Below are 127861 nucleotides of genomic sequence, written 5' to 3'. Positions count from 1 at the left end.
TAAATCAAAGTATTCCTTAATTACCACAGCTGACACGAGTTCTCCATAGCTGCCTGCTGTCTCAGGAACTGTCTCCAAAAAAGGACCAGGGAGCGCTAACATGTTATGTTCTAAACTGATGAAGAAAATGCACATTAAACATAATATAAACTTACTGAGTGAAGTAATGTCAAGAGGATGCCTTTAGCTCCTATTGGGTTGGTTCCTTGATCAATGCAATACAGAATCATTAATCTGGTTTTAGGTTATGTCCTTAAAACACGTCAAAATGAGGCTCACTAGTCTGTGTGGCCTCCACATGCCTGTATGACCTCCCTACAACACCTGGGCATGCTCCTGATGAAGTGGCAGATGCTCTCCTGAGGGATCTCCTCCCAGACTCCAGGACTAAAGCATCTGCCCACTCCTGGACATTTTGTGCTGCAGTTGGTGGATGGAGCAAGAAATGATGTCCCAGATGTCCTCAATTGGATTCAGGTCTGGGGAACGGGTGGGCCAGTCCACAGCATCAATGCCTTCGTCTTGCAGGAACTGCTGACACACTCCAGCCACATGAGGTCTAGCATTGTCTTGCATTAGGAGGAACCCGGGGCCAACTGCACCAGCATATGGTCTCATAAGGGGCCTGAGGATCTCATCTCAGTACCTAATGGCAGTCAGGCTACCTCTGCCGAACACATGGAGGGCTGTGCGGTCCCCAAAGAAATGCCACCCCACACCAAAACTGACCGACTGCCAAACCGGCATGCTGGAGGATGTTGCAGGCAGCAGAAGGTTCTCCATGGCGTCTCCAGACTCTGTCACAAGTGCTCAGTGTGAACCTGCTTTCATCTGTGAGGAGCACAGGGCGCCAGTGGCAAAGTTGCCAATCTTTGTGTTCTCTGGCAAATGCCAAACATCCTGCACGGTGTTGGGCTGTAAGCTCAACCCTCACCTGTGGACGTCAGGCCCTCATACCACCCTCATGGAGTCCGTTTCTGACCGTTTGAGCAGACGTGCACATTTGTGGCCTGCTGGAGGTCATTTTGCACAGCTGTGGCCTTTCTTTCGTATCGCACAGTACCTTACCCTACCGTTTGTTTCCTACTCTTTTACTTATTCTTTGATGACGGTTGTCTTTCTAGATAAGCAATTTCATTTGCTCTGGGGCGAGTCACTGGCTCGGGTGCATTCTGGGACTGTCAGTTCACCAGTGTGCTGGCATGCTTCTTAACAAACACACCACTACAGCAAACATCTCAATTGTACTTGTTGATTCCTTCAACAAAACACTGAACAAAATTTTCCTTGTGAGTGTGCTGCCTCGTGCTTTTAAATTCAAATTCAAATTCAAATTTTATTTGTCACATACACAGTCATACACAGTACGATATGCAGTGAAATGCCTTATACAACTGCTCGTGACCTAAAGAAAAGAAAGAAAAGGCTATGAATAAAATAGGAAATAAATATGAAAATTAAAAGGGGTGAATTTAACTAGGAAGGAATAAAATAGAATATATATGAATTAGAGTTGAAAATAAAATAACTGTACACCACAAATTAGAATGAAGGGTAAAATTAACTGGGAAAGAGTAAGATAACATATATCTGAATTTAAGTTGAAAATAGAATATCTGTACAACAAAATACACAATACAATACAAATTAGAATGAAGGGTAAATTTAACTGGGATAGAATAAGATAAAATATATATGAATTAAAGTTGAAAATAAAGTAACTGTACAACAAAATGAACAGTATGGAAATAATAAGAATGTATGAGGAAATATAATATAAATATATATACAATAGCAGCAGCTGTACAAATATTAAATGGAAATGAAGAAATATAAGAAATATAATGTCCAGTGTTGTGCAAACCACATTGTGAGTGTCTTGTGCAGTGCAAATATGCTTAAAGTGATTGAGTGTAAACAAAGTCCAGACTGTCCAGTGTGTGTGTAGGAATCATATGTGTGGGTCCGTTTCTATGTGGTGTAGTGGTTGAGAGACCGTATCGCCTGCGGGAAGAAGCTCCTCCTCAGTCTCTCTGTGTTGGTCTTCAGGGAGCGGAATCGCTTCCCTGACCTCAACAGAGAGAACAGTCCGTTGTTGGGATGGCTGAGGTCCTTCACGATCTTCCTGGCCTTGGTCCAGCACCACCTGCTGTAGATTGAGTGCAGGTCAGGGAGCTCGGAGCGGATGGTGCGCTCAGCTGATTGCACAACCCTCTGTAGAGCTCGTCTGTCCTGCATGGTGCTGTTCCCGAACCAGGTTAAGATGTTTCCCGTCAGGATGCTTTCTATGGTGCATGAATAAAAGTTCCTGAGCACCTTGGAGGGCAGTCGGAAGTCTCTCAAGCGTCTGAGGTGGTAGAGACGCTGTCAGGCCTTTTTCACCACGGTGCTGATGTGACAGGACCATGACAGGTCCTGCGTGATGTGAACTCCGAGGTATTTGAAGCTGTCCACTCTCTCCACTGGGCACTCGTTGATGACAGGGGTCTGGTAGTTCCTCTCCTGCTTGGTACTGAAGTCCACTATCAACTCCTTTGTTTTGCTGACGTTTAGAAGGAGGTTGTTTCGGTCTGCATGAGGGCATCACTGGATACGATTTGCTTTGTTGGTTCAGCAAGCTTGTTGTAGTTGTCAACAGCAGTCGCCAAGCGTTTCTTCTCATCTAAGATGACCTTGCGAATTCTGTGTCGCCTGTTGTCGCATGTGTAAATAATCATAAAAAATTCACACCTTCACATAATGTATATATTTACATTTTAATCTACACCAGCGGTCCCCAACCTTTTTTGCGCCACGGACCGGTTTATGCCTGACAATATTTTCACGGACCGGCCTTTAAGTTGTCGCGGATAAATACAACAAAATAAAACTAGTACCGGTACCGGAAAAAGAAGATTTATTCATAACACACCTGAAAAGACCCAGGAAAACTGAGTTAACGATAAAAATGATGACAAAATAACGCTGAAAACCGATAAAAACCCTGAAAACCATACATTTCACGCCTGAGCTTCAACTCTCGCGGACCGGTACCAAACGACTCACGGACCGGTCCGAGGCCCGGGGATTGGGGACTGCTGATCTACACTCATCAATTTGTTTGCTAGAACACCCATCACATCCAGCTTAAACAAACCTGGATCTGATTTTATTCTGTTAACAAAGTAGCTGTACAAACTGAATATCGAACGGTCCATTTCAAAGAAACTGGGACACCATTTTGTCTGTAAAGACTTTGTGTTCGCACTCTGATGATGACGACAAGCTCCTCTATTCATGCCTGCAACGCTCCAAGGCTGCCATCAGTTTGATCAGTTTCTAAGTGAGAGGAATATTAATCAGAATACAGGATGAGTAACAGTCACCAAACTACAGTGGACTCTGTAATCACTGACTTGATGATATTCATTATAAGACATCTGTAGCCTTCATGTGCTGCATTATCATTAGATAACAAGTGTGTTGGTGTTCAGGTTTATAAAACCAACTAGTACAACATCATTTCAACCTAGGCCCAATCCAATTTGATCAAACGCAACAACTCTGCCATAAATTCTGCTTTTACAAGGCTTATTTTTCATTGTTTGTTGACACTGTCAGATAGATATTAATTCTACCTTAAGTTCTTTAATGAGGCCATGGTGGGTCCTATTGTTGTACATGAGTGCGTTATATTGAGACTCACCTTCAGCCCATTTCTGCACATCGGCCACCCATTGCTGCAGTGTGTCGTCATCCACACCCAGCTCATTTTTGGTCGCATTCAGGCTCTCCACTTGTTCTCTAAGGATCCTTATGCTCTAAGAATACATTAATATACACTCAAAGATTTTAACACAAAAGACATGACATGATTAAGCCCTATCAGGGACAAACGTTTTAAAACAAATGCATAACAATTAGCTGAATTAGCCTTAAGTCACGTTCACACAAGACCTCATATCTCCCCAGGACAGCACTGATAACACAAAATAAAAATCATGGTTTTTGTTGTTGTTGTTTTTTTTAAATACACACGGTGACAAAATTAAGTATACATTAAGAAAAAGTAAATAGTATTATAACAACACCAAGAGAAAAATAAAATAAATATCCACCCATCCATATATGTATTTATACACACACACACACACACACACACACACACACACACACACACACGTATGTGTATATGGTTATGGCGTTAACGTCATTTTAACAAGATTACCGCTGACAGCACTAATATATATGTGTCTCTTACATGATTTGTGTGTCTCTGGATGTATTTCACAAACTCAGCAACTTCCTCATCTTTTTCAATGAAAACACCTTCAAAGTTCGCCTGCTCTGAAGTGCTGAATGGACACAACGACAATTGTTTGAAAAGAAACATTAAAATACTTTTTTCTACAAAGCCATATTTGATTTATGTACACAATGCATAACATACCTTGTATTTGATTGAAAGCGATAAAGCTTACAGTTTCCATCAACTGAGACGGCAAGCATGTCTGGAGTGCAGGCAGGGCAGCTAATGCATGGCTCCTTGCACATCCTGTCCACCTCAAACTTTACAGCACTCCACTCCACGAAGCTTTTACTGAAGGCATCAGCTGATATTCAGCCAGTCTTTTACGTAGAGGACAAACAACAGAATATTCACGGACAGTCATCATAAACATTAATTTGCTTAATTTTTTTTGCTCAATTTCCTTAAACTTGACAAATTTAGAAACTCACCCTACCAAAATGGGCTGTTCTTTCATCCAGCATTTTCACAAATGTCTTAAGTGACATCCCTGGTGCAGCCTTCTTAATGTCATAGAAAGACTGAAAGACATCCATTGAAAACAAGGTGCAGAAATTTAAGGTGCCAGGCCAATATCCACTACCCAGGATGTCCTTAACTGAGGGGCACCACATTAGGTCACAGCTGGTGCAGCTCACCACTGGCAGTGCAAGGTTATAACAGCCTTTAGGAAGGATAAGGATAAATTCAGTCATGGCTCAAAGCATTCATTTTTTTCATGTTGTGAAGATTTCATGTTGTTTTCAAAGCGGTCTGGTAAATCCAAATGACTTTTGACAGGTGCCCACATATACTGCGGGCCGAGGGTAATTCAAAACAAGATAGCAATTCTTATATATGTATCTATTATGTTTCTATTGTTCAGCACTTTGGTCAGCCTTGTGTGTTTTTAAAGTGCTATATAAATAAACGATGATGATGATGATAGCAATGTACAATTTGCACTAAAACCTGCAAACACATCTATTGTGTATGTACTGTGTGACAAAAGGGCAACTTACCATTTATGGTTACAAGAGCCACAATTGCGCCGGGTGAAACCTCAACGTTACCTGCTGGGCAGTCACACACATGATCTGGCCATTGCACAGGCAACAGCCGAACTAACATTAAAAACACACAATACATATAAAAAGAATTGGAAATTAAATGATACACAATAAAAATACAATAACAGCACCCACTCATAGTACATAGCAAGAAATGCATAAGACTTAAAAACCCTACCTATTGGCTTGTGAAACTCTGATGAAGGCTGCAAAAACCCTCCTGTTACTGCCTCTCTGTTGTGCAGGACAAAGCGTGTGTTAACTGCAATATCACAGTCAGCACAAAGGAATGGAAGAGGCAGGCAGTCCAGACACCTCACAACTACTTGCTGACACACACTGTGTGACTGTGGATCCAGAGTAGCTAACATACTGTCTATAAGACAAGGCCTGGCCTCTTTCCACTTTTGCAAGGACAACATGTTTCTGATCTCCTAGTGAGTAGTAGCTGACTCAGACGCCATCTCAAAAGTCATGGCTGCGTCCTCTTCTCCATCCTCCAACAACTGAAGCAGCTCCTGACGAAGCACCTCAGTTCCATACACTAACAGAAAAAAAAAAATAAAGAAACTCTTCCACAAAGTGAAAAACACTCTAGGCAGTATGTTTCTTAGGACTGCACAAAAGCCCTGCCTAACTCAACTATAACAACAAATATAAAAGTAAACTTAAAAAAAGGAATACCTTCTTTTATATATTGTGAAAGTACCTTTTGTTGGGTTGACACTGGCAACATAACTAGGTTCTTCACGTGGACATTGATGCTGATCTGCGGAAAATGGGGGAAAAAAGAGATTAAAGAATATTTACTTACTGAAACATATATACACATATATAAATTTTTTTAAAAAAATATATCAAATAATATTACGTTTACTACGTACAATAAATTAGACAAGTGTGTTCCCTCTTTAACAATTGTTAAAGTGTCTTGAGGGAGTTCGTCAGCAGCTTGAAGCTTGGCGCTCTGGTTAACGTTAGCAATTGCTTTACACACCATGTGAGGCTATTTTGCAACACACAAGTCCTTAAATGTTTATAACAGATTTAATGATCATCGTTGGATTAAATGGCTAATGCTGCACTAGCCACTGTAGTCGTTACCGTACTGTACCTAGCAAGCATGCTGACGGTAGCTGTAGCCATTTCTAAATGCATTAAATCGTTTCCGACATCAGTCACCTCTGTTTGTTTAAAGCTTTTATGAAAAAAAAAACCCTTTGAAACACACATCAAGCTATTACTCTAAATTTTTTACATACCTGCGTGTAAAATAAAAATAATAAACCCAACCAAGGATTATGTACATTAAATCTGCGCACTTTCAGATCGTGAATCACTTTGGAAAATGAAGCGATTTTATTGTTGAATTATCAGTGTTACTTTCATGTGTTTTTGTTGAGAAATGTTAACGATGTCATTAAAAGAAAGCATTAAATTAGGGAGAAAACCCCGAAGAGGGTCCCCGGTTGTCCAGTTAGATTGTACTTCAAGGCATCACGTTTCGCCGTGACGGGGTTATTATTGGAGTAAATGGGTGGCTGAAACCTCTGAGTCTCTTATCACCGCGAGCGGGTTCATATAGGAATGAATTGACAACCCACAGCCTCGCATAAAAACATCCATGCATCCATATTCTGTTGTTCATGACTGGGTATTTACAAAATGTTTTCTCTGGGGTTGCGCACCCAGAAAGAATTGTTAAATTGGTACCACTCTATACAATAAAATCCATAACATAACCCTCAGATACCAAGTTTAAATAAAAGGCACAACCATTACTTTCATGTTACTGCTTCACAAACCATAAAAACAACACTTATAGGCACACAGATATAAAGTATAATTGGATAGAAAGAAATAAAAAAAAAACCCTGCAAAGTCAAAATGAAACTGAAAGACAAAACTGCAAGGTCCCTCTGCAAAATACCGGGGTGGGGGGCTGTTGGTGTCCGTGTTTCTCCTAAATCTGCGATTTCTTATAAATCACATGGTCTTGCGGCCCCTCCTTCACTGGGGAATATATAAAACTGCTGAATCCTCTTTGCGCATTCTGCCTTCATCACAGAGCTTCCTGATGCTAGCAACACAGGTAAGATGATTTCAGATGTTGAGCTCAGGAAATTAAAAAGGAAAAAAATTCCCATTGAAATTGAAGAAACTGATAATATTTATTCTTGTAATCATTTAGTAACCCTTCAAACCTAACCTGTCGCTAGCGTTTTTAATCCAGAGAACAGACTGCACTGACATCTCATACCTGGATCTCAACAGTCACCATGGAAACGTAAGTACAAGTGCAGCTGAGATTTAAAAAGAAATGAATGAAACTCCATCTTTTAATGTACAATATGAGCTCATATACACATAATTTGTAAAGAAACACACAGTATGTGATTATTGATTGAAAGATTTTTTTATTATTATTATTTCATTATAATCTGAAAAAAGAGATGAAACAAAAACATTATCCAGAACCAACTGTTTCTCTGTTACCAGTAGCGGTTTTTGATACGGGCGACACGGGCGGTTGCCCGGGGAGGTAACGTGGTGGGGGGCGGCATCACGGGCATCGGCAAAAGAAAAAAAAAGCTCGTACTCATGCTGCCCCAACGTCATGCCATCGCATACTGGGAATGGCATAGGCACCGATCGGTTTTCTATCGCCCATTTGCTGGGAGTAAGGGCACCCTCCGTTTGCGAGGTGCGACTGCTGCTTGCGGCACAGGGAGGAGAGGGCGGGGTGGCGGGGGATTCACTGTCTGGCTGGAACAGCATCTAATAACCAACTCGCAAAATAAAACAAAATAAAGACAAAACAACAACACGAAAATTCTATACGCGAAAAGTGAGCGCGAGAGCCCTCGGTGTGCCTGCTCACTGCTGAAGTCAAAGTAAACTTTATTGTCATCTCCGCTACATACAGTCCGGTATATAGAGAGACCAGTCGACGGGGCTCCAGGTACAGCAATGCAAGTAAACAAACAATAAATATTTAAGAGTAAAAAAAATAAATATACACTTTAGGACTCGGGGTAAAGGGATCAACAACAATTTAAAATGTATATTTTATATTTTGTTGATTTAAAGTCTCACACACAACCCGTTTTTGAAGTTTAAAAAAAAAAGAGAAAAGAAGAGGAGGAGTGTAGCGACTTCCACAGTGGCTAGAGGCCGGGGATTGAGCCTGCCCATTTGCCTGACGCGCTGTCAACTTTATGCAATAATGCGAGAGGTGGAATTGCTTGCTTGTTTATTAAAGTGCTTGAAAAGTTTACAGAGCAATGTGATCGGCTCGCGATTCAAACTCTTAAAACTTCACAGGCTCTAATGCAACAAGGGGAAACTCGTTGGCTGCGGTCAACAAAAACTACCCCTGCTCTCTGTCAAAATCAAGCCAGTGAATGACAGACTGACAACGCCCTCTTAATGTCACCGCTAGCACCCACGTGACTCCCGTTACACATCCCCATAGCAACCAAACAAATGAAAACCCAGTGATAATTAAAATTCAATACATTTAATTCTCCTACAAGGAGAAACGAGCAAAAGATACAGGTAAGCAGATGTGTCATTGGATAATGGCAGGTCATGTATCCTAAAACATTAAGAATCAGAATACTTTATTAATCCCTAAGGGAATTATGTGGGTTACAGTTGCGTAAAGTTTTGCAGAGGAAGTTATTGGCGACTGTCAAGCCTTTGAGTCGCCGAGCAGCTGAATAGGGGAATAATGTTGACGCGCCCGCTGTTCAAAACGTAAGTCACAGTTCCAGATTAAAAACTCCTTTATTTGTTATCAAAACCTTAAAATCCGTAGAAAAAAACAGTGATCAAAAAACATTCTAAGCGTGAGCGATCAGCAAAAGTCGACTTCCCCCATCACCCACTCATTCACAAATTCCCTCGCGACCTGAACAGGTGATATAGCAATCACTATTACTATTACCGACACCACTTGACCCAAAGCTACGCCTATCCACAGCATTCCGGCCCCTAATTATTACATTCTCACAGTAATAATTACACATCCGACACCATAACTCAAGACATACACTACATCACATCACAGACACCCAGTGAGACAACATAACATACTCAAAAGTCCACTAAAGTTATTTTCTCATTTCTTCTCTTCTTTTCTTCTGTCTGCACATGGTCAGTCAGTCATAGGCCAGAGGTTACCAGCACTTATTATAGTCAGTCTGTGATGTACATCTCATAACAACAAGGTCAATTCAAAGTTAGTTATGTCACATTGTGTCAAAAATGTCACCGTCATGGGTCAGAGGTCTCCTGAAGAAGGCATATCTTTGTGACGGGTCTGCACACATGGCTGGTTGGGGTCTTAACCCAGACCTGACGCACAAGCCCCTTTTCATCTGGTGCAGCTCCGGTGACTCTCCCAATGATCCAGGAACCACGAGGTGCAGAATCATCCACTATGAGGACCACATCTCCAGGAATAAAGTTACGTTTAATCCTTCCCCATTTCTGGCGCTGCTGAAGTTGTGGCAAGTGTTCTTTAGTCCATCTTTTCCAAAACAGGTCAGATATATATTGAACTTGCCTCCATCGTTTACGTACGTAGAGATCGTCCCTCCGGAACAGGCCAGGTGGTAAAGACGGGTTAGACTTGAGAAGAAGGAGAAGGTTTGGTGTTAAGGCTTCCAAATCATTTGGATCAGTGGATTCCAGCGTAATGGGTCTACTGTTGAGGATTGACTCCACTTCACAAAGAGCAGTTTGGAGCCCTTCCTCGTCCAAATGCTGTGTTTGGAGAGTGGAATTAAGGACCTTTCTGACAGAACGAATCAACCGCTCCCATGCTCCGCCATGATGCGATCCAGTTGGAGGATTAAAGATCCATTTCACTCCCTTCAAAGACAGAGCGTCAGAGATCTTTTGCTGATTCCACTCTTCCATAGCTCGTCTCAGCTCGCGCTCTGCGCCCACAAAGTTAGTCCCATTGTCCAAGCGCAGTTCTTGTACCTGACCTCGTCTTGCAATGAAACGTCTTAAGGCGTTAATGAAAGAGTCAGTGTCAAGAGATGAGGCAACCTCAATATGTGGCTGCTCTAATTGCCAAACAAGTAAAAATAACACCATACCGCTTCACAAGACTTCTCCCACGCTTCACTTCAAATGGACCAAAATAGTCCACTCCAACAAAGCTAAATGGGGGTTTCTCAGGGGTCACTCTGCTTTCAGGCAACTCAGCCATCTGCTGCTGGCCTGCAGCTCCATGAAACCTTCTGCAGGTCACACACCTCGACATGATGCTTCGAATCAGAGTACCAGCACCAGGAATCCAATATTTTTGATGCAGCTTTGAGAGTATGTGGTTCCTTCCACCATGACCCACCTCTTTATGAATATGCTGTAGAATGAGATTAGAAATGTGAAGCTCTTTAGCGATTATGACAGGATGCTTGGAATCTTCTGACATGACAGCCCTACTGAGACGTCCGCCAACCCGCAGCACATCATCCTCCAAAACAGGATTCAACTTATATATGTGACTGCTTCGTTTCACAGACTCTCCCCTTTGGAGACAAGAAATTTCTTCAGCGTAACTCTTCCTCTGACAGAACTTAATTATTTGCATCTCAGCATCCTCAATCTCTCCCAATGAAAGAAAGCCATGCCGGAAATCAACCTTATGTTGAGCATCTTCAGACTGAATTGTATCAGATGCAGACTGGAAATGTATCTTCCTGCGATGCAATAACAATATCTTGAACCTCAAAATCCAACCCATCACCCTGATGAGACGAGTCCAGGATGAGGCACGATGGATTAAAAGGGTCAGAGGATGATCATCATCGTGTACTTGTGAGACGTTGATGGCAGCAGACACCTTAACTTCAGGATCTTCATGTGGAAGTTCTTTATCTCTGATTAACCTTTTCTTCAAACCTAAGGCTCGTTGCTCAGCAATTGCACGGTTGTCAGGCATTCTTATGTCTCGGTCTTTCAGTGGCAGGGCAATGCTGTAGTGCCCATCCCTCAAAGTCACCATCTTGCTGGCCAATTCCAGGAACTTCAAGTCTTCCTTTGACAGCCCCATCTGTTCATCATTGCTGCTCTCAGGAAAGTCCATCTTAAACTGCTGTTTCCATAGCTTGTCCAGTGTGACAGCAGAAACTCTGTTGGCAGTAACTGTTGCCAAACATCCTGGCCTTCCACAGCATTCTCGATTAAGTGGCCCATTCACTGTCCAGCCAAGCACAGTCCTAATGGCAAAAGGTCCATCACCTACACTCCGGATGACCTCCAAAGGTTCTAGAGCTCTGGGCATATTCATGCCAATCAAAAGCTCCACATTGGCCTTAATTTCTGGCAAATGAACATGCTTCAAATGTGGCCAGTCATCCAGGTCCTGTTGATTTGGGATGTTACCAAGATCTACAGGCATTTTATGCTGAGTGAAGAGGTTAGGCATATCACAGTACATGTCACTGTCCAATCCAGCAACTTCAAGTTCAGGTACAATGAAACTGTCCACCACTTTCTCCTGTCCCATGGTGCGCAGAAGAATCTTTGTCCTCCTCCCGACAATATTCAGCTTGTCCATAAGACCCACTGTACAAAAGGACGCTGAACTCCCTTGGTCCAGAAAGGCATACGTTTCCATTATTCTTTGACCTCTCTTTGATTTTACTTTAACTGGCACAATGGCAAGCTTACAGTCTTGTTCACCGGCCCCAGTGAGACCACTAGTCTGGATCGTAACAGGAATGTTATCTGCCTCATTATCAAGTTTGACTTCATTCTTCTCTTTATGATGGATATGGAGTATACTTGCATGTCTGAGACCACAGATTTTACATGAAAGGCGTTTTCTGCATTCTTTGCTTATGTGCCCAGTACACAAACAGCCAAAACAGATGCTGTTCTTTTTAAGAAAAGAAATCTTCTCATTATGAGGTTTCTTATCAAGCAGAGCACATGACTCCAGTGTGTGTCTGCCTTTGCAGAAAAAACAAGCCTTCACAGTGCTGCGAGGATCTTGAGCCCATGTCTGATTCTGTCTCTCGACATCAGAGACTGTTGTGGCGAAGCTACTTCCTTTAGCTCTTAGATGTGGAGAACGTTTCCCTCCATTGCTGCCCTTGGCTGAAAGATGTGTCGCTGGAACGTCACATAGATTTCCAAAGACAGGATCTGTTGCAATTTTAACTTGACGCTCAAGGAAGGAAACAATGTCAGTGAATGGGGCTCTGCGATGTTGCCTCTCCTGAATGTCACATGCTACTGTTCGCCATTTGTCTTTTAACTTATATGGCAGTCTTCTAATCACAGCAAGCATATTGGCAGGTGTATTTAATTCAGAGAGATCATTAATCTCTTCCATTGCATTGCAGCATCCACGTAGGAACAAACAATATGCCTGAAGAGCTTTTCCATCTTCTGATCTAATCAGTGGCCATGAGTGAACTTTGTTCAAATAAGCAGATGCAATCACATGTCCATTCCCAAAGTGCTCATACAGCAGAGTCTTTGCCTTTACATATCCAACACTCTCAGACATATGTTGACAGCTTTTAACAAGTTCATTGGGCTGCCCCTTGGTGTACTGTGCAAGATAATGCAGGCAGTCGCCAGCATCGCCAGTCTTTGCTTCTATGACCTGTTCAAACGAGCGCAAAAAGGCCTGAAAATGTAAAGGATCACCATCAAAGGTTTGAATCTCCCTTTTGGGCAGTGAAGAAAGACTTTGCTGATGGACCAACATACAAGTTAATTCATTTTGTTTTTCCATAATAGACAACAGATTTTCATTGGCTACTGGATGAGCAGCTTGTGGCTTAGGCAAAAGTGGAATTGATCGAAAAGCGTCAGAAGGCCCCATAAGAGCGGGTGCAGGCTTTTCCCTTTTTATAGTCTGTTGCACTGTTTTTACTTGAAGCTCTGCATTCCCAGTGATTATGTTTCCTTTTGTAAGCATCTGTGGAACAAAAGCCTCTGCATCCGCATCAAGAATTTCAAGGCTGTTTCCCTTTGTTTTAAAATATGATTCCATTCCATTAGATTTCCGTGAAGCGACGCTCCGCATAGTGGATCCAGTTCTCAGCACGTTAACCTTTGCAACAGTTGCAGATATATCTGCTTCAAGCTGAAGTTGTTCTTTCTTTCTCCTCAATTGTTCCTCTTGCTCTTCAAGAGAGTGTTTTTCGTTCAGCATATGTTGACGTGCGAGCAATGCGGCCATTTCAGCTTCTGCCCTGAGACGTGCAGATGAAGTAGATGATACTCTTGAGCTTGACCTACTGCCTTGATTTGACACACTGTCGGATGGCAACACGTCATCATTAACATCATTCTGGGAATTAAGAGATGATTGAGGTTCTTTTCCAGGGTGCTCTAGCAACTCCATTTCTCCTCCCAGGGAAGTTTCCTGTGATTGTGCTTTGTCAAATGATGGCCTCCCCGTGTGTTTATCAGTTTCAGAAAGCCATATCTTAACATCCTCCATAAACACTTTATTGTATTTAGCGATGCTTGAGAACCATGTATTTTGTTTATCTTTCTCATCAAATGAGATTAGAGAAAGTAAAGATTCATGTAATGCACTGGCATCCTTAAACAGGTGTGTTAACTCATTAAACTGGTTTTTGACTTGTGAATGATTTTTATCATCTTTCATTAGTTCTTTAAGAGACATAATAACACTTTTCATTTTGTTTACATGCCTTTTCCGATCTGTTTGGATAGTTTCAATTTTGTTTGCAAGAGCTTTCTCAGTGAGAGAAATTAATCTTTTATCCTTTTCAGTTTTTCCAACAACAGATGCAGCCTGTGATCCACTCATTTTAAGCATTCAACATAAGCAGCATTCCAAATCCAAAACAAAGGCAACAGCAATTCCTTTAAACTCAGTTGAACCCCTGCAGAGCCACAGCACACACATACACCAAATCCAACAGCAAACGTAGCGGTGGGCGTGTCACAAAAACATCTTCGTATGGTCAGAATCCACACTGCGTTCTAACAAGCAATACGCAGCACAAAAACACAGTTTACATACCACCGTCGTCTTCTCCTTATCTGTCAGACTACTAGCTGCTTTAATGGGTGAAGTGGCGGCGGTGTGTGGGCTCGCGTCGGCGTTTATTCAACGCTGATTGCGGGAAGCTCCATTGCCGTCGCACCTTTTTGCTGACAAATATTGGCGACTGTCAAGCCTTTGAGTCGCCGAGCAGCTGAATAGGGGAATAATGTTGACGCGCCCGCTGTTCAAAACGTAAGTCACAGTTCCAGATTAAAAACTCCTTTACTTGTTATCAAAACCTTAAAATCCGTAGAAAAAAACAGTGATCAAAAAACATTCTAAGCGTGAGCGATCAGCAAAAGTCGACTTCCCCCATCACCCACTCATTCACAAATTCCCTCGCGACCTGAACAGGTGATATAGCAATCACTATTACTATTACCGACACCACGTGACCCAAAGCTATGCCTATCCACAACAGAAGTGTTCGCCCAGGCTAGGACCACCACTGTCTGTTACTATCAATAACTCGCCGGTCTTCGTTTCTTCCTCTGTGAAAACTTTGAGTGTCATCCTCGACAGTACTCTATCTTTCAATTCACATATTAATAATGTTACTCGGTCTGCATATTTTCAATTGCGCAACATTAATCGTCTCCGTCCTTTTCTCACCCCACATGCCACTGCCATTCTTGTCCATAGCCTTGTTACTTCCCAGATTATTTATTGTAATTCACTTCTTTTTGGTCTTACTCAAAAATCCATCCACAAGCTCCAACGCGTCCAGAACTCTGCTGCCCGTATTATCACCAGGACCCCTTCTATCCACCACATTACTCCTGTTCTGCAGCAGCTTCATTGGCTCCCGGTCAAATATCGTATCAATTTCAAAATACTCTTGAACACATTTAAGGCTATTCATCATCTCTCCCCTGCATATTTCTCTGATCTGGTTAAGATCACCGCCCCATCTCGTTGTCTCAGATCTACTTCTTCACTTTCACTCGCCATCCCCTTCCCCCGTCTTGTCACCATGGGGAACAGGGCTTTCAGCTGCTCTGCTCCTCGACTCTGGAATTCACTACCTCCTGATTTAAGAAATATCTCTTCCTTCTCTCTCTTTAAGTCCCAACTCAAAACTCACTTGTTCAAAATAGCTTATCCCACATAACCTCTCCACTCCACTCTTTTAAATTTGTTTATGTCTTATTGTAGCATCCCTGGCTGAATGATGGTCTCTTATACTGATGCTTCACAGAGGTGTTATTGGAAACGATTTTTTTTATTGAAACATTCAGTGAAGACACCGTAAGAGCTAGGAACAAAACAAAACCAGCAATATTAATAATCAAAAGAAAGAAATTTCTCCTGCTCACATATAGCATATACATCAAATTTACATCACTCAATTCATTATATCACCTCACTAACTTACAGCTACACATAAAGGTCAAGGTCAAGGTTAACAACACATAAACTATTAAACGACATTTTGATTGCACGTAACTTATTTCGTTAAAGGAAACATTAACAAACCTTGTGCCTGTCATGCGCCACGGCGCGTGTGCACAAAAGGATCCAAACGCAGACTCAGCGCTAACAGAAAAGGCACTTTATTACAATAACTAAAGGCGACCCGGGAAACCTAGAGAGCAAAACGAGGAACTGAAAAACCCGGGGAGGAAAGGACACGAGGAAGCCGGAATCGGGACCGTGGAAGGCTGCAAGAAAAAGGGGAGAAGATTACTAGGAAGCCGGGAAGCAGGAAAACACATCAGAACTTAGCGGGGAGTCGCGGGCTTACGATAGAGCGGGACCGTGGGAGCTCGGGAGGGTAGAGTGGCAGTCCGTGAGCAGAAAGTCCTGTGGAGCTAGTGGAAGAGCCAGGTGATGTACAGAGAGATCCAATCGAGCAGGAGGACAGGCAGGTGACAAACGCTGAACGCCGAATCAAAACCTGGACATAAGTAGGCAGATTAGACACAGTTCCAACCAGAAGTGATACGCGCATTCATGGGAGCCTTGTTACCACTTGTGATGTGATTACGGACTGGCATGGAGCATCCGTCAGCGCCGGGTGAAGTAGCTTCTCCTGTAATCACAGCGATGGAGAGCAGGTGTGCCGAGGATGGCCTAACCCGGGGGGTGTGGCAATCCGCGCATTCCACAGACACAGGACCCCGGACCGTGACAGTGCCACTGTCAGCCAGGTACTATTTGGCAAAGGAAACGTACATATTTTTCACTTTAAGGCACACTATTTACCATATCCTAAAAGAAACGTTACTAACAAGCTCTTTAACGGTTTTGCGCCAGTTTCCTGTTTCAAAATAAAAGCATGGTACCTTTCAAACAAACGTAAAAAATATTTACCAAATTTAAAGGTCATTTACACTCCCGCCAAATCATGAGTGTTTTAACAAAGGGGAGAACCATAACAGGAATGATTTTTAAAAACAAATGACCCTCACCACAAGGCCTTTTACATGACAAAAACAAAGAATTGTCTATGCATGAGCCTGCAGGTAATGTCCACAAGTCTTCATACAATAAAGGATATAGTCGTTGTCTTAGACAGCCTCTAAAAGCAAGATCAGTTTCTGAATGGGCCGTTCAACAATAGATGGCTTGCCAGAACATTGACCCTCCCTTTTCATTTTCTGGTCTCCAAGGCAAATCTTAACTTTCCTCACAAGCCCATCTTTATCAGCGACTGTTTCTTCAACTCTGGCTAATCTCCACTCGTTCCGTGGCAGATCATCCATCCTTTCGATGACCATGTCACCAACTTTCAGATTCCTTCTAGGAATATGCCAACGTTGTCTAGTGGCAATATTAGAGAGATACTCTCTTCTCCAGCGGTTCCAGAATTGCTCTGCTAGATACTGGATATGACGCCATCTCTTACGAGCATACATGTCTTCTTTGATGAATGTCCCAGGAGGTGGTAAGGGTCCAGTGGGTTTCATAGTGAGTAGGTGATTAGGAGTCAGCGGTTCTGGACCATTTGGATCATTCAGGTTATCCACAGTGAGTGGATGGCTGTTCACAATAGACATTGCTTCGTAAAACAATGTCCTCAAACAGACATCATCTCATCTTCCAGGTGAGAGTGAAAGAGTGGACCGAAGTACATTTCTTACTGTTCTGATCTGTCTCTCCCAGACACCTCCAACATGGCTTGAATGGGGAGCATTCATAATGAAGTCGCACTGCCTCTCAGCCAAGAATGCAGTCAGACGATTGACATCCATCTGTTTCAGCGCATTATACATTTCATTCTTAGCTCCAACAAAATTGCTTCCTTGGTCACATCTTATTTGTCGTACTGCTCCTCTTATGGAAACAAAACATCGGAGGCCATTAATGAAGGCATCTGCTGACATATCATTCACCATTTCAATGTGAATTGCTCTACAACAAAGGCATGTGAAGAGCAGACCATAACGTTTATTCACCTTACGCCCTTGCTTTGTAAAAAAATGGCCCAAAACAGTCCATTCCGCAATAAGTGAAAGGTGGAGATGGATCCACCCGCTCAGATGGCAGGTCTGCCATTCGCTGCTCCTCCACTGATCCCCTGAGTTTCCTGCATTTGACACACTGATGCACATAAGATGCAACAGCTCTGTTCATTCCTGGGATCCAGTATCTATTTGATCTGATCTCATTGATGGTTATACCTCGTCCTTGGTGTTTAACCTGTTCATGATGATGAGCTATTATCATCCTCGTTATGTGGTGGTCCTTTGGAATGATCATTGGATGTTTCTGAGAGTCAGGGAGAGATGCATTTTTCAGTCTTCCTCCCACCTTGAGGATTCCGTCTTTGTCAAGAAAGGCATCCAATCAAAACAGTTTACTCTGGCGTGAATGGTGTAAGCTATTACTAAGTAGCCGAATCTCATCTGGATACGCTCGTCCCTGTAAATCTCTTATAATGATGCGCTGTGCATCCTCTCGCTCCTGAACTGTGCTGTGACTTGTTGACTTGTCACTCTTGGCTTGGCGAAGAAGTCGCGGAACAGCTTGCTTGACCTTACACCATGAAGAAAACTTGTGGTGATGCCTCTTTCTCCCATAAGAACTTGGGTCCAGTAAACCAGTTCGATGTCAGAAGCTTGCTTGCACTAGAACCTCTTGATGCAAGGTCTGCAGGATTCTTGTCAGTAGAAACATATCGCCACTGCTGAGGAGTTGTACTGAGATGTATTTTCTGAATCCTATTTGATACAAATGTGTGGAAGCGACGTGCCTCGTTGTTAATGTACCCCAGCACAACCTTGGAGTCTGTCCAGAAGTATTCATCAATCCCTGAAATTCCCAGTTCTTCCTTTAGAGTATTGCTTGCTGCAACTGATACAACAGCAGCAGTCGGTTCTAACCTGGGGATGGTCACAGCTTTGATTGGAGCAACTCTGGACTTTGCCATAATCAGAGCACAATGAACAGTTCCATTTTCATTCACATGTCTCAAATATGAGCACTGGCCATAACCATACGTGCTTGCATCAGAGAAGTGATGTAGCTCTCTTTTTGTGATCTTTCCAAAGTCAGCTGGTACATAGCATTGGGGTATGGTGATTTTATCCAAATTTGCCAGATCACTATTCCAGGATCTCCAGACTGGTTGCAGTTTACTGATGAGTGGGTCATCCCAACCTGTACCATGCCTACACATTTCTTGAAGAACCCTTTTCCCAGTTAGCAGGAAAAGAGCAATAAGCCCAAGTGGGTCATAAAGAGAGGCAACAGTGGATAGTATACCACGCCTGGTTTCTGGTTGGTCCTTCAAACGGGTATGGAACCTGAAACTGTCTGACTCAATGTGCCAGTGGATTCCTAAGGCTCTTTCCAGCGATGAATCACTAAAGGCAAGATTAAGAGCCTTTACTTCAGTGGCACGCTCAGATGGTGCTATACTCTCAAGCACCTTTGCATTGTTACACACAAATTTGTGTAGTCGCAGACCACCCATAGCACAGAGCCTTTGGGCTTCTTTTGCAAGCTGAATAGCCTCATCTACATCTGCTATGCTTGTGACACCATCATCCACATAGAAGTCCCTCATAATGAATTGGGAGCCCAAAGGAAACAGGCTCTCATTCTCCTTAGCGAGATGTTTCAACCCATAATTGGCACATCCTGGTGAAGATGCAGCACCGAAAAGGTGAACTTTCATACGGAATTCCTGCGGCTCCACACTGAAGTTTCCATCCTTCCACCACAGGAAACTTAGGTAGTCTCTAGCCGCTTCGCGCACATGAAACTGATGAAACATCCTTTCGATGTCGCACATCAGAGCAACACAGTTCTGTCGAAATCTGATAAGAACACCAGTTAGAGTATTTGTCAAATCTGGGCCCGACAGGAGATGATCATTTAGGCAAGTTCCCTTGTACTTAGCCGAGCAATCAAAAACCACCCTGAGCTTCTCTGGTTTTTTGGAATGATAAACTCCGTGGTGTGGAATATACCATGTTTCACCTTCCTTCTCTTCACAGAGAACTTCTTCAGCATCATTGCTTTTAATTACCTCATTCAAAAACGTTACATAGTGAGTCTTGTAGTTCTTGTTGTTCAGCAGCTTTTGTTTGAGATGGTTGAGACGGATGATAGCTAACTGCTTGTTGTTGGGAAGGTAGGGTCTCTCTTTAAAGGGAGAGGCATCTCATAGTGACCATGGGCGTTCATGTAAATGCTTTCCTTTAGCATATTCAGGAAGAGGATGTCATCTTGAGACACTGTTCTGCTGTCCTTGCTGATGTCTTTAAAGTCAGACTCAAGTACTTTAATGGCATCGGATGGCGTCACTGGAGGAAGCTCTTTGACAGTTACTCTATGGCATATGTTGGCAACAGGAGGAGATTCAAGGTGAGGTGGTGAGCAGCCTATGATGCTCCATCCTAGGTCCGTGCGGACTGCATAAGGTTCATTATCTCTTCCTAGGATGACCTGTCTTGGTGCTAGTGCCTGTGAGCAGTTATAGCCTATTAGAAGACCAACTTCACAGTCTAAATGTGGCAGAATATCATCTGCTATTGCTTTGAGATGATTCCAATGCCTCACCGTTTCACCGGTAGGAATGTGCCTTCGATTCACTGGTATGCAGTCTTTGGTATAGGCAGGTGGGAGATCAATGTGATTTGTGGAGGTATAGCCACGCACTCTGAGACCTGAGACTCTTTCACTGTGTGTTACTGTGTCTTTTCCGATCATGGTGGCTAGCTTTAGCCTTACAGGATAGGTCTTGGTAGTCAAGCTGCGACTAACATCTTCATCAATAAACACAGTGTCACTCTGGGTGTCAAGCAGAGCATAGACAAGCCTTTCTATTACTGGGTTGTTGGAAGAGGAAACCCAGACTCGCAAAATCATGGATGTGGTCGTAGATGTGTGCTCAGTCTCTGTATTGAGAGACAATATCGTAACTGCTTCGTCTGTATTCTGATTAGAGGCTAACACAGGATTCGTGTTGGAATATCTGTCGTCATGAAGGCAAGTTGGGTGTCGTCCCTTACAGATATCACATAAGTGTCTGTGGCGGCAGTCTTTAACATTATGGCCTGGTTTCAGACAACCATAGCAGAGTTTGTTTTCCCTTACGTACTTTCTTTTCTCTTCCAGAGGCGTTCCTTTAAACTCTGGACAACTATGTAGGCGGTGTTTATTATCATGACAGAACGTACAAGGGGGCTTTAAGCTTGTCTTGGATGGTACATTCTTCTCATTCTCTGTAAGTGTCTGTGTATGGAGAACAGTAGATTTATTTTTCCTTTCTTTCAGATGATGTTTCTCTGCAGGTAAGTCTGCTAAACATAATGCATGGAGGGAAGTTACTGGGTTACAGGCAATCTCTGCTTCTAATGACATGAAGTTGACAAAGTCCTGAAAGGCTGGAAATTCCTGTCTGTCCTTCATAAACTGGGTCACCTTGCAGTTCCACCTTGAAGCTGCCCACTCAGGTAACTTTTGGACCAGCTTTTGGTTCTCTTCACAGTCATTCAGAATGTCCAGCCCTTTAATATGAGGCATGGCTTGCTGACATGCATGTAGGAAGTCGGCGAATGCTCTGAGTTGTTCTGCATCCTTTGAGTGGATCTTTGGCCAGCTAGCTAGTTTTTCTCTGAAAGCTCTCTGCAAGACGAATGGTTGACCGTACCTGCTATTAAGGTGATCCCATGCATCCTTATACGCTTCATCATCCTCCCTGTAAAAGATACCATCAAGTGTCTTTCGTGCAGGCCTCCCACATATCTTCTCAAATAATGCAGTTTGTCAGCTGAACATATGTTCCTTTTATCTATGAGGGATATGAATGAAGATTTCCATTCAATGAACTGGATTGGGTTGCCGGTGAATACAGGTGGCTCTGGCATTGGAAGTCTGTTCATGGCTATGCTGTCTTGTACTGCTTGAGCTAAGTGGGACACATCTGTCTGTGGAGGTGAAGCTGGAAATCTTGTGAGATGCTGAACTGGGGCCGGAGACACAGCTTGATGTGGGTGCATATGTTCCTGGTTCCTTAGTTTGCTGTTAGCAGAGCACAAGCTGCCCTCCTGCATTACTTCTTGGTTGTAAATTGACAATCTTGCTTGTGCTGCTCTTATATCCTTTTCTGCTCCTTGTCTTTCTGGTTCATGTTTTTGAGCTTCAAGATCCCTTTTCTGTTGCTCTACTAAGAGCTGGATCCTTTCTTTTTGTTTTCCTTCAGCCAATAACAACTCATATTCCGCTTCCTTTGCTGCTAATTCTGCTGCAGCATCTGTTCTTTTTACTGCGAAAATGGAGTCTATAGTGTGTTGACTTGGAGGTGAAACTGTGGATCCATATGGCGTTCTTTGACTGCTTCACTATCATAGTCTTCGTCTATGCCTGATATTCTTTCATATGCAATTTTAATAATGTCCTTTGTTACGGCCTCACATGCATCAACACGACGTCTCGTTTCACTGGATGGTGTGAGGTGATCTCTGATTTGTACATAAATGTCCGTAACATCATTCATGCATTTCTCTAAGATATCAATGAGAGCTACGATTTCACTCTCTGGAATGTCTAGCTTTAGCTGATTTCTTGCCTTACGTGCCTGGATCTTCCATTGATCATAAAGGTGCATGAGCCACTTCTCCTTTTTGTGTGTCTCCTCTCTCTGAAATGCAAGCATCTTCTCCGTGGGATTTCTTGGGCGATCAGATCTGCAAAGTTCCTCATCTTTGCTTGCTTGACAGATGTCCTTTATCTGATCTGAGCCTTCTTCTTCAGCAGTTAATATCTGAGATGCTTCCATTTTGAGTGAGTGTCACATTTAGACCATCACAATGAATCCCTCTTCTCTCATTATAGACTTTGGGAGTCAGGTGAAACTTGAGAGGCTGAAGCTCTTACTGTAGCATCCCTGGCTGAATGATGGTCTCTTATACTGATGCTTCACAGAGGTGTTATTGGAAAGGATTTTTTTTATTGAAACATTCAGTGAAGACACCGTAAGAGCTAGGAACAAAACAAAACCAGCAATGTTAATAATCAAAACAAACAAATTTCTCCTGCTCACAAATAGCATATACATCAAATTTACATCACTCAATTCATTATATCACCTCACTAACTTACAACTACACATAAAGGTCAAGGTCAAGGTTAACAACACATAAACTATTAAACGACATTTTGATTGCACGTAACTTATTCCGTTAAAGGAAACATTAACAAACCTTGTGCCACTGTCAGCCAGGTACTAATTGGCAAAGGAAACATACATATTTTTCACTTTAAGGCACACTATTTACCATATCCTAAAAGAAACGTTACTAACAAGCTCTTTAACGGTTTTTGAGATGCATGGATTTCAAAATAAAACCGAAGTACCTTTTTAAACAAACGAAAAAAAAAATATTTACCAAATTTAAAGGTCATTTGCACTTATGCTTTTATGATTGTGTAAACTGCTTGCTTTTATGTTGCTTTTTATTCTAATATGTACAGTGACCTTGAGTGTCTTGAAAGGCACTTTCAAATAAAATGTATTATTGTTATTATTATTATTATTATTATTATTATTATTATTTTAAAAAAATACAATCTGCAAACATACACAGTAATCCATATCGAAAATACATATTTATTTATATATTTGGTCAAACAAAGCACTGAATGCTTTACAAGAATCAGTCATTCACACTAAACTCCTACTGCATCCAAATATATTTTCAAAGTTTAGAAAGGATCATCAAACCTTTTAATTTAGTTTTTTTTTCTCTTTTTGTCAAATGATTTGACTGTGACTTTTTATTAAAAGCCATCCTGTCATGTGTCTGACAGTTAACGGACTGCAGTTCATAATGCTCTGTTCATTTTTATTAAATGAATGTCAAAAATATCCCCAGATACAAAGCCAAAAGTACTAAAATAATAATAAAAGAAATGATTTTGACAGCATTACATTAGTTTTAGAGTTATTTACTTCCTTCCTTTTATGTATTTATTTAACTACGTATTTATGATTTTGGTTTTGCATTTTTAAACTTGAGTTGTTTAATGGACAGAAATTCATAAAATAGGTAGTTATAAGTTTTGAATAGAGGTTGGAATGTAGACGAAATTAAGAGCAAATAAAATGACCTGACTTGGTGAATATATCTGTAAGCAGCCCTCAATTGAACTCAACTCAGATACTTTATTGTCCAAAAAGCAGAAATTAGTTCAGCAGCAAGGCAACAATAAGAGTGAACAAAACAATGATAAAAACACACAAGACACTTATTTGCCATTAAGGAGAGGGGTTGTAGTTTGGGATAAAGGAAACCTGGAGTCTTTTGGTCTTCCTCACAGGTACTCTAAAACGACGGCCAAAGGGCTACAAGTCAAACTCCACTCCAGGGGCTATTTAACTGCCTCAGTGACCTCTCCCCCAGAGATAGGCGAATTGTCCCCCTCGTCCCCAGACTCTGCTTCCTCCACGGAAGACATGCCAATAGGATTAAGGAGGTTCCCAAAGTATTCCTTCCACTGCCACTTGGGGTGGCTGTAGCTCAGGTGGTAGAGCAGGTCATCTACTGATTGGAAGGTTGGTGGTTCGATTCCTGGCTTCCCCTAGTCTGCATGCCAAATATCCTTGGGCAAGATACTAACCCCAAATTGCTCTCCGATGCATCTATCGGAGTGTGTGTGTGAATGTTACTTAGAAAGCACCTAGAAAAATGTGCTTGTGTGAATGGGTGAATGCACAAGTTGTGTAAAGCGCTTTGAGTGCTCAGAAGAGTAGAAAAGCACTATATAAGAACCAGTCCATTTACCATTACTGCCTAACAATTTTCTCAGTCAAAGTCAGCAGCACTTCACCTGTACTATACACAGTGCAGGGAGACCACCGCTTTCCTTTCCTGAGTCACGTGATGGTTTTCCAGAATCAGATTCAATAGGCAGCAGAGGAAAAGCGGGTCTGGAGGCCGACAGTGCGGAAGGCAGTGGTGGCAATACATTTTAGGAGGCCGCCCATTACAGCAAAGATATCCAGCCTGCAGCCTGGAAGGTGGCCCATGATGTTGAGGTGTTGGAAAAGGTCAAGTAGGCTGTGTCAAACGTGGGTGTGGACAGCCTGGATGTGCAGGCAGCAGACGGAGCAGGATGATAGAGGAGTCGGAACCGGTGACTGGGCAGCTGCTGTAACCACCCAAGAAGCTGATATGGGTGCAAGGATCAGCAGAGTCTCAGCCGGCCTGGAAACCAGAGCAGGGACCAACTAGGCCCCAGCCCCCCTCACCTCGGAAACTGGGACAGGTGCAGGAGAATGCTGGGCCACAGCCGTCGTGAGGATCGGAGCACAATGAGTCAGAGGAGGAGGATCAAAGAGAACACTCTGTGTGAGGTTAACTCACTGCTCTGAGTGAGCAAAATGACTGGATGGGCTCAACTGAGCCTCCAGTGAGGACAGGACATTTTAACTTGGAATTAACAGACCATCTGTTTACAGACTTGGAGTTTATAAGTCCTAGCCCAGACGGAGTGGAGCAAAAATAGTCTATTATGACATAGGTTCAGGAGCAACCTTAATAGTCTGCAAACTCACAAATTGAAGAACATAAATTGCAGCCTTTCAATGCTGAAAAACACACAGTTCATTTTCAACAGAACCAGAAATGTCAGGAGTTACGAGTTTCTGTGATGACACAGATGGAGTTTACTGTCTCAGAAATGTTTAGTTGAGCTGGAACAGCAGTCTCTAGGGAGACGATGAACTCAGTCACAAGCTTAACGGTGCGTTCACACCGAACGTGATAGAGGCGAGCGAAAACGCTCCAAACGCCCCTAATTTGACGCGTGCACATTCGCACCTCAACGCGTGTCCAAGAAAAATCGTGGCTCAAGAGTTGGGGCGTTCGGAAGGTTGCCGGTTCGAGCCCCGGCTCGGACAGTCTCGGTCGTTGTGTCCTTGGGCAAGACACTTCACCCATTGCCTACTGGTGGTGGTCAGAGGGCCCGGTGGCGCCAGTGTCTGGCAGCCTCGCCTCTGTCAGTGCACCCCAGGGTGGCTGTGGCTACAATGTAGCTTGCCATCACCAGTGTGTGAATGTGTGTGTGAATGGGTGAATGACTGGATATGTAAAGCGCTTTGGGGTCCTTAGGGACTAGTAAAGCGCTATATAAATACAGACCATTTACCATTTCTCAGACAGGCATGAACATTTTCACATTTTTCTCTCGTGTTTAAACACTCCTAAATTTCAAACCTTTGTAGAAAAAAAAAGAAAAGGACAGTTTTATAGAATGAAACCAAAGGCGCCCGCAGTTGGCTTTGACGGTGTAAAAGTTTCGTCAACATTGTTGTATTCATTGGAGAGAAAACAAACATACATGTGGCACAGCTGCAGGAGAAGCCGAAGCACTGGAGCTGCATTGGCTCATCACGCCGCTCTGCATAAGTAGTACTGGGTCCTGAGTCGGAGTGTTGTTGTTGTGGGTGATGTATGCGGCTGGCAGCCAGAGAGCCGCAGCCGTGTGTGTATAGCAACCGTGGTGAAATAATAAAGTATGCTGAATGTATGTGAACTGACACAGTATGCTGTGTCAGTTCACCTGACACTCGGACCGGCGGCTGCCTCGGGTCTCTCCTCTTGCCTCCCTTTTCCTTCATCCACCTGCTGGCTTCCACCACTTGCTAATGGTATTGAATCTGTGGAAGCTCCGCAATAGCCACCACACGAAGTTACGAATAACGAGCCTATCTAAATCTCAGTAACGAGTTCCTGGTTTTGGCATAATAACTAGTTACTGTGGTCGTTACCACAAAAATAACGTAGTTACTGTAACGCGTTACTTAATAACACGTTAGTCCCAACACTGGTTACAATACAGTACATCGATCAAAGATTTATGTAAATTTGACAAGCTGAAACCATTCTGTACTTCACAGGAGACACAGCACAATGGTCTACAGCCAATCAGGACACAGAAGACAATGCACTGTTAAAAAAGAAAGAAAGAAAGAAAAAAAGATGCAAACTTTCAAATGCGAAGCAGTAAAGCCGCGAAAAGTGAACCGGAATTTAACGAGGGACCACTGTAGAACTACACTAAACTGGGATTCAGAAACACAGGGAAATGCACGCAGCTATGAGGGTGTGGATGACGTTAATGTGATGTTAACAGAGAGAACAACAAGGCTTAAATACACAGACAACAAGAGGATGGGGAACAGATGATAACACAGCAGGTACAAATCAGAGCTAACGAGACACAGAAGGCAACGCAGACTAAACTCAAGACACACAGAGACATCAGACATGGCAACAGGGAGGGAACATAGACATGGGACTGGGGCAGGCACAGAGGCACAGAACAGAAGGTGCTCAATATACAAAACAGAAACCAAACCCTAAAAACAAGAAAATCTTAAGAATCAACCAATGAGTCAACAGACTTCAGTGGAATACAAATATTATCAGGCTGATCTTACCACAATTTGTTCCTCCAATTCAAATCACAGACGAACAGTATTCCACAGTTGTTTATGTTTTTAAACCAATTTTGCACAGAGAGACATTTTCGGAAAAATGTATTGATAGCATTGTTGAATATTGTTGTTCTTAGTTAAAAAAACAAACGAAAAAACAAAACAAAAAATATATGTAAAATAATTACACCATAAAGATGTTTTGTTTAGTGGTTTATTTTATTGCAACCTGGAATTTATTGCAGCGTACTTATATTTTTTCAATTGTTTACAAAAGGTTTGAGGTGTGGAATAAACTGCAATGGAGAGTTTGAAAACAAAATATGGGTGTGTGTGGTTAGAGGATGTGTTTGGAGGGGGGATTTTTCTTGTAAAACAAAAAATAGTTTGGGAACCACTGTACTAGACTAACATGAAGCCTTTGATACCATAGAGGAGATCATATTACAGCAGATAATCAGCAGATTAAAAAACTAGGTTGATTATGTGTCTGTATGTTGGAATGTGCATAATTGTCTTCAATGTGTGGCTTGTGTCACAAAATAAAAGTTAACTGATTTGTATTTTTTTGTTCTCAGGACAAGTGATAGCTCCTTAAAACACAAGGATATCATTACCAATAGTGTTCTGATCCAATCAGGAACTCCTGCTGTCTACCAGCTGAGACCAAAGAAAGAGAAGTTTGGAACTCTGACAAGAATCACTGTTGGGGAAAAAAATCCAAACACGATAAATAAAACCATCTTACTTGTGGGTGAAACAGGAACAGGAAAATCTACTCTGATCAACGCTCTGATCAACTACAACATGCGAGTGAAGTGGGAGGATGAAATCTGGTTTCAGATTGTAGAGGAGAAGGAAAAAAGTCAGACAGAAAGTCAGACAGAAGATGTGATCGTGTACGAGATCTTTGGTTTTGAAGATGAGACTGTGCCCTACTCTCTGACCATCATCGATACTCCTGGATATGGAGACACAAGAGGGATTGAACATGATGTCATTGTTAGTGAAAGATTATTGGATTTATTTCGATCAGATGATGGTGTTCAAGAAGTTCATGCAGTGGGTCTGGTAATGAAGGCGAGTGATAATCGACTGAGTGACAGACTGGGTTACATCTTTAATTCAGTGACGTCTCTGTTTGGAAAAAACTTGGAGAAAAACATTGTAGCTCTCATCACACACTCAGATGGTGTAACACCTGAAAATGCTCTTGAAGCTCTTGAAGCTGCAAAAATTAAATGTGCCAAAAATGAGAATGAACCTGTTTACTTCATGTTCAATAACCAACAAAAAAAAGACAGAACAAAGAAAAATAAGAAGGGCTTGGAAATGGCATGGAGTGTATCAGAGGAAGGCATTAGTGAATTTTCAAATTTTTTAATAAATATTACACCACAGAAACTGATGACAACTGTTGAAGTGTTAAATGAACGCATCAGACTGACAGCCTGCATCCAAAACCTGCAAGAGAGGATCGAGTTTATTGAACTGAAACAGGCACAAATCACACAGATTAAAGACGATCTGAAGAAACATGAAGAGGAGATGAAGACAAATAAGAACTTCACTATAAAATTTAATGAGGCCTACAAAGTTGAAGAAGCTATTGAAGTTGGGTGGTGGTGCTTGATGGGTGGCTATGCAGCAGCCGTCAGCTGCAGCAAATGTAAGGAGAACTGTCACTATCCTGGATGCACATTGGCCTGGTATCCTGAACACTGTGAGGTGATGAAGAAGAAAAATGGAACATTGTGCTGCACTGTTTGTACCAACAAGTGTCCTGCATCAGATCACGTGAAAGAAAGGAAGATCTATGTGACCAAAAGTAGACCTGCTGAGATGACTAAGGACGAAATGAAAAATAAATATGAAGAGAATAAAACAGAAAGTGAGAAAAAGTCAACCCTTCTGGAAAATCTAGAAAAGCAAATGAACCAACTGACAGCAGAGAAGTCACAGTGGCTGGATGAATCCTACCAACATGTTGTCAATTTGCAACAAATCGCCTTGAATGTTTTTTCTCTGTCCACTGTTATACACTTGGACTTGATGATTGAGAAGATGAGGGAAAAAGGAGACATAGGGAAGGTCCAAAAACTGGAGGAGATGAGAAGCAGAGTGGATGAAGGAACCACAGCAGCTCTGCAGTATCTACCTGCAGCTATGAAAAAATTTGGAAAAAAAATATGGAACAAGATGACAAACAATCAGACAGCTCTGTAGAAATCAACTCAAATCACAAATATTGTCATGACATGACTGTATTTCTGAAAAAAGAAATGCTTGAAGTGGTTTTTCACTTACTTATTTAGTCAATTATCATTTAAACGTATCAGTGACTCTTTTATTGTTAATTGGCTGCACGATGATGAGACCAACAATGGATGACAATTTGACAATTTTACTAAATGATGTGATGGGTCCTGTGTTCAATTAAACATATCCCAAGACAAAATTCTTGGTCACAGAATTTAGAAAACATACACATAGTCATGCTCATTAAGGGTCATTGTATAAAGATCTTGGAACAATGATTGACTGAAAACTGAACAATGAAGCAAACTGTGATTTTAAATTTAAAAAAAGGGCACCAGTATTTTTCATGTTTAAGGAAACATTCTTATTTCCATACTGACAAAATCATGATGATTTTATTTTTCTGTGCTTTTTACCATGGTGTCATGATTTGGATATTTATATATAAAGAACAGAAGCTTGCTCAATCAAACCGTTAAATGGCCCAGCAGGCTGATTGGTAAGCCACACCTTGACCCATTATTCCTGTACACCAGGTAGTTAGAGCAGTTCATGATTTAAGCCTTTGTATAGTAACTTTTAGTTTCTTCCTTGTAGATGTTGGTGTGGGGTATCAAAGTGCAGAAAACAGCTCTTTTGCAACAGAATCAGCCTGGGCGCAAATACGTCCCACATGATGCTCTGTGGCTTCTCTGTTAATACTTACGTTTTACCTTCATTATACTTGTCTGGCTTATTTTATGTTATTTTAAAGAATGTTCATTGAGAATAGATGACTTACTGCAGACCAAATCAACCAACAGTTATAAAGAAAGCAACAAGGTTTGCATATAATCTCTTGAATCTTGGGACAAAAATAATAATTTTATTTTGTTACTGTGTTTAATGCATGGCTATTGTTAAGGTTCAAAATATTGGGAAGAGATGCAGGAGGAAATGCAAGTAACCACAATGTTCCAAGAGGTGAAGTCAAACAATGATTTTAATGAACAAGCGTGGGAGAATGAGCTGACCCTGTGCGCAGACAGCATCAAAATCTCATCCCCAAAACTTCAGAACACAGTTTTATGCATCGGGGTATTAGAACGCCCCCTCAAGCGTTAGAAAAACACAATACAAGCATACGTCAAATCAAAACCACAAACATTCAGTTAACTTTTGACACATTTTAAAAGAACATTTGCTTACATCTTCTTCCAGGTGCTGTCCCTGCAACCACAGCTCTAGCATAGCTGTTAGACATCCTGCACTTGCATCAAACCGTCATGTACACAGACATAAAAACTGCAACCCTAGCAAAACATACTTAAACTTTCACCTACAAAATGAACTCACTACTGTATGTGTGTGTGGGGGGGGGGGTGTGTGTGTTACCCTCGCTTTGCACCTTCTTTGACCTCTCTGCTTATGCAACCAGGCCGAGGCCTTCCTCATGTGTGTAACAATCTTGACTTCTATGTAAAATGTATAAGAATGCAAAATGTAAAAATGCATTAAGCAAATGTTTCAATCTAATACCACTGCTTAAAACTAAAATAAATAAAAGGTATACATGAATAAAATAATAAAGAACAACAGGATACAAATGTATTGTAAGCGTGTGCAATTCTTCCTTAGCTCCTGTCAACCTCACAGTAGATTGGCTAATCATAGCGCTAGCCAAAGGCTCTAGACCCTCAAATGACGACTGAGCCACAACTCCTTTAAAAGCCACAGAATGCAATGTGTATAAAAAATGATCATAGGTGCACCTGCAATGACAGATTATCATATGATTATACAGGCACCTGTAAATAAAGTAAATAAAGGTTAACATGAAATTAATCCAAACTTTAAGGTAATATCAATAACTTCAATAAATGCGTCAATGCAAATGCTTGTTATATGATTATGATGCAATAGCAATAACAAAATAATGAAAATGGAAATAGTAAAATGAAAATAATAAAAATGAAATAATAAAATGGAAATAATAAAAATGGCAGTCCACTGCCCTCGTAATCACCTTCTCTATCAAACCTATGGCACAAGGAATGAGACAACAACCATTGTCCGAACACCGAGGTCATCCAGCCCTCCAGCGGATTGTCAATTCCCGAGTTTTCATGCATGGTTTTGGACAAGCTCTTCAGGCCCTCCAGAGCTCGAGTCACTGAGCGATCTGGAGCAGTGTTGTTTGGAATGAAGGTGCAGCACTGATCACCAAACATAGCACAGACGCCCGCTTTTTCTGCCAACAGCATATCAAGGACCATTCTGTTTTGCACTCCCATCAATGAGGTCGGACCCATCTGTTCCGCTAACCCCTCCATCCCGTCTCTGGTAAGGTTAGAGAGTCTCAGCACATTATAATGAACATAACTGATTCTATCTACGTTTTTATTTGGGGTCACTGGAAAGAAAGCAGAAACTATTGGAAGATTTTCAAAACCGGCTGCTATTTGGTCGGCAAGTTTATATTCGTTTGGAACCCCCCTGGGCACTCCAATGGAGTTGATCCAGGTTGGCGAATTCATCCTAGGGTCATAAGCATGTGTTCCCTCAGCTCCTCTTTTTACCAAAATGTGTCTTTTGCGCCTAGCTGTCAATGTGCGTGTGTTGTGCTGTGGAATAGCCTTTACCTGGTTTCCAATTAGCGTGAGTGGTGCTCCTGGTCTCACCATTGCGCACGTCCCCACACTTCCCAGAGGAACACGAACCAAAAGAGTGTTGTGCCCACAATAATAATACAACCCAAGTCCCAATTAGAGTGGTTGCGTCACTTACATTGTTTGCGGTTCTCCCCGTCTGGGTGACAGAACACCAACTTGGGTCAATTTCTCCCAGCTTATATTTTACTCTATCTGTGGAAAACTTAAAACACGTATAGTTATCTTTTCTGGGCATAAATGGTCCCACTTTGGTGTGTTTGTCAATTGGGGGAAATAAACTATTCTTTATTAATTCTCATTTGGTTCTCATTGGCTCCACTTTAAGAGTCACCACTATCAACCATATTACATTTGTGCAAATTAATTGCATGCTGTGTTGTCAAATGTTTTTGCATGTTGGAGGTATTTACCCTCTTTGTTGTTATCATTGTTGCAGTTATTACTCAAAAAACTACTGATGACTGATTGAAAAATCAGACCTTATGGAAGGTGAAGGATTAAAGAACGGGGTACTCGGGAATGCTCCTCCGGGACATATCCTTGCTAGTCAATGAGAAACCGGTGATGCCTCGATGTCAGCTGTCTACAATCTGGCTGATGGTGTAGGCCGGGTGATGGGCAAGTGGTAGTGGGTTGGACAGAGGACATAATGGACTAGACTGAACAGGTGTGATTTCAGAGACATGGAATGTAGGATGAATTTGTAGAGATGGAGGCAACTTGAGTTTCACTGCAGAGGGGCTGATCACTGAGTCAGTCTCATACGGTCCAATGTAATGGGAGTAAGTTTATAAATTAGAGATGGTAAAGGAATGTTTTTAGCAGAAAGACATACCTTTTGAATAGTTACAAAGCTAGGAGTGGGAGTCCTGTGGGAATCGGCATACATCTTAATTTGTTTGGTGGTTGTGAGCAAAGCCTCTCTGGTCTGAGTCCAGATCTACCGGCTCTATTGTAGGTATACAGAGGGCATGGTCATGATCTTTCTCTATTGCATACAGCTGCTTTTATTTCTGGCAAAGATGGAACAAGCTGCCACATAGTCCTTGACGTCTTTCTCCAGAGTATCACACTAGAAGTAAGGTCTGAGCAGTGAGAGGTTTCTATCAAACCATGGTGACAGGGAAACTGGGTGGTGCAGCAGAGTGTCACATAGCAACGGTTTGGGGTACTGGAACTCAGATCAGGCTCATCTCGCAGAGCCTTTCTAATGGTCTCCAAATCCCACGTTAGGAACCCCACGTGAATAGGGTGAGGCTGGCTGATGTCAGAGAACTGACGTGAGAGAGTGTCCTGTTTGAAATTCCTTGAACCTATGAGATGTTGTAATAGAAACAGTTGCACCACTATTTTCCTTCTCAGGAACACAAACTGAAATCATCTGAATTGTAGCGCAAGTGCAAGTGGAACAGATAAGCAGCAGCGATAGGACTAGTTCGTCCTTATCAGCTAGGCAGAGAGATTCAGCTGGAAATGATGTGCAGCAGGTTAGGATGATCAACGATAGAAATTAAAATATACTAAAGCGAGAAGAGAATATGTTAGGAAGGTGGAAGGGGTATTTTGGGGATGAGTGAAATGTGTGTGAGAGAGAAGGTGACACATGGAAGACAGTGAATCATAAAGTGCAGAGGATTAGTTACAAACAAACTAACTAACAAAACAGTTTAGCAGGATCAATAGGCAAACAGGTTGACTAGTAGCCAGAAGCCAGAGGGGAAAAAAATAAGAATCTTCAATGCTGATGGATTGATTTTTGTACCACTTGCAGGTGTAGAGCCTTTGATTTTGTGTTTGCATTGTTTCTTCATCGATTAGGTGTGATATCTGCTCGTTTCTCACTTGATTATTGCAATTAATGTTGCTGTCTCTATTTTCAGGTGTTCATATTTTGCAAAGAATGAATGGCTGTGAATCGGATGATGAGACTGGAGAAATTAATGGGTTTAATCAATATGGTTATAATAAATAATAAATAAAACTTTATTTATAAAGCACACTAAAAAACCCAAGGGTATACCAAGGTGCTTAACAAAAATAAAATAGGAAAAGGGAAATGGGAGGGAAAAGAGAAAGGACCTGGCACGTATCAATTATAAAACCTTGACAATCATAAGATATAAAAGTAGTTCACAAGCATAACGGATAAAAATGTACCAACGCACACCAAGTGTTAACTAGGTGGAAAGGCAAGATTAAACAAATAAGTCTTCAGCCGTGATTTAAACAGAGGCAGAGAGTCAGACGCCCGGATAGACACAGGAAGGTTGTTCCATAAGACCGGGGCAGCTACAGCAAACGCGCGGTCACCGCGAGACTTCAGCCGAGAACAAGGTTGCTCCAGAAGAATTTCGGTAGCAGATCTAAGTGCTCTGACAGGAGTGTGTAACCTGAGAAGCTCATTGAGGTAGCTCGGCACCAAATTATTAATGGTTTTGTAGGTGAAAAGTAATATTTTAAATTGAATACGGTATTTAATTGGAAGCCAGTGCAAGCCAGCAAGAACAGGAGTGATGGAAGAAAACTTCCTGCTACCTGTCAAAAGGCGTGCCGCTGCATTCTGGACAGTCTGCAATCTAACGAGAAGGGTGGAGGAAAGGCCAATGTAAAGAGAGTTGCAGTAGTCCAACCTGGAAGTCACGAATGCGTGAATGAGTTTTTCCAGGTCATTGTGCGGAATGTAGCGCTTAGCCTTAGAAATGAGGCGCAGCTGATTAAAACTAGACCTCACAACAGCAGACACTTGCTTGTCAAATTTAAGCGAGCTATCCAGTAGTATGCCCAAATTACTGGCATAATCAGAAGGAGAGCTAGCAAAAGGCATCAGAGCAGCACACAGTTGGTCGCGGGGGATTTTACTATCGAACACAACGATCTCCGTTTTCTTTTCGTTCAGGACAAGAGAATTACTCTTGAACCAATCTTTAACCTCACACATGCATTCACGAAAATAGTGAAAAGACATAGCAAGATCATCAGTAATCTCAAAATAAATCTGTATATCATCAGCATAGCAATGAAAGGCAATATTATACTTCTCAAAAATTGCTCCAAGAGGGAGCAGATATAGCGAAAAGAGAATAGGGCCTAATACAGATCCTTGAGGCACACCACAGCGTACAGGTACCGAGGAAGATGAGAAGTTGCCCAAATTAACCGAAAAAGACCTGTCAGCGAGATAAGATTTAAACCAGTTGAGGGCAGTGCCTCTTATACCCACAGTGTGCTCAAGTCTTAGTAGAAGAATTTTATGATCAACCATATCAAAAGCAGAGGAAAGGTCCAATAAAACCAGGACCACAGAGCGTCCAGAGTCGGTGCTTACAAATAGGTCATTGAGAACTCTAAGCAAGGCCGTTTCAGTGCTGTGACGTGGCTTAAAGGCAGACTGAAATTTCTCTGCAATGTTGTTCGCGTCTAGGTACGCCTGAAGCTGAGAGAGAACTAGTCGCTCCAGGATCTTGGACAGAAACGGAAGCTTAGAGATTGGTCGATAGTTCAAAAGATCATAACAATCAAGATTCTTTTTTTTCAGAATAGGCTGGACTACAGCATGCTTAAAGGCCAGTGGGACAGATCCAGAGAATAGAGAAAAATTCATTAAGAATAAAATACTCGGTCCAATTACATCAAAGCAGCCCTTAACAATGCGTGATGGGAGAGTATCAAACACAGCATTGGTGTTTTTCAGTTGATCAACCAGCTGCTTCAGATTCGAAAGCGACACGGGCTCAAATTGATGAAAAGTTGAATTACACTCAGAGGAAAAGACGGGATAAGAGGCAGACGAAGAGGAAAGCTTAAGGGATGAAACCTTATCTAAAAAAAGAATTTGAAAACGCTCACAAAGAGCTTGTGAATACAGTAAAGGCATATCAGGACAGGGATTAACAACAGAATTAAAAATTTTAAATAGCATACGGGGGTTGTGATCATTAGCCAAAATAACTTTGGAAAGAAAAGATGCCTTAGCCATTCTAGCAGCAGTTTGAAACTGTGAGCGGCTGCTCCGTAACATATCATAAGAAACCTGAAGTTTATCTTTTTTCCACCTCCTCTCATCACGGCGACAGACACGTCGTAAGGCACGTGTAGTATCATTTAGCCAGCAATGAGAGTAGGTTCTAGGGCGCTTCATTTTGATGGGAGCAACAGAATCAAGAATAAAAGAACAAACAGATAACAGGATATTAGCACAACCATCAACCGAACAGTCGTCAGGTACAGCCGAATCAGAGGTAGATGAAAATAATGATAGCAAAGTATCAGCATAACCATCAGATGAGCGAACTGAGCAACAGTCAGGAATTATAGGCGCCAAATCTAAAAAAGACACAGCAAACTTTGACACAGCTTCAGAGCTGAGTACGCGTAGCGGACGAGAAAGAGCTCCAGGGTGCAGTCCAGCGGCAGATAAGCCAATATCAAAGGAAATTAGAAAATGATATGATATCCCAGCGTCATTTATATCCTTAATACAAATATCCAGGCCATACGTAAAAACCAAGTCCAAAGTATGGCCTTTAACGTGGGTTGGTTCATTTACCCATTGAAGGAGGTTAAAAGAGTCCATTAAAGCAAGAAAGTCTTTAGCAAGCAGGTCATCCTTACAACAGATGTGTATGTTAAAATCACCAAGAATAAGAACAGAATCATATTTAAAAAGAACAGAACCCAAGAAATCAGCAAAGTCCGAGATAAAACACTTGTTATATTTGGGCGGTCGATAGACCAACACACATAAAGTGGTCGAGGAAGCAGACATCGCCAATAACTGAACTTCAAAACTAGCAAAGTTAGGTGAGGAAAGTTGCCGAACATTATATACGTTTTTAAAAACCGAGGCTAAACCACCTCCCCTACCAGAAAGCCTCGGTGAACTAAAAAAGGCACAGTCCAAAGGAAGAAGTTCAGAGAAAGGAATGAGCTCACCAGGGCGAATCCAGGTTTCTGTAAGGAATAAAACATCAAGGCCACTAGTAGAGAATAAGTCATTTAAAACAAAGGTCTTATTTACAAGCGACCTGACATTAAGCAGTGCCATCCGTGGCCAGGGTACTAAGTCACCTCTAGAAGCACGACGCAGAGTGCATAGATTGCTTCGACAAACTCCCTGTCGGCGCGATGTTATCCAAATCCGAGTAGGAAAGCGTGTCGCAGAGCGGGCAGATGCTTGGTGATCAGCCGGGTAAATCCAGCGACAAGTAAGCAGTTTAGCGTCCGGGCAATCCAGGGAGGAGGGAAAAAATGATGGCGTATCCAGATTAACATGTACATGGTCCGTAATTCTGGCTCTGAGAAAGGCCCTGAGACGGACGCGACGGCCACTCCGTCTTCCCCGCTTCCTGTAGCGTTTCTTGTGGAAACTAGGAAGCGGTAGGTAGGAGAAGCCGCAGGACGAATCCAGTTGTGGTAAGTTAGCGCTGCCCACACTCCAGCAGGGGACGGCCCGAAACGAATGGAAAGTACGAAGATTTAAAAGTGTTTGCCTGTCATATGTAATCAGTCCACAACCACTAGATAAACATAAGACTAGAAAAATAAAGATAAAAAACACAGAGCCGAGGTCCATAAGGGAAGGTAAGGGAAAAAGGGAGGGTAAAAAGCGGCGAGACGGACGGCAAGCCAAGTACACCGGCGCCATCTTTGATGATTAGGGATGGGTATCGTTTAGGTTTTATCCGATACCGGTGCCAAACCGGTACTTTTGAAACGGTGCCGGTGCTTAAACGGTGCTCAAACCGGTGCTTAAAGAATGGAGAACACAAAATTGGTCAGAAAACCTCATATGTTTAGCTGTTTTTTTGTAAAAAGATAACAATGTAAGCCTTTTCTGCAGCTATAGGGCATATATGGTATCACTCTTGGCTGGAAGCAGTGCTTAAACAATGGAAAAAACACAAAATTGGTCCAAAAACCTCTCATGTTTAGCTGTGTTCCACTTTTTCTTTGGTCATTTTAGCCTTTTTGGCCAGGGTGAAGGGAGTATCTGCCGTCAAACAAGAAGACAGCCGCATGTAACTACGACGGTGTTTGCTAGTTCACCTTACATGCATTAATGTAATAATGTGGTTAGCCTACTCAATGTGAATTACACATGAACAACATTAAGCTACTCACTCAGAGAAGAACGGCTGCTGCTGCCATCATCATCGTCATCATTTCTGCTACACTGGCAGGGCTAGGGGCCAGGACTCTACTCTTCGGGTTTTTTGGGGGATGTTGCTAACTCCGGGTCCGATAACAGGCACCACACCCGCAGTAGATGTGCACGGTGTGACGTCTCGCAGCAAGCTAAACACGGCGCATTTCTCGGCTTTAAAAAAAACCACGCTATGCGTTGCCAGGTGTTTCATCGGATTCGAGGTGTTACCTCCTTTGACAGTATCACAGTATCACCTTAAAGCACTTGTTGCAGGCAGCTGAGTTTGCATGCTTTGCTGCGAAGTACAGCCAGACTTTTGACCGCTTCGCCTTGGGCATTTTTAATGTGTAGCTCTGCTCTAAAAGAACATACATACCTGGGCCCGCCTACTTTCCTCGGAAACGTAAAATGATTGGCTAGAATTGGCCCAGGAAAAAAAAAAAGCACCGAAATAAAGCACCGAAATGTGCGCTGCTTTTCGGTCTGGTTACTACCGTTTATGTCAGAACCGGTGCCATCATGGCACCGGACACCGGTACCCATCCCTAGTTATGATGGAGAAGACTTTCTAGCTTTTGACCTGCAGACAGTGACATGGATTGCTCCAAAACCACAGGCTGTCATCACCAAAATGAGATGGAATACTGAAAAAACTCGATTGGAATACAGTAAAAACTTTTTCATCTCTAAATGCCCTGAGTTGCTAAAGAAATATGTGCACTATGGGAGGGACTTCCTGCAGACAGAAGGTAGAATTATAGAATCTCATCTAGTAAAAAAGAGAATTCATATTGCCTTCTTGTATTAATTTTTGAAATTTAGAGTAAATTTCAAAAACCTGTCTCTTTGCAGTCCTTCCTTCAGTGTCTCTCCTCCAGAAGACTCCCTCCTCTCCAGTCAGCTGCCACGCTACAGGTTTCGATCCTGACAGAGCCGTGATGTACTGGAGGAAAGATGGAGAGGAGATCCATGAAGGTGTAGACCAAAGAGAGATCCTTCCCAACAATGACGGGACCTTCCAGATGAGTGTTGATCTGAAACTTTTATCAGTTACACTTGAAGAGTGGCAGAGGTACTACTGTGTGTTTCAGCTCTCTGGAGTTAGTAGCGACATTATCACCAAACTGGACAAAACAGTGATCAGGACCAATCGGGGTAAGACTGAAACCTGCAGGGATTTTGAAAATATCATTTGGTTTTCTTGAGCTTTCAAATTGTCACACTTGGCTTACTCCAACTGTGACAAGTAATAAATATAAACATGCAATATAAGTCATGGCTAAAACTGGGATCAGAGTAAATGTAATGGAGCAGCAGTAGTTGTGTGTTGTTGTTTCACTCAGACACTCATTAACTATCAGGTCCTTTCTTTTTCATTTTTAACTCATTCTTTAATACCTGAACACATTTTCACTGTATTATTGACATATATCAAGTGTTGAAATATTTTGTTCATCAGAGAAGCCCACTGACATGGTGATCTTCATCAGTGCTGCAATGGTTGTTCTAGTTTTCATCCTCATCGCAGCTGTGGTATCTGTAGCTTACAAAAAGAAGAAAGGTGAGAAATCTAAATGGGAAAAATATATATTTTTATTTTTTGAATTCGTGAATCCATACTGTCACATGAGTTTGGTTACAAATGGCCAAAATCTAAAATGAGAGTATGAGTTTTAGAGACACAGGACCATGACAGTATAATAATGATGTGAGAACAAACCAATCAAATTAATAGAAATTTAAATGGGCTTCTTCATTCTGAACAGGAAAGAGGAACACAAAAATCAATAGATGACGGAGGCACACAAAATGCACGTGAAATGAAAAAAATCTAACAACTGTTAAAAGTTTTTTTTTGTTTATTTCAGCTGAATATTCTCCACCCAGTGAGTAAAACCTGCTTGTATTGTATATGTAATTTGTGAGATGTGATGTGTCATTAAAGACATTAAAGGATTACATTTTAAGACGTGCACAGATTCATGCAAAAGCAAAACCTTTATGACTTTTTGCCAGTGCAAATCATCTTTGTTATTTGTACTCTTGCTTGCTTGACCATAACTAATCGTCTCTATGTTTAACTGGGAAGCAGGGGCAAGTTTGCAAACAGAAACCACCAGTCACTGCATATTACACCTTTGAAAAGTTTTGAAAATATCCTGATTGTAAGTTTTTGATCTTACAGTGCCTGATAATGGCTCTGAGCAGGCTGAGAGACTAAATCAAATGTGACTGTCCTGCAAGCAGTTCTGCTCTCCACTCTCTGTATGGCTTTCCTCTGGATGCTTCATCAGCTTCTACAGTTCACAGATTTACATTAAAAACTCATTACAATTACTGAGAGCATTTTAAAGACCACTGTTGAACAGGTTGCTACACCTGCTGTAGATTAGTGCAAATTTTTTTCCAGCTGTCTGTGTTTAGATGTATTTGATTTTTTAATCTGCTTCACTGTACACATGCACTAGAATCATCACTCTTCTGTGAAAACAAGTATTAAATTTAATGTATGTTATGCAATGACTATTTGGTTGTTAGGCATTAACCAAACACGTTTTACCATTGAAAAACAATCAGTGAACAAAATAAAAAAAATAACAGCAAAACATCTGAAGCATGCCAGGAACAAAATCTGAGTGTTACTTGCTTATGTGTTGTTTTGTTAATGAATGGTAAATTACTTGATTTTGTGCTGGTTGCTTTATTGCTGCAAGTAGTCAAATACAAAATGAATAAATATGCGGCATAGAGAGGCATAGTCCTTGCTTATTTCCAGAATTATTGAATGAATAATGTTGGATTTTCTTAAAAATTACAAACATCTGACTTTTTCACTAAACTACAAAAAAGGGTTCCATTCATGCCTAATAATGATTAACGAGTTGTGTTATGGTCATTTATATTGAATATAAATGCGTTAGTGATCAATATAACTTGAGAAGGTGAAATACTTTCACCAGTTTCTGTCATGGGCCCTGTGCCTCCCCGGCCAGCCCAGTGTGGCCACAAGTGTTTGTTGTTTCTCTCTCTCTCTCTCTCCTACCTGTCTGCCTGGGCCGAGCTCTGATTGGGCTCCCGCCCTTGGCCCACGCACCTGCAGCTGATCTCGGGTGATTTGCAGTTGATCTCTGGCTCTTCTTAAGGCTGGGGTTCTGAGCTACTCGTCGCTGGAATATTGAATAACCCTCGTTAGAATTGCCTGGCTTCATTGCTATTCTGTTGTTCCCGTGCTTGCCTTCCACTTACCCTCGTCTGTGTAAATAGGTTACCCTGGATCAGCCAGGAGCGGAGCGAGTGCGAAGTGTGTTTCCCCAGCCTGTGATCCCCGGGACCCTGATGCCCCCCCCCCCCCCCCCTCACGTGTACATAGCGCACCAGTGTGATTAATAAAGAATTGTTGAACCGTGCTTCCTCAGTCTGCGCCTGAGTCCGTTCCACCGCCGTGACAGTTTCAGTCTGTATTACGTTCAGCTTACTGAAACATAAAACTGAACATAGTTGAGAGGAGTCATATCAAATACATCTAACATATACTGTTGAATTATATTTTGGAGCCTACTGTACTCAACTTTATACACTTTATATTTGTGGGGTAGAGGCACGTTATCATGATCCTGGTCATACCTCTGCAAAACAAAAGCAATGAATGTATTAATATTAGCAATAAATTTATTTTATTTATATTTCTAATTCTGTTTTTTTTTTTCTCTGTGACCTGTTTCTCTGCCTTAAGTAGGCTCCACTCCATTTCTTCATTTATTGCAGAACAAGAGTCACATGATGCTGCTTACTCCTTACATTTTCAGAACAGGCTAACCAATTTGAGCCTAAACAGTAACCCATGAAGGGCAATCCTATTGGTATATCACCAGGGGATGTGGCCAGTGTTTCTTTGTTCGTTTTTTTGTTTGTTTGTTGGTTTGGCACAGCATGGGAATTAGGACAGATGTCTATAAACTGGTACTTCAGCATATAGTTAGCCCTACAAAAGAGGAACGAGCGGAGTGGCTGTGGTGTTTATAGTCAGAGTTAGATTACACAAAGGGTAGCAGAGATGAATTTGATGATGAGCTGATGATGCTCAGATTCATTCATTGAATTCCAACTTCACACTAACTTTATACAGTCTAGTAAACAGCATAAACAATATACTGTTAGTCTAGTGCAGGGGTGTCAAATGTACGGCCAATTTCATATGTCGGTTATTAATGGTCCGTTGGTATGTGGGAGCCAAATCTTCAGCCCTGCTGAGAATCCATGCAGGCGTGGTAGGATTTTATTTTGATGGGCACTCCATGCGGCCAATCACATGCAAAGACAGACTGGAATCATACCATTATATGAATGAAGGAAGGGGGGCAGAATTTCTGAAGCCAGTGTTGTGGTACAGGCCAGGTACATGGAGAGACGGGGAGCCAGATGTAATGGGTGAAAAAGTAAAATGAGCAACATCTGGCTGCATTTCAATGATGAAGCTGTAATCAGTTTTTGGCAAAGTGTCTTTCATAATCATCTATTTATCCTGTTAAAAGTCTCATTAACTGTGTAAAACTGTGTATACTACAGAAAGTAATTAAACAATAAACAATTAACCTGCTGCACGTAAGTACAAGGTACTTGCACCTTATTTGCTGGTCGTGTCATGAAGTGTTATGTAAATATAGACACGTGTGGTATACATAGAAATGTCAGAATCTCAGCTAAAATAGAATAGAATAGAATATAACAGAATAGCCCTTTGTTGTCATTTTACATGTACAAAGAAATATTGAGTGCTCCATGCCAGCTGCTCAGACCAAAATATAAGTAGTAAGACAGAAAAAAATAAATAACAAACAGGAGAAAGATATACAAAACAAGAGAAAGTAAGAGAAAGAAAGAAGAGAAAGAGAGTATAGAGTCCATATTTGAGTGGCCTGAGTGGTGAAAGTTACTCAGACCATGGCTATGATTTGTGAAGTGGGTGGGCAGGGGTGGGGTATGGGACCTGATTGACCAGAGGGCAGGGGTGGACTGGAACAAAAAAATCACCCAGGCATTTTTGCTAGATCCGCCCCTGCTCCACAGCTGGACTGATGATTTTTCATTTTTATGGGCCCATGTTTTTTGTTTTTTTGTTTGTTTTTTTGTGTTTTTTTAATGGTATTGACAATGAAAGGTGGTGGATTGGCCAATTGGTCATGATCGACTCTGGGCTGGACCAATTACAGCCGAGGAGGTTGGATGCCCCCTCCCCCCTGCTTGGGCAACGGCTCTGAAAGCAATCTTATCACAGACAAACAGAAGAAAATAGTATTGAGGTGAAAAGGAACGCGATTTGTCCCGTACTTCAGCTAGAATGGAAAAAAAGACACAAAGCTGGAGTTATTCTGCGTATTTACGCTGCACAGCTGCCTCTTCATTCTCTCCCCCTCCCTCTCCTGTTGCTACTTCAATCATGAAACTGATCAATGATCAGCTAATCTGCTTTTCTCTCTTGTTTGTTTGTCGCCCACCAGAAAGAGGAAACCAGCGGATGTTGCACTAAACAACAGCAGCCCCTTTTAGCTTGATAAGCTGTTGTTAGAATGTATTCAATATTACTTTCTAGTATCAGCTGATGTTTGCTGGAGCCACAGCTGTAAAAGCTGCTGGTCATGATATTGGTTTGGATATCTGGTGAGCAGTGTTGGGCAAGTTACTTTGAAAAAGTAATTCAATTATAGTTACTAGTTACTTCTTCAAAAAAGTAACTGAGTTAGTAACTGAGTTACAATATTCTAAAAGTAATTAATTACTTGGAAAAGTAACTATTGCGTTACTTTAAAAAAAACAAAAAATGTTTAACCCTCTGGGGTCCAGGGTATAATTGGCCATTTTTTTACTACTCTTGATTTTCCCTCCACATATTACCTTTAAAAACTATTTACTTTGCCTTGTTTGGTATCATTCTTTTTAGCACAACCTCACGTGCCTGAATTTACAGTTATGTTCTCATTTTGTCATACTGTATAACCAGAATTAATCTAAAATCAGACAAAAAACATAAAATCAGAGTAGAAAAAGTTATATTTTTATTGTAACAGCCATAAACATGTTTAATGAATCATAACTTTCAATGCAAATATTAATGGTCAATTTTAAAATACTATGCACAAGTTTTGCAAACAACAAAGTTATTTGCATCCATTTACCTTTTACCCTTTTTTAAATAACCATTTCAAACTATTTACAGAACAATCAGCTGTTCTGCATTCAATAAGATGGCACACAAATTATTTGTGCCACTCCAAAAAAATATTTTCTGTCCAGTACAAAGGAGAACATCACAGCCTGATACCTGCAGGTCTGACAGCAGCAGGTGTATCACTCCTGTTCCTACCTGGAGACAGCAGTCGCTTCATTGTTCTGACACACAACACAAAACTATCCACCACACTACACACTAATTACACAAGACAACACATTAACTACACACTTCAAACACGCTAAACGACACAAATCTCTCACATCTCAAAACTTGCTCTCTCTCTTTTTCTGCTCTCTCTCTCTCTCTCTCTCTCTCCGTCACTCCTAAAACTTCCCCTGTTTTGTTTTGTTTTGTTTTTTTGCTCATAAGCAGAGAGTGCTTGCTAGCGCTAACGTGGCGAAACTATTGAAGAAAAAACGCTGCATATATATTGTTTATCATGACTCTGGTTTTACGTGGCCTATCGACACAATTTATAAACTGGTATATATCACCTTGTTGCTTTGTCTTTAAGTGGTCATGTGATTGACTTACCACGACTACTTTATTCTTCCTCAGTCAAACAGCAGCACTCATGCGATTGTTTTGCCCCCTGAGCTCCAGGTGTTGTGCTAGACAGTGACCGTGATTACCGTCCGCGGGAGCGCGCAGCTGCTTAAAGCTGTAGCGTCCAGATTACTTACAGCTACTTCCGTGCAGCTGATATAAGATGCGGTAAGCTGAACACAGCGTCAACCGTCTGTTTGTTGAAAAATAGTAATGGACCGCGTTTCCTTGTTAGTAACTGTAACGCCGTTGTAACGATAGGAATAGTAACTAGTTAGATTACTCGTTACTGAAAAAAGTAACGCCGTTAGTAACGCCGTTACTTGTAACGCCGTTACTTGTAACGCCATTCTTCCCATCACTGCATGTGAGAGGGAAACATGAAGATGAAACCAGGAGATGTCCTTACTGAATCATCAGAGCTGAACAGGTGATGGAGAAACAGGTTTACCTTTTAGGTGACATGAATGAGTTGAAGGGAAGTTATGAATTGTTTTTGAGAGACAAATAACACCAGGATCCTTTTCTATGTCGCTGACAGCTGGTAACTGTGCAGGGGCGGGTCTAGCAAAGTTTTGCCAGGGAGCAGGTAGGGCATTAACAGGGAAAGGGGGGGGGGGGGGCAAAAAACCCCCAAAACTTTTCTTTCTTATTCTCATTTCAAATGCTTAGCTTTAATAAATAATTATCTGAATCTTACAACCAAAGTTTTCATCTGATGTAAAATGTATAGAAATCGTTAGGGATGCACCTTTACCACTTTTTTGGAAACGAGTATGAGTACGAGTACTTGCATTTCCGTACTCGCCGATACTAATACCGAGTTATTAATAAAAAACATGATTTAAATTTACAGGTAACAGCTTTAGTCCTATAATTTAACAAAAACAAAATTCAATTCAATTCAATTCAATTTTATTTATATAGCGCCAAATCACAACAAAAGTCGCCTCAAGGCGCTTTATATTGTACAGTAGATAGCACAATAATAAATACAGAGAAAAACCCAACAATCATATCATATGACCCCCTATGAGCAAGCACTTTGGCGACAGTGGGAAGGAAAAACTCCCTTTTAACAGGAAGAAACCTCCGGCAGAACCAGGCTCAGGGAGGGGCGGCCATCTGCTGCGACCGGTTGGGGTGAAAGAAGGAAAACAGGATGAAAGACATGCTGTGGAAGAGAGACAGAGATTAATAACAGATATGATTCGATGCAGAGAGGTCTATTAACACATAGTGAGTGAGAAGGTGACTGGAAAGGAAAAACTCAATGCATCATGGGAATCCCCGGCAGCCTACGTCTATTGCAGCATAACTAAGGGAGGATTCAGGTTCACCTGGTCCAGCCCTAACTATATGCTTTAGCAAAAAGGAAAGTTTTAAGCCTAATCTTAAAAGTAGAGATAGTGTCTGTCTCCCGAATCCAAACTGGAAGCTGGTTCCACAGAAGAGGGGCCTGAAAACTGAAGGCTCTCCCTCCCATTCTACTTTTAAATACCCTAGGGACAACAAGTAGGCCTGCAGAGCGAGAGCGAAGTGCTCTAATAGGGTGATATGGTACTACAAGGTCATTAAGATAAGATGGGGCCTGATTATTTAAGACCTTGTAAGTGGGGAGCAGGATTTTGAATTCAATTCTGGATTTAACAGGAAGCCAATGAAGGGAAGCCAAAACAGGAGAAATATGTTCTCTCTTTCTAGTCCCTGTCAGTACTCTTGCTGCAGCATTTTGGATTAGCTGAAGACTTTTCAGGGAGTTTTTAGGACATCCTGATAATAACGAATTACAGTAGTCCAGCCTGGAAGTAATGAAGGCATGAACTAGTTTTTCAGAATCACTCTGAGACAGGATATTTCTAATTTTAGAGATGTTGCGCAAATGGAAGAAAGCAGTCTTACATATTTGTTTAATATGTGCCTTGAAGGACATGTCCTGGTCAAAAATGACTCCAAGGTTCCTCACAGCATTACTGGAGGCCAAGGTAATGCCATCCAGAGTAAGGATCTGCTTAGATACCATATTTCTAAGATTTTCAGGGCCGAGTACAATAACCTCAGTTTTATCTGAATTAAGAAGCAGGAAGTTAGCGGCCATCCAGATCTTTATGTCTTTAAGACATTCCTGCAGTTTAACTAATTGGTGTGTGTTACCTGGCTTCATGGACAGATAGAGCTGCGTATCATCTGCATAGCAGTGAAAATTTATGCTATGTCTTCTAATGATGCTGCCTAAGGGAAGCATGTATAATGTAAATAGAATTGGTCCTAGCACTGAACCCTGAGGAACACCATAATAGACCTTAGTGTGTGAAGAGGACTCTTCATTTACTTGAACAAATTGGAGTCTATTAGATAGATATGATACAAACCACTGCAGCGCAGTACCTGTAATACCTACAGCATGTTCCAATTGCTCTAATAGGATATTATGATCAACAGTATCGAACGCTGCACTAAGGTCTAGCAGGACAAGCACAGAGATGCGTCCACTGTCAGAGGCCATAAGAAGATCATTTGTAACCTTCACTAAAGCTGTTTCTGTGCTGAGATGAGCTCTGAAACCTGACTGAAACTCTTCAAATGAGCCATTCCTCTGCAGATGATCTGTTAGCTGTTTGACAACTACTCTTTCAAGGATTTTTGATATGAAAGGAAGGTTGGAGATTGGCCTATAATTAGCTAAGACAGCTGGGTCTAGAGATTGCTTTTTAAGTAAAGGTTTAACTACAGCCACCTTGAAGGCCTGTGGTACATAGCCGATTATTAGAGATAGGTTGATCATATTTAAGATATGAAAACAAGGGACTGGTTTGGAATTAAGAACATTTATTTAAAATGAAAAGCATGTTGTATGCAACATATTACAGAATAAATAATTATGAAAAAAAAATTAAACAGTGTCAGTGCAACTCAAGTATTTTCTTTTCAGTTTATTGTAAACTCTGCCGCTTTGAACAACACAAGGGGCATTAATAAACATCTTTGCTATTTAGTGCACAATATTTGAATAAACTAACAACATCCACCAACATAGAACTGTGGACAACTCACTTAATGGAGAGAAAAGTGAGTGGCAGGTTTTGCTTTAAGAAAAGTAGCTTTTCTTTCCAATGTGAAATACCCTTTGAGAGTAAGACTATGTTTTTTGGACACGTACCTCAGGAATGGCCGAAAAGCGATAAACATTTAGTAAATATTTTGCTGGTGGCCTGTAAAAAGAGTATTACCAGAAAATGGTTATCACCGGAGAGCCCAACCATAAATCTATGGATGGACATCACAATGGACATCTATAAAATGGAAAAGATAACAGCTTTTGTTAATCACAAATTGGATAAATTTACATCATATTGGGAAAAATGGGTCAAATATGTCACGCCTCATAGGCCAGATTTTACTTTCACAAACCAGTAGTTATGAAGTATGAGAGTATGTAAGAGTAAGATCACTCCCTATTAGTACATATTTATTTTTATTTATTTTTTTTTCCTCCTTTTTTCTTTTTTTTTTTTTTTTTTTTTTTCTTTCTTCTTTCTGTCTGTTTGTTTCAATTGTTGGTATGGCTGTAAGTTTTTGTTTTTGTTTTTGTTTTTTTTATTTATTTTTTCTTTTTTTTATAAACAGGATATGAACTAAAATATTATTTCAGCAATAAGGGCAGACAACAGATGCAAGAAGTATCCCCATGTGATGTATATGCTATGAAGGTCTGTTTCTAAATGTCTATTGAAAAATAAAAAATTATAAAAAAAAAAAAAGAAAAGTAGCTTTTCTGCATTATCAGCAGTCAGACTGTTTCTGTTTTCATCTATAATGTGTGACACTGAGCTAAAAAGCCTTTCACTTTCCACACTGCTACATGGGGCTGAGAGGTATTTACGGGCTATTTTAGCCAAAGTGGGGAACCTGATTTTGTTGACACCCCAGTACTTCAGAGGACTGTTTTCACGAGGGCTTGGGGCCTCTCCGAGGTATGTGTCGAGCTCACCTGCTACCAGCGGCTGTGCTGCCTGGGGCTGCTCCTTAGCGATGTTGTCAAATACAGTGTCTAGACTGCTGCTAGTGCTGGCCTGGGCCTTGAGGAACAGTTTAGCAGGAGGTTCTGCAGCTTCTGCCCGACTCCCCTCTGCCTCAGCTCTGGACATCATCTGCAGCTCCTGCTTCAGGTGCAGCTTGGCCTCTGGAGCAGTGTTGTTGCACAAAATTCATAAATGTATTAATATGTGGAAAAATAGGACTGATTTTAGTTTCCCCTAAACCACTGTGACAAATGCCAGCCATTTGACTTTCTGGTAGTAATAAGGGAAATGTATTTCATATTATATATATTGCATACATTTGTATTTGTGTATTTTAGTTACAAATATATAATATTTCAGATGTAAAATAATCTTACATTTAGTACTGTAGTTTATCATTGAATACCTATAGCACACAGACTTTACCTTGGGTCAAGTATGGTGGAGGTGAAGTACAGTGGGTTGGTCTCGACGTCACTGAACCGCTTCTTGACAGCTGCCAGTAAAGTTGCTTTCATTGTCTTGACGCCGTGGTTCTCGTCTGTTTCTCTGTTTAGAAGTCTCACTATTACAGTCACAGCTGGGATGACATCAGAGGCTAGTGCATCGTAGCTGCTCACTTTTTTAGTTAGTTCCTCAAAGGGGGCGAGGATGGCAACAGTCGTCTCCATAAGAGCCCATTGGTGAGCAGTGAGATAGTCAGGGAGTTCATGCTCGGACACATACACCCCCAGCACTCGCTTTTGCTCAATGAGGGACTGGAGCATGTAATGCGTGCTGTTCCAGCGCGTCTGTACGTCCTGCTGCAGTCTCTTTATTGGCTGGTTGAGCTGTCCCTGGATGTCTTCGAGGCGGGAGTAGGCTAAGGCAGAATGTTTAAAATGCCCAACTATTTTCCGTCCCACTGCTGTAGCATCAGCTATGCTCCTCTGTGCTAATAAGCGTGGGTAAATAAGCGTGGGTAAACTCTTTGTACTCATTGTCGTGTTGGGATTTTAGGTGCTTGATTAAATTACTTGTGTTAAATGTGCTACCTTTTGAGCCTCCACTGGACAATTTCGCTGAGCACTATATGCAGTCCGCCTTTGTTTTCGCGTCTTCGTTCACTTTGAAATAGTTGCACACGGCTGATATGTTTTGCCTTGCCTTCTCCCAGCCCCGAGCTGCAGCCGGGGCCTGGGGGTGGGCACTCGGCGCCTGTGATTAACCCCTTACATGCCGCTCAAGCAGAGACATTTCTCAGACCGTGGTATTGGTCCCCGATATCGGGGGACTTTTAACGAGTACAAGTACTTTAGAAAATGTGGTATCGAGGCTGATAAAAGATACCGGTATCGTATAGGTGCATCCCTAGAAATCATACATATACCAACAAGACAATGTACATCACTGTCACAACACCGTTTGTTTTCATTCAAAGGCTTTATGGGTTTTCCTATAATACCTGGTGGGCCGGTCTCTAGTCAAAATGCCCGGACGATTTTTTGTCCCAGTCCAAAATATGGGCCCATAAAAATGAAAAATCACCATGGGCCCACCAGGCAAATGTCCAGTATTCCCGATGGCCAGTCCAGCTGTGCCAGGGGCACCGACCAGAGGGCAGCAGGTCAAACGTTGGTGGACAGGGTGCAAGGGGTCACCTGTGATGGCCGTGGTTTTCCTGAGACAGGAGTAGGGATGGGTATCGTTTAGGTTTTATCCGATACCGGTGCCAAACCGGTACTTTTGAAACGGTGCCGGTGCTTAAACGGTGCTCAAACCGGTGCTTAAAGAATGGAGAACACAAAATTGGTCAGAAAACCTCTCATGTTCAGCTGTTTTTTTGTAAAAAGATAACAATGTTAGCCTTTTCTGCAGCTATAGGGCATATATGGTATCACTCTTGGCTGGAAGCAGTGCTTAACAATTGAAAAAACACAAACTTTGTCCAAAAACCTCTCATGTTTAGCTGTTTTCAACTTTTTCTTTGGTCATTTTAGCCTCTTTGGCCAGGGTGAAGGGAGTATCTGCCGTCAACCAAGAAGACTACCGCATGTAACTATGACGGTGTTTGCTAGTTCACCTTACATGCATTAATGTAATAATGTGGTTAGCCTACTCAACGTAAATTACACACGAACAACATTAAGCTACTCACACAGAGAAGAACAGCTGCTGCTGCCATCATCATCGTCATCATTTCTGCTACACTGGCAGGGCTAGGGGCCAGGACTCTACTCTTCGGGTTTTTGGGGGATGTTGCTAACTCCGGGTCCGATAACAGGCACCACACCCGCAGTAGATGTGCTCGGTGTGAGGTCTCGCAGCAAGCTATCAAACACGGCGCATTTCTCGGCTTTTAAAAAAATGCTATGCGTCGCCAGGTGTTTCATCGGATTCGAGGTGTTACCTCCTTTGACAGTATCACAGTATCAGCTTAAAGCACTTGTTGCAGTAAAATGATTGGCTAGAATTGGCTCAGGAAAAAAAAAAAAGCACCGAAATAAAGCACCGGAATGTGCACTGCTTTTCGGTCTGGTTACTACCGTTTATGTCAGAACCGGTGCCATCATGGCACCGGACACCGGTACCCATCCCTAGACAGGAGAATCTCCATGGCCTCCAGGGATGGCAAATGGCAGCCAATAATTTTTTTGGGTGGTGTAAAAGCTCACAAAAAACATTTCAACAACCACCAAACAGCTAAAACAGCAAACGATTAAAGAGCAAGTAAACAGATTTAGCAAAAAGATATTTTAAAAAAACAGAAAAGCTTCTGTTTTTTTTTTTTTAAGAGAGTTAAAAATCAAACAAACAAACAAAAACAAAAGAAACTAGCCAGTTTGGAAAATTAGCTACCAGAATTTTATTTTTATTTTCTGTAATTTTGCACCTTTATTTCTACAATTTAAGTCCAGAGAGTTTTGCTGACAGATTTCTTTCTTCGTTACAGCAGCTTTTTCTTTATCATGTAGAAAAACATTTCAATATGTAACTTCTTTACACTGACAGAAAGGGACGTTTCACTAGTCTGGCCTGCTTAAGATCAAAGTGTGCCGTATGTGTCCCACCATGTAATGTTTGACAGCCCTGGTGTAAAGGATGGAAATATAGCTATCAAGACAACTTGTGAAACATCTGCTTAGATTTAGATGAAATCAGTTTACAAAGAATAGTAAACCTCAGGGCAGCACATTAAGACAATCTACTGCAGGTCCCAAAGACTGTCTTGCAGCTCACTTAAAACTTTAAAACTTCAAAAAAAAAAAAAAGAAAAACAAAAGAGGTGCTAAAAACAAAGAAAGAAAAATTAAACACTTTAATGTCTAGACATAAAACTCATCTTATGAAAATAACCATAAACCATGAGCAATGTGGATAATGGAAAGTGAGTCCACATTGAACCCAATGGTTAGACAATGGTCTCTGTTTCACAGACAAGACTACAGGACTTCCTGGAAGTGATTTCCTTTAAGGAAAATGCACAATAAAATACACACACCTTCTTTCATTTGGCCTAATTTGGCTTAACTTTAATGTTACATTATATGGTGCCATCAGAAAAGAAATGTACTTAATTTAACACAACTTCCTAAATCATACATTGCAAACAAAAGTAATGACAGGAATAGTGTTTAAAGTATGTTGACAACTTTATCTATATTTGCATGTGGGCATGTGGGTATTTTGGTATCTACCTTAGAGAAAAAAAAGTTGAGTTCGGTGCACGTTCCTGGGGGAGGGGGGTGATTCTGATGACAAGCCCTTTTGAAACAGGTCCTATACTAACCTGATACATTTCATTATCACACAGGCACCTGTTATTGTAATGTGCACTTCTTTTTTATATAAATACCAGAGCTTTATTGTCTTACCTTTCTCCACAGTGTCACCATTTGCTTGCACAGTATCACATGACCTACCCCCATAATCTCCACCTCTCCTCTGCAGGTTTGGAAAAATGACCATCTGGCTAACCAAGCAGTGCACTTTCAACCAGAATAACTAGATAACGCAGGTATTTACTTGCCTCTGTTTTGCTCAAAAGTAGATGTGCTCAAGATAATGAAGAAATCTGGAGGTTTAACAAAGAAGATCTGTAGTCACTTATGTGGCTGCATTCCTGAGCATTTGGGTTTCTTGTCTGTTCTTTCTCTTGCCTTTCCATGCTGTCAAACTCTGATATTACTACTGTATTCCAGCCATTTTTTACTGCCTTTGGTGAGCCAATCAGCCTCTGTTCTGTGTGATTTCAATCTAAGTTTTCGTCTATCAAGTATTTTTTTTAAACAATGACTCTTTCATTGCTAACTATTGTGCGTGGCCCACAACCCAGAAAAAGTTCAAATCAAAGCAGAGCTGAGTGTCAAAGCATGCACTCAACTGTACTCCTGATAGTGTGCTGTGGTATATGACACTAAGATGTTAGAAACAGATCCTTTAAGTCCTGAAGGTTGTGAGGTCAGGGACCCATGGATCAAACTTGTTTGTCCTACACACAGATCTGGGGAATTTGGAGACAAAGTCAACACCTCAAACTCACTGTTGTGCTCCTCAAACCATTCCTGAATTAGATGTTCTTTGACAGGGTGCTGAAAGAGGATAATGTGTCCTGAGAATACTGTTTCCATGAAAAGCTGTACATGGTCTACAACAATACTTAGGCAGGTGTGTTTCAAAGTAAGACCCTCATTGATGGCAGCACCCAAGGTTTCCCAGCAGAACATTACCCAAAAACATCATACTGTTTCTGCCAGCTTGCCTTCTTCCCATAGTGCATCTAGTGCCGGGTGTTCCCCAGCTAAGCAACTTACATGCACCTGGTCATCCACATGATGTAAAAGAAGACTTGATCCATCAGACCAGGCCACCTTCTTTCTTTGCTTCGTCGTCCAGGTCTGATGCTAACATGCTCATTATTTTCCTGCCCACTGAACTTTCAGCAGTGGGCAGGGGTGAGCATGGGGACCCTGACTGGTCTGCAGCTATGCAGCCTCTTTGCCTCAAGTGGATAGTGTCTCAGCACATTAGAGACTGTCGAAACCCCTCCTTTGACCCCCACCAGTTTGCTTACAGAGCAAATCAGTCCACGGAGGATGCCATCATCCTCTACAGAGCACTGAACCATCTGGAGAACAGGAAGAGCTACGTGAGGGTGCTTTTTGTGTACTACAGCTCAGTGTTCAACACCATAATCCCAGACATCCTCACCACCAAACAGGATCACCTCCATGTCCTCCCTGCCACCTGCTCCTGGATCAAAGATTTCTTCACAAAATTGCCTCAATCACTCTGACATGGCCACTACTGAGAACGGGAAGGCTGAACAGAGAGTAATAAAAACACCCCCAAAATCACTGGGTGCCTCCATCCCTGGAGGCCATCACCAGATCCACCTGTCTCAGGAAAACCACGACCATCACAGGTGACCCCTTGCACCCTGCCCACCATCTGTTTGACCCACTGCCCTGTGGTCCATTGGACCAGTCTTGATAGATACTGACCACTGCAGACTAGGAACACCCAAAAAGAGCTGCAGTTTTGGAGATGACCCATCATCCAGAAATCACAATTTCGGCATTTTCAAAATTATTGAAATTCCTATTCTTAGTTATTTTTCTTTCTTCAAACAAAGCACCTTTGAGGACAAAATGTTCACTTTCTCTGTGACCTATCCCACCCACTAAGAGGTGTCATGATGAAAAGATAATCAGTGTTAATTATTTCAGTGGTCTTAATATGCCTGATTAGTGTAAGTTCATACAATTTGTTAATGAAAAATTTAAAGCACCCTTATCAGTAATACGTTATTGCTGGTTGGTTTAATAATTTGCTTCACTAACTTAACTATTAGCAGTTTAGTGATTCTTTCTTTAATCTGTATTCATTTCATTTTGTCATCAACACTCAATCATAATCATTTGCTTTCTGTGAGCTAGCCACCCATGTGCGCGCGCGCGCGCGCGCGCACACACACACACACACACACACACACACACACACACACACACACACGTGCACACAAGCAGAAACAGGTACAAACAAGTTTTAACCCTCTTTATTAAAAGAAAAGAGGCTGCTGACAGTCAAACTTAAATAGTACGAGTTAGAGTTAAGGCTGTGTTTGGTTTCAGCTGAAGTTGAGCATACCTGAAAATGTAACCTGAACCAGGAAATACCTTCAAACTGAACAAATCTGTAAAACCAACATAAAATCAACTGAGTCTTGTTATTTTTTCAGTTTAACTCCAAGCGCTAAACATGGTGGCGAAGCTAATGATCCTGTTCCTTCTTTGTCACGCTGCATCTGCAGGTAAGACTGTGATCCACAATCAAAAAATATCAGATTTACTTGGCAAGATTTAGTAAAATGCAACTAAATTGCGGCATCGCAATCATGCCTCACCAGCTTAAAAGTGGTGTAGGGTCCTGTCATGGGGTTGTTGTTGATGTGTGTGGCTAGCAGTGGAAGAGCTGCAGCCCATTGTCAGTGTACAGTGTAAGTGTACAGTGTTGGAAAAGTGGTTGAATAAAGATGCGACAAAGCATGAATCCACACCCGGTTCTGCCGTGGTCATTCACAATTATGCTTATACGTGTAAAGGCTCTGTAGTCTAATGTTTCCAGAGGGTAGAAGACATGTTTTCTGGACAGAAACAATTATGTGTGAAGGAATGCAGAGGGATAAGCGGACATTTCCAAGATGCTGTGGGCTCAAATTACGGACTGAAGGATATAAAGATGAGACATAGAACTTAACCCATCCATTTTTTTGTAAATGATAATGATCTTGATTTCTCAGTTGTCTTTTTTAAGTTGTGCCAAAACTCTACCTGCTTTTACAGCACCATTCACTCCCTTATTCTTCTATGTAATAAACTAAACGTTTATGTTTGTTTTGTGTAGGAATTATGTTGTTCAAACTACACATAAGTAAGACTGCTACTACAGAAAAAAGATGTGTAGCAAAAAAGGACAAAAACCTGCACAGAACTTCCTTTTCCTACCACTGAAAAGAAAAAAAATACCCACATTTGATTCCAACCGAATATTACAAACTGGTTTAATGCCAGTTCATGAAAAAGTCACAAACTTTAGATCTATTGATTTTATTTTTTCATGTTCCTCAATACACATTTCTCTCATGCGTATTGATTTGTGCCCATGTGTGAACCTAAAGTAATATTTTCCACTCTTAAAAACATGAAATAAAATATTTTTACAGACGTTTTGTACTTTTTAAATATTCTATTTAAAATATGTTTTCATGATTTGGTTAGGCTTATGTAATTAAAAGGGCTTGGTTAAGGTTAGACATACTGGCTTAGGTTTAGAAAGAACATCATGGTTTGTGATAAAATAACACAGTTAAGCTTTATTTTGTTGGTGGCTATGGTGAATCCTTCTCACTGAAATGCATTACATTTAAATTGGTGCTCATACGCTCACTAAACTTTGGAAAAATAACCCAGCCTAAAAACATCATTAAAAGCTCAAAATTGCATTCATGCCCATTGTTAAAGTCTCAAATAATCTAGTTCACAAACATTTATGACAGTTTTTATCATGTAATCCTTTGGCCACACACCCTTATCAAAGAAGATCAAGATCCTCTATTGTCAGGTTTTATTGTTAATTAGACTTAATCAGCCCTAATGTAGACACTATTATTGTAACGGAAAAGAGGGACCCAGGCGCGGTTCTTCTTCACAGAAACACAGTGCGTTTATTTACAGTGAAATAGACAGGCAAGTCCTACAATTCACTCAAAAGTGCAATTTTCCAATCGTCCTCGTCCCTTGCTCCCAGTGCATTCCGTGTTGTAACTCCCTAGTGCGCAGTGTTGGGAAGGTTACTTTTAAAATGTATTCAATAACAGAATACTGAATACATGCCCCAAAATGTATTCTGTAACGTATTCCGTTACGTTACTCAATGAGAGTAACGTATTCTGAATACTTTGGATTACTTAATATATTATCATGCTGTTTACAACTACGTAAATGTACTATTGCTGTGATTTATTACTGTTACTGAAGGACCGAGGCTCCGAACCGTAGTAAAGGGACCTCTGGCTAATACGGCGGGTTCCGTGTCGGGCTGGTAGCTGAAAACTAGCTTTACTTTGTTGTCTGGGTCAACTTTGCTTGACAGAGACAGAGAGAGGCGTTGAAAGGCTGCTCCAACGGAACTTATTTTTTCCGGAGGAAAACACGAACACAGATACAGTTGAGTCTTAATAGCTTACTTACAGCTGGGCTCGTTAGGCACTCTTCTTGGCTGCAGTGGTTATTATTATATTTACATACTTCCAGCTCCCGTTTTTGCTCCGTGACAGCTCGGACTTTTCCTTTTTCTGCCTCCCTCGCTCACAGACACATAACGAGTATAGCAGTCCATTCTCGCTGCAGCACGGACTACACTGCCCATCAGGCTACATTCTTTAGGGCTATGCCTGTTGCATTCTGCCTTTTAGCTTAGCACAACAACAACAATAAAGCCCTCTCACCCAGGAAACACGCAGAGAGAGAGCGTCACCCTGTAACCATGGCAACCGTAACGCTGCCGCCTGGAACAACAGAACATAGCTGTCAAACAAAACCCAAACAGTCCGGACCCGCAACAATATGAAACAGGGAAGTACCGCCGTGTAATCCATTTATTTCAACAAAGTAACTGTATTCTGAATACCACTTTTTTAAACGGTAGCTGTAACGGAATACACTGGGGAGTCCCAAAAATCTCAGAGCATATAGTTTTTGCAGTGGTTGATGACACAGAGGTGTTTTATTGCGATGCAAGCAAGAAGATGTTTGAACCAAGACAGGAGTGGGTGAAAAAAATGTTTGACAACAACTCTCAATTGTTGTTGAAGTACACTCATAGTTGTTTTGAGCATCAGCCAAAAATTTTCAAAAACTCGATTTCTTATTGGAAGCAGATGTTAAACCAAAGTGAAGGTGGGGTACTTTCTTTGATAAATTATGTCATATTATTATAGATGTATCTGAACAAAACTGATTAATATAAAATTCAGAAAAAATATTGAATTATTTTAAAGATTTAGAGCCTTACTTTTGTCCTTCTTAATTGAAACCAGGAATCATGATGTAAAACATATGATGAGATGATGAGATAGCCTTTATTTGTCAGTTGCAGGTCTTTTGCCCACAACCGAGATGACAGACCTTGCCGACTGTACATACAATACACAAACATCACATTGGGGAGACAGGTCAGGCTAGGTAGCGAGGAAAAAAACATCGAAATGTGTAACACAAAAGGATAATACAGGAATGCACAGATATCAACACACCATAGCACAATAAACACAGACAAGCAACATGGGAAAGAGTTCCAGTGTGTACATCTGATCTGGGACCGCTGCAATCTTTCGACTGCGCCTCCAACTGACCCGATGTCCACATCAGAGGGGAGGTAAGCGTTGGAGGTGGCGTTGGATCCGGGGTAGGGAGGGTGATGCGTCGGTGAGTGCTTATCAGTATCAGTATATGTATGTGTGTGCGTGTCCAGAGTTCAGCTGAGACAGTGTCCTTCGCCCTGCCAGGCTAAGTAAACAGTCTTCCAGCCAACCCAGGTGGCCTTGCATGGAATGGGAAGGAACAGACTAAACACAGTCGTTATCAGGGTGTTTTGTTCAGCTCCGGCCTTGCAGCTGGCGCCAAAGGGGTATCCGCATAAGTGATGTTATTTTTTTACTTTAGTGCGAACAGCTCATATGAATTTCAAAGCTGTTCTAGTCCAACACTGGTCTCTCAATCTCCCATTGGAGAGCCGCGAGCTTCGCCATACTTGCGTTCTGTGATGTTGTCACTTCTTGTGCTCAAGGAGCCAATTTTTGAGAACTCACGGCAGTGTGCCTCCCCGAGATGTCATCCAATTTTGCACCCAGAGATGTTATTCCGGGCTAGCCCTTCCGAGATGTATCCAGTCTGCAGTCAGAGATCTTATTCTGAGTATTCACAGCAGCCGTAGCCTCTCCAAGATCTTATCCTGACTCAATGAGCCCATTTTGAGAAACTCACGCCTCTCCCATCATTCCAATCCCAGCGGGCAGCCTTGTGGGGGTTTGAACAGCCGGTTCCGCTTTCTTAATTCTTCGATAAGTCAGGGCCAAGCCAGCTCCAATCAGCAAGAACCCTGTTACCATGGTTCCGAATAGGTAGATATCTTCACCACTCAGGCTCACCCAAGCCCAAACTTCTCGTTGAGAAAGGGGTGTCAATTGCATTCAGAGACCAGTTGATCCAATCCATAATTCCTCCTTTATATATATTTATATTTATATTTACTTGTTCTAATTATTTAATTATTAAAAATCTTAATCTTCCATTAAAAATAGTCACATAACACTTTTAAATTATCCATGCTCCCTGTTAGGGTCAATGAACACAATGTAGACTTTTGAGAATAGAAATTGCATCAATATACAATTAACACATACCATTACAACCTTTGTTTCTCTTTCCATTTCCAGGTGTTCACATTTTGCAGGCTATGACTGGCTGTAATGTGAATGAAAACTCTGGAGAGGTTGCAGGCTTTCTACAGATAGGTTTTAATGGAGAAGGCTTTTTTGAATTTGATCCAAAGACAAAGACAATGATCGCACTGAAACCAGAACTTCAAGTTAATGAACAGATGATGAATGATTACAGAGATCTAGTTAAATACATTGAAAATGCCATCAGTACAATTTATCCAGAGGAACTGAAGATTTTCTTGAACTACGGGAGCAGCTCCTTGAAGAAAACAGGTAGAATCAGAATCAGAATCAGAATACTTTATTGATCCCTGGGTGAAATTATTTTTTGTTACAGTGCTCCATTATAAACAAACATTAACAAGACAGACAATACACTAACTAAGAATAGTACAATATATACACACATATATATGTACATATATATATACATCCGCCTCTCCGACACCACCTTGAGAGAGTCCAGCTCCATCCCCACAACATTACTGGCCTTACGGATCAGTTTATCGAGTCTGTTGGCATCTGCGACCCTCAGCCTGCTCCCCCAGCATGCAACAGCATAAAGGATCGCACTGGCCACAACAGACTCGTAGAAAATCCTGAGCATTTTCTGGCAGATGTTGAAGGACCTCAGTCGCCTCAAAAAATAGAGACGACTCTAGCCCTTTCTGTGAAGTGCTGTGGTGTTTTTAGCCCAGTCCAGTTTATTGTCAATGTGTACTTCAAGGTATTTATAGTCCTCCACAATGTCAACACTGACCCCCTGGATTGAAACAGGGGTCAAGTGTTTCCTGGTCTTCCTGAAGTCCACTATTAATTCATTGGTCTTTGCCACGTTGAGCTGCAGATGATTCTGCTCACACCACGTGACAAAGGAGTCGACCACAGCCCGGTACTCTGTCTCATCATCCCTGCTGATGCATCCAACCACCGCAGAGTCATCAGAAATCTTCTGAAGATGGCAGGTCTCTGTGCAGTGGCTGAAGTCTGTGGTGTAGAGGGTGAAGAGGAAGGGGGAGAGGACAGTCCCCTGTGGTGCCCCTATGTTGCTGATTACCTTGTCAGACACACACTGTGGGAGACGTACATATTGTGGTCTTCCTGTCAGGTAATCAACAATCCAGGACCATTGATTGTAGAAAACATGGACGACGCGACAGCTCACCAAAAATGAAGCCAAAACGTCTCTATCGCCCCCTGGTGTCTGGCTGCAGTATATGTCATCATCCATGTTAGCAGATGGGGCTGGGGTCAGACTAAAATAAATTAATTCTCCTTAGATAATTTTTTCCAAAGATTCTGTCTTTTGTTATCAATAGTTCTCATCATGCTGATTGATGTCCAAGGGGTCTCCTTTCCCATAAGTTTGATTCTAATTCCTACCGCGGTGATGTTAAATTGGGGTGAAACGTCATCATAACAGCTTTGACTGACAGCTGTACTCACGGACAAACTTGTGTATCTCTGTTCGGGAATAGCAGATAGAGCGTAGGCTCTGAGAGGACGCCCAGCGTTTATGCTACGAAAACACAACTGACTGTTTTAACCTGACAGCCTGAGGTGTTCTTCAGTAAACTGGACTACGTGACAGAAGGACCCGAGGCCCCGCTGCACTTTTTCGGTAAGTTAAACGTGTTTGTAAGCTAATCCGTAACTACCCTCCTTAGCTCGGTCCTGAGACCTAGCTAGCTAAAATGAGCACTCGGCTGTCAGAGTTTGTTTAGCTAATCTGTGCAGGTGAATGAATTTACTAAAGAAATCAAGAGAAACGCCCCGGGCTGCTCAGTCACTAATTACTGTTACTGTACTTTTATTACAAGTATTATACTGTAAAAGCAACAGGCTGCACCCTGCTGCAGCTCCTGTGCAGAGGTGAATATTAAATATGTGCAAACAATAGCATGTTTTCAGTCTCTTGCCACATCTGTAAAGACAGTAACATATTTTTAAAAGCTTGTACTTCAGCTTGTACTCCTCATTAATCAGGAACTATGGATTAAAGTACTGTAGAGTCCTATAATACTGAAAAAATGTAAGAGAAGAACTTCAGATCCTGAGTGTGTGAGGACAGAAGAATCAGCTTTATTTCAATTTTGAGGGATAAAATTTATATTTGAGTTTGTGATGGTTCTGTTCTCTTTGTGATTAGAGGGGCTGCCCTCAGATTCAGACCTCAGCACCACCCAGTGACAGCAGACAGATCATCCAACATGTTCACATGTTAACTGCAAAATTAACTCATGAAAACAGTGTAAAGGTTAAAGTACCACACATGCTGTAGTGAAAGCTGGAGCTTTATTGATAAAGTTAAAGACAAAAAAAACAAAAGGATTAATCACTCATGTAACTGTGTCACTATACATCAGTATTAACAGGACCTCAGTTTGGTGTTTCATAAAGCTGCTGATCTCAGACCTGCACAGCTTCCGTTTTAAACACTTGATGTACTCAGCTGCATGTAGAGCATATGAGATTTTCTCTGACACAATTTAATAAAACTTGATGAAGGTCAAAGGTCGTCACTTGTATGTTGAACTACAAACTTGTCATCTGGAATTTTTTTCACAGTTTTTTTACACATAGTGTGTTATTTACCATAAAGTGATTCAGAGTTATTCATACCAGAGTAACCAGAGAGGATCATATATTTGTAAATATATAATATCTTTATGTAAAAGTCTGGCGCCTCTGTGGAGTATCTGAGTATTTATAACATTACACAAACCAAAGGTCTCCATCACAGTGTTCATGAAATGCTGGGTTTATCCATCTCCTGGGGCGGGCCTGCGGAGGAGTGCTGAAGATTTCCCTGTGAGGGAGCTGCTGGTGAAGATCATGAGTCCTGCTTGATCAATGTGATAAGCTTCAGTCTTCCTGGTGTTTCTTAAATTCTTACAGCGGGTCAACAGAACTTCTGGCACAGGACAGCTGTGATGAAAGAAAGGGAAGAAGTTTCTCCAAACCTCTGGACCCAGGAAACCCAGCTTGGTCCTGATGGTCCCCCTCACTAGTTTCTGTCCAGAGTGAATGTAGCTGTTGATATAATATGGACTCTATTATTAAATGAAAAGAACAAATCACACTACACTACTGAAACGTTCTGCTGATGTTTTTAAAGTCTCCATGTTACCAGGCTGTAGAGGGCTCTGAAGATTTAAACAGTTTTAGATCCATTACACTCTAGAGTTGGATGTCTCGAGACCGGTCTTGGTCTCGAGACCACTTTTACGTGGTCTTGGTCTCGTCTTGGTCTCGACGGACTTTTGTCTTGGTCTCGGTCTTGGTCTCGCTGTTTCGGTCTTCCGTTCTCAAATCGACATAGTGTTCGGGAGATTTGGAGTCAACCATCAGCGGAGCGGGGGGGTGGCTTACTGGATTTAAGCCCGGGTCATTTTTTCAGAAGCATGGGGCACCGTCGTAAATTCCCCCTAATTTTGGTATGATCCGAGCTCAGGCACTGGGCGACTGAGCACAGCACGCATGTGAGCGAGGGGGGAGAAGCTGCTGCCTGCGAGTTTGCTGCAGACAGAGGACAGCTTAAGTTTGACCAGGTACCAGGTCGTACTGAACTAATAATGTAAATATGACGGTGTATCACACAAGACTGATATCAAACTGATCAGTTGGTTGCGTTACTTACTCTTCGAGTGAATCAACAAATGGATCAATAAAAAGCCGAACAACAATGCTGATTTTTTAGAGAGTCTTAGCTTACATTTCATGTTTTCAGTTGTTACCCTCCACGGCTAAACTATGGAACGCCAGGACTGCCATAATGAAATAATTAAATACACCATTAAATAATTAATTAAATGTGTCAATAATTAATTAAAATTGGAATTAATTAATTAAATAAATAGTTATGACACATGTAATTAATTAATTATTGACACATTTAATTAATTATTTATGTATTTCACATTTTAATTAATTATTGACACATTTAATTAATTAATTATTGACACATTTAATTAATTATTTATGTATTTCACATTTTAATTAATTATTGACACATTTAATTAATTATTTAATGATATATTTATTTATTTCATTTTGGCAGTCCTGGCGCCTGGCTCTCATCATGAATTAATTTTATCTGTCAGCCTCACCCATCAAACTCAGGGGGCGGGGTTAACGCTGATCGAGTCAAAACCATTGCTTTGGCCTGGTGGCCATTGTTTTTAGCACACAACCATTGGAAACTAACAGAACTGAACTTTGAAAAACCCTGTTCGTGTGTCACCAAATACTGTTGTAATATTTTTTTAGCCGAGAATGTAGTGGTTTAATCTTCATATGTGTGGTCGGTTTGTCAAGTTACAGCCTCTTTGCAAAAGTGCTTCGATGATTTCGGAGATGTCTGCCCAGTCTAATGTCAAAGCGTGGGATAGACCCGCTTGCCTCGCAAGCAATCGAGCTGTTGTTACCGCCGACAAAGCGCAGGCCCCGGTACACAGCTGTAATAATCCCCACTGACACGGACTTCTTTTACGGAGGTTATATTTATCGGGGTGTTATTTCCTGATGTTCTTATGTGTCCTACGTGTTTCAGTCGCCAATTCTGAAGTATAACTAACATTAAAAACATGTTTAAGGAGGAGAGAGAGCAAATAAACTCGATTAACAGCTGTTCTTTGGGTTTCTGTTCAGTAATCTGCGTGACCTGCGTATAAACGCATAAGAGAGATAACGTTGGTGTTTCCGTCATGTAGTAGCTGCTGGCTTTAACTGTACAAAGGTTGTTCGACACTATGAAACACATACAGACTTCATGATGTTCGGCTAATATTTTTATTGTGAATATTAATCATGCATCTCTCCACAATATCTTCAGCTCTCTGAGTTAACCCAGAGTTTCCCAGCTGACTATCTGTCATCTACGAATATGTCACGGGTCATATCAATATGATTTTACAGAAAAGCATCCTTATTACTGCCAACTATTCCAGAGACGTGGAAATCTACAGCATAAAGAACACAAAAATATAGCAGTCTCTGCAACACTGTAAGACGAACCGTCAGTTTGTCGCAGATCAAAGTGGAAAGAAAGTGATTGGTTGAACAGGTGTTCCAGGTGAATCCACGCAAGAAACGAGCAAACCTGTTCCGACAGTTTGAGTTTGTATTCCCTCAGCTGCAGACTCGCTGCTGTTTAAATGTTTGAGAGGAAGATTATATATAAAGCAAACGTCAAACAGACTCAGTCTGCATTCACATTTGATATGAGGCCAGCACGTAAAGTGGCTGTGTCCTGTTTTAAGATCATACATGTAAAATTGTTGTCCACCCCCTCAGAGTTAATTGAAATTATCTTGGAAAAATTATAGTTAAGGAGTATCACAGATAACACCCACGTGAGCTGTGTGACTGTTCACCATGAACTGAAATCGGTAGGCTATTACTGAAATACACGTGCTATATCATAAACTATGACATAAATAGGGAGGTCCTACTAACATGTTTAGTTTTAAAGGACACCTTCCTGCCTTTCGTCTCATTCATGAGCAGTATTAGTTTTCTTCTAACATCCAGAAGACTGCACGATGTGTTTCATAGTTTGTAACAAACCTTTGACAGTTAAACATAACATGACCGAAAAAGCAAAAAAAAAAAAAAAAAAAAAAAAAGAGAGAGAGAGAGAAATCACACAAATTATATGTTAATCTCATTTATTTTTAGTTAAGTAAACTCTAAAAATTCTAACAGATAGCTGGTGCTTAGAATATAGTTAAATAACTATTAAAAAACAGATGATATAATATTTCTGTCCAGGTTGCAGTCTTCATGATGAACACGCTGTTGCAAACTCTGCTCCTCTCGGTGGAAATGCGCCTTCTCTTTCCTCTTTGTATAAAAACATTTTAAAAGTCAGTTTAATCTCAAAATTCACTGTTAAATCCAAAACACACCAGATAAAGAAAAGCGAATAGTTCAGTCTAACACATGTGCCAGTGAACCATTAAACGTCTGTAAAACTATGCGGTTATGAAAGTAACTTTAGCCTCAGCCAAACCGATTTGCTCAGTTGTAAATAAAACAGCGAAGTAAACGTGACCCGACAGACAAAACCTGAGTGAATTAAGTCCAGCGTTTAACCACTGAGAGCTAAAACTCAGGTGAGGTTTCAAAGCTGTGTGCCGTGATTGGACATCAGCCGCTGATGAAGCTGGTTCGCCTACAGTGCTGTGTAAGGAAACAAGCTCCAGCAGCTCTGCGCTCGGGAAAAATACTATATTTACTTATGTTGTGCAGAAAAATGCGCTGACATTGCGTTATATCAAGCACCGGCTGCCCAGTTAAACTGTGACTATCACCAGGTAACGTGGGCGTGTTTCTTGAATCAGCAGCAGGTGTTAAACAGCTGACAGGTGAGGAGGAGGACGCATGCAGGTAAACTGAGGGCCTGCTGAGCTGATCGCTGGTGTCCTGAGAAACATGTCAGCTCATTCTTTATGTTACAGAAGCACAGAGACACAAGACCAGGCGGAAAGAGACGATCGTTCGGTGAAAATGAGAATCTGCGAATGCAACATGTGGAACACGGAAAGTGGAATATGTAAACAAACCGGTTGACGTAATCCCCTCGGTGCACTCTGCATGCTGACTGTTAGCAGAGAAGTGAAATCTCTGAAAACATCTGAGCACTTTTGCAAACATGTTCTATGTTGACAACCTGAACAGACGTGAAGATTACGGCGCAACATTCGCGGCTAAAACACTGTTAAAAGTGTAGCTGGTGACAGAAAAACGGGGTATTTTAAAACTACACCACCACCATTGCTGCCTGTGATTTGAAATGCATTCTGGGATACCCGGCTGCCTCAAGTCTACAGAAGCGATCATCTGCAATCGATTATCTAGGATCGACCTGTTTTGACTTACATTGCACGGCAACCAATCAAATGTTAGAGAAGCTGCATGGGCAGCGTTAACCCCGCCCCGTGAGTTTGATGGGTGAAGCTGACAGATAAAATTAATTCATGGTGAGAGCCAGGCGCCAGGACTGCCAAAATGAAATAAATAAATATATCATTAAATGATTAATTAAATGTGTCAATAATTAATTAAAATGTGAAATACATAAATAATTAATTAAATGTGTCAATAATTAATTAATTACATGTGTCATAACTATTTATTTAATTAATTAATTCCAATTTTAATTAATTATTGCCACATTTAATTAATTATTTAATGGTGTATTTAATTATTTCATTATGGCAGTCCTGGCGTTCCATACTAAACAAACTCTCTAAATCGGTTTCAATTGTGTACTGATGAACACAACAATGGACATAAAAAGCTTCTTTCAAAGAAAAAACTCAGGTAGATGTTATTTTATATATTATGCTTTGTATGTTGTTCAGTATATCTATGCAAAACAAGAGGAATTTCAATACACAGCAGTATATTCACAGATGAAACCAGATATTTACATACACTTTAGGTAGAAAACATAAAAACTATTTTTTACTGTTAAACATCAATTTAGAGTAAACTTTTGTTTTAGATAAATAAATGTTGAAATATCTTTTGAATTAGTTAAATGTCAGAATAAAAGAGGGAGCTGTCTATTTTAATCACTTTCATCAAATTTAGGAGTACCTATACACTAAGTTTATTGTTAATTAATAAGAAAATTCCAGACGATCCCATTCTGAGCTTAAGAAGCTTCTGATAGGTTAGTAGAGTCCATGTGAGTAAATTGGTGGCACACCTGTGGATGCATATAAGGCAAAACACAGAGCCTGTTTCTGTGACATGTGAAAATCAAGAGATGTCAACCAAAACACCAGGAAAAGAATTGTGGAGCTCCATAAGTGTGGCTCAATTTTGAATACAATTTGGTGCCATTTGCAATTAAGAAATACAGATAGTTTCTCTCTTTACTCTTAAAGTTAACAAATATGATTTTTATATTTATCAATCTAAAAAAATAAACATTTAGTCTGATTTGATGTTACAATTAAAAAAGTGTTTGTGTTTTTATCTGAATAGTATGTAAATATCTGGTTTCAACTGTATATTTGATGATGTTGGTGTTTGGCTTGATTGTCAGCACAAAGAGGGAGAGAGAGGAGCAGAGAGGGAGAGAGAGGAGAATGAGGACAGAACAGAGATGGAACAAGAGCAGGTGAGACACACATGTCAGTCAAATGGTTGTTTGCCAAAACTCATCAGAACATGTATCTAGTACCTGTTTCTTTTTAGATACCATTTGTTACTTTTCAAATTCTATATTTATTAAGTTATGCAGGCTTGTTTGCACAACAAGGCTAAATAATTATATAAACTTTTCAGAATCTAAATAGTGTATTTTGGTAGAATTAAAAAATAAGTGTAGTACAGGTCTATGATGATTTTCAGTGCTACTATCATCTAGTTCTGATTCTGGTTCTGTCTTGGTTACTGTTGTAGTCCTGTTTTAATTCCGGATCAGTTCTGGGTCTGGTTGAATTGGGGTTTAGTCCCTGTGTCTTGATACAGGCCCGACTTTGTTCTGCCTTGCTGCTTAATTAAAAAAACTAGTTTAAGGTGTCCTGCAGATGTATATAGAAGTATATATATATATATGAAGTCATTCTTTTTTGAACAAAACTCTAAACAGAGCCTAATAATCTTTCAGTCATACCCTCACTTAATTTCCTTTCGCTGCTCAGCTCTCACACAGTGGCTCAGTTATGCTCCAATCCCTCCATATTGTGGCCAATCACATGCGAGGATATAGGATAATATCATTATGTGAAAAACAGAGAGGGTGAGAGACGCGACAGTCAAGTGGAGCATGCGTCTGTCCTCTCAGTAAGTGAGTGAGACAGTAGACAGCGGTGAGGAGGGCTGTGCGAAAGCAAAAATACATAAATATGCCTGACACCCGTAAACGAAGCAGCATCTGGCTGCAGTTTAAAGACTTTTTTTGTCTCGGTCTTGGTATTGGTCTCGTCTGGACTCAGTCTCGGTCTTGGTCTCGTCTCAACTTGGTCTTGGTCTTGTCTTGGTCTCGATACCTTCTGGTCTTGGTCTTGTCTTGGTCTCGGATTAGGCGGTCTTGACTACAAGTCTATAAAGGAATGTACATGGTCAGTGTTACGGGTTCGCAATTGAGGATGAGAGTAAAACAATGATAGTCCAGAAGAGGTCGTTCAAACAATTGATTTTAATGAATGCACGCTGCGTGGAGAGGTGCAAACTGCAAAACAGTTGTACATCTCTACCCAAAATACACTCTAGATTGCTTTTATAACATCAGGGTATTGTAACGCCCCTTCTTGCGTTTACAAGCACATAATTTGCATGTACAGAACATTCATGTATTTAAAGAATTAAATGCAAACACAGAAGTTCCTCCTTGTGGCATACTCTTAAGAATATGGTGATGATCTAAGGCCTTTGAGGTCACCATGGGCTGGACATCCTTCCGTCACCTGTAACTAAGCAAACTCAAATACCACAAGAAGCTGAATGCATTCAGGCCTTTGCTCAGCCACTATTCCACTGTACCAATACACTCCGCATATGAGTTATGATACATATATATTTAACTCAATCATTTTAAAGTAGTTATAACTGCACCCGTAATAAAAATGTTAATATTTGATTATGATAACCCCTATAATATAAATTATAACATAATGCCAGCAGCTTCAATAAACACTTTGATGAAATGATAATTAATGCAATGATAAGATGATGGTTATGTAAAATAATCCATGTAATTCCACAATTCCCTCTTTTGACATTCCAATCAGGAATGTCACCACACTTCGTGTTGCATCACTCCCTGCTCGGCTCTATGGGTTCTAAGTTCATCCTATAGATGCCCTCAACCCAGCCAGGGTTCACAACCCATTACCTTTACCAACAGTCCTCTTTCACAAGGAATGATACAACAACCAGTGATGACCAACATTCCCAAAAATACAGCCAATGAACATATCACTGACATAGCCACACCTTTCCATTGTCCCAACACAGATGTCATCCAGGACGCCAGCGGATTTTCGATACCTGAGTGCTCATGCATTGTTTTAGACAAAATCTTCAGACCCACCAGAGCTCAGGTTACTGAGCCATCTGGGGCAGTATTAATAGGGATAAAAGTGCAGCACATGTCTCCGAACATGGCGCACACGCCTTCCCTCTCACGTCAAGGGTCATTTGATTTTACACTCCCATCAGCAAACTCGGACCCAATTGTTCTTCCAACCCCATCATGGCGTCCCTGGTGAGGTTAGAGAGTCTCAGCAGGTTTTAGTGAACATAATGCGGTCAAAATTTTGATTAAGCGTTACCCAAAAAATATACTCTCAAATCCTGCATCTATCGGATTTACCAACTTGTACTCGTCTGGAACTCCCCTAGGCACTCCTATGGAGTCTACCCAGGTCGGTGAGTTTAGGCGAGGATCTTAAACATGTGTACCCTAGGTCCCTCTTTTGGCCAAACTCTGTCTCTTATGTCTGGCAGCTAAAGTTCGCGAGTTATGTTATGGCATAGTCTTTACCTGGTTTCTAATCAGCATGAGTGGAGCTCCCAGTCGCTCTGTAGACAAACGTGGCCTGGCTAAAGCACAGGCAACATAATCAGATAGATGTTGTTCTCTAGCATTTTGAGCCACCCAATCAAGCCAGAGGTTACTGTCCTTGAAACCAGTGACACGCTCAATTAAATCCTTAAGCCTCAGTCTAGAGTAATCTGTGGTCAGAAGTACTCTCCCTTTTGGTTCCTGTTGCTTTTGAGCTACTGCTCTCAAAGTTAGCATCTGATCAGTCAGAATGGTGATAGAACTTTCTGCGAGCGGGTTAGACTTTGGATCAACTAAATTTACCTAAGCATATCATGGGGTGATTGCAGACCTGTACATCATACGCTCTCCAACTACTATTAGCTCCTGTACATTAATGACGTTACACAAATCAAACGTGAATGAGCTGGTAGTCCCTTTAACATAATTCAACTCTATGCCATTATTGCTGCTGAGACACTCATCACCTTTACCTGACACCTCGCGCTTTTGTCTTTTTACCGATCCCGTTTTAGCAACTACAGTCTCAGGAAGCGCTGGACTGGACTGGCGTCCGTGTTCAGACAAGGGGTCTGGAGTACCCTGCAAAATATAAACAGTCAATGTATGTGGAGAGTGTTTTCACAGTTTAAACATAGGTTACTCACATTTCTAACCTGATTATTTCCCAATAAAAGTGAAATCAAACATTGCATTTGATTTCACTTATATATTATCATGTTCTGGGCTCTATCCATTATATTAACTTTATTCAATCTCAATCCTCTTTATGTGTGTGAGCAACGCTTTTAGTTTTATTAAACACAACCCCAGTAAAATACACACCATCCCCATGTCAGCCTGACTCTCCGCTAAAAAACACACTTCTAAGTTTTCTATCCGAATTTACGCCTCTTTTGGCTTCAAGCATATACATAGCATGCAAAACTTACTATTAATGCCAGTTAGACAAGTTTCCCTTATCTACAACATTTTGTTTCACCCGGCTCACCCTCACACGTTTCCTGTTCACTTATTGCATATTTATCTTTAAGACCTTTTACCTCAGTAGTTGCTAAGCAGAAACAAAGCAACCTGTGGTCCACCTTTACCCTGTAAAATAAACCCCTGTCATGTTTGTGTCTGTAAGCATGTTTTGCATTCATTCTTTACACTCCCCGCCATTCCTGCAAGTTAGGAGCTGTAAAGTTGAAAGCTGCATCAAGTCCAGGCCTCTGGCCTGGCCTATATATATAAATCATGTGTGTTTGTAAGCGTGCATGCAATTCACCTGCTATGTTCTCATCTTCCCTCAACATGTATCACCTGGACACTCTCACCAGTGAAGCTTAAAACCCTTTTGGACGGAACATTAACTCTAAACAAGCACAGTTATGCATTGTGTATAAAATGAACTCAACCTGTAAATAGAGACATCACTGTTATGACCAAGATCGACCTCTGCACAGCTCAGACGCCAGTTGCAAGAGCTCTCTAACATTAGAATCATCAACTGTGACTTATATAGTGTTATTTCGGTACTTTATACTTCACACATTTTTGAACGTTGTTTATATGGGGAGTTCCTCTTTTTGTGTCTATATTTATTAATATGCCTTGTGCACTAAAGCTTCCTGTTTTTCAGTCTGGCTAAGCACTTGTTTGTGAGTATAAACTGGCCTCTACAAGCCTTCATAGCAGATACACATTACAAATGCTTCATATATACAGAGAAAAACCCAATAATCCACATTTCACTATTTTGTTCTTTGGTTCAGATTTGGATTCTGTATTGTTCTTTATTTATTATTATTTATATTCAGATTGTTTATTGCTAGTCTTGGTTTCTTATTGTCTATTTGGGAGCTGACATAGTCTCTATAAATAAACTTCTTTTGGTGGAGTAGCATCAGGAGAGAAGCTCCAGAGAGGCATCTTCCATGTTAAACACTAAAATATAACATAAGAGATCTTCTCAACGTGTTGTATATTTTTAATATTTCCTTATTATTTTGTCATAAAATAAATCAACCAAATAACTTAAGCTGTGTGACAGCACCTTGCGTTTACGCCAGGCGGTGAGCTGCCCTGAAGCTACACCCCCTTTTACCCCATTTAATTTCTCAATCTTAGTTTAAACTATTCCTGACCTTCTCCTTCTCTCGTCTGATCATCTCAAGTACGTCCTGTACCAAATTTGCTTCCTCTTTTCAAGTCCCACATTTAATTACAAGCTCTAAACTCAGAGCTGAAGTTCCCCTTTTCTAAGTCTGTATGTTCTACAAGAGAGCAAGTCGGTAAACAAGTTTATCATCACAAAGGTTATTATATTAACACCCTCCTTTTCTAAGTCTGTATGAGATGTGTCACAAACTCAAAATCCTTCACTCAAGTTAGGGAATTAAAGAAAAGTTTAGTCCTATCATATTATGTATAAATCCTCTGGAGCTTCAAACCTGTATTTAAGGAATGAAATCAAATTAATCATCATGTCAAATCCTTTCTTGGCTCCATCCACAGCCTGCATCCTTGAAACATCCTACAAACAAAAGCCTGTGTGTTAACCAAAACATCACCTGTTATACTCACCTTCTCCACTTATGATCCCACCTGTGTTATAAAACAAAAGTTAAAACAGAACAATTATCAGTCATGTGTTCAACCTGAGTCCAGTCTTTTATCAGGGTCCAGTCGGTCCAACCTATGGTCTGCCTGGTCCGTCCATTCACCTGTCCATTCCCACACATTCACTCACACGCATCAACATCCGGTAGTGGTAAACGTCCACACAAATAATCACATTTTCCACTCTCTGCAAACTCAGTTTATTTATATAATCATTTATTTTCTTTTTAGTTGTGTCTAGGCGCCGTTATTCATTGTTTTCTTTTGCAGGCCTGCTTAGAACAAAAATGAGAAAAAAGAGAGCTGAGTATTAGCTCATCAAAGTACCAAACAAAATCACCTGACAGGTTTTTTCTTTATAAGTGCACTGTTACAAAACCCCTTAAGCATGTCCATGTTTATTAAAACTCCCCCTTTAAAAATAAAACAACAACCTCAAATATCTTCAACAATCTTAAATTTCACCCATAGAACACACCCAAAACATAAAAAGCTACACCGTTTCGTACACAATATCCCCCTTAAGCACTGTACCAAACTCACATTCAACCTAACATATAAGCACGTTCTCACAATATGTCAACACTAATTTATAAACCTCTTAATCAAATTTTGCACCTCCTAACAATCTACCCCTCCTTTAAGGCCTCCATCACACACACACAGCCAGCTCCTCTGTCGACATTCACACGAGCTCTCAAACTTTTTGCATACTCAGCCATATCTCAACAATTTAACTTGGCAAGAGAAATACTTTTTAACCTCATCCCATTATTCAATTATTTTCATTTTCTTTCTATACTAATCACTTGTTTTCATCAATCAGTGCAAAGCACTCCTAAGTCACACTTTTAAACTCGTTTAATCAGTTTATTCAACATTCACACCATTCTATCACTCATACAAGTAGCAAGCCGATCTTCATTGCGTATGTTTGTGTGTGGTATTTTGCATATATGGCTTCACAGTCTCACAGACACTTTCCCATTCTCCAGTTAAAGAGTCAGTTTTCTCCGTCCCCGAATTACTAACCGAAACTTTTGATTTCCCACCTTAAATAAAATCCCTCCTGGTCTTCAGCCAGGAGCTAGGGCTTGCTTTTCAGGTTCCTGGACACATCATTCTGTGAACAATTCCACCAGAAACTTGCCTTAACATATCCATTCATGTTAACCTGTACTTTCGTCCGACTCCTGCATCTGGAGAATTGGTGCGGGTCTGTTGTACCCCTGAAAATAACAAACTAAAACATTTTCATTATTATCACGGACGCCTAAACGACCCATTTCTCATTTTCTATTCAAAAATACCAATTATGTCATGTATGTAAGCGTGTTCTTCCTTGCGTTATGTGGTCATGTAAATGCAGTATAAGCTGTTTTCTTCATTGCATGCCTTCATTGCGTTCCTCATTACATTCTCCTGTATTCATGTCAATATACACTAAGTGTAAGCTGTTTCTTAATTGCATGCCAGGTGATCATCTCAATTAAGTGTAAGCAGTTTCTTCATTGCATGAGTGTAAGCTGCTTCTTCATTGCATCCTTATGTATTCATTGCATTTTCATGTATTCATATTTAATTTATGCATCTTTTCACTGAGCTCTAGATTCAAACTATCTCACTTCTGATTCGTTTCAAAAATAATCTCACATGTAACAATTTGTATATGTGTGTTTTCTATTCATTAATATAGTTGTCAGTTATTTTGATTATCTTTACCTTTTGTATTGTTTACCTCTTTGTTGTGATGTGGTGGACATCCCTAAACGATCCCGAGTTCAGGGTTCAATTTCAATCCAATCATCTCCTATCTTCTCGCAGTCAAACTCGTCCAGCTTCATCTCTCACTGGTCCTTTTCCATTCACAGTGTCCTGTTCGGGCTTCAGGGCTCCAGCAACCACAGTGTGTTTCTTCTCTGTTTTGATCTTTCAGTATTTCCTCTTCCTTCAGTCTTATTTTCATTTGCTCTGTTTTCTTCTCCATTCATTTTTTCTGTCTTTTCTTCCAAGATTGCTCCAAGCTTGGCAAATATGTCAGTCAGTGCCTTCAAGCAGACATATCACGCTGTTCTTCACCAGCATGCATGTTGCATCACGTACTGTCTCCCATGCTGCTGGACTCATCAGTCGTTGTCAGTGTTACTGCTTTCGCCTGCACTGTCTTTTAGCTTCCGTTGCTTCTTCACGTCCACGATGTTCTATCGGTCTTCATCAGGAAATTGACTGTCCTTTGCGTTTCTTCTCGGGGTCAAGGACAAAGTGAGAGCTCAAGCTGCACAATTTCGAGCCAAAGACTGGCTTATTTTCTCCCAATTCTTTTAATCTACTTTTCTGCTGCTGAACTCAAGGTTGCAAAGTTGAGAGAGTCCACCTGTATTGGCACACTAAAGCATATAATTAGTATCATATTCATTGTTTATCTTAAAACCTCCCTTTTTGCTTCATCTGCCCAGAGTTAAATCTCTCTCTCTACTCTGGGTGCACACTTGTCACCGTGAGCTTCCCTTTTATGGGCATGCATTTCCTGTCCCAGACACACACACACACGGTTTCCTGTTTCTACAGCTTCTGCAGAGACTTCCTTTAATTTCACAATCTACAAATAATCAGTAATTCTACTAAATCTTTATCTAAACAATGTGCCTTCATTTCACTCACACACATTTTAATAGCGCTCTTTCACACATCACCATTCTTTAGGTCAGTTTTGTAGCATCAGTCACACAATCATTTCTTGAGTGGGTGTACTAAGTGCATATACTTATGTGTTTTTAAACAGAAAAATAAACTCAACCTCTCATCACATCACTCAAGGTCAAATATCTTCATATACCCAAAAGTAAGCATATTATTTCCCTAGTCAAAAGTCAAACCGTTGCTCGCAGTAATTTTTAATCTCACAGCCTTTGTGTTCTGAGTCATGGTCAGTGGCCCTATTTCACAGCAAACACGCACCTCTGTTTCAACCAGCCCTGTCTGACCATCCGTTATTGGAGTCAACACAAGACTAAACGTAAAGCCAGTCATATCTCTGCTTTCTTCTTCCAAAACTCCATGGTCTGTTTCCTCCATGGAGTGTACAGGTTACATTACAAAACTACATTTGAAAGCCAATCGCACACATGCAAAATGAGACAGACATGTATCATAAAGTAATCATCGTATTTAACAACCGTAATGCCAACAAAGTAGAAATAAAAGCAATTCTTCCCTTAAAACACCAATATACGTCGTCCTTCACCCAGGCTCTGCAGTCAGTCATTAGCCACTCATGAGTAAACAGGAAATGTCACTCTAAATAAGTCACAGGCATCTCATTTACATAGACACAGACACACTCTCAAAATAACCAGCCTGCTGCAGTGCCCGTGGCAAACAGAACCTATATACAAACATAGAAATTATAACACAGAAACGTAAAACATCCTACTTTACATCACAAAAGAAATATATTTCATACACACTTTTAAATATTGTAACCTCTTTCAGACGCCATGACCCGTCTCACACACACTGCCTTTTCTCTCTCAAACATCCACTTTCCACTCACTCAGACAAATCATGCAGAGTCACTCAAATCAAATACTGACAGCATTCACACGGTTAAAATCACTCGAAATACGCTTTCATACGAGTATTTTGGACATGCCTTCCATGTTCAGAAAGAGCAGGTCAAAAGAAAAAAGAAAAAGAAAACTGAAACCTCTCATCGTCCTCACCGCTTCTCCCCACACACACATAACTGAAAAATAAAACACACCAACATTTATGGCTCACGAAATATACATCTATCAAAATTCAGTCATTTACTATACATCCACACTAATATATTCAAACTGTATTCATACTCTCATAATAAGCAAAACCAACCTCTTATATACAGGAAAATTGGCAAAACGCTCAATACTGTCGAAACTGAAACCACCCTCTCTGCGCGTCCCCACTGCTCATTTGCATTTACACACACCATCAGTGCACATCCGGCTGTGCATTACTGACCCAGAGACTGATCTTACTCATAGATCTCATATTTTATATTACAGACGTCTTTATATTTACAACTGCACAGATTTTTAGGCCTTTAAAACACCTACCAAATTTCGACAAATTTAATAATAACCGCCCTGCGGAAAACTCCCTGAGTTTTTTGCGACCAATTTAGCCATTATCCCGTCCCCGACGGTGGCCCGATTGCTAGCGTCCTACCTGAATTTAAAAGCGTTAACCAACCCAAACTTTCCCTGAAGCTCTATTTGTGGCATCTCACAGCCAAGGCTTTCTCGAAGTTTTAAATTAAAGTTACACGCCCGAAACCGGGTTTCTACTGACCAACAAAGTGCAAACCACCGTCCCGGACGGCAAAGTGGTCCAACCACTAGTTATTCTGGAGTGCCCCAAGCTCCACAGTGACCAACTGACTATCCCTCATAGAGGACGGAGTCTAAGCGTCCCCGACTCCGGCAAGCGTTACCTCTGAGCAATGCACTTGTTAGACTCCCAGAGTCCCGTTCTATACAATTTAATTATTTTGAAGACACCCCAAAAATCACAAACCCACCATGTCGGTGTCCAAGCCCGGCTTTATATTCAATTGAGACTTTAATGTCACAAACTTCACCAATTACCTATTATTCTAAATCCTCTTTATTCTAAATCCTCTTTATTCTTATTCCTTTGGGACTTTAACCCGGTACCTTTAGTGAGACTCTAACTCACTTTTACTCTTTTTCTTATCATTACTTCAACTTCAACTTCTCATGAGATTTTCACCAAAATCAAAACAGACCTTTACCAGTAATTTTCAGTGAGTAGACTTTCAATTTTGTCAGATCCAATCAGCACTGTTTGGAAATAATTCAACAGGTAGTGCCTTACCTTTGAATAAGCCGGCTTATGTCCACTCACTTCGACCACTGACTCGTGTCTGCCTGTTTGAGCACCTTGGACCCTCTCAGTCTCATTCTCCAACTTTCTCCCTCAACCTCGGCCAATGCACCAAATGTTACGGGTTCGCAATTGAGGATGAGAGTAAAACAATGATAGTCCAGAAGAGGTCGTTCAAACAATTGATTTTAATGAATGCACGCTGCGTGGAGAGGTGCAAACTGCAAAACAGTTGTACATCTCTACCTAAAATACACTCTAGATTGCTTTTATAACATCAGGGTATTGTAACGCCCCTTCTTGCGTTTACAAGCACATAATTTGCATGTACAGAACATTCATGTATTTAAAGAATTAAATGCAAACACAGAAGTTCCTCCTTGTGGCATACTCTTAAGAATATGGTGATGATCTAAGGCCTTTGAGGTCACCATGGGCTGGACATCCTTCCGTCACCTGTAACTAAGCAAACTCAAATACCACAAGAAGCTGAATGCATTCAGGCCTTTGCTCAGCCACTATTCCACTGTACCAATACACTCCGCATATGAGTTATGATACATATATATTTAACTCAATCATTTTAAAGTAGTTATAACTGCACCCGTAATAAAAATGTTAATATTTGATTATGATAACCCCTATAATATAAATTATAACATAATGCCAGCAGCTTCAATAAACACTTTGATGAAATGATAATTAATGCAATGATAAGATGATGGTTATGTAAAATAATCCATGTAATTCCACAATTCCCTCTTTTGACATTCCAATCAGGAATGTCACCACACTTCGTGTTGCATCACTCCCTGTCAGCAACATAGTAGTTGCTGATAACAGTCATGGAGGCTGTGGGGTAATATCCTCCATTGCCAGCACCACCAACCAGCCGCAGAACATCAGTGTTATTTGTGATGTGTAGTTTTTTCAGGTAGTTGTGTAGTTAGCTCGGTAAGTTTACCAAACGTAAACTACCTGACACTAGGTTTAATGCATTATGTGATTGGTTCCACTTGTTTGTCTTCTGTGTGTTTGTTAGCAGTCTACCATACACAGTTTTCAAGATGTCACGTTCAAATTATGTGTGATGGTAGACAGCAATGATGGCTCGAGCTGATGTAATTTTGGTAAAAATTGTGTCTAGGTCAAGGTCACGCCCATCAGCGGGAGTTGCACTCTCTGAGTGCTCCTGCCAGTTGCCCTGGCTAACATTTCTTTCCAAAAACACTGAACAAACAGAAGGACTCAGAGAGCGCAGCTCCCCACGGATGGCAAGGGTTATACTAAACCTTTGCTGCTGTTTTGATGTCTTCATTACAACATGCTGAATTGCCTGAAATCTTTGGTTTCTATAAGCTGTAAAAACCTAAGATTTTAAAATATATTCATGCATTGTGTCTGTTTGTCTGTCATTGTGATGTCATAGAGCATTGTATTAAAAAAATATATAAAACGTGTGTTGTACAGCTTTGTCCATGCCCTTTCATGATACAATACTTAAAATGGTGTCTTCAAAGTTTTTTGCAAGGTCAACTTTGACCTCGGACACTAACAATGAAGGTCAAGGTCAAATGCTTAGCCAACCTAAATACTCTTGTCCCACAAGGCCTAGTATATTTTTCTGAAGTTTGAACACAATCCATAAAAATTGTGCGTGATATAAAGTTTTCACTGATTTTCACATATGGTGTGACTAGACAGACAAAGAGAACCGATTACATGCTCCCTCCCTTTGGGGGAGCATGAATAAAGTTGTTTCTAAGTACCAAAGATGTAACACTGTATTTAAGTTTATACTTTTATCTAGATTAATCCTGTTAAAATAATTACCAGTATACAAGAACCTGGGGGTCACTTTTGAATTATTGCCATTTACATCAAATTATGCATGAGGTTAGAAAATATTTGCACCCTTTGTTAAGAGATCAGAGCAGTTCAACACAGTGAAATCTCTCTTATTAATTCAGTGTGCAGGATGGCACTGAATGTAACTTTATAAAGAATCAGTCAATTATACAAACAAGATCACGAAAGGTTCTGTGTTGACAACCAAGTGCCAATTGAGTTATATTATGATGATACACTATAATACACATGATAATTTATGTTTGTGACTTCCAACCTTTTCAAATGGCAATGAGGATTTCATACACAAATCCATTCTTGAGTGAATTGAATCTAGCAATGTTTTCCAAATCATCATTGCTCTTGAAACCCAAAACACCAGACCAACAATGAAGTTTGGAGGTGGGAACATCATGGTGTGGGGCCCTTTTTAGCATGTTAAACTGGCACACTTCATATAACTGAAGGAAGGATGAATGGAAAAATTACCAAGACATCATTAATAAAAAAAATCTGCTGCCATCTACCAGGATGATGAAGATGAAATTAGGGTGGATGTTTCAGTAAGACAAACACAGCCAAGGAACCTCTCAACTGTTTTCAGAGAAAGAATATAAAGCTGCTAGAATGGCCCAGCCAATGACCTGACCTGAATCCAACTGAAAACTCTATGGAAAGAGCTAAAGCTCGGAGTTCATAGCAGAGACCCACAGAATCTTCAGGATTTGAAGACTGTGTGGAAGAATCAGGCAAAATCACACCTGAGCAAATTTCAGGCTAAAAAAAGTACAAAACAATGAAAATAAAAAAAACATTTAAGGTATATTTACTGCAGTTAGAGTTACAGTTTTTCTGAATTGCTAAAACACTAAACTTCATTCTCTAAACTAAATTCTTCGTGGGCTAACTTATTTTTCGAATCAAACACTCTTTTGGCCAAACCTTAAACACTGTTCAGGTACTTAGACACAATTTGCAAAACTCACCCACTCTTTTTTTCAAAACCTTAAACACATTATTACTCACTAAACACATTTCACATATGTGTTGCAAAACTGTAAACACTGGCAGCAAAATGTAAACACAACGTCAGCACAGCTGTCATCTTTTACACACAGCAACTGAACACATGTTCCTAATGATGTGATCAAACCTTTTGAGCAAAACTTTGCAAGAGTTAAAGATCTTCAATATCAGGATGCGCAAGTGTAACCTACATACAAATGGCAATGAGGATTTCATACACAAATCCATTCTTGAGTGAATTGAATCTAGCAATGTTTTCCAAATCATCATTGCTCTTGAAACCCAACTAGATCCACACTGCACTGGACTTTTACAGAGCTTCCTCTGAGTACTGTGTCCACAGGGTGGGTGGTATTCTGCTGGGCCTCATGAGCTAAGGCCCTATCACTACATGCTAGCAGGGGTGGTTAGTTCTGCAGTTCAACTCCAATTATCAACACATGAAGAAGCTAATGGTGCCGCTCCTTCTATGTCAGACTGCATCTGCAGGTAAGTTCATGATGCGCAATTAAATAATATGAAATAATTAAATATTACAATTTCATATTTAAATGACAAAACAGATCTAAAAACAGACAGCAGACACATCATCTTAAATATAGTAACTAAGTGAATAAGTAAGTGAATCCATATCACAGATTTGTATGCCGAACGTGCTTTATAGTACCCAAACAATATTTTATAACATATTGACTAGGAGCTCTGTTTAAGAGCTAAGACTCTGGTGCATTGTATTATCTGGGCAGAAACTGGACCTTGTGCTCCTGACTCAAGCCAGCATGAAGTGATTTTGAACAGTGTTTTTGGTTGATTAAAGCTTCTGAATCAAAACTAAATTTTTTTTAAAAAAGTTTGTAAGACAGTCAACACTTGGTTTATTAAGACAACAAAAAACGTATTAAGGCAGCTGGGATCACATGCTGTAATCACTGATCGTTCAAAAACAATTTGTTAATAATAAAATAAAATGATCAATGATCTTCTTGTCTTAACTGAAGACAATACAAAGGCAGGAGAGGCCTTTGAACATTAAGGTGTCTAAACATCCACCCCATCAGAGCTAAACAACCAGAACTAAAAAAATTTAACCACAAATGTTCAGAATTACCAGAAAGATAACAAGACAAACCCGAGTATAAGAACTAAAAACCTCAATACAAATGAACATAAATGAACTAAGAACAGAGATGACAAAGAAAATCATACAATACGAAAAGATAACCGCGAATACAAAACTAAAGGACAGACTTAACAATATACGAATGCACACAGATAAGGTTCTAATAATGAACAACACAGAAGGAACAACACTTGTTAACTAAGTTTAAAAAGTCACAAGGAACAAAACTCATAAACTCCAACCAAACCCACCAAATAGAAAACAAGGAAAAAAATCCAAGATCAAACAAACCATCAAAATCCTGGGTCCAAGATCAAAGTCTGTGACATCTTTGCTTTTAATGTGTTTAATTGCAGGTGTGTATAGCTTCCCAAATGGCGCTGTGTGGGCTGTGTTTCCAATCTCAATTCAGTGTCTCAGAAAGTTCATAGATGTTAACAGGAGCTATAAGATCCAAAACATATAGTTATTCCACTGGTCGTAGTCTGGATTTATACGTATATAATAAGACTGCAATATTAACACAACCTTTTTTAAATCCATAGATCAAAGTAAAATTGTAAAATATTTTACTTACAAGGTGCAATTTCTTTTTCTGAAATAAAAAGGAAACATAATTGCAGACATGTTCAGTTTTATTAGAGCAACAGCTCAGCCCATTTGAATCTCTCACCTTTCTTCTTTTTGTAAACAACAAATCCAACAGCAGCAACGGTGATGAGAACAGGAACAACAACAATGATGGAGAGGAGTTCTGCTCAGAAAATAACAAGACAAAATACACAGATGAACCCATTACTATGAGATTCATTCATCTTTAAATCACATATTGATAAGGGGAAAAAATAAAGTATCAACTCTATATGAGGCTGTACTGATGTGAAATTATTATGAGTATGAAAATAAAACAAGGGTGGGAAAGTTTTTTCCCCCACACAAAAGCAATTTAGGAACCAAAGTGGTCCTGAAATATTGTAGGATATTATTTATCACTGCTGTCATTTTGGGGATGCACTACTCTACTGTTTGCTTCTCTGGCTGGATGGCTGGGCCAAAAAGTGAAAAAGAGGGCAGTGTGCGGAAGTCCCTCCTGCCAGTACATAGCCTCTCCTCTGTCAAGACTCCCGCCTTTCCTCTACATGGTCCACCACAGAAACTGGGCATTAGATGTGCAGGTGATCTCTGAGCAGGTTGGACCCCCAGAGATGAAGTGTGCATGGCACACCGGTGTGTGGGCATGCCTTGGCACCCACCAATCCAATCACCAACTATTCGGTTATAATTCACCTCAAGACTATGCAGAAGAACACATTACATATATCAATGAACAGAAGGTTACAGGGGTGGAGGAGACTGCAGCTATTTAGGAGGTTATCTAGGACAACTTCAAATTAAACCTGCAAATTAAACCTCCTCAACAGCTGTGGCAAACTTATGGGACTAGTTGCATCAGTGTAGCAATAACTGCTGATAGAGAAGACAGTGGGATTGGCTCTGGACAAACCTCAGCCACTTTAATATACTCAGTGTGCAGGAAGAAAATGCAACACTTCAAAATTTAACAGGATGAATGTCAACTAAAGAAATTTAGTGTAGGGGGCATTTATGTAAGATTTGTATGTGTGCCTTTTTCCTCACCCCATAAAACCCCTAAATTCATTCAGTAACAGTTCTCCAATTGTGAGGCTAAACATAAATAAATATGATTTTTTTTATTGATTAGAAACAATGTGAGGAAATAGGATTAATCTTAAGGGCAATGAAAAAAAATGCTCTTGGGGATTACCCTGAGTTCAAACACAAAAGTGGACAAAACATTCAAACACAACATATAGTAACAGAAAACAAAATGAATGAAATGAGTTTCTCTCACCCATCCTGTTGTTTTCATGCCAATTAGTTCTGATCACTGTTTTATCCAATTTGGTTACGATGTTGTTCTCAACACCAGAGAGATGAAACACACAGTCGTATTTTTTCCAGTCTTCTGGTCTGACTGATGAAACATTCAGATTAACAGTTATCTGGAAGGTCTCATCATTGTTGGGGAGGATCTCTCTGTGGTCCACACCTTCATGAATCTCTTCTCCATCTTTCCTCCAGAACATCATGACTCTGTCAGGATAGAAACCTGTAGCGTGGCAGCTGACTGGAGAGGAGGGAGTCTTCTGGAGGAGAGACACTGAAGGAAGAACTGGAGAGAGGGAAGGTGGAAAAGAGTTTAGAGTTGTCTTCAAAACACTGTTCACACACTATGCCTTCACAGAGTGGTTCAGGTCAGTTTTGACCTGGCCTGAAATTCCCTCATATCCCTCACAAATTTTGGACAACAGATGTATTATAAATCTATACAAAGCCTAACATTAATACATGGAGGATTAAACCTTAGTGTAAATTAATTTCAGCTGGTTCAGTCCCAACTGATGGTCTATAAAAAGGTGTGTCATCATCAAGGTGTCACACAAGAAACATTTCACGATGGGTAAAAATCAGTGAGCTCTCAAGACCTTTGCTACCTTATTTTTGCAAGATATACTGATGGCATCGGTTGCAGAAGAATTTCTAATTTCGCATTACAACATGCTTTTTCTTCAGCAGTAAAGTCTATTTAAAATTTTCTGAACAACATTTAGGCAAGCCTTAGAAATACTGGGAGAATATATAGATAGTTCAATATATAGTAATACACACCATGTTTGGGGGTCAAAGGCACTGCATATAACCCCAAAACACCAGACCAACAGTGAAGTTTGAAGGTGGGAACATCATGGTGTGGGGCCCTTTTTAGCATGTTGAACTGGCACACTTCATATAACTGAAGTAAGGACGAATGGAAAAATGTACCAAGACATCATTGATAAAAAATCTGCTGCCATCTATCAGGATGATGAAGATCAAATTAGGGTGGATGTTTCAGTAAGACAATGATCTCAAACACAGCCAAGTTACCTCTCAACTGTTTTCAGAGAAAGAATATAAAGCTGCTAGAATGGCCCAGCCAATGACCTGACCTGAATCCAACTGAAAACTCTATGGAAAGAACTAAAGCTCAGAGTTCATAGCAGGGGCCCACAGAACCTTCAGGATTTGAAGACTGTGTGGAAGAATGAGGCAAAATCACACCTGAGCAAATTTCAGGCTAAAAAAAAAGTATAAAACAAAGAAACTAAAAAACATTTAAGGTATATTTACTGCAGTTAGAGTTACAGTTTTTCTGAATTGCTAAAACACTAAACTTCATTCTCTAAACCAAATTCTTCGTGGCCTAACTTATTTTTCGAATCAAACACTCTTTTGGCCAAACCTTAAACACTGTTCAGGTACTTAGACACAATTTGCAAAACTCATCCACTCTTTTTTTCAAAACCTTAAACACATTATTACTCACTAAACACATTTCACATATGTGTTGCAAAACTGTAAACACTGGCAGCAAAATGTAAACACAACGTCAACACAGCTGTCATCTTTTACACTCAGCAACTGAACACACATGTTTCTAATGATGTGATCAAACCTTTTGAGCAAAACTTTGCAAGAGTTAAAGATCTTCAATATCAGGATGCGCAAGTGTAACCTACATTCACTTTCAGCAGCGACTCTTCGAGGACAATTTTATGCCCACAAGCCTACTGTTACTGTAGGCTAGGTTGCTGCAGATGGTACTCTTGCAGTACTGTAGACTATATTGTAATGCGTATATATCTGAAGTGCATATACTGTATTTCATAAGTCTGTCTTTCTGTATCACTACTTATCTATTATCTATCACTGTCACGGCGGGGTGCGCCGGTGTGAGGAAAGAGGTAGACCCAGATGCAGACACGGTGGAGACAAAAACGTAGTTTCAAAAATAAAGCGAGCCTTTATTGGCTGATTGCAGAGAAAAACATGGAATTAGGGAAACTAAGGAGGCTATGAACACTGTGTTAACAGAAGGCTGTGACACTCAGTGAAAAACTATGACAAACTATGAACACTGAGCAAACTAGGAAACACAGACAAACAATGGAGTAAACCTATGAAAACTGTGGTGAGGTTAACAGACGATCTGACACTGACTGAGTGGAAACACACAGACTAAATACGCATAAGGAATGATCAAAGGAAGTAGAATCACATGGGGAAAACAGCTGACAACAATTAACATAATGACAGGACACGTGAAACTAAACACAATAAACACGCAACACAAAGCTCTTTCAAAATAAAACAGGAAACATAAGGAGGCCCAGACATGACTTGAACTTGACAAACAAAGAAAACTTGGACATGAAACATGGCAGAATGTAACTAGATAAACTGAAATGAAACTAGACTAAAAAGAATAACAAAAACACCAAGAAACTCAGAATACTGGGTCACATGACCCAGGGCCATGACAATCACAGTTTTTTCTGAATGCTTAGACCCTAACTGTGATTCTTATACCACAATTTCTAAAACTATTATTACTTATAGCAAAATCACTCACTGAGTTTGCAAAACTAAAAGCACAAACACTGCTTTGCACTCAGTTTGCCATTTTGTAACACACACTTTGCAAAACTGTTGGTACAATCCACTGCACAGCACTCTTTTTGCAGAACTATAAACACAACTCACTGCTTTACACTCAATTTCCAAATGATCAACACACTCCTAGCAAAACTATACACATTTATGGCTATTATTTACACTATTTTGCCAACAGTCTGGCACACTGTCACATGTGAAAACTGTTTTAGAGAAAAAGTTCACTTTGCAATCAGCCTAAGCACTATAATACAGGTAAGCTCTGTGTGTGGAGTACAATGGAGGGAGCAGGAAGAGTGAGAAGAGTGAGAATTAGAGGAGGCCGAGGAGGCCAACGGGTTCAGCCTAACTCGAGCCGCTACACTGTAGCAAGTATCATAAGGACATTTTGAAATGAGAATCGGTTAGTACAGTCACTTTGCACCAAGATTTGTAGCACTGCCATATGCTAATGAGAAACACAACAATACCATAGATGTAAAAATACTGAAACTGTTACTTTACAGAATTGCTAGACAACCAGATGCTGGGGGCAGAGGAAGCATGTTCACTGCAGACCAAGAAACCCATATAGTCAATATGGCGATTGCAAATAATCCTATACTTGGAAATAAACACTTGTGTTTGTTTTGATGTGTGCGAATAAACACCAGTACTTGAAGTTTGGATCTCTCTATGCTTACGGATCTATGACAAAAGTATGACCTCAAACTGACATGGCCTACCTTGTGCACAGAGAAAGCAAAAGTCAGATGTGTTGTTTATTCATACCATCAGTGTGTAGTTGGTGCATTGTGTGCTTATTAATGTGATGGCTTGTGTTAACTGTTGGATACGAAAATACAATTTTTACAAAGGTGTGGAGAGTTAAGCAAGGGTTATTCGCTTTTACAAGAAAACTACAATGTTTTGCTGATTGGGTGAAGGGTTTTCTTATTTGTTTGTAGAGTTTTACAAAAATAGCCAATAGTTACAAAAATTTGCTCAAGCCATCAGAAAAAACTGTATAGAGAGTGTTTTGAACTGGATTCCATGGAAACCCCCATGAAATATATTTTCAAAGATGAAGCAGGGTTCAATCTGGCAAAAAGGAGTTGGAGAGACAGGAACATAATTGGTCAATGTGCCATTGTGGAAGTCCCTGGCCAGAGTGGTGTGAAGAGCACAATCTGTGCAGCAATTGCGACAGCAAATCCAACCATGGTGTCATCCATCACCATGCCGCCCTTGGCCCCTTCAACACTACCCATCTGATCACATTCCTGGAAATCCTACACACACAGAGCAGCTCAGGTATGTTGTCATTTGGCCATGCTAGGTGATATTTCCCCCGCTGCTTGGCCAGGGCAAACATTGCTTGTGATGTGGATGAGGTGCTGTGGCCAGACCGAAACAGATGAGAGGATGCAGCATAGTTGTTTTTTTTTTTTGTTTGTTTTTTAAACTGTAACTGTATTCAGTACATTCTCTGCTGTTTGTATATGGAGACCACGGTATGTGGAACTTTGTGTTGGATGGGATGAACACTGTGTACATATTTTTGTGGGAAAACTACAGTAACATATATTTGGTACCATGTATTTGTGTATTTTGTATACAACCAATATTCTGAAATATTTTACAGTGCACTTATGTAGGCCTATGTACTGTCTGTAGTAAGTGTAACACTGAACAAAAAATGCTTACAGTAAGTCATTATGATGACTGGAGAAGTGGTCACAGTGTTTTACATTAAGCACATCAGCGATCAACTAATTCTTATAAATGTCTATTCATGTGATGGTTTGTGTGTGTCATTTGAAAACAAAATACCATTTTAAGGAAATTACATTGTTTTGAATGTAAAGTTTCATTTTGCAGGAGAATTGAAGGGTTTTGCCCATTGTGTGTATGTTTTTTGATTTGTGTGTAGAATTCTGACAATATGAGGCATGCTTTCAGAATATGTGTGTAAACAATTGGGAAATACTGTAAATACAAAAGCCTAAACATTGTACCATTTTCCTTTTCTATTACAAAAAAAAGTGTCTATTTTATACAATATATAAAACACTACTGTATCCTTGAAACTGCTTCAGGTCATGTGATTCCTGTTACCTGTTCTCTGCAGGAAGCTGCTCCCATAGTTCAAATACCTCTTCAGCCACTCTGGGCAAAACTTAGTGAGGAGGCTTTCAATTTCTTTTATTACAGCTCTGTCAGTATCCCATTCCTGTTTGATAATGGCAGCTTCTGGTTTCAGTGGGATCCATGTCAGTGTCTTAAGATCCAGTTCAAGAAAGCCTTCTCCATTATACCCATACTGTACCATACCAACCACTTCATCAGTGTTTTCATTCCATTCACATCCACCTGTTCTCTGTAATATGTGAACACCTAAAAAGAGAGAAAAAGAAACAGGGTAAGCAATGAACTATGATAATACTCTTTCTATTATCTGAAGTTAGCACTATACCCATGATTCAAGTCAGATAATCTGCTGACTTTTAATTGTTAAAGTTGGTATGATAATTCAAGATTAAAAAAAAAGATGATCCCAGGAATCATCTGACAGACATCTAGCCTATAAACCATGTTTTCAAGATATAATTTTCAAATTTTGTGTGTTGGTAGATACCAGATTTAATTTGGGTGAAAATCGGTCAAAGTCAAGATCACACCAAATGTGAAAATCAGTGAAAACTTTATATTAACCAACATTTTTTTATGGTTTTTCAAACTTCACAACAATATATTGAGGCCTTGGGGGCATGAGTACCTATGTTGGCTAAGCATTTGACCTCGACCTTCATGGTTAGTGCCCAAGGTCAAACTTGTGCTTGAAAAAAATATTCAAGAACCCATATCCAGTAATATTTCAAGTGAAAGGGTATAAAGAGAGAGCTTTACAACTCACAACTTTATTTTTTCAATATAAAGTCCTGTGACGTTGCAATGGTGCCATAAAATGTGACAAAAAAATCACCCACATATCTTCAAATGTCAAATTATTACAGCTTATAGAAGGCAAAGATTCCAGCCAATTTTACTCAAATCATATGGGTAAAGTGGGAAGTTGCAAGTTACTCGTATGCTGGGGGGCATGACTCCAACAATAATTTTTTTTAAGTATACATCTACATTGTACCAATCAGAGCATTATGGCCACCTATCGAATATTGTGTTGGACCCTCATTTTGCTGCCAAAACAGCCCTGAACCATCGATGTATGCCACTAGAGCCCCAATGGTGTGCTGTGGACCCAGATGTTCATAACAGACACTTTAAGTCCTGTAAGCTGTGAGGTTGGAGGCTGAATGAATCAGACTTGTTTGTCCAGCATATCTCACAGTGCTAGGTTGGATTGAAATATGAGGAATTTGGAGGACAAGTCAACAACTGAAACTTGTTGCTGTGCTCCTCAAATCATTCCTGAACCGTTTTTGCTTTGTGGCAGGGTGCATTATCATGCTGAAAGAGGCCACAGCCATTAGGGAATACCGTTTCCATGAAACAGTCTGCAACAATGCATAGGTAGGTGGTACATGTCAAAGTAACATCCACAAGGATAGCAGAATCCAAGGTTTCCCAGCCCGAAATTTGCTCAGAGCATCACACTACTATTTCCAGCTGCATCCTGATGTCAGGTGTTCCCTTTCTCTGTGGAGTTTGCAGATTCTTCCTGTGCTTGCATGCTTATGTGTTTCTCCAGCTAGTCTGGCTTCTTGCCACAGTCCAAAAAGTATATATGAATTAGCTTAACTGGTGATTCTAAATTGGCTGTTGGTGTGAATAGCTGTCTGTCTCTCTATTGACCCTGTGACATTCTGTTGACCTCTCCAGGGTGTACCTTGGATTAGCTCCTGATCATGAGCTGGGTAAGTGGAAGAAGATAGATTAAAATATGATTAAATTAGTTTTACTTAAGCATATTCCTTGATTTATATTAATCAGGTTTAACACAAAATACTGTACCTTCTATTTGATTGAACAGCTGCTTTAAAGTAGAAATCAAGAATCTGAAGATGTCTGGCTGATCTTCAAAACACTGTTGCATGTACGATGCCAAGTGCTGAGAGTCATTACTGAATATTTTTTTCATCCACTCCTGTCTAGGTTCTAATTTCTTGCTCCTGCTGTCACAGAAAACAGCCTCAGTGCCATCAACCAATACAACACCTGTAAACTCTGAGATGTTTGGGTCTCCAGAGGATCCAGTGACAGAGAGCATCAACGAGTGTTTCACTGTGGAACAATATTTACAATATTAGTAAATAAGTACATGAAATATACAAACATCATCAGAATTATGATTAATTCAGTATGATATGGCTTATATAGCCTCCTAAAGAGAATGTTAATCTCAGGTTGGTAAACTCATGTGGCCAAACAATAGACTCTCATGGCAGTTCGGGAAATAGTCACAAGCTTTTGTCTATCAACTCGTGTCCCTTAACGCAAATCAATTATTTTCCACTTAAAAAACAACACACACACACACACACACACACACACACACACACACACACACACACACACACACACGCACACACATGGCTCGTATCCTTTTAAAATATGTTACTGATTGAAAATAATTCATTTAGGCATTAACAACAACTTAGTTAAGGTTAAATATTAAAACTGTGTTTATTGTTAAAATACAACACGATTTTCTACTCAAACCACGTTTTTTTAAAGCTTTGGTTTCCTGGTCACCATGGTGACGCCTCTCCTTTTCTTTGGATACAGGCTGCTTCCTGATAAAATACATTACTTGTGCTCACTGACCTGAAAAATAAAAAGTGTCCGGCTTGGCTCAAAAGACCAATCTAGAACAACAATCATAGATATTTTTGGTCAGTAGTACTTGAGTAAGTCCATGATAAATATTAAAGATTTTTCATTAAATAACAAAACATTTATCATAAAATATCTATTTACCTTTGTCTTTGAACTTGATGTGCTGTTTAAGTTTTCTATAAATTGCAAAGATTTTAATGACAGATACAATCTGTCAGACCTTTTCGGTTTGTGGATATATAAATGATCGAGCATGAGCTATGCAGAAAAACAATGTGTAAAACTAAAAATCAAAAGTTTTCAGTTCGGAATGCCAAAAAATATTACAGATATGTATCTTTTGAAAGCTTCTGTAACAAGGTAAATCTGATTTAAATTGTTGTGCAGTTTTTATGCTCCATTGTCACAACAAGTATTCTAAAGACATCTCTAAAGTAGCCATGCCAGTAAAATTCCATTGTCAAGCCACAAAGCATAACTGATAAAATGTGGATTTGTTCGTCTCCCATTTACACCATCTTTAATCTAGTAAATGATGCATTAAAAAGAGAGGGGGGCGGGGGTGGTGCTGTTAGAGTTGAAAATTGTTCTTACCTGCAAATAAACCATGGTAAAAGAGAGGAAACAAAAATAATATCATCTTCGCTTTGTCCTTAAACCTGCCGGACCAGGAAACCATGAAAATATGGAGGACTTGGCTTGAAAATCCGAAAGAGTACAAATATCAGATTCCTCCCCCTCCCACATGGCTGTGTCTAAGTTCTGCCTCCAAAGTAAGCGATTAATGCCATGCCATGACTTAAAAACAAGCCTTCAAATGTTCACGTTTTAATTGTAAAGGTTTTGCAAGATTCAAAGTAAATTCTGAAAGCTTGATTTGAATTTGACTTTCCCCTTTGTGCAGACGGCAGCACAGGTTTACAGAGTGTCCAGTTTCAGAGTTGCAGATTTGTTATTGTCCTTCAGCTGCACTGAAACATTGTAAAGGGTATAAATTGGATTTATAAAACTGTCACTTATATATAGGATCAAGTTATACATACGGCATATGTCTGAAAAAAAAAACGTGACATTTGAAAGCTTTAATTTGCAGCTCTTGCAGTTATACAGTGTTCTTTTACTGCTGACTTTACAGCGTCAACTTTCAGAGACGCCTTCACAGCTCTGGTTTTATAAGCAGTGTTTTCTCGCAGCTCGGATTTGAAAGCAGCATGAATAAACCGTGCGCATGCTCCCCGGGGGCAGACGCGCTTCACGTTAGCGTGAGGACTTATCACCAATCATGTACGTGAACAGGATCTATCTACTACAGGATGCACGAGTCTGTGCTGTCTGATTATTCTGGTCTGTGAGTGAGAATGGTTGTCTATGTGTTAGCCCTGTCAGTAGCGGTTTTTGATACGGGCGACACGGGTGGTTGCCCGGGGCGGCATCATGGGCATCGCCAAAGTAAATACATTTTTTAAAAAAAATTGCTCGTACTCATGCTGCCCCGACATCAGCCAGCACATAGTGGGAATGGCATAGGCACCGATCGGTTTTCTATCGCCCATTTGCTGGGAGTAACGGCGCCCTCCGTTTGCGGCACAGGGAGGAGAGGGCGGGGGATTCTCTGGCTGGCTGGAGCGGCATCTGATAACCAACTCACAAAATACAACAAAATAAAAACAAAACAACAAACACCAAAACACCAGACATTATGATACAGACTTATAATTTGAACCAATGTTTTTTTTCGAAATTCTATACGTGAAAAGTGAGCGCCTGCTTGCTGCTGAAGCCAGAGGGAGTGTTCGCTCAGGGCGCCAAACAGGCTAGGACCGCCACTGAGCCCTGTGACATGCTGGTAACCTGTTCTGGGTGTACCTTTCCTCTCGCCATATGGCAACTGGGATAGGCTCCGGCCCCCGGGACCCTGAATTGGATAAATGGAAGAAAATGGATGGACAGTTCATATTGGCTGACAAACTTTTATATTAATTTCTCAATAACAATATCATAATTTACCAATCTGAGCCTTGCACTACTGCTACTGGTTGATGAAATCTGCTTCTTTGAATGTCTCAGCTTTCATCCTTTTTGTAAACAGCAAATCCGACGACAGCAACAAGGAAGAGATCAAGGACTACAAATGCAGCAGCAACAGGGATCATCATATCAGAGGGCTTTTCTGCTCAGTAAAAATGAATATGCTACCTTTGCTTGACCATAAATTTCAGTGATTTCCACTGATGAGCAAAGAGCGCTCATTCGCAATCAGCTCTACTCCAGAGACTGCCTGTCGCTTGCAGTGACTGTTATGGAAGCCATAACCGGTTGAGTGGCCGGCTTGGTAGCTGCGGCCGGTTGAGCTAAAGACAGCGTAGCAGCTGCAGAAGGTTGACCAGGAGGTTGAGCTGGCGACGGCGTGGAAGCCCCAGGTGTTTGAGCTGGCAACCGTATTCTCATATGTTTTTTTTCATTCCAAGGTGAAGTGATTGTTGTGTGCAAAGTAATACACAGGGTAGTAATGAGGGAATCGGCAACAGGAGGGAGACACAGCTGGGAGAGATCAGGGCTAACGAGACAGGGGGAACAAAGCTGCACACACTAACATAAGACAAAGACTTTCACAATAAAACAGGAAACATGAATCACAACTCAGAGACATGGACTCAACACAGAGAGACAGACAGAAAATGACACATGAAACTGAACTATAAGTGAAACCACAATTCCTAAAACATGGATAACAGAAACATGAAATTCTAATAATAATAATCATCATCACCACCATCATCACAAAATGAGAAAACAATCCAAAACACCAAGATAACTGAAACACAAAGTACCAGAGAAACATAAAGAAGAATCCATGATGCAAAAGTAAACCAAAACATAATAAACTCAAAATACTGGGTCCAACGGACCCAGAACCGTGACACATTCGAAGAAACTACTTCCTCTTCCGCCTTTCAAAGTCATATGCGAAATACGGCTGTATAAACGTGTTGCAGCCAGTGGCGGGGGGGGTGTTTTTTCAGAAGCCCGGGGTCTTTTGGAGTGTAATTTTTTCATAGTTAGATGCCTGGCTGACAACTGTATAAAACAAAAACTACACACAACATTCGAAGCACATAGTGCACACTGTGGGAATTTACGACTGTGCGTAAATCCCCCCTAATAGTGGTATGATCCGAGCTCAGACTCTAAGCGACTGAGCGAGGGGAGCTGCTGCCTGCAAGTGCGCTGTTGGAGAAACGCAGCCAAGCAGACAGAGGAGAGCTTAAGTTTGACCAGTTACCAAAGCAAATCATTCGTACTGTACAAATAATGTAAATATGACGGTTTATCACGAAAGATTGATGTCAAACGGGTCACTTGACCCATATTACGTTACTTGCTCTTCGAGTGAATCAACAAATGGCGAAATTAAAAGCCGAACAACAACAATGCTGCTTCTTTAGAGAGTCTTAGCTTACATGTGTGTTTATTTCATATTTCCAGTTGTTACCCTCCACGCCTAAATAAAACGGTTTCAGTAATGTACTGATATACAAGAAAGGACATAAGGGGCTTCTTTCAAAGAAAAAACTCTGGTAGATGTTATTTTATATATTATGCTTTGTATGTTGTTCAGTATATTTCTATGCAAAACAAGAGGAATTTCAATACACAGCAGTTTATTTACAGTTTAAACCAGATATTTACATACACTTTATGGAAAACACAAGAACAATTTTTTGACTGTACAACATCAATTTAGAGTAAACTTGTTTTGTTTTGGATAAATAAATATTGAAATATCTTTTGAATTAGTTAAATGTCAGAATAAAGAGAGACAGAGCTGTCTATTTTTTATCACTTTCATCAAATTTAGGAGTACATATACTCTAAGTTTATTGTTAATTAATAAGAAAATTCCAGAGGATTCCATTCTGAGCTTAAAAAGCTTCTGATAGGTTAGTAGAGTCCATGTGAGTAAATTGGTGGCACACCTATGGATGCATATAAGGCAAAACACAGAGCCTGTTTCTGTGACAGGGTAAAATCAAGAGATGTCAACCAAAACACCAGGAAAAGAATTGTGGAGCTCCATAAGTGTGGCTCAATTTTCAATACAATTTGGTGCCATTTACAATTAAGAAATACAGATAGTTTCTCTCTTTACTCTTAAAGTTAACAAATATGTTTTTATATTTATCAACATAAAAAAAATAAACATTTAGTCTGATTTGATGTTACAATTAAAAAAGTGTTTGTGTTTTAAGATAAGATAAGATGGCCTTTATTAGTCCCACGGGTGGGAAATTTGTTTTGTTAGAGCAAAAGTGCAAAGTTATGTAGCAGAAATTAGAAAACACTGGAATGCAATAAAATAAAATAAAATACTATGTACAATAGAATAAAATAAAATAGAATAGAATAATATATACAATAGAATAAAATAGAAATACAAATACTATATACAACTGAGTAGGAAAATACAAAAACACAACTTCGTCAGAAGAAGAATTTTTATCTGAAGAGTATGTAAATATCTGGTTTTAACTGTATATTTGATGATGTTGGTGTTTGGCTTGATTGTCAGCACAAAGAGGGAGAGAGAGGAACAGAGAGGGAGAGAGAGGAACAGAGAGGGAGATGGAGAATGAGGACAGAACAGAGATGGAACAAGAGCAGGTGAGACACACATGTTAGTCAAATGGTTGTTTACCAAAAGTATCACCGTATCATAGGTACTCATGTATCTCGTACCTAGTGTTTCTTTTTAGGTTTGTTATTTTTCAAATTCTATATTTATTAAGTTATGCAGGCTTGTTTGCACAACAAGGCTAAATAATTATATAACATTTCTGAATCTAAATAGTGGACTTTGGTAGAATTAAAAAATAACTGTAGTGCAAGTCCTAAGTAGTCCTGATTTTGAACTGTTGTAGTCCTGTTTTAATTCCGGATCAGTTCTGGGTCTGTTTGAATTGGGGTTTAGTCCTCGTGTCTTGATACAGCCCCGACTTTGTTCTGCCTTGCTGCTTAATTAAAAAAAGTAGTTTAAGGTGTCCTGCATATGTGATATATATTTTTCCCTATATGAAGTCATTCTTTTTTAACAAAACTCAAAACAGAGCCTATTAATCTTTCAGTCATTTCTAACACCCCCACCCCCCCACCCCACCCCAATCCCACATGCATACTACCCTTTATGGCTAAGCCCCGGGTGTATTAAATGTCTGCCTCCGCCTCTGATCTCTGCTATATACACTCCAGTATATAGAGAGACGAGAGGACGAGGCTCCAGTTACAGCAGTGCAAGTAAACAAACAATAAATATTTAAGAGTAAAAAAATAAATATACCATTTAGGACTCGGGGTAAAGGGACCAATAACAATTTAAAATGTATATTTTATATTTTGTTGATTTTAAGTCTCACACACAACCCATGGAAAGGGGAGGGAGATCTGCTGCTCCCAAATAGAGCACATTTCATTCATAATGTTGTAAATCTGAGCCCATGTTTTATTAATGATTTGAATCCTGGGTTGTGCGAAATCCCAGAAATAAACCCTAGACAAAGCGAATCTGTGAACTAAGGTGTAGGTCTATTGGTTATGTTGTGTTGATCCACGGGTTGGGGGATGGGTGATCATACTGGAGTGCAAAATTAAAATCAAGATGGACAAGAAAAGGTCAAAGCCATCAGGTGCTCAGTTTAAAAAAAAGAGAAAGAAGAGGAGTGTAGCGATTTCCACAGTCGCTAGAGGCCAGGGATTGAGCCTGCCTATTTGCCTGACGTGCTGTCAACTTTACGCAATAATGTGAGAGGTGGAATTGCTTGCTTGTTTATTAAAGTGCTTGAAAACTTGAGAGGGAGTGTTCGCGCCAAACAGGCTAGGACCGCCACTGCCAGACGCCTTAACGCCCACTCACACCCTGGGCCATCTGACCTCAGGAAATCACATGATAGGGTGTAAGGAGCTTGGAAAGAAAAGCTTCTGGTCCTGGATGACTGAGAACCTTCACAGACACATGATAGGGTGGGTCCAGCTTTTTTCGATAGGAGCTGTAAAAATTAAGTACATTTTTTTTCTTCTGGTAGTATTAGACTACTAAATAACTTAGTCTAAAAGCAAATGACTTGATCTTGTATCTTCTGTTTTCCTTTTTATCTTACACTGACAGCAGTTTCATTATGACAGCAGCTGTATGTTACAATAAAAGCATTCTGTTCTTTTCTTAATGGTCCTGGGTCAGTTTACCCAGTGTTTTGTGTTTATGATCTAATGTTCTAGTTTATTTTGATTTTGTATTCTGGGCAAGAGTTAGGGTTTTGGTTCTCCATGTGATGTCTAGTGTTTCTGGTTCTATGTTCATGCTTTCTGGTTTGCTTCCTCCAGGTCTAGTCTAATTAGGTTCAGCTATGTCTTCCTCCTGTGTGCCATTTCCTCGTTACCTTGTGTGTGTATATTTAGTGTGTGGTTGCCTGTGCTCATTGTCGTTCTGTTTGTGTTACTTGGTGTATCTCCGTGTCTCTCTGCTCATGATTCCCTGTGTTCCTCCACATGTTTTTCTCCCTGGGTGTTATCCAGCGAGTATGGTTTCGGATTTTGTTTGTTAGATTTTTCCAAGTTTAGGTTTTCTTAGTTCTGTCCTTACTTTTGTGTTTTCACCTCTCTGAATAAAAGCTCACTCACATCACAGTCTGTGCCTGACTTGGGTTCTTTACTCACAACTGCTGCCACAGCCATGACTGAAGGTGACTGATGTGACTGATCTCGTTTGGCTTTCGGCGAAGGCGGTCGCACTTTTCTCCTCTCCTCTCCCTTATCTTCCCTGCTTAGCTTCTTATGTCCTTGTCTTGTCTCGTGTTTTTACTTCTCCCTGGAACACTCTCTCACAGTCTGCTTCTAAAACCTAAGATTTTTAGAAGCAGACTTCTATTACAATATAATTTCTGGTAGAAACAGGTAGAATTATATAATAATAAAACAAAATAAAATAGAAAATTCATGTTTTTCTTGATTTCAAGGTAGAGTAAAATAAAGTTAAATGAAGAATGTAACAACTGCCAGTCTCTCCAGTTCTTCCCTCAGTGTCTCTCCTCCAGAAGACTCCCTCCTCTTCGATCAGCTGCCACACTACAGGTTTCTATCCTGACAGAGGTATAATGTTCTGGAGGAAAGATGGAGAGGAGCTTCATGAAGATGTGGATCCTGGAGAGATCCTCTCCAACAATGATGGGACCTTCCAGATGAGTGTTGATCTGAAACTTTCATCAGTCACACCTGAAGACCGGCAGAGGTACGACTGTGTGTTTAGGCTCTCTGCTGTGAACGAGCACATTATCACCAAACTGGACAAAACAGCGATCAGGACCAACTGGGGTAAGACTGGATCCTGCAGGGTTTATAAAACAGGAGCTTGATGTTATCAAGCTGTTAACTAAACATTTATTTTTCAGTTAACTAACCCTAACCCTTAAGTACCATATACAATATGATGCATCACAATACGATTACTCAAACTAATGTCTGAGTAATCTGTATTGACTGAGTAGTAATAGTTTTGTGTCATTTATTGTTTCATTCATATCAGGTCGTTCCTCACTCATTCCTTGGTATCGGCACAGTTTTCTGTTTAATATTATAAAATGCTGCCATGTGTTGTTCAACAGAGAAGCCAGCTGACACTGTGACCTTCATCAGTGCTGCAGTGATTGTTCTTACTGTCACCATCATCACAGTTGTGGCATTTGTAGCTTACAAAAAGAAGAAAGGTGAGAAATCTGAATGTGGGAAATATTGAGTTTAGTTTTTGAATTCATCTCCGAAATCTTTCTCCCAGATCAGTTTGGATACAAACACATAAATTCTAAAGTAATTTTATAAGGCTCAGAGCCACAGTGAGATGATTACAGGCCATAAAAAGGATGATGAGGGAAGAAAATAATCACGTAAAAAGGAAATGGACACAAAATAATTGTGCAATCAAGAAAAAAAAAAGACAACTGATATGATTTTTTTTTTTTTGTTTTAGCCAAATGTTATACATCCAAAAATCTGCTTTTATTCGTTTGTAATTTGTCAGATGTGGGGTGTGATTAGAAATATAATAATCAGGATTTTCATGAAAGCAAAGTATAAATTCATTCAGTTTCATGATACATATTCTGCTGACTCGAATGCCACTGATCTCCTTGGGAAGCGGGGTCATATATTCAAACAGAAAACAATAGCACTACAAATCATCTCCTACAAAAGGATAAAATATTTGTAAACTGTGTATTTTTTATCTTCCAGCTCCTGACGATGGCCCTGAGCAGTCTGAGAGACTAAATCCACAAAGTTGACTGTCCTGCAAAGAGTTCTTCACTTCACTCTCTTTGTGACTTTCCTTCAGCTGCTGCTGTTTATTTCATAGTTCAAAGAAATGTGTTAAAAACACCAGTAAATACATAAAGCACAGGTAATGATCACTGTGAACAGGCTGCTGCACTTACTGTAAATTAGTGCATGGTCATATATTTGTATCTAGCTGCTGTGTGTATGTGTTTCATGCATTTGTGATTTTATTGTGCTTCAGTATGTAATCACCGTATTGATCAGTGGTATCACAAGTCTGCTAAAAAGCAAAAGTAAATGTTATACCTTTATTGATAGTTATGCATCTGACAATGACAGTTTGTTAGACCTGAAGTGTGTGATTTCACTGAGACATTGGCAGCGTACAAAGCATGTGGTATTTTCCAAATGACACCAAAACATCAGAAGGATTACAGCAACAGACTCTCATTTGGAAATGAAATGTTCTCAGTTTATTATTTTATTCTTCTGTGAAAATAACTAACCCGGGATTTCCTGCATTTGATCTGTGAGGTCACATGACCCTGATCTTTGACCACCTTTGGCTACGTCCTGTTTTGATCCTACTATAACTTCCTTACTGTGTTCTGTCTCATGTATACAAACTGATTAAATAACTTGATGTTAGAACATTACTGATATCATGTAGAAAATATTTTTGTTTTAGCTCAGAAGGTAAAGTTTTATATGAGGAATCGTATAAAATTACAACTGCTATATGACATGATTACATTTTTACTATCAGATGGGAATATCAGCAAGGATCTGATAACAAACTGAAGCTGCAAGTAAAAACAGCTTGACACTGTTCAGATTAGTGATAAAAGAAAATATGCAAAATATATGATTGATATAAGAGTTTGTTTCTACTGTTTCTGGCCTTCTGCCACAGCAGTTCTCAGTCCTAACCACAAATGAAGAATACTTGAAAAAAATCTATAGTTCTATATCTGAACAGAGGTTTGTAGTAGAATTCCCATTTATTTTTAAAAAATTACATTTTAGCATTTAACTGTAGGAGTCGTGGGGAAACTAATCTACTCACTATAATCACAATTTTACCTGTTAAACAGCATGGGCATGTTCTTCAATTCTCCATCATAACTGTGGTTTTCAAGTCTCAAGTCTTTGGTCCACTGCTTATTTTAGTAAAATATACTAAATCTCATATAAATGACATGCAATTATACATCTCTCTTCAGTTTATCAGTCCCAGCTGCATTGACACTCATTTTGGTCATCTTAATAATATCAAATGTTGGCTTTTAATACTGATCATATCATATCAAGATTCGCCTACATCCAGTAGCAGGTGACACTAAAGTATAAGTTAAAATAACAAGAGGCAATAAATGGAAATAAATGTTATACAGTGGGATGCAAAAGTTTGGGCAACCTTGTTAAAAGTCATTATTTTCTTGTATAAATCGTTGGTTATTACAATAAAAAATGTCAGTTAAATAGATCATATAGGAGACACACACAGTGATATTTAAGAAGTGAAATGAAGTTTATTGGATTTACAGAAAGTGTGCAATAATTGTTTAAACAAAATCAGGCAGGTGTATAAATTTGGGCACTGTTGTCATTTTATAGATTCCAAAACCTTTAGAACTAATTATTGGAACTCAAATTGGCTTGGTGAGCTCAGTGACCCCTGACCTACATACACAGGTGAATCCAATAATGACAAAGAGTATTTAAGGGGGTGAATTGTAAGTTTCCCTGCTCTTTTTATTTTCTCTGAAGAGTAGCAACATGGGGGTCTCAAAACAAGTCTCAAATGACCTGAAGACAAAGATTGTTCACCATCATGGTTTCAGGGAAGGATACAGAAAGCTGTCTCAGAGATTTAAGCTGTCTATTTCCACAGTTAGGAACATATTGAGAAAATGGAAGACCACAGGCTCAGTTCAAGTTAAGGCTCGAAGTGGCAGACCAAGAAAAATCTCGGCTAGACATAAATCCATAGACACATGGATTCCACTCAATATCAGCAGATTCTGGAGACCAATGTCCAGGAATCAGTGACAAAGCTGAAGCTGTGCTGGGGCTGGATCTTTCAACAAGACAATGACCCGAAACACTGCTCAAAATCCACTAAGGCATTCATGCAGAGGAACAAGTACAACGTTCTGGAACGGCCATCTCAGTCCCCAGACCTGAATATTATTGAAAATCTGTGGTGTGATTTAAAGAGAGCTGTCCATGCTCGGAAGCCATCAAACCTGAATGAACTAGAGATGTTTTGTAAAGATTAATGGTCCAAAATACCTTCAACCACAATCCAGACTCTCATTGGAACCTATAGGAAGCGTTTAGAGGCTGTAATTTCTGCAAAAGGCGGATCTACTAAATATTGATTTCATTTCTTTTTTTGTGGTGCCCAAATTTATGCACCTGCCTGGTTTTGTTTAAACAAATTTTGCACACTTTCTGTAAATCCAATAAACTTCATTTCACTTCTCAAATATCACTGTGTGTGTGTCTCCCTATGATATGTTTAACTGACATTTTTATTGTAACAACCAATGATTTATACAGGAAAATAATGACTATTAACAAGGTTGCCCAAACTTTTGCATCCCACTATAAGTAACATTTATTTCAGCAGTAGGGTTCGAGTAGGCCTCACGTGTCACATGCTGATGTGTTGGAGGAGTTCTTTTTATGCTAACAGCTCCTCATTTCAACCTCATCACACACGGGTTGCATTGATACTGCATGTAAAAGTCAGTGCAAAATTAGTGGGACTAACTGTATTTTTGGACCTTACAGCTCCGGGTGAAGTCTCTAAAATTGAGAACTTGAGAAGTTAATATTTGAGAGACTGAATCCAAAGACCACACAGACAAACCCACCGCCCTCTTGACAAGTATACAAACCTCCAGTTAAGCAACTTGAGTGCAAAGAAGATTTTTGGTCATTTTATTATTTTTATTAATAACAGTTTTTACATTTCTGGTATTTTTCTGATGAGCATGTGGATCAGAACTTGAATCAGCTCTTTCTTAGTGATTACTGAATAATTGTGCTGGCAAAAGTAATACAGCTTCCTTGTTTTTAAGGTAAATTTAATCATTGATTGCAGTGCAAATTTATATTGTAACCTGTTGTTCTGATATAAATTCAATCTCAAAAATTCATCTGCAAAGTAATACCTGAATTAAAATGTCTTTCCATTTTCCAAAATATCATAACAGTAACAATTAGACAAATGCAAGGTAGGTCCAACCTAAAGCATATCCATCGTTTTTTGACTCCAAATGTATTGAATGACCATCATGTAAGGTTTAAAAGTAGTGACTAATACTATAAACTCATCAGGAAACCGTTTACTGTTCACCAAGTTCAAGGGAGCTATTTGGACATCTGCCATAGAGCTCCCCCGTCTGGCCATTAGTAAGAATGCAGAATCAAGGCACTTCCACATTTGCCTCTCTGTAAAGACTGAAAACTTCATCTCTGCTATACATACACTGTGTTTACCTCATGAAACGTGTCCAGTCTGCTGATCCAAGTTTTTTTTAACTTATTTGTCATCAGCACGCCGGTGGGTCTTTTGCTCAGACCAATTACAGAGTCGTCAGAGTAAACTTGCAGTGAGTTAAAATGTGTTGTATACATATTGTGTGTATACTGACTTGACTCAGTGTTACATCCTATTCCAAAACTTCTATTTTAATTTAGAGAACTCTAAATCAAAATAGATTTTAAGTGTATATTTAATGTGTATATATCAAATGTTCTTGACTTTTTGAAATACTGTGTATGTGCATTTAATTACATGTTTATATATGCAATAAAAAATGTAAAAATGCATGCAACCATATAGAGGTAAAAAAAATGAAATTTATAAATTAGCAACTACATATATATAAAGCTGGTGCTTTTACAAGACAATTTATTTTTAAAGGAATTTAAGAGTCAAGAAAAAAGAATCTTATTGATGTGAAAAATACAGAAAATAAAGATCAGCTGAACCTGTCAGACCTGCTTTATCACAGCAGACATTTTTACTTTAGACTCACCTTCTTTTAAACCTCCCAGAACACCACGATAGTACATCAGCATCCACAGCCACGGTGGGCAAATTCAGCTCACCCAAAGTGAATTGTATGGAATTAAGAATTAGAATTCTGAATTAAATCCTGTGATCAACAGTGATGAGAGCAGCAGTGAGATCAAGAACAACTAAAACTGATGCTCAGTGAATCATTGTTGATCCTCAGGCCATTGATAATTTCACTAAGAGTTTTCTCTTGTGCCATGATTGGTTCTGAGCTATGATTGGTACTTATAATAAACACTGTGAATTTAAAGATATTCATTCAATTGTTTGTAAACATTTTTCAAATATTTTACTGAGAAAAGAAAGATTAGAAAATGGTCTAAAATTATTAATTACCAATGGATCTATGTTTTTTTTTCATGAGAAGCAGTATAAATACAGCAAATTTAACAAAAAAACCCAGTAAATCTTTATCTAAGTAAAGCAGCAGAGAGAACAGAGCAACTGGCAAACAGTCCGACAATAAAAAAAAATGCCACAGGCCAAAGTTTACCACAGAGACAAGTATCTGAGGACAGCGGTGAGAGAGGAGAAGTAAAAATTGCTGAAAGCAAATTAACTAGAACCAAAATAGCAGAGATTGGGCAAGTGTAGATTGAACACTTTAAAGTCAGCAGACAGTTGATCTGTATCAGAAAAGTATGTTATTGCAAGAGTTTCTGTTAGAGGGCTACTGAGCTACTATTTCATTAGTGGCAAGAAATCCCAAACTTTTCAAAACGTCATTCTAAACAGTAACATGTATGAATTATTTCACCCTGACTGAGTCGTTAACTCTAAAACTGAAGAGACAATGTAGCTAAAAGACTGAAAATGGCTCCTCCCATGAACATTCAGCAGCCATGCTGGTGTTTCTGTTTTACTCTGTGAGTTGTTGTTTTTTTTGTTTTGTTTTTTTTCCACACAGAATAAACCTGCTGCTGACTACATTTGATTTTATGAGTTCAGCTGGACAACTGCTTCAAAGAAAGATCCAGGATCCTGAGAAATCATCAAGAATTAAATGGTAACTGGTATGCCATACTTTCATACAATTTCTGAAAAATAAACAGCTGTAAAGAGCTTTTAAAGAACCTAATCCAATGAAATTATAGAAAAGAGAATCAGTCCAACACTGACAGCTGTCATTTACCAAAGTTTATCTGAGGGACAGTGAGGCGAAAGAAATAAAAACTTCTAAGAACAAAGCAAAACAGTGGAAACAGATATTATTAGAAAGTGGGAAGAAGTGGATTCAGCTTAAACCTTTAAATGCACCAGACAGTTAAACCAGGAGGACAATAGGACTCACACTCCAATACCTGCACTCAGAGAGAATAGATATTTGCTATTGTCATTGGATGTGACACATTCAAGATTTATTATCTCTCTTAATTGAAAGCTAAATAAAAACAACAATAAGAGACAGAAATATTAGAAGCAGTTTAAAATGATTAAAATACCATAAAACAGACCTAAAGCCTCAGAAAAGACTGATCAAAAGTAAACTATGCAAATGTGCTACTGTGCATCTAGAATGAGTGTCATGACTTTGTCATGAATGCTCCTGGATAAAAAAAAAAAAAAAAAAAAAAAAAAAAAAAACCTAATTATTTTTATAAGGAAAAAGTTATCCTTTTCCTCCTTTTGAATAAATCTATATTTATATGTATAACCTTAATTTACCTTCCATTGCACATTTACATAAATACAGCCAGTGAGCATTTAAACACGTCTACTCTATAGTTTTCTTGTCCACATGAAAAGGATTCTGTGGACAGGATTAACAGTTTCACTTGTTTATGTGTACTCCTACTCGTGACCCTGGGTTTCACTTCTCTGTTTGAGTCACACTTTTCTTGAGTGACTTGTGTCATATGATATTCTTCATATTCCCTGTCACCCACTCTTCAAACATGACTGTATAATGTTATTCTGGCTGTATCAGTATCTTCCGCAGCTTAATGTTTTTATATTTTATATATACTACTGATTAAACCTATCAACATATAATGCTATAACATCTAATAGACCACTGGTGCACAGGTTGCTGTACATATTCTGTAAATTAGTACTCGGTTGGATGTTTGTATTGCATGAACAGGCCCAACTTTAATTTTTGCAGCTGTGTTTGTCTATGCTTGTGTTTATGTAGGGCAAACTATCTGATTGACTGTCTCTATGCCATAGTTGATTTATGGATCCATACTTCCATACAGAGATAGTTGATCCATAGATCAACTATCTTTTGATCTATGGAGTTGATCAAATATTTCTTGTGCGAAAAGAGAGAAACAGTATGAGGAGGTGAGAAGTGGCAGAGAAGTCTGTGAGGAAGGTGCAGGAAATGTATGAGGACAGCGTGAGGTGAAGTGTGCAGTAGGAGTGATAGATGGGTTCAAGGTGGGACTGGGATTACATCAGGGATCATCTCTGAGCCCCTTGTTGTTTACAATGATGATGGACAGGTTGATAAATTAGGTCAGACAGGTGTCTCTGTTGGTTCTAATTTGATCTAACATCTATGATGTTGGCAGATGACAATGTGATCTGTAATGAGAGTAGGGAGCAGGTGAAAGACAACCTGGAGAGGTTGAGTTATTTTCTCCAGAAAATATTTTCTGGGGAATATGACATGTGTCACTTAAAATGTGTCACTTAAGCATTCAATATGTTTTCTTTTCTTCTGTTGTGAATAAAATATGGTTATATGAGATTTGAAAATCATTGCATTCTGTTTTAATTTATGTTTAAGACAGAATTTTTTTGAATCGGTGTTGTATTTGTGTTATTATTTTAGACAATTCAAAATCAGGTAAAACAAAAAAGAAAAGAAAAAGAAAGAGGAAGCTCTGTGCAAAAGTATTAAAGGGAAAAAATTATTTAATTTACTCTAATATAAAACTTTCATTTTCAATAAAGCACAAGTGTTTTCCAAATGGACTTGCAGCGCAGAAAATTTAAACGGGGGCTCTTGACCGCGCATCAGGCACTGTAGGGGAAACACACAAGTTAACTGCCCTGGCGCGCGTCATAATTTTGTCTCGAGGACGGGATGTGATGTTTCACATGCTATTCGGGACGATACATCAACGCCACCTCTTTCACCTGAATGAAACCCTGGGCCGAATTAGAACAATAGCCCACTGCTTTGGTTCTATATGTATAATTCAAATGAAGTTACGATGGGGAGGTTCTTATTGTTGCTTTTCTTCTGTCCGTTTTCCTCATCAGGTAAGATCACGTCCACATTCTTCATATTTTCTTTGGATACTTGCACTCGCTCTGTATTTTGTGTCTTTAGTTTCACTTTTACAACTGAATGAAAGTTAGTATTTATTGAGAGGAGACAGACCGTGGACGGTTCTATGTTCTACATTTGCTTTCATAAATCACAGACCATAAATCAACTTTACAAAAAAATAAAAACGAACGACGACGAGAAATCAGATAAAGAAGGTTTAAATTTGAGCGGATCCGTCGCTCTCTCTCTCTCTCTCTCTCTCTCTCTCTCTCTCTAATTGTAATGTTTTGGTAAATTTATGGCTATAAACAAACTGCCACACTATATCGTCGCTAATATTCGAGACTATTACTGGTGTTAGTTTGATTGGTTTTCATATTAATGTTTGTCAAACTGTCAGTCTCTTGTAAGAAACTGTTTCTTGCCGTATATTCGTCATGTTTAAAATCTTAGAAGCGAAAGTTTTAACCCTCTACTGCATGACTTTTTAATTTTTGGGGAAAAAAATATTTCTCCCTATTTTGGGGGAGCTTTAGGGTCCCTAATAATATATCAATCATAGAATTTGACACCCTGCCCCCCCCCAAACAGATATTGGTTTGTTGCTTCAAGGCAACACTGTGCAACAAGGGTAGTAAAATGCCAAGTTATTCTATAATAAGTTGTATTAGTACAACAAGGATGAACAAATAAATAAACAACAAATAAACAATGTAAACATTTCACAAAACAATAAAACACCAAAATGCATCCAACATTTGACCCTAACCCTATGCACACGCGCGCACACACACACACACACACACACACACACACACACACACACACACACACACACACACACACACACACACACGTGTTGTGTTTCCATCACTTTTGTGGACATTACATTAACTTACATTAATTTCCTGGAGACTTATCCTGACTCTACCCATCACAAGTCCCTGCCTGAACCTTATCCTAACCCTGACTCAAGCCTTCACCCTAAAATTGAATGATTTACCTTGCAATTTGTCCCCATAAAGTAGGCGAGACCTCACAATGTGAGTGTGTAAACAAATTTGTGTCCCCACAACAATAAGTAATACACGACCACACACACTGACACCCGCACAGCAATATTGGTATGGCAGGGATCAGGCCCACACAATGTGCTTACACATGGCCCACATACCGCAAAGAATGACGGCCCTTTGGTGGCCCAGACCTGGTTTGCCAGAGGTGGCCCACACATGGGCCAGCACAAGGCCAGTTTCAGACACCCTAGTCGTCCTGTGCTGGCCCATGTGTGGATTACCTCTGGCAAACCTGATCTGGGCCACCAAAGGGCCGTTATTCATTGCGGTATGTGGGCCATCTGAAGGTGGTATGCAGCCACGGGCCAGTTGTAGACACACTGCTGGCCCTGTGCTGGCCTGAACAGTTTCAGCTCTGGCCCCAGATGTCAGCATAATATGTACCTTAATCAAGCCATGCAATAACAACATGTGCCGGAACATGCAAAACAGTGCAAAAGTAACATGCCGAAACTGTTCAGACAGTGAATGGACTGATTTTTATATAGCGCTTTTCTACTCTCCCAGATTACTCAAAGTGCCGACTTGATACCAGATCCTGGCCAGACCTGGTACACACAGGCACAGTTACTTTACCAACTGACCCCTGACCCCTGAGCTCCTAAGTGTCCCTCAAACCTCATACTCCTCTACTTCACTGTCACTCCCTGAAAGCTCACTGTCCTCACTTTCTGAGGACAGAAAGTGCACATTCCCTTGGTTTCCTTGCATAAAAGGTATTTACATCCATGTCCTGTAATTATGAGTAGATTACAAAGTAAAAAGCATTGACTATGATCATATAAATGCACACAAACACATCTCTACACACATATGCAAATGCACTATATTGCCTGAAAAAAATTGGTCTAATTGCGCAGTGTTGCCTTGAGGCAACGAATGAAAATTAACAGTTTTACTATATAAATAAATTTAAAAAAGTAGAAAAAACAATCAAATATGCTTCTTAACATATTCATGCACATACAAGTATTTTTTAATATACATTTATTTCACTATAAACATGTAAAATAGTGATCTTTCTCTTGCCTCCGAATGGAGATGTCTCTCACGTACTTCAGCTTGCAGACAGGGGTCCTGCCCCCCCCAAATATAAGTCACACCACCTTCAACTCATCATTTTATTGGAAAGAGATGTGCCTGGTAGCATTATTTGAAAAAAAAAAATTGTTTTTTTTTGAAGGGCCAGTGTAAGGCATGAAAATGTGGTTTGTTGCCTCAGGGCAACGCTATGCAGTAGAGGGTTAAGTAATTATTTTTTTAAAAAATAATAAAAGGATTCTTGTCATGATTCCATGATGTCTTATACCTTATGACAGGGTATATAGCAGTCCTAGTCATTTTCTAGATAACTGCCAACACTTGAGAACGGGCTGATACATTGAGACTATTCCAGCAAAAATCAAGGAACTTTCTCCACTGTTTCCTAGGTTCTTTCAAACGTTAAGTGCAATAGAGGTTTCTGTAATAAGCAGATAAAGAACTCAAACGCAACAACCTGCAAACTAATAGGAAAGCATAAAAAGGATGAAAAAACGTCATTTGTTCTGTTTGTAAAGGGCAGTCCTTGTTTTCCATTGAGTCTATTAGCAGTAACCAACCCAATAATGTCATGTTCTGTATTGACGCAAGATGACGCTAAACGTGCTCTAAAAACTTCAACCTTAAACACTTATTTCTTAAATCCATTTTCATAGACAGGGTTAAACCAATGGCAGTTTATTTTTAACAGTAGAGCAACATTGTGTAAATTGGCCTTAAAACATGAAGTGTGGCTCTGCTCCCTGGTGTGAAGATAGTGGTGGTCCTTGCTACAATGGCAATTTTAATTGTGCAAATATGCTTAAGATCACTATTGCACATTCATACCTTGATTAAAACAAGACAAAACAAAAAAAACAACTTTCTGTCACAGCTTCTGAATATTATACAAGCTATTTTCAGCAGCTTCCTATTACAGGAAGAGACCTACCTGGGAACTCTCCCTACCGAGATAGGCTACTGGTCTGATCAGCAGACTTTAAATACACACTTTTTAATTTTTAATGTTTTCTGCTTAAGTGTGTCTCTTTGTGAGTGACTGAAATGTGTGTGTGTATGTATCTTGCTCTGACGGCAAGTCAAGTGACTTTTATTGTCATTTCAACCATGTACAGTGGTACAGTACAGAGTGAAATGAGACAACGTTCCTCTGAGACGCTGGTGCTACACATGACATATAATGGACAAACACAGGACTACGTAAAAGTGCAATGTGCAAAAAATTGCAAAAATAAACAAGACAAGACAGTGCAACACTAGACAGAACAGGGCGATACAGACGCAACACTGCAATGGAAATGTGCAAAATGTTGAGTATTGATCCAATGATCTTCTCAGCTGCTCTCACTATCCGTTGTAGGGTATTGCGCTCCAATACAGTGCAGTTACCATACTAGACAGTGATGCAGCTGCTCAGGATGCTCTCAATAATCCCTCTGTACGTGGTAAGAATGGATGATGGCAGATGGGCTTTCCTCAGCTTCTGCAGGAAGTAGAGATGCTGCTGGATCTTCTTGGTTATGGAGTTGGTGTTGAGGTACCAGAAGAGGTTCTCCGCCAGGTGGACACTAAGGAATTTGGTGCTCTTGACGACCTCCACAGAGGATCCCTTGATGTTAACTGGGCAGTGATCTCTCTGTGCTCTCCTGAAGTCAACAATCATCTCTTTTGTTTTTGTCCACGTCCATAGACATGTTGTTGACTCTACACCAGTCTGTTAGCTGTTGCACCTCCTCTCTGTATGCTGACTCGTCGTTCTTGCTGATGAGACCCACCACAGTCATGTCATCGGTGAACTTGATGATATGGTTCGAACTGTAGAGCAGAGTGAACAGCAGTGGGCTGAGCACATAGTCCTGGGGGGATCCAGTGGTCAGTGTGATGGTGTTGGAGATGCTGTTGCCAATCCGGACTATCTGAGGCCTCTCCGTCAGAAAGTCCAGGATGCAGGGGGAGGTGTTCAAGCCCAGCAGGCTCAGTTTTCCAATCAGTTGCTGAGGAATGATTGTGTTGAATGCCGAACTGAAGTCTATGAACAGCATTTGTACATATGTGTCCTTATTGTCCAGGTGGATAAGGGCAAGATGTAAGGTGATGGCGATGGCGTCGTCTGTTGACCGGTTGGGGCGATAATCCAACTGCAGTGGGTCCAGTGTGGGTGGCAGCAGGGTCTTAATGTGCCTCATAATGAGCCTCTCGGAGCACTTCATCATGATGGGTGTGAGTGCAACAGGACAGTAGTCACTGAGGCAGGACACTCGGGACTTCTTTGGCACGGTAATAATGGTGGTGGTCTTGAGGCATGTTGGGACAACAGCAGTGCTCAGGGAGAGGTTGAATATGTCGGTGAAGACATCTGTCAGCTGGTCTGCACATTCCCTGAGCACTCTACCAGGAACGTTGTCTGGACCAGCAGCTTTCCATGGGTTAACTCTGCAAAGAGTTTTCCTCACATCAGCAGAGGTCAAACACAGAACCTGGTCATTGTGACAGGGGTGTACTTCCTCACCAGCGCATCATTCTGAGCGTCAATAGTGCATAGAAGTTGTTCAGCGCATCTGGTAGGGAGGCGTTACCATAGCAGGCAGGTGTTGTCTTCCTGTAGTTGGTGATAGGATGGATGCCCTGCCACATGTGCCGTGTCACCACTGTCCTGGAAGTGGCTGTCGATTCTTTTGCCATGCCTGGGCTTCGCTGCTTTCATGGCATGAGACAGTTTGGCCCTCACTGTTCCATGCGCCGCCTTGTCACCTGCTCTGAAGGTGGAGTTTCGAATTATTATTAGCTGCTCGCGCACTTCTGTGGTCATCCACGGTTTCTGGTTGGAGTATGTTATGATTGTCTTTCAGTCAGTGACATCATCGATTCACTTGCTGATGTAGCTGATCACCTCTGCTTCTAGAGTCTGTTTTGTGTGTCTTTGTGTGTGTGTGTGTGTGTTTTAAACATATAAAGACAGGAGAGTTGAAGGCTGCCCACTCAATAAGTTAGAAACATTACTTCTATTTTATTTAATTTTTTCTCTCACTGTCTGAAAGAAAAGCGCTTTTTCTTAACTCTGGAATGAAAGGTCAAAGTGAGTGAGCTGAGCTCAGTCCTACTGCCAATCTAACCGCTGTACTATTGTGGGCTACTGGGATAGTTAAAGGAACTGAGACAAAATCTCTGCCATGATGAATGTCTATTATTTCCTATTTTTCCACAGACTGTAAAATAAATGTAAAAGTTAAAAATTATTCTGACGCTACTTTTGTTGTCTAAAGTTTTCTATTATGTCTATAATTCAAATTTGACTGTTTCAGTGAGAGTTTCAGCTGACTGGTCCCACGCCTTGCAGTTGGTAATCCTCTTGATGGTACAGAGTGAGCAGAAGCAGATCATATAGCACAGATTATTCTAATATAATAGTAGTATTATGGCTGGGACATCATGAATACTGTAAAGACATCTGTTGAAGTTAGAGTTATATATACAGACTTTCTATGTACGGACAGCATCATCACGCTGAAAGATCATTATTTGAAATTCATTTTTATTAATGTTAACATGCTAAATATGATATTAACTCACACCACAAATAACTAAATTGTCTAGCCTTCCAGAATGAAATGTTTAGGAGCCCTCCAGGTAATATTCCCAGAAGGTTCTCTTAAGGTCAGTACGTTCTAGTAACCTTCTAAAAAAGTAACCTTATAGGGAATGTACCCTGAAGTTTGAAGGTTACTGGTTGTGAGCAAATCATACCAACCTGGTTACTTAATAAATAACTTAATTAACTTTCACTTAAATAAGTTCAAATGAGGATAAACACTTGCCTTCGCCAGCCTGTTTGAGTTGAATCATAAGGTACTCTCTAATGGCACAATATTTAATTTTTTAAAAGACTGAAACACTTTAAGCTATTTACGCTTATTTACATAAAATCCTCTCTCGTTTATTGCATGGTGAACAGTTAGAATAATCACTTTGCTGTCCTTAATTCCAGCATCATAAACCCAGGGAGGGTTGCCTCAGTCTCCACCAACAATACAGTAACTAAGCAGTTTGAAATGTTGCTGAGAAAGCAACATTTCAAACATGTCTTTTTGTTGAGAATGTTTATGTCTAACTAGTTAGCAAAAACAATTCTTAAATATAAACTTTCTCTTGATTGAAAGCCTAACAAGTGCATTCAGGTTACATTGAAGTACATTGAAGGTTACACTGAATGTTAGCGTACTGTCTGTGATATCAATAAAACTTTCATTCTGGAAATAATTTTTTAACATGGAAGTTACTTAAAGGGTTAATGACAAAACATATAAATCCTTGAATAAAATGCTGACAGTCTTGTAAGAAAGTAGTCTATATAACAGCAATGCCATCTAATTCAAAGTCTCATCGCTGTTACAGTGAAACACTCTTTGAAGTTTTTCTTCACTCAAACATCTGGAGTCCAGAGCATCCCTGAGTTTGTGGTGGTTGGACTTGTTGATGAAGTCCAGGGAGGTTACTATGATAGCAACACAGGAAGACCAGAACCCAAAACAGAATGGATGAAAAAACTCGTGAAGGATGATCCTCAGCACCTGGAGTGGTACACTGCTCGATCTTTGGATGTCCAACACTTATTCAAACATTACATTGAGAATTTGAGGAAACGTTTCAACCAAACTGAAGGTATGAATTTGTTTCATTTGTTGATGCAGTTTTTATTATTTTTGCGGTTTGGTTTAAAATAGAAAACTAAAAGTTTTTAAAATTAGGTTAGATATGGTAGATATAAAATGTAAAGTATGATCATGTGATGTGCTACTTTACGCACAAGTGGAGAGAAAAAAAGAAAATAAAACAAGAACAGTGAAAAAAGCAGGGAAAAAAATTACTGTGACTGTTTTTTTGTGCCAGTAACTGTATGACCCTCTATTTTTTTTTTTTTGCATGTAATGCTGACATCTCACTGTTTTTTTGTAGTTACTGTCATTGTGTATTTTTTTCAGGTGTTCATATTTTGCAAAAGTTGGATGGCTGTGAATGGGATGATGAGACAGGAGAGGTTAATGGGTTCAATCAATATGGTTATGATGGAGAAGATTTTCTTGCACTGGACCTGCAGAGACTGACATGGATTGCTCTAAAACCACAGGCTGTCGTCACCAAACTGAGATGGGATGCTGAAGAAGACAGATTAGAATACAACAAAAACTTTTATGTCCATGAATGCCCTGAGTTTTTGAAGAAGTATGTGCAGTATGGGAAGAATTTTTTGCAGACAGCAGGTAGAATGACAGAATCTGATGTAGAAAAAATGAAATTTATATGGCAATTCAAAGAGAAGGTAACACTTTTCTTTTTCCAGTTCTTCCCTCAGTGTCTCTCCTCCAGAAGTCTTCCTCCTCTCCAGTCAGCTGCCATGCTACTGGTTTCTATCCTGACAGAGCTGTGATTTTCTGGAGGAAAGATGGAGAGGAGATTCCTGAAGGTGTGAATCCTGGAGAAATCCTCCCCAACAATGATGGGACCTTCCAGATGAGTGTTGATCTGAAACTTTCATTAGTCACACCTGAAGACTGGCAGAGGTACGACTGTGTGTTCCATCTCTCTGGTGTGAACGAGCACATCGTCACCAAACTGGACAAAGCAGTGATCAGGACCAACTGGGGTAAGACTGGATCCTGCAGTGGTTATAAATCATTTTTACAGATTAGTTATTTATTTAAAAAAAGTGAGTACTCTGTAACTACTCTCTCATACCAAACCTCTGCATGTCCTTCTTCATACACTCGTGAATCTTCTCTGTGTTCTTCCTCTTCTCTGCCTGGCTGGCAGTTCCGTCTTCAACATGTCTTGTCTAATGTTCTCTGCTGGAGGTTTCTTAAAGCAATGTTTAATGCCGTTTTTTACATACAGAATTCCAAATATGATCAAGTGATTGTTACGATTTCTTTATTACGATGTAATCGTTTTACATTAAAGTATTACGTTACTTGAGATGATGCTGGATAAGCTGACCATTGCCATATTTATATTCACTAATCAATCAAACTGTCACAGCCAGCAGGAGCTGACTGTGTGTTGAGAGAATAGTGGCCCAAGTGCAGACATGGAAGGAGACGGAACTGTGTTTCAAACAAAAGGCGAGCCTTTATTACAGCTCTTTACATGAATACAAAAACAAAGCAACAAGAACAGTGGCGAAAACCAAACTAAAAACTAAACTGGAAAAACTAGGAACAACTATGAGCATGATTTTGAAGAGGAGCATGAGCGAAACTATGAGACCAAGAAACATGAATTAGAAACACAAACATGCCCTGAACAACGTCATAAAAATCCTGGAAGCCTGATGAGACGTGGTGGGAGGTAACACAGACAACCTGACAAAGAATGAATGAAACACACAGACTAAATATACACAGGAGGAAGTGGAAACATATGAGGAAACAGCTGACACTAATGAATATAATGACACCACAGGGGAAGAGTAAAACTAAGCACATTGAACATGGAAACACCAGACTTTCAAAATAAAACATCACTGAAACACTAATGACTCAGAAATTATAGAAGAAACAAAAGTAGAATGAAACTCAACTAAATCCTAACTAATAATGGCTACGCAAGAACTAAGCATATATTCAATAGAATATGAGAAATCCAGAAATACAAAATGAACTCAAAATGCTGGGTGACAGACCCAGCCCCTGACATATAAATTCTCTTAGCAATTCATAAAGAAATAATTACTAATAAATCAGTAAGATGACTTAAAATGGAACACAAATGGTAGATAAATGAAGTAAGCTAAAAGTAATAAAATACTATATGTAGTATTTTTATCTTCAGTGTGCTCAAGACGAATATCTAACATTGGAGTATTAACTGAGTATTAATGTTTTTTTGTCCATATCTTATTTCAATCAAATATGTCAGATTCATCAACTATCAGGTCCTTACTGAGTCATTCCTCATTTGTTCTTTAGCACTCTCATTCATCTGTGCTCTGTATAATAAAGTGTTTCCATGTTTTGTTCAACAGAGACGCCCGCTGACTTCAGAGTTTCAGTGGTAGTTCTAGCTATCGTCCTCATTGCAGCTGTTGCAGCTGGGGCAGCTGTGGTGTTTGTCACTTACAAAAGAAAGAAAGGTGAGAGATCTGTTGGAGAAATGTTGATTTTAATTTTTGAATTTGTGTTTTAATCAATACTGACACATTTAACATGAATTCCAAACACCCACAGTGTGAAATAAGAGCCACAGAGAGATTATTATATGACAGTAAACTGATGATGTGAGAAGCATCTGTGTAATACATAAGTGCAGCGCTGATAATCTTTGTAGCTGTTTTCATAACACAAACTTTTGAACTCTCTAGCTGTGAACTACATTTATGGTGTCATGTGACCTTTAGTCACGTGTCTGGCAATGATTTCTGGGTTTGTAAGTTTAAAAAAAATCAACAACTCGTGATTGTTGCAGTAGCATTTCTTTTCTTGGTGGTACTTTCCCTCATGTTCCACCAAAATCTCTAAGCATGTGATTCTTTTTTAGTTATAGCTTCTTGATAATGTGACTTCCCTATTTATCTTCTAGCTTGCTGGACACTTTGTTTTATGTTTATCTAGAGAGTTGGAGTGTGTTTACTAACAGAAATCAACCTTCACTATACATTATAGAAAATATCAGCTTTATCTTTTTGTTCTTACAGCTCCTGACAATGCCTCTGAACAGTCTGAGAGACTAAATCCACAAAGGTGGCCGTCCTTCAAGCAGTATGACTTTACTCTGGCTGTTTCAGTTCTTCCACAGTTTAAAGTTTTACATGTTATATACAGTAGTTATTAATTTCCCAAAAGGTAACATGATAACATCTTACAGAAGGTTTGTGCTGTTTATTTGCTGTTTATGTTAATGGCATGAACTGTAATAAATGTGCCTCAAATAAAGCTCAAAGATTGATAATAGAATAATTCATTCATTGCATGAATAGTCTTTTCATGTAATGAATGAATAATTGGATGCAGAAACACTTCCTCATTCCATTTTGAAAACATTCTTTCTTCTTTATGTCTATCACATGTAAACCAGAAGAACTGTTTAACAGCTGAAATGTATGTGCTGAACCACTCGTACTATTTTACCTGCTTAGGATGTGTAGAAGACCCCTATGTGGCTGATTACCTATGGAGAGAAGTATGTCTTAAGGGTGGTACAAATGTGTATGTGGAGTTTGTTTGTTTGTATGTGGAGTGTGTGAATGTGTGTGTGAATGGGTGGATGACTGAATGTGTAAAGCGCTTTGGGGTCCTTAGGAACTAGTAAAGCGCTATACAAATACAGGCCATTTACCATTTGGAGTTCCATAAGTTAATTTTACTTCCAGTGATTTTGGCTAAATTTAGAAAAAATAAATCACCAAACCCAAAAGATTCTATTATTTTGTCCCAGTTTTACCCTAAAACTATTTTAAAAATTATTATTATCCTGTCCTGTATGGCAGCTTTTGTTTTCAGGATTATGATCTGAATGCATTATTGTGCCAAACACATGTTGTTTTTCCAAGATCAGCTCTACAAATTCTCTATGGGCTCCTCTTGTTGATGTGTTTCTTTTATCTGTTTATTTATTTCTATTTGTATTATTTCGGTTCTTACATTATATGTAGTAAAGTATGATGTATGTAAATCTAGAACATTGTGTTTTTCCATTAACACTCAGTATTATGTTTTATGTATTCTCCAACACTTTACATCATTTCTTTGTGCTATAAAAAGGTTGCTATGCTATTAGGACTTTTGTATTAATAAAGTTTAATTTTTTTAAAGAAAAGTTCACTCTGAGCTGCTCTGTGTGTGTGTGTCCTTGAAAGAGAGAGAGACTCACAGTGTCATGATCTGGGTGTGTGTCTGGAAATTTCCGTCAGGTTCCTGAGCTTCTCTGGTCTCCACCTCTTGGCAGGGCTGCCACCTCCCCAGCAGCTCCATGCACCTGGATCTGATTCAAAGCAATCAGGCTGAGAGATTTAAGCTCCCTGTTGACTCTCCTTCACCATCCCTTTGTCAACTACTCCAAGTTGTTAACTAGCTCCCATGATCCATGTTACTGTTTCCTAGTGTGTTACTTACCTTGTTTTCCTGTGCCAGCTCTACTGGACTCTCAACACTTGCCTTTGGCTACAGCTGCTCTTGGACTGTTACCTCACTCTGAAACTCTCTCTGAGCCTCACCTGCCTGCCCTCCAGCTAGTGATGGCCAAATGAAGCTTTCTGAAACACTGACCCTTGTTTAAAAAAAAAAACGTTTGTGCCATGGCGTGGTCTTTCTTTGCTTATGACTTCTTGATGGTGGTACATACAATAGATGAAAAATGCATATAATATACATATAAAAATGTACAACACATTATGGAGTATGCTTCTGCTGTGACGTCCTGTCTCCAGGTACTTATGTAATTAATCACTGGACAGCTGGAAAGGTATGTATGTAAGTAAGTAAGTAAAGTTTATTTATATGGCACCTTTCACAGATGTGTCACAAAGTGCTTTACAAGGTAAAAACACAATACAGTCATAAATAAATAATAAATAAATTATAAATAATAAATACATCATAAAAACCCTGGTCCATGTTTATAAATAATATCATATTAGGCCAATTTTCTTATACATATTTTTAAACCTAGGAGTAGACTTGATTGTGAACTGGAAAGGAAAAATGCTTCTGAACTTGTAAAGTAAAAACATGATACATTTAAGGGCATCCTGTTTGGTTTTTATTTAAGAAGAGAATTTGTTCCACTGTGCAACGGCTGAGACTGTTTGTTTTCTTGAAAATAATTTCTCCCTCCTTAGAGAAAATCCTCTCACATAGAACAGAAGAGGCTGGAGCACACAGAAACTACAATGCAAGTTGGTAAAGATGCAGGTATACAGTCTTCATTTAAAGAGTCAAAATTGAAGTCTTTCTAAAATTATTTAGTGATAGTTATATTATGAAAAGCAGATTTTTGTTAAGACATTTTAAGTTTTTCACATACAAAACAAAAGCAAACAACAAGAACACACAGCTGGCAAACCCAATCAGTTGACCAAAATAAACTCAAAATACTCCCACATGAGAGAACTTCCTCTCTTCCTCGCTGGCTCCATATCTCTCAATAGAATGATCCATGATTCACTATCTCTCACCCTCAAAACACTCCACAAATCCCACGAATGATTCACTTCCTTATAAACCATCGAATCAGGTACTGAAGCAGTTATGCTCTAATTGAAACTTCGGACGTCACTTATCACGTAACTCTGGCCAAACAAATTAAGCCTCGACACGGTGCTTCTGAAGCAGTGTGTTGTTTTTTGACACATGTGCTGGAGCGTCAGCTTCAAGTGGGCTATCACTACCTCCAGCCATCACACACTATTCAAATCCTGCGGAACTCAGGTCAGCCAGCTCGTACCATCTAACTCACCCAGATACTCACCGCCTCTCCCTCAAAGACTGTTTCATTCCTGAAGTGATCAACAATAACGGTGGAGCTACTCAATACTGAGTTCATGTTTGAATCTCTGATTTCTGTTTTTTGAGGCGTGGTCCTAAACTTTTAATCAGGTGTAAAACAGCCTATTTCAGTTTAGGTGTTGTTTTAAATAAAAAAAAATGGGACTGTCTCACTCCCATTTCTTCTTGTTGCATGTTGAAGCTCTACTTGGAACCTCGTTAAGATTTTTCAAGTGGTCTTAAACTTTTGTTTGGGATTGAATAAGGGAGGATGTGACACATACTTCAGGGTTTACAGAGAAAGGTTCAAAAAAAGAAAATATCCAGTAAGCAGTAAAGTGGAAAGACCTCTTCAAGGAAGGCAACAGGAACTATCCAAGGACTTAAGATTTATCCTCCTTATTCATCCTCCTTATCCTCCTAAGTAACAATAACCAGTAATTAGTTTCGCTACTCAATCATGCATAATTTTAATCACATACAATTTTAAGTAGTGTTTGTCCCTGTGATCTCCATTAAAAAGGTCACATGGCATAAGCTAGCAGGAGTCCTTCATCAAAGCACCTGTTCAACAAACTCCAACATAAAGAAAAGTGAACCTTGTAGTTGTGCCCATCCACTGGCATTTGCTGTTTTTTAATGGTGAAAATTTAGAGTAAGCTTTAAGAAGGTGAATTAAAACCTCTATATGGTGTAATATGGAGAATTTAGATTAAAATTTGAAGATTTACTGTTAACTTCATCTGATACAATGTTTAAATTAGGAAGCTTGTGTTAGGATACTGTTGGCGATTTTTTTTATGACAAACAAGACCCAAATATTTAGGTCAAATATCATCTACAATTACATTATTAAAGTCTGTGCCACTTGTTGAATGAGGATATCTTTGAAATGTAGTAATTAGGATCAAGAAGTAACGTTTGATCGTGTTATGGCCTATGGTGGCAAGTATAAAACATAGGGTTAAAATAAACTTGGCCCTGTGTTGTGGATTTTTTTATGACATGTATACCTTTATATAATAGACATGCAATCATAATTACTCACATAAATTGTGTGTAATCATATATGCTCATATATACTAGGCACACTTACAATGAAGTATTTTATATAATGGGGTCACTGTGTTAAGCATTTAACCTGCATGTTCAAATCACACGACCCATATATTTAGGTCAAATGCTACTGATTTGCTGAGGAAAAATAGGCTAAAAATAGGGAATGTTTCGAAGTGACATGGCAAGAGAGAGAGAGAGAGAGAGAGTTTTGAGATGTGAGAGAGTTGTGACGTTTAGCGTGTTTGGAGTGTGTAGTTAGTGTGTTGTATAGTGTAGTCGATAGTTTTTTTTTTTAATATGTCAGAACACTGAGGCTACTGCTGAATGTCACAGCTGTCACACCGTTCAGGCCTGCAGGCATCAGGCTTGTAATGTTCCCCCTTATCTCATAGTGGACTGAAATTATCTTTTGGAGTGGCACAAATAATTTGTGTGGCATCTTATTTTATGCAGAACACCTGATTGGTCTGTAAATGGTTTGAAATGTTTATTTTAAAAAATCCCACCTTGGCTGCATTTTAGATAAATAGCTGCATATAATTTTGTTGTCCGGAAAAGTCAGTTACTAGTAACTAGTAACTTTTATTAATTACTACTTCAAAGTAACTTGCACAAAATTGCTCATTATATACTGTATTTTACAAACAAAAAATTACAGTACTCTCTCCCAGACCACAGCAGGAGCTTCACACAGGAGGGCCTGAGATGTTCCCAGAGAGGTGGAGTCTGAGACCCAACCTGACAAAGACATAAACAAACAGGCACACACAGACACAAACATGCATTCCTGCCTTCATGCACACATATACAAATACTCAGCACTCGCCCAACTTGGAGACAAACAGAAATGAACACTGTACACCCATTCACAGTCCCCAAACATACTCTATACACCCAGGTCCAGGTGCCCTCACCCCCAGAGGAGCAATCCACCCCCATACCCAAGAGATGTTTCCCTTTGCCCTGGGATGGAGACAAGCAGACTGCCCCTGGTCCTGCATCAGCAGGGAGGCCCAGCATTCCAGACCCCAACCAGATGGCCAACTCCTCCTTTTGGCCCCCCACCCCCAATGGTGAACAGAGAACAGTGGTGTGAAGACCTCCCTCCGCCCACTCATATGTGGTGTTGCTGTGTGTTGTTCTAAAGTGCATTTACAACTTGGAAGGGACATGGTGCAGGCAGATCCACATCCTTAAAATGAAGAAAAAATTACTTCCAAGAATTCCTTGAACAGCTCATCTGGGTTTAAATTTAAGTCAACACAGACAGCTTTTAGACTGCATTCCTGTCAAACATCAACACTGGTATTCTGGTGGAGATAAGAACTCAATATCAGTTTCCACTTTTGGTTCTATTCAAACTCTTTACACAATAAAGTAAAAGATTTTCACAGATAATCTAGATGAATGAGGAAGCATTGTTTGATATCCCACATCAGTGACGTGCAGCGAGGTCCATCATTGGTAAAGCACAAGCACCAACTCCCCTGGGTCAGATCAAAAAATATATGAAAGCAAAAATAGAAGCTTTTGAATTTTGCTATAATTAATTCTAGACTGTTTGACAATTTAATTTATAATTCTAACTGTAAAAACGTTAAAAATTAAAAGAAGATTAGAACTGGGCAATATGAACTTAAAACCCTATCACAATATTTTCTGGTATTTATTGTGATAACAATGAAAGTTAAGATAAAACATAACATTTCAAAATAGTATTTTTGCCTATAAATCTATCAATGCATTTAACCCAGACACCCTCAAATATAAATATTGAAAATTAAACTTAGCTTCCAGGACACAGGGAGCATGTGAAGCTAACTGGTTCATCTGATCTACTTCAAGAATCAATATGACATTGACTCAAATGTGTTTCCATGTTTTAAATGAACAGGGCATTGTGCATGGATATGAGTGCCTTTGACCTTAATGGTCATGCTTTAATCTGTAATGTTTTAGTAATTGGTAATTTGTCAACACACTATCAGCACACTGTTTGCACTTCCACAATTAATTCTAGAAAAATATGAGAGAGTCATTAGCAATAACTGAAATAAAAAAGTGCTGTCAGCATTAACTGGTTAACACAGTGTTAACGTGGTCATCACGATTAATGCGAATAAAATTTTTAACGCACTAAACCCGTCTGGAGCACAAAATGGAGAAACTTCTGACAAACTGCCCAAAATGCACTGACAGAGACATTCCAGGGATTTTTAATCAGTCTGCACTAGGGCTGGGTATCGTCACTGATTTCTAGAATCGATTCAATTCCGATTCACAAGGTCCCGAATCGATTTGATCCACGATTCGATTTAATTCGATTCGATTCGATTCAATTTGATTTGAATCTGGGAACTTTTGACAGTCAGAAATATTATAATTCAGATCAGTACATTTACATATTGTTGTATCAACAAAAAGGAAGCTGACACACGCAAGACTTTATGAAAGGTGTGAGCGTCACAGCAAAGTGTCAAAGTAGCTAAAGATAAAACACAGAAAAACATGAAGGTGATTTTCCTGGCTTGGGATTTTATAAAAAATATTCTGCAGTACATCAAAAACGAAAGAAACTGATTAATCAACATATGGACATTACAGCGGTTTAATTAGAGACACGGCTGAGCGTTTTGCATTTTGCATAATTTTAAAAAGTTTAAATTTGTTCAGTACTGAACGGCAGAAAATAGGTTTTCTTTTTGGAAGAATGTAAAAGAAAGAAAAAAGAACAGCGGCCGACAGCGCTGTAAACAACGGTAGACTTGTGCATAACAAGCAAGCGAATAATGCAGAAAACGCTTTTTAGACGGGAAACTGGGAGAGAGAGAGAGAGAGGTGGAAGCAAAACAGTAAAAGTCAGAGTGACGATGTTTATGTGAAGCATAGTTTGGATCTTCTTTTGCTGCTGGTTCGGTCAATATTGTTTAGAGAGAGATAAAACTAACAGCTTTAGAATCAGCGCAAAAACGGCGTGAACACAAAGCGCGGAGGCGCCGACAGATCAGACTCAGCCAGCTGTCGGCTTTCAGCCCGACCGTGTCCGAGCCGTTAGGTGAGAAAGGCGACATCTCACTGATTCTGATCCGCGGGTCCGCGCTGTGTGTTTATGTCTTTGTGCAGAATCCGTGTTCCTGCTCTCATTTTCTGTCTTAGCTGTTTGGTGGTTGTTGAAATTTTGTGAGATTTCACCAGAGATTCTGGCATTTCGGGTAAAATAAATTTATATTAAAAAAATCGATTCTGGATTTTAATGAATCGATTTTACGTTTTCCAAGCCAGAATCGATTTTAATCGATAAATCGATTATAAAAACCCACCCCTAGTCTGCACTCCAGATGACTTAATTGTTAATCAAGTTAGTCGTGATGACGGCGTTAACGTGCTTAAGCCACATTGATGGTTTAACGCAGAGTAACCCCTCACACGAATCTGCGTTAACTCGTTAACGGGAATTTGCCAATTTTGACTGTGCTGTCAGCGTTAACTCATTAACTCAAACTGACTCATGTTAAGGCTGATAGCACTTTAAAAAAGCTTCGATTTGTTTATGTATGGGGCACATGTTCCATTAACACTTCAGATAAATAGTTACAACCACAGATTAGGCACTTTTGTTCCTGAAAGCTCCTGTGTAGCATCACAGAGGCAAAGATGAATAATTATAAAGTTCAATACATGAGTAGGAGTAAAACACCAGCTCCTGCTAGGCAGAGCAGTCACTCGAGACTGTAGACTAGACTGACCTATGCCCCACACATGGATCCTGGAATGGTTGGAAGCTGTTAAGGTCAACCCTAGGAGCCTTCAATAGCACCTCAGTGGAGTTGTGAAAAAAAAAAAAAACAGAGGAGTGTAAATGTGTATGAATGTTACATAGAAATCATAGCCATGGACAAAAAGTGCTTGTATGAATGGGTGAGATGGGTGAATGAAGCATGTTGTATAAAACGCTTTGACTGCTCAGGTAGAGAAGAAACAAACTACTTCCTGTCCGATAGACCCCAGAATGTCAGGATGGGAGACTTTGTCTGTGAAGGTTCTCAGTCATCCAGGTCATCATAGTCTAAGGAGCTTGGAAAGAAAAGCGTCTGGACTGCTTTAAGCTGCTTGAAGACGTTTCCCCTCTGAGCTGAACTGAACTGAAGAAGCTTCTCGGATGAGAGTCCGAGAAGCTTCTTCAGTTTTGGGGAGAGCACACCTCCTCCACCCTCATTCTGAATGTAGGCATCCCACACAGGTATATCCTCAGTCCCCTCCTATACTCACTTTTCACCCATGACTGCTCTCCAATTCACACCAGTAACAACATTATAAAATTTGCTGACAACACCACCATTATAGGACTGATTGACAACTACAATGATTCAGCCTACAGAAAGGAGGTTCACCATCTGAAGCGATGGCGTGACAACAACAGCAACCTGCATCTGAACACAGCCAAGACCAAGGAGATGGTAATCGACTTCAAGAGCACTCCACCCTCTACATCAATGGAAAGGAAGTAGAAAGGGTAGAGAGCTTCAAGTTCCTCAGAGTCCAAATCTTGACCGACCTTAACTTGTCCACAAACATTTCCCACCAGGTAGGGAAAGCACAACAAAGGCTGTACTTTCTCAGGAAGCTGCGTCAAGCTCAGTTACACCACAGACTGCTCACTTCTACCGCTCCACCATCGAGAGCCTTCTGAGCTTGACTAGCTCAATGTGACTTTTAAATTACAAATTTAAAGACAAAAAATGTTATGCATGTGATTGCATTCTTTAAATTCACATTGGCATTAAAATGTTTCACACATGTGTACACTGGCTGTTCACTGGCTGTTTTCACCAGTGTGTGAATGTGTGTGTGAATAGGTGGATGACTGGATATGTAAAGCGCCTTGGGGTCCTTAGGGACTAGTAAAGCGCTATATAAATACAGGCCATTTACCATTTACCATTTCATTTTAGACCGATGGCAACCGTTTCAACAAAAATGCATATTTGACTCTCAGCTTTCAATAATTAAGAAGGCCATCTAAAGTACCTTAATTTAAAAAGAGTAATTTCAGTCCAGGTTGAGTATCACCCATGGTTTGATCCTATAATTACAAATAAGACAAAGAAATTAAATTATTTCTGTAGGAGACTGTAGGAGGCACGCTGTCTGTTTAATGTTTAATTTTTTTTTGAGTCAGATAACTTTGACCCAGCCTAACAGAACATGGACTTTGGATAAGTCACGTTACCACTCCCAGTTGTTTTTTGTCTGTTGTGTTTCTTGTGTTAGTGAATGTAATGTGAAAATGAAAAAAAGATGAATAGTGTGCTCATATTACTCCTCTGCTGCCACGTTGCATCTCCAGGTAAGATCATATTTCAAGTTTTTCTTTAAAAAATATTTCTCCTAGTTTATAGGAAGTTTAATTGCAAGAAACGTGGTCTTTTTTATCTTACACTGTCTTCTGCACCACTGACTGGAGTTTCATTATGACAGCAGCTGTATGTTAGTGCAATAACAATAAAGGCATTCTGTTCTATTCTTAAGGTGACTGGTGGTGAAAGGAAGATGTGTGCACCCCTGAAATGTCACAGTCAGCCTATGTAGGAGACATATTAATACTGTCAGTGAATGTACTTTTTGCTTTAGATTTGGATTTTAGAATGTGGTATGATTTTCTGTATGTGCAGGTAATGTATGTTTGGAGTAGCAGGAATAAAGAGTTACAGAAGAGATATTAGCAGAAATTAAATTTTACACAACACTAAGATCATTTCATCATTCAGTAGGTTCTCAGTGTCTTTTCACCCTAAAAACCTTTGAAGTCAATGCTAAATCTGAAACTGATTCTAGTTCATATTTAACCTTCTTAAATGATACAAGAAAAGCATATAAAAGGGATCCCTCCTAATTCAAAGTCTTCCTAATTTTACAGTAAAACACTCCTTGAAATATTTCTTCACTGAAAGCCCTGGAGCTCAGAGCATCCCAGAGTTTGTAGCTGTTGCAATTGTTGATGACATTCAGATAGGTGACTCCAACAGTGTAAGAGAAGCAACACCAAAGAAAGACTGGATTAAATTCTTTGAGGATCATCCGCAGCACCTGGAGTGGTATAGTTTACAATCTCATGAAAGTCATCACTTCTTTAAGGCTACCATTGAGACTTTGAGGCAACGTTTGAACCAAACTGAAGGTATGGATTTGTTGAACTTTTTACTGCTGAAACGATTTGCTTTAAATTATTTTTTAATTTTTATTTAAAAAATATATATTTTTTTGCATTTGAATTGCTTATTTGTGGTAGAGGTGCAGTTTCAGGTATAAGCTGTGCTGACATCTTACTGGTTTATCACAGTTACAGTTACTGTCTGTCTTTTCAGGTGTTCATATTTTGCAAAGGATGAAGGGCTGTGAATGGGCTGATGAGACTGGAGAGATTAATGGATATGATCAGTATGGTTATGATAGAGAAGATTTTCTAGCATATGACCTAAAGACACTGACATGGATCGCTCCTAAACCACACGCTGTCCTCACCAAAATGAGATTTGATGCTCATGAACATCAATTTGAATCAAATAAAAACTTTTTAGTTTATCAGTGCCCTGACTTTTTAAAGGAGTATTTGCGATATGGGAAGAGGTTTCTGCAGACAGCAGGTAGAATTACATAATCTGATGAAATGTAATAGAATAGAAATTTCATATGGGTTTCTTGTTTAAAAGTTAGAGTAAAATAAAATTAAATGAAGAACGTAACCAACTGCCAATCTCTTTACAGTCCTTCCCTCAGTGTCTCTACTCCAAAAGACTCCCTCCTCTCCAGTCAGTTTCCACGCTACAGGTTTCTATCCTGACAGAGCTGAGATGTTCTGGAGGAAAGACGGAGTGCAGCTTCATGAAGGTGTGGATCTGGGAGAGATCCTCCCCAACAATGATGGGACCTTCCAGATGAGTATTGATCTGAATGTTTCATCAGTCACACCTGAAGACTGTGTGTTTCAGTTCTCTGGTGTGAACGAGCACATTATCACCAAACTGGACAAAACACTGATCAGGACCAACTGGGGTAAGACTGGAGAGTTTATAAAACTGCAGCTTGATATTATGAAGTTATTAACTAAACATTTCTTTTCTTCGTCTCATGCTTGCTGTTACTGCTGATACATAAACATGAGTCTATACAAGTGTAGTGTAAGTTTGGGTTAAATTGTGATTTAGCCCAACTTAACCCACATGGAACACACAGTGAAGAATGAGGAACGACACGATGATGAGCAAGGGAAGATGCACGCACTAAATACAGGAGGTGAACAGGACCAAGAGGAAACAGCTAGGAGACACGGCTGATACTGATTACACAGATGAGACGTAGGAGCAGACAAAACTGAATACAGAAAACAGGAAACTCAACACACACGTGAAGATGTAGACACAGAGAACTGACTGAACAAGAAAAGAGGGAGTACAGAACCAAAACCTAACTAGCAACATAATACATGACCAGAAAAAACAAGAACATAGGATAATATTAACAAACACAAACGGCTGGGTCATCAGACTCAGGACCATGACAACTTCAGAAGAGTAACTAATGTCTGAGTAATCTGTATTGACTGAGTAGTAATGGTTTTGTGTCATTTATTGTTTCATTCATATCAGGTCGTT

At 39.9% G+C, this 127861-nt stretch overlaps 6 protein-coding genes across 6 annotated transcripts in view; 5 read left to right on the top strand and 1 right to left on the bottom strand.

The window, feature by feature from the left end:
- The first annotated feature begins 7400 nt into the window (after positions 1 to 7400).
- LOC135932707 (uncharacterized) lies at positions 7401 to 31113 on the top strand. Its single transcript, XM_065470295.1, has 3 exons — positions 7401 to 7429; positions 7529 to 7624; positions 27863 to 31113. The coding sequence occupies exons 2-3, from the start codon at positions 7617 to 7619 to the stop codon at positions 29508 to 29510; spliced, it is 1656 nt and encodes a 551-aa protein (XP_065326367.1). The 5' UTR covers positions 7401 to 7429; positions 7529 to 7616; the 3' UTR covers positions 29511 to 31113.
- Positions 31114 to 33307: 2194 nt separating this feature from the next.
- Positions 33308 to 40001, top strand: LOC135933234 (major histocompatibility complex class I-related gene protein-like). Its single transcript, XM_065471560.1, has 5 exons — positions 33308 to 33362; positions 34075 to 34152; positions 38888 to 39088; positions 39192 to 39494; positions 39799 to 40001. Exons 1-5 carry the CDS (start codon positions 33308 to 33310, stop codon positions 39999 to 40001), a joined length of 840 nt encoding a protein of 279 aa, XP_065327632.1.
- A 14411-nt stretch (positions 40002 to 54412) lies between these two features.
- On the top strand, positions 54413 to 99250 carry LOC135932111 (major histocompatibility complex class I-related gene protein-like). Its single transcript, XM_065470297.1, has 6 exons — positions 54413 to 54540; positions 57825 to 58075; positions 59614 to 59892; positions 97983 to 98297; positions 98561 to 98677; positions 99201 to 99250. Exons 1-6 carry the CDS (start codon positions 54413 to 54415, stop codon positions 99248 to 99250), a joined length of 1140 nt encoding a protein of 379 aa, XP_065326369.1.
- Positions 80202 to 90894, bottom strand: LOC135932536 (major histocompatibility complex class I-related gene protein-like). The gene is made up of 6 exons (XM_065470014.1): positions 90840 to 90894; positions 90099 to 90368; positions 88242 to 88520; positions 83503 to 83823; positions 82303 to 82383; positions 80202 to 80215 (listed from the first exon to the last, which is right to left on the bottom strand). Exons 1-6 carry the CDS (start codon positions 90892 to 90894, stop codon positions 80202 to 80204), a joined length of 1020 nt encoding a protein of 339 aa, XP_065326086.1.
- Positions 99251 to 112992: 13742 nt separating the features above from the next.
- Positions 112993 to 124717, top strand: LOC135932632 (major histocompatibility complex class I-related gene protein-like). The gene is made up of 7 exons (XM_065470132.1): positions 112993 to 113006; positions 113051 to 113334; positions 113655 to 113933; positions 114014 to 114316; positions 115694 to 115801; positions 116363 to 116462; positions 124513 to 124717. Exons 1-7 carry the CDS (start codon positions 112993 to 112995, stop codon positions 124715 to 124717), a joined length of 1293 nt encoding a protein of 430 aa, XP_065326204.1.
- A 787-nt stretch (positions 124718 to 125504) lies between these two features.
- Positions 125505 to 127861, top strand: part of LOC135932629 (major histocompatibility complex class I-related gene protein-like) — a 2561-nt gene continuing 204 nt past the window's right edge. The window contains exons 1-4 of the mRNA XM_065470131.1: positions 125505 to 125556; positions 126127 to 126387; positions 126575 to 126853; positions 126975 to 127262. Coding sequence (XP_065326203.1) covers positions 125508 to 125556; positions 126127 to 126387; positions 126575 to 126853; positions 126975 to 127262 — 877 coding nt within the window. The 5' untranslated portion in view covers positions 125505 to 125507. The remainder of the gene's footprint in view (positions 125557 to 126126; positions 126388 to 126574; positions 126854 to 126974; positions 127263 to 127861) is intronic.

Source organism: Pelmatolapia mariae, linkage group LG22, assembly GCF_036321145.2.
Source record: "Pelmatolapia mariae isolate MD_Pm_ZW linkage group LG22, Pm_UMD_F_2, whole genome shotgun sequence".
NCBI lineage: Eukaryota > Metazoa > Chordata > Actinopteri > Cichliformes > Cichlidae > Pelmatolapia > Pelmatolapia mariae.
The sequence above is the reverse complement of the archived record's forward strand: the minus strand, read 5'-3'. Positions and strand labels throughout refer to the sequence as shown.

Coding starts and splice junctions, on each gene's coding strand:
- LOC135933234 (XM_065471560.1), top strand. CDS start 33,308: ATGGTGACAGGGAAACTGGGTGGTGCAGCAGAGTGTCACATAGCAACG. Junction 33,363..34,074: donor TCACATAGCAACGGTTTGGG/GTACTGGAACTC, acceptor CTCTATTTTCAG/GTGTTCATATTTTGCAAAGA. Junction 34,153..38,887: donor TAATGGGTTTAATCAATATG/GTTATAATAAAT, acceptor TACCCATCCCTA/GTTATGATGGAGAAGACTTT.
- LOC135932632 (XM_065470132.1), top strand. Junction 113,335..113,654: donor ACGTTTCAACCAAACTGAAG/GTATGAATTTGT, acceptor TATTTTTTTCAG/GTGTTCATATTTTGCAAAAG. Junction 115,802..116,362: donor CACTTACAAAAGAAAGAAAG/GTGAGAGATCTG, acceptor TTGTTCTTACAG/CTCCTGACAATGCCTCTGAA.
- LOC135932111 (XM_065470297.1), top strand. CDS start 54,413: ATGGCCACTACTGAGAACGGGAAGGCTGAACAGAGAGTAATAAAAACA. Junction 58,076..59,613: donor GATGTTAAACCAAAGTGAAG/GTGGGGTACTTT, acceptor TTCCATTTCCAG/GTGTTCACATTTTGCAGGCT. Junction 98,298..98,560: donor CAACTGGGGTAAGACTGGAT/CCTGCAGGGTTT, acceptor AAAATGCTGCCA/TGTGTTGTTCAACAGAGAAG.
- LOC135932536 (XM_065470014.1), bottom strand. CDS start 90,894: ATGTATTTTATCAGGAAGCAGCCTGTATCCAAAGAAAAGGAGAGGCGT. Junction 88,521..90,098: donor GCTGTTCAATCAAATAGAAG/GTACAGTATTTT, acceptor CTCTCTTTTTAG/GTGTTCACATATTACAGAGA. Junction 82,384..83,502: donor GCATGAAAACAACAGGATGG/GTGAGAGAAACT, acceptor TTTTCTGAGCAG/AACTCCTCTCCATCATTGTT.